General features: G+C 35.4%; 3 protein-coding genes and 1 non-coding gene across 8 annotated transcripts; 2 read left to right on the top strand and 2 right to left on the bottom strand.

Moving 5' to 3' along the window:
* The first annotated feature begins 31,605 nt into the window (after positions 1-31,605).
* On the top strand, positions 31,606-33,817 carry LOC117610673 (zinc finger CCCH domain-containing protein 15 homolog). 2 transcript variants are annotated; one of them, XM_034338318.2, is made up of 7 exons: positions 31,606-31,807; positions 31,931-32,138; positions 32,294-32,535; positions 32,609-32,812; positions 32,953-33,127; positions 33,208-33,411; positions 33,476-33,817. In XM_034338318.2, the coding sequence occupies exons 1-7, from the start codon at positions 31,739-31,741 to the stop codon at positions 33,583-33,585; spliced, it is 1,212 nt and encodes a 403-aa protein (XP_034194209.1). In that variant the 5' UTR covers positions 31,606-31,738; the 3' UTR covers positions 33,586-33,817. The 2 variants fall into 2 exon arrangements, with proteins under 2 accessions (XP_034194209.1, XP_034194202.1); XM_034338311.2 differs by having other exon boundaries at positions 31,609-31,807; positions 33,473-33,805.
* A 490-nt stretch (positions 33,818-34,307) lies between these two features.
* On the bottom strand, positions 34,308-35,745 carry mtTFB1 (mitochondrial transcription factor B1). Its single transcript, XM_034338324.2, has 3 exons — positions 34,949-35,745; positions 34,698-34,851; positions 34,308-34,624 (listed from the first exon to the last, which is right to left on the bottom strand). The coding sequence occupies exons 1-3, from the start codon at positions 35,577-35,579 to the stop codon at positions 34,339-34,341; spliced, it is 1,071 nt and encodes a 356-aa protein (XP_034194215.1). The 5' UTR covers positions 35,580-35,745; the 3' UTR covers positions 34,308-34,338.
* Positions 35,746-35,972: 227 nt separating this feature from the next.
* Positions 35,973-36,510, bottom strand: LOC117610690 (Coiled-coil domain containing 56). Its single transcript, XR_013062861.1, has 3 exons — positions 36,405-36,510; positions 36,121-36,254; positions 35,973-36,047 (listed from the first exon to the last, which is right to left on the bottom strand). It is a non-coding gene; the product is annotated as a Coiled-coil domain containing 56 (transcript).
* A 118-nt stretch (positions 36,511-36,628) lies between these two features.
* On the top strand, positions 36,629-109,104 carry Fife (regulating synaptic membrane exocytosis protein fife). Of its 4 annotated transcripts, XM_034338297.2 has the most exons (24): positions 36,629-36,699; positions 36,940-37,101; positions 58,685-59,049; positions 61,409-61,517; positions 66,127-66,208; positions 66,527-66,668; positions 66,833-67,087; positions 70,395-70,548; positions 70,641-70,952; positions 73,709-73,916; positions 75,819-75,994; positions 76,699-76,767; positions 80,121-80,245; positions 81,018-81,130; positions 81,550-81,623; positions 82,342-82,400; positions 92,746-92,924; positions 93,212-93,439; positions 93,741-94,072; positions 94,364-94,549; positions 100,175-100,262; positions 100,503-100,585; positions 100,748-100,855; positions 101,009-109,104. In XM_034338297.2, the coding sequence occupies exons 3-24, from the start codon at positions 59,014-59,016 to the stop codon at positions 101,308-101,310; spliced, it is 3,420 nt and encodes a 1,139-aa protein (XP_034194188.1). In that variant the 5' UTR covers positions 36,629-36,699; positions 36,940-37,101; positions 58,685-59,013; the 3' UTR covers positions 101,311-109,104. The 4 variants fall into 4 exon arrangements, with proteins under 4 accessions (XP_034194188.1, XP_034194182.1, XP_034194191.1 ...); XM_034338291.2 differs by lacking the exons at positions 36,629-36,699; positions 36,940-37,101 and adding an exon at positions 39,177-39,535; XM_034338300.2 differs by lacking the exons at positions 36,629-36,699; positions 36,940-37,101 and adding an exon at positions 39,177-39,535 and having other exon boundaries at positions 70,404-70,548.
* The last annotated feature ends 1,369 nt before the right edge of the window (positions 109,105-110,473 follow it).

Genomic DNA, 110,473 nt, shown 5'->3' on the forward strand with positions numbered 1-110,473 from the left:
TATTCATGCCATTAGAAACAATTTTCATAAACATTTTATTGAATTCAATTTGAATATTTTTAAAATTGTATTTAATCAATCTGGTTTCTTTTCATCGGACCATCAGTTTCAATCGCTAACGTCAATTTTAGAAAACGATATCGGAGAATCATTGTTTCCATCAATGGATCTATTCTCGCGAACAAGACGAAGAAGTATTGACATTTCGGTATTATGTATTAGTATCAAATTGTCATGATTATTATTAACCGATTATGTAAAACGATGGTCTGTTACGAAAAGAAATTTTTCTCCTCGTTATCATTTATACGCTTATAGATGCAAGAATGAAAAGCAGGACAGGGAACGATTATTTGCTTGGGTTCGGCGACGTAACGAATAACCTCACGGCCGCTTGCACAACAAGTAGGCGACTATACCTATCTTTGTAATAATGCAGTTACGAAAATGACGCGATTACGTCTCCTTAGGCAACGCCGACGTACAGCGTTAACTCTCGATGCGATGAAATTACGATCGCTCCTTTTTATTCCTCTTTGTTTGATTAGTCCACGATTTCGCGATTAACTAAACTCGTTCTCGGATCATTAACTCCTTTCCTGTCAAGCTAATCGTCACCTTCGAAGAAAGAAATCCAGCTGAAAGATTTAATCTTATCGTCTGATACAAGAGTCATCAATTTCGAATGATCGGGGCGCAAAACTTCCGTCATTGCCGTCTGCATCTAGTCTGACGGCGACAAACAATTTCTCAATTTCTTAATTATCTCTTATCCGCGCGTAATGACCTTCGCATTCTGTAGACCGATGTTGATCGCGATAACGATATCAGTATATCATCCGCGTTGCATCGAAAAACCGATCGTTCGGTTATCGGGTTCAATCGAACTAGAGCGGAAAGGAAGTCTAGACGCTTCGTTTCGGCGTATGACCACCGCGCGATCTCCGGCTCTAACGATTTGGTAATTACCGAAGAGTTACGTAAAGGTGCCGTGAGTAGGAACACGTCGACTCGCCACTTCCTTCCAAATTTCGTGGAACTTCGATAACAATTTCGAGACGGTCGATCGATCGATCGGGCAAGCTAGAGAGCATCGATGCAACGTTACGCGTTCGCTGCATGCTCGAGCGATCAAGAAAACGTGCGATCTTGTGCAACCTAGTTGCAATTCCTCGAAAAACCCTGGCTTAGTACCGTTATTCGAACTTCCCTTACTTCACAGCACGCCGATCACGGGCTTATACAACGGCTTGGCTGATACCGTGCTGCGTTACTCTTTACGTAACGGTCGTTTAATGTTTGAACAAATTGTACGATGTAGATTAAACGCGGCTCATTAGATAGCAACTCACGGACATTCGCTCGTTCAGGCCATCTAGGCGCGAAGCTGTTTCGATCGCTGATCTTTTTCTCCCATTGACGGATCAAGGGTGACGATCGGAGATTGATTTATCACCTTCCACTATTCTATTATGATACGCGCCTAACCGGACAGGTATGACTACATTTCATAATGATTTAACCCTTTCAGATGTGTACGTCTACTCTCAAACATTGAATTAACCCTCGGATGGCAGACCATCGAAAATTTATGGAAAACAATTCATCGAACTTTGGAAATATCGAGGATGTTGAGTGATTGATTTCAAAATTTGTGCAGTTTTATTGACCCCAAGACCAGGATCGAATTAAGATTTTTAGGGGCCGAAGCTATTGAATTTTCGCGAGCCCCCTTGGTTGATAAATTCGGTTCAAAAATTGAAATTTATTGTAAATAAAGTTTAGTCAAAGTCTGAAAAAATTCTAAGGTACATATTGAAGTCTCTAATTTAATGTATAAATGTTAGATGAAACGTTTAACCAATTTTGCGATTAAAATAAGAATTCGAAGGCAACTATTGAAAATTGAAATTTTCGCCTGCTCCTAAAGGTTAATCGTAAAGAAAAGGGGTAACACCATATAGTAAATGGAAGATTTATGACAGAATTTCTGGAAAGGAGGACCCAGGACTGTAACCCCCTTAGAACGCTGGCCAAGACGCAACTTTCAATTGATTAAGAGAATTCGCCAGTGCGAAACTGGATGAAATCTGATTCGTTTGATACCTATGGCACCAAGGCTCGCGATTTTTACGTAGTTTAAGTAACGCTGCTTTCACAACTCGGATTCCACGTTCAAGTTACTCAGCAGGAAAGTTATAATATGATATAATGTAATCGTCATTTCATAATTGCTAGGGATACGTTTTACCGTTTATGTAACCGGGATGAACGAAGAGCAATCAAAAATCTTGCGTAAGTCACCGTATCCATTTGGACGTTTATTCGGGTCGACGAGTTATCTCGACGCTTGATCAACGTGCAATTTTCTACGTATTATATACCCGAGAATTCCGATTTCGATCGTACTTTGCCATTTTTAGTCCACTTACAAAACTGACCTCGTCCTTGAGACAGTAACGAAAAAACAGTTGATAATAAAATATAAACGATGGCGCTTTAAAAAAACAGGCCATATAGGAAGTTGTAATATTAATGCACCTATATTTAACCAACTAACGGATAAAGATTCTCCTCTAAATTTCGTAAGAACCTGCTGTAAAGATTCCTCTTAAACACGATGAAATTAGTAACAACTTTGAAAAGTAAAGTTCGAAAACGAATAAGGGTTATATAAATATTCAGTGTACAATCAATGTTCTATTTAAAGTCAATCAATATAGTCAATAATTAAATCTATAAACAGGATCAATCGATCAATCGATAAAATTATTTTCAGATGATTGTTTCATGTTCACCGTAATCTTCAGCGTAAGAAGATAACGTGCATTGATTGATAACGCGTATGCATCGGGAGTAAAATGAACCTTGAGTTTCTGAAAAATATTGACAGTTATAGAAACTGTATCGGAAGATAAAAGAGGACAGGTCATCTTCAGTAAATAGACGAGATAACGACAGACCACGTGTATTTTGGACGAGCAAAGAAAATTTAATTTTTTTGTATTATCGTAGCAGTTATCAAAATCGAACTCTATCATTAAGAAAATATCATTAAGTTAATTGGAAATTGCTTCCGAGTACCGTTTATTTAAATTCTTGGAAAATTTCTTGGAACAAATGAGGGATTCTAGGGATGTGCGGCTTTTCGAAAGTCATGAGTACCCAAAGTTCGAGTCGCGTCGCATCGGGTCGGAAAAAGTCGGGCCAGATCGAATGAGATTAGGCCATATAGGGCGACATTGGGTGACATCGGATGAGCTCCCGAAAGTGTAGCATTTATGGGGTCCAGAAAGTATTTGTTCACTTTTTAATAATAATGATATTATTAGCCAGCTTCCAATGGGGTCGAAAAGTTTCGGGCACTAAATAAGATGTATTTACATATGTGATAGGATACTTTGGGAAATTTGCTCGAATACCCGCATACTCGTCAAATTAATTTTTAATTTAAAAATTCTAAGAATTTTAAGGAAGAAACTATTGAAACTTTATTTGAAACATGACTCTCAATATTTCAGTCATTCCGTACAGGTGCAAATATGTCAAATATTCACTACGCATATTGCGAAAATATATACTCGTAATGGGTGTTCTATCCGAGCTCTTTGCGTCATGTTCTGCACTTTGTATTGCGTTTTGATGTTGAGATCTATTGTGGGAAAGAGTTCAATTTATGTAACGTGTAGATATTGCTCGGAGGTAGGCGCATTCATACAGTTTCGTCACGGAGTTGGAAAACTCCCAGTTCAGCGGTAGGTGAACGTTTGATAGCTTGGAAGCGTTTAAAGAAATCTAAACTATGGTTTTTGTAAAAAAAACGTATCAATTTCCTTATTTGAATTTTTCATCTTTTCCATACAAAAACGTCCATCTATGTATTTTAAAGAAATCGACATTGTTTGTTAATTAAAATTTTAGATAAATTGCATTTCGTACAACGATGCTTCGTTTAGTACCACCTACATGAATATTTACATTAGTAAATGATGTACTTTCAATTCGCTTTTGCAAGTTTGCAAATTTCTTGGCCAATCTCCATCGTAACTGTAAGAATTGCTCTGTTCATGGACTCTATCGCTGGAGAACGAACGGACGAACGAACTCGTGCTAAATTGGACCGTATTACGTAAGCTTACCTGATTAAAGAACGTCGGGACAAATCCGTGCGTCGACTTTACGAGTTTCAATTACGAGTTCCAGTGTAAACGTCGTTCTCCCGCGCGAAAGAAAAAAGAGCAGAACCGACGAACTAAAACAGTCGGATTACGCTTCCAAGTCTCACGCGATGTTTTAATTGCATCTTTCAAATTAATATACTTTTTTGCGACGTTTATTTCATTAAACGCTTATTTTAGAACCACGACTCTGATTGCCAAATTTTTTTCCTGCTGTTACCTAACAACAGATTGCTATCGATAATACGTCAGTTTTATTCTTCTCGAAAAAAAAAACAATCTACATGGTTATATACAAATAATCTTATTTCTTAACACGAAATTAATATTGGAATTATGACATACTATTTGTCCTATGATTTGTATTACTTAACGCATCGACGGGCACAGTGAAAAATGCCACGGGTAGTAAGACACGTTATAATTGCAATTACTCAGCATACGATCGTTTCATTTTTCAAATTAAACTTTCCACCTGCTACCTTACGTAAATAGGATAATATTAATGTCATATGACATTTTTTCCTTTCATAGCTGTTCGATAATAAGAAATTCTTGGTATTAAGAACCTGTAATCAGCGTCGTAGCTAATCATTATTATTTTAATATTAGGAGAACACAGAATTTTATACGGCCCCCATGATCTATGGAGGATTACTTACTTGAAGATTATTTATAAAATTATATTTCAGAGCTTTATTTAACCTACGCTGCTGAACTACTAAAAAGATAATTAAAATCACGAATACATGACAGGCTTCGTTAAAGTGTTAATTAACATCTTGCAAACCATTCTGTAACACCTCAATAAAATTCGAACGTTAAAAAGATACTTGCCGATGTATCTACAGTGGTTCGTAAAAATTTTTTTCTAAATGCAAAATGTATTCTGAATTTTCCATTTGCCCGCGTTGTTCGATCGAATGGGGAACGGGAATCGCGTGCGGCAGCATTCGCGTAAACGTTCTAAATGCGCTTTCTTTTTCTTCCATCGAGATTACCTCATCATATTCTTGCCAACAGCAGCAGCAATAGCAACAGTTCGCAATTTTCTTGCGCATTACGTGGCAGGCTGCATACCACGCCGGTCTCTCCCCAATGTAAAGTGTCGTAACTAAGTCTTTCACCGTCGTGAAATTAATATCTTAAGAGGCCGTAAGTTTTCTATTACGTTAATACGGTCGAGCATGTCGCATTTAGAGGGTGGAAAATTGTTAATAACGTTTCACGACGGATCTTCTTACGGGAGGAAATATATTTTTCAATTAACACGTTGACTCGTGTGTGTGTGACGTTGGAATTTCTATAGGAATCCATCATACATATTATTAGAAATTCTTTGATGTACCACATCGAGCATGGTAGACTTCTTAAAGAAGAATGGCGATGTCCCTTTCCCCCTTTGTAACCCCTAATTCTCAGGTTCCTGACCGCCCCCCATACGCTTGCTCGAATTTCCGGGTTTCATGGTCTTCGCCATAGGCTTCTCCTTCCCCGGGTACCCGCCTCACCCCGCAAGTGCCCTGGAGAAGAATGATGCTGCAGTATTATTTCTTAATTTCTTCCGGAAGTCTACTTTGCTCCTAATTAAAAATATACTTAATTAAAAATAAATGAATTAGTTTTGAAAAGAACTTTAAAAAGAAATTAAAACATTGAAAAACTAAAAATCTTTAGCAATTTCACTAATTTATACCGATTATAAACAAAAATTGATTAAACCAGTCAACATTAAATTATCAAAAGATTTTAAATTATAATACTAGAAACTGATTATCGATCAGAATATTCTAGTCGTTCTATAAATACTGCTTCCAGAACGTAACACGATGAGAACGATTGAGACGAGTATATTTTTATATCGCGGCCGTAATTCCTCGTTCGAACGTCGTGAACTCGGTTTTATGACCCTTTGTAAATTTCGTCGAACCGTTTTCGTAGGCGCAAGAATGTTGGATTCTCTTTTAGACAGCTAATAGGTAACAGAACGATCAAAACGTCGCCGGCAGTTAATTAATTTTACTAATGCGTCTGGGCTCGTTTTACCGGCACGTTTAATTATTCGATACGTTTCGTGATCGCATATTTTATTCTCCTAATAGGAACCCGTTAACGAACTTTTCCTCGGAGAACGAGCGAACTGGTTACGACGATCGTGTTGCCTACTAACGATCCGATTGGAATTAAAATGCATACAAAACGACGAGAAGGATACGCTCGTGATCCTGTTCCACGTGGAAAAATTGAAATCGATGTTATGCTCGTCTTTACCATTAGAAACATTCTAAACGGCATTAAATATATCTTAGAAAGTGTAACATTTCTTTTGAATTTCTTGAATTTCGGTTTAATTCATGAACCGTTCGAAATCATACTAATTAGCTTTAATAATTTCAGTTGCATTGAAATATTGATGCAGCGTCAAAGGAACACGGTTTTGTCGAACAAAGACTCGACTGGCATTATCCTGAAAGATGGGCGTGTGCGGAGAACGGGATGAGAAAAAAATAATCTGAAAAAGGCGCATCTTGCAGGCTGTACCGCAAGTGCATCCTGGTGGCTCGATCGTACGACTCTGACCTTGTCTGGATGTTCACCCCACGTTGTTCTGCTGGTTCGTTCGTTCGGTCGCTCGATGCTGGCCGCTTCGTTTCGACTTTGGGGCCGAGACGGAGCCGGCTTGCTTATGTAATTTAAAGCGGGTCACGGCCAGACACACTCGAAAAACCCGCCTTTCGCCGTCGACATTTGAATCGGCCGGGCCGCATTGCAGAACGCTCGATAACAACGTTTCGCAGTGAAAATTTATGCGATGTGCACTCCTGCAAGCTTACCCTAACAGTCCTACTACGATACCTTAAACACACGATTACTAAATATACGCCCATGGTACAATTGCCATATCAGGCGAGTGTGAATAGAAATTTATTTGTAACGGTATTTGTGATTTCTCAAAGACTAATTAGTCAAAATGTCGTAACTTTGCTGCTATAACCGATACATTTTGTGACGATAAAATGGAAATTTTTAAATAAACCATATGGTATGCCCGTCAAGAATATGGATTTACGATACACAGTGTATTTATCAGTGACATGAGGGTATGAAAAAGTACTTCCGTTGCGTTAATTCACCCGCATTGCAGAATATTTAACTGACTGACTGGGTAGAGACAGCAGTTGGCAAGAATATGCTAGCTACAAATTTGCAACCTATTCTCTGCAATGGAGAATATTGATCGAGAGATATCGCGAATGATTAAGATCGCTTTTGGGCACAAACCAATGGAGGAGTAACTAATTGCTTTTTCTTAGAATCATGGCTAAATCAAGATCTCTTCCTTAGTAGGATAAATAATTTTTTAAACATTTGCGAGATAATAGAAATAACATATTTTCAATATTTTTATACCGGTGGGTTCAATGACCTCCCCCTTTGATTTTTCTATGGTTAAAACAAGCGTTCAACTTTGTGTTATTCAGAGTTGAGAAATCTTTTCTGAGGACGAGATAAAATATATATGGTCCTGACACAAGGTGGAACGCATCTGGAAGAGGGACAAGGATCATGTTTTAGAAAGAAGGCTCGTAAAAAAGTCAGTTTTACGGGTACGAAATAATTTGTGTAAACCAGACTGGGAGGTAGAGATAAAATTAGACAACCCTTCTACGTGTGTCTGCTTGCGCTCCGCTTTGGTATTTATATTTACAACCGCGTCGTCGTCCTACGAGCAAGAACAATGAAGCGTAATCTTTTACATTTTGCTTCGTAGAATGAATAACCAACGCAACGCGTTTTGTGCCAATCCAAAAACAAAAGTAAATCGACGTTGTTGTGTGAATCGCGTTTGAACAACGAAGGAAGGAATCGAAAAAGAATAGACTAGAAGTATCGGTGTAAAATGCAATATTCCACAATATTTTACCAATAAAATAACGAAAAATTGAAGCCTTCTACTGTATATGTGTCTGCGTTCTATTGATCCAACATCAGTTCACAGAATCGAACAGTAATTGCTCCATCAGTTTCGCAACGCACCGAAACCAGAGGCCGAGTGATAAATAAACATCGTCGATTTTCAATTTCCCCATCGACAGCAAAATTCGTCCCGCTTGCACGGTATCGCGAGAAAATGATTGTACCGAGGGAACAATCGTATCTCTGCCGCGATCTCGATCGTACGGCCGCGCCAAAACCGCAATTAATCGTGCCATTAAATCGCAGCATGTGCCGTATGAATATGACAAGGCTGTGTGAGATGGTTACGCGCTCAGTCCCGTTGCGAAGGAGATTTTCTCGCGACCCGACGCTTTCGCAATTAGGAAGACTTTGACGCGAAACAATGGGCGACGATCGTCGTTCGATTATTCGAGAAAAACGATCGTGGGTAGATCGATGGTCGGGTCCATTTCTAGGCGCACAGGTGACTTTATGCAACGAGGAGCGGAATCGCGCAACCTCGCCTCCTTGCACCGCATTTCATAACGATTCCTCAACGGTTTCAGCACCCGTTCCTGCGAGCTTCGCGCACGTAACCTTTCGCGCGCGTTTCTATTGTCGACCGTTCGACGAAGCTGACGAAATCGACGTGCATCATGCCGATTCGCGAATGCCTAACTGCGAGTAGGTGCCGCGAACTTAACCGACCTGTTAGACCAGGCACTGGTATTAGGGCAATTTCTCCAAGTAATACTTTCTACCTCGGACAAACACCCTTAGATAGCAGCTACCAGGTTAAACGTGATTTAGTAGTAGCGTGTCGTCGTTGTGATTGGTTTTAATTACGATATGTCACTTGGAAAAATTGTCCTAATGGTTCGTCCCTGCGCTAAACGAACCTCACGAGCGCAGTTACGAAATCTAGCAGGATGCACTGCCGTGAGATTCAGCAGAGACTCCTTGGTACGTGTACCGAATGATTTCGTAACCGGAGGCATCGTGATCCAAGAAATTCCTCGGTCAAAAATGCAATGATTCGAGTAATTCGTATTGGAGAAATTAATACATTGTTAATCGGTCGCGAGTACGTTTCCTAAAGGAAATGGCGATATAGAGGAGGCAGGAATTTTCAAAATCTTAATTCTGACGATATCAATATTAAAAGTAATATAATTTATATTAAATATTATAAAATTTAATATGTAACTGAGAAATATGAATAATAGATAAATATCAGTTCAAGTTTTTCCTACAGAAGGGCCTTTTCCTACATTTGTATCTTTGCTGGGGATGCCTAAAAGAAAGGGCGAAAACCCGGGACATTTCCACCTTTCTTGGATAAACCTAACTTAATCTCGTGTACGCACCTGTCTTTTTATCATACGTTGTTGACGTAGATTTTGACTATATACTTATTTTTCTATTAGGTGTACAAATTAATCCTACATCTTTTTCTTTTTTTTTTTATTAAACATTTATTTTTAAAAAGTCATGGAAATTCTAATTATTGAACTAATCGTTATTGTTATATTTTCGCGTCACTTTTGAAATACACAGAAGCAGTGGAAAAATATTTAAATAAACAATAATTAAGAAAATGTAATACTCAAGGCATCAAATTAATTTATATACCTAATATTTTCTGGAACAGAGCGGTATATATGTCTAATGGTAAACAATAATTTAGTATATTTACGATAGGATCATTAATATCACAACAATGGTCCATTATTTTTGAAAACGTTTATCCAAGTGGTTATAAATGTCGGTGTTAAGATATATTGTTCACCGTAGGTACAAGAGCTGCTGAAATTTTGCAAACTTTCACTATTTCGAATATCGTTTATACGGGGCTTGGACTTGCGAAACCAAAGATAATCCTTCGAGATAAAAGCAATTTGCGTGCGAACTCGCGTGACATTTGTCGTTCTCGATTACGTATTATACACTGAGGAGAAATGAAAATGCAATCGTACAGAGTTGCAATGATTATCAGCATCGAGTAATTAGACGCATGACGTTTATTCTTTTTTTCCCGCGAAAAGAAGCGCGCCAATGAACTTTAATTGGAGAACAGTTGATTAGATACGTTCTTATGTAACCGTGCGTACGACGAAGCGAGTTTAAAAAAGTGTTGTTTTAAAAAAAAGTGTTTTAACGCTGTCGATTAGATTTATGGGTGATATAAAGGAAAAATGCCCCGTCCGTAAATGTTTTGTCTTGTTTTACCACGTCGTATTCGCAGACGATTTTCGAGCTACTTTGTATCATCGTTTCTAACTATCTTGAGTTACATCATCGTCGACGTTAAGTGTCAGTGAATCACTTTCCGTCCACTGATCAACGGATGACCTCATTTGACTAACAAGTTTATAAGTCAAACTGTAGTATTAAGGCAATCATAGACGCGGAGACGGTCCTTTTTAATCTTTCCATGTGATCGAGAATCCTTAAACGAATTGTCCGATTTGAAATGGAATTCAATATTGAACAATGTATCACAGTCGGGAATAAATTTTCTTTTTTGTAGTTATCTGAAGTCATTGATAATTGTCTTTACGTAAGTGTTTGAGTACTTCATAAATCCAATCTAACGAAGACGTCTTCTTTATCATGTTTTCTTCCCGTTACGAGCAGGAAAGATATTTCAATAACGGTAAATTAAAAAAAAAAAAAGGAATCGAATTCTATTAGATGGAATTATTCTTTAATTTTGTTCCATTTATCTTCAAGTTTTACGTTTTGTGCTTTGAATGTGCGAAAACTTGCATAAGTGAATATTCAGCGATTTGAACGTGAAGCCATATATCCTACCAATAATTCTGAATGAGTTAATCATTTCTAAAAATGTTCGTTCGATAATTATTATTGGTCGTTAAGAGATTCCACGTTACTCGGATTTCAAGCTGTCCTCCATTAATTTCATCCAATCGTTTCCTATATTTTTCTTTTGCCATTTTTTTCCCCTCGGAATATAACGAGCAAGTGATTAGAACCGAAAAACGTGATCTCTCAGATTGTTGCAAATAATTGTATACGAGCGTCGGCTTTATAGATCACGTCCATGTACCTCCGTAATGATGTTCTCGATTCTTTGTGTTGCTCGTGTGTCTGTTGTATAATGCCTTCGAGGTTTCTGATAGCCAGCCAGTTTGTGTATCGCGATGTCTCTCGTACTCCCGTGTACCATTATGTAACATCTATGCCCCACTGAACGTGTGGCATTACCATATTATGAGACTCTCCTTCTCTCACCCCCTCTTTTTCTCTTCTACACTATTTTAGATATTTTCTCATGTTTGTCAATTTTTATAACATTTCTGCACTATTCAAATTGTTATCACACCTCTCTGACTTTGTTTACAGATTAAGGTAATTAAATCCACTTAAAAAATTTTAAAAAATTTTAATTCTACAGAACCTGATTGACGCTTAACTTTTTTTATATTTGAACAATTTCTCTACTTTTTATTTTTTTTTATTCATAAAATGACAAAATTAAATATTTTCTTCCACTAACACCTTTAATTCATTGAATGCTGTGAAGAAGGATTTTGCTAAATTAATGGTATACGATATTTCCAATACGATAGACTTTCACATTTTCTTGTAATTTATGTACTAATTATTTTTCATTTATAATTTTATTTACAATTTGCTCTATTTGATAGTGACAAGTAGTATAAATGTTAATAATGTAACAGAACTAGTTCAGGAAACGCGATCACCATAAGGTTAATTACATAATGTCTGGTCTACATTAATGGATATTCAGGTGTACGATTTGAAACATTTTATTTTATTGCATACTTGAGTTTGAAATTAGCACCCCGTCACATATTTGCTCGGCTCCATTTTGTTCTTGTTCACTTCTATCATTTCCTGTACACCGTTCTTCGAAGTCGGACTGCGTAAATTAGAACAAAGTCGAGTAATGACGTTATCAATTAATTCGTCATTGATGTGAGAAACAACCTCGAAGAAACGGATTAGAATACTGCACCGATTCAACGGGTTCCAATTATTTACATTGTCACGTAACTTTTATTACATCGTCTAATAATTATTAATTTATTCTCGAATTCACGTCACTATCAAAATTAACATCTAATGAACGGTAATTACGGTGAGGAGTTTAACGTGAAGCTTAGGCAAAGGATTGTATAAATGATTCTCCATCGGGTTTTCATCGCTCGTATTACGGGACAGCTCGTTCCCCGCGATGTCGGTAGTTGAAAGTCACGGTATGCATTCTGCAACGCGAGCTGCGGTCGCGTTTATGCCTGTGAACCGCGAGCTTCTCGTATTATTATTATAGCGTCTATATTTAGTGCCAATTAATCAACTGTCGGGCGTATCCGCTTCAGCAGCGTTCATTTTTAACGAACCCTCGCAAAGAATGTCGCACTCCGTTTCTCTCCATTGAAGCTGCACAATATGCAATGATTTTGATCAATCTTCAGCTGTTAATGTATCGTGAAAAAGTAATTATCAAAATAGTCCTACGCTTATAACGCTACGATTAATTTAACGAAATTCATTTCTGATTTCATCCCCGTTTTCTTTTCTCTACTTTTATCTTTTCTTATAAATTAATCACCGTGTAATTAGGTAAAACTTAGGTTGGTTTTGTTATTTTTAAATAACATATACATTCATAAAACAGCTTTACTTTGAGGTACACAAAATTTTTCACCTTTTTCATATTTTCTAACAGTATTCGACGGGAGAAGATTTTTGGCGAAATACCTCGCATGTCTATCTAAATATGCTTTGTATGTTTAAGATCCTAAAGTTAAAACTAATATTTCTGAGCCATTTTCATCAAATATTTTTAAAGTACAAAAGAATGATCAATAATTTTGTGTGTTCCAAAGTGAAGTTCAATCAGCGGCTTTAATTTAAAAAAAATGAAAATTCACAGATTCGTGGGTGTAGCATAAGGAAGAAGATATTACAACGTATCTTACTGCACACCTTCATTTCTGCTGTGATATTCGACGCGTGAAATGTGCACTGTTTGAAAGGTGTTCGTCTATTCACCCTGAAACGGTCAGACATAGAGGAATAGGGAACAATCGAATCGAATCGAATCGCGTTTCTGCGAGCTATCGATATCTCCTTTTCGTCTTCGTCGAATTTTATTCCAACCGTGCGAGAATAATGAACCTGATTTCTATCGTTCCTCTAAATGTCCGTAATCCATTGTTCGGGCTCGATGAAAGCACGTGAACGCCTACATGCTCGGCAAAGAGTTATGAGTAATAACAGCCGAAGTGTGTTATGTATTATAGAATAACCTACTTTTATCGTGGTCCATTTATTGCCAAATTTCACCAATTTCATCATGAGCTAAAATCAATTGATTTATTTCAATTACACACGCGCTTGCGGTAATGTTCATTCGTCGAACAGTGTATATTCTATTTTATTACCCCGAACATCGAAGAAAATAGGTAGATAGATTTGTATATTGAAAGAATAATATCTAAAATTTAGAAAATGAAAATCGGGGCTTATTTGGAGTTTTTAACCGGGTCAGTAAAGATCGGAGGTTGATTCGAATAATGGAAACTCTGCTGTAACCTATATTCGAATTTCCAGGTCGAATCAATTTCCAAGAAAACCATGTTGGCTTCGAGAAGGATATTTGCATCAAAGAAAGGAAAAATGCACGAGCATTAAAAGTTAGCTGGCTATACTCGAGTGGTTCCCTCCCTTGTAAGTTGAGTAGATCGTTCTTCCGCTTGTCAGCTCCGCAAAGATTCCCGTCATAATCGACGGGACCAATTTCATGGACAAAGAACGAAGTGGATCGTCAGTTAAAGATTAGCCAAGTTGACGATAACCGGGCAGAATCGATAAATTCACGGTCGTGGTGCCTTGTTATATAAATGACATTAGGACATTGCCTCAGTTTATCCTTGGTGTCTGGACGAAACCAGTATCGAATCGCTCGATCATGCATCAGTTACTAGCAGCGGTGGTCGTGTATTTTTGGCGAAAGAAATTAGCCATACATGGACCTAGAATATTTTCTATCGTAGATATTTTTCTCTAATTGAAAATATAGACGCTTTGTATTTGATAGTCATAATATTATAGTTAACAAATCGAAAACAGTAGAAATTAGAATATATATATCCCTATTTGCAAGTTTATCCGCCGATTCAGCGTGAATCATGGTTCATTCCCGTATACCATGAATTATTCGCAATAGTTGGAGCGCAAACTTCGAGTCGCATAATCACGACTAGAAAATTTGTTACAGTTTCGAAATAATTTCCATGGCCTCAGAAACTTTACAGCCACACTGGGGAATAGAAAAGGTTAGGAAGTCGAGTTACGTAAAATAATCTTCCAGGACATTGCTCTTTTCGCCTTTCGTCTTGTCCTCGACGACGGTGTTAAACATCGAGGAGATTGATTGATTATATTGGTGTCTTTGATCTGTAATTACTTATCATCTGTTCACCAGGTCGTAATGACCTTTATCGTTCATCGGAACTAACGTATTCCCACGTACCATGCATTCACAGTTACTCCGCGATTCAGCTGATTAATGCGGGATTATTTATAAGCAGGGTTAATTAATCCCTCCTTTTCGTCTCGAGGTATTTTAATAGTACGCGTTGCGATTAATGAGGCGTTGTTTCAATCCGCTCGACAATGATGCAGCTGGTCAAGAGTATCTATATTTATCTCGAAAGCGCTTTTAGTTTATTTTTTAAATTACTAATTTCGGACTTGCACTATTTTTCCACTCACCGATTCATATAAACGATCGAATTATCAGTAATTACTTTTATTTTTTATTTTGTATTTTGATAAAAGTTATCACGATATAAATAGGAATTCCCTGTTATTGCAGCATCGAATTCCGAGAATCAACTTTCTCGCGAAACCTTCGTCTACCTTGGAAGCAACATTTATTTTGCGGTAATTATGCCGCCGATACAAAGTATTTATTTCGCTCGATAATGACCCTCTCTTAACGGGCTCATTTTCATACCGCTTGTGCTCGGTGAACTATGTCTCTACCGGCAAACGTCGCGACAAAAAAGCAGTTCAACTTGTAGAATTTTATCGATACAATGCACATTATGCGAAAGTTATTATTAGAGATTTGCTATCTTATCCATAACAAGTTCCAGCAACTTTGATTTGTCTGCGTTCGATAATGAGGAGAAATAATTTATTGCATTGCTACATCTATCTATTGAAAGCAAAGTTCGATAAGAAATTGTGAATGCATGTATTTGAAACACGATACACGCGTTCCACTACGAGTTGTAACGAATTGCAATTAGAATGTTAATCGCAAAATTTGGTTACAAAGGAATGATTTCTGTGCATTTTAGATTTAAAAATACATGAAGCGACTGAAACAGAATTAAATTCCTGCTCTGCTAATGTATAATATACAGTATCATTGAAATAAAAATTGAAGAATTCCGGTACCATCAAGGAAAGTGTGTCTTGTATAGTATCGAAAAAAGTAGAAATTTTCAAAATCTTAATTTTGAGGAGATTAGTATTAAAAGTAACTTATCCAATGTTTCTTTATTCAATGAAAGCTCAATCGCACCTGAAGCCCATTCTATTAAGGAAGTAATTAACCATTCTCAACGAGCGGATCCTTCGACACAAAGGACTTCTAATCAAATCTAACCAAAGCATAGTCTCCGAGCTAACCGCAATTCCGTTTTCCCACAGTTCTCCAGCTTTCAGGCTCATTGCAACTGCACTTGCAACATCCACGCGCAGCTCGGCTGAGATTCTCACAGAAACGGATAGCTTCCATAATTTCTGTCGTGGCCGTCGGCGAAATTTCTTTCTCGAAACATGCTCTTCGTTCGTCCGTTTCGATCAGAATGCAGAGGGAAATGCGCTCGATGCATTCATGTACGTGGTAGGTATACGTAAGATACTGCGAGCACACCCGAGACTTCTGGCGCGGGCGTGGCACGATTAATTATGGAACACGCATAATGCATGGAATGTTACAAGTTGGTCCAGAATCTTACTCTACGTATACTTCTCTAGCTTTAAAAGTATCCCGTGGGCTTGTCATCTTCGCGTACAGTCCTGTCTCGTCTCGTTACAAGAATAAACATGGGTCAATCAAATATAAACTAAAATAGTTTCCTACCAACTGCTATTACAAAAGCTTGGGAAAATTAATGATTCTGTTTAAACTGACTTTGCACAATTTGTTTTGATTTATGATCGTTCTGTTAATATAATAGCTAACATGATGTCCAATAGGGAAAAATTCCAAAAAATATGAAGGGGGATAACCAAGAGTAGTCAAGGGTAGTCTTTAAACCAAATTAAACGCAGAGTGCGTCAGGGAAAAGATCGAAATTCCAGTTTCTGCAAAAATTCTGACAAACTTCAAACTTGGTAACACATATTAAGGAATTTTTTCAGATTTTTCCATTGCAAAAAGTGAAAAGCCGTAAAAGAAAATTACAAAAAACGCGATGTCTCATTAAAAATGTATGAGCACTACTATTATATTACTATGGTAATAATATATTAGCATAGCTATTATTCTCGAATTTTTTCAGATTTTTTGTTAAAAACCAATTATTTCGCAAGAATAAGTAACTTTTTATTTCTTCTTTTTTTAAGATATGTATTAAGTATTTTCAATGGATTCACATTCACACAAATAATATATAGGTTAGTGTATCAAACTGCGAAACCTGTCACTTAGTGGAAAGTGATGTACGAGTAATAATAGGTAAATGCAAATTGTCAAAAAATAAGGATTTAAATTTATTATTCTATGTGCGGGGTAGGATAAATTAGAGAGTAGGTATCGAAGGTGGCGGCGATATTCGATGCACGTTATTTCGTTTCATGCTCGATCCAACGAATTCGTAACGAGGGACGCTGTAACGCCTTGTTACAGAACTACCGCTCACGTAACAATCAGCACGTTGAGTAACTCGTTCCTTCGAGTTAGATGTTACGAGGTGAGCTTTACATTGGTGCCCACCGGCGTAAAAGCGACACGTAACCTGCTTTACGACTATTATTGTTCTGAAGAAAAAAGAGCGCAAAAAAAATAGAGAAGGAAAGGGAATTTTGACGATTTTACAGCGGAAATGTTAGAGCCATTTCGTTGGCGCACGCGCTGATTCTCGGAAATTATGCAACTGTATGATTCATTAAAAAGGTCGTATCCAAATTTGGTAATAGGCAATTTTATCATTTTTCACGCGGGAAACTTTTCGCTGCCATATACAAGGTGTTCCAGTAATTATGGTACAATCAAGAAGACGTTGATATCTCTTGAAAAAATGAACAGAAAATACAGAATTATATTTTCTTGATACCAAAAGTAATTCAGAAACAAAATAATATAATTTCCAATTATTGAATATTATACAATTTTGTATTGTATGTATAAGTGAGAAATATACATAGTAATTGTATATTTACTAGGACCAGCCTCCTATGTATAATAGGGCCCCTTCCCTATATCGCCATTTTCCCTAGGAGTGTACACTCACGATCAAATCAAACTTTTCATGAGAAAATGGCGACGTCCCACGCGCCCTTCTCCCGACCTTTCCCATAACTGATCAAGGCGAAAATGATGGAGGAGAACTCTACATATACATAGCCCTCACTGCCTGCGAGTAAACGTTTATGCGGGAAATATTTATAAAAAAGATGATAATTTCAATAATTAATTGTGTTATCATAGCATGTAATTTTCCTCATTTTCAGGTATTATAGTTAATAAACTTTATACTATGCTTCCAGATAGACGTCACGGATTTATTATCATGTAATGGTTACAGCACTGATTCTGTGTTAATGATAGAATCGTGAGATTATCTCGATGCGTATAATTACTATTGAATTAGCGAAGATAGATACTGTGTGCTTGAGAAGTCTAACTAAAAATACAGGTAATAATACTGGTGACTAACAATAAGCGTTTCGGTAATATCGCCATTCAATGCAAATTTAGTTTCGCTTTGTTTCGTGATATCATGTTGAAGTAAATATGATTAACATAATCGAGAAGAAATGCTTTCAATTGTGAAACAAATGAGAGATGAAAATTTGCAGAGACGAGGGCAAAATTAACTCTTCAACAGCGGAACTTAAGTCAATAATGACCCAAACTTATAAAACATATGCAAGAATATTAATCTGGTTTATATATTAGAAGAATAATATTTAAAGGAACAGTGTATTTAGAAAATGAAATTATATGAAATAGAAAATTAAATTAAAATTGGCTCGCTATCCGATGGTTAATGATAAAAGATAATATTGTTCTATCCGTTTCGAAAGGCTATGTGACATAACGAAATTCTGCTTCCTTCAACCGATAGACACGAAACATCATTTTCGAAATACGAATTTGCATTTCACGATAGCACGTCGCCACAATATTATTTGCCACGACATTACGTAAGATTATATAGATATGGGTTATTGCGTAACAGCCATTAATGCATTTAACGACTCTTACGTTGTCGTATATTAGGTGGTTTTCAGTTTGAATATAGTAATGAGCACAGTAACGAACAACACGTATATTTGATCATAAATTTACCATTTATTTTAATTACCCAAACGACAAGCAACTAGCAATGAAATTTATTGAGTAGTACATCTACAAATTACAAAAGGTTCATTGAACAATTAAACGTGAAAATGGCAGGATTATTATTAAAAGATCATTCTGATTGCGAGAAACATTCTTTAGTTTGACATTTGTACGTGCAACTTAACACTTAATTTTAAATTGAAAATAAAGTAGAAGAATAAATATAAAATTATTCTTTATCACAACAAAAGTCAGTATACATTTCAACAGAAGTATCTTGACAATTTCGTTAAAACGAAAATTCAACGAAATGAGAGGAACGGTATTTTTTTGAATTAATTACTGTAGTTATTTTTTCCCACATCTCTATTAAGAGTTAAATATGCGAAATTCAGATTCGATTCGAAATATTGCACCAACGTAAATGGGATTTAACGTGGTACCTTGCGCGTGCATCCGGTTTCATGTCGGAACCGGTCGCGCGCCGCTCGTTACCATCATTAAAACAGCCCGCTAATGAGAATGCCATTGTGTTTAAGCGTGCATGCTCGGTACACCTCGTCCTCTTTTTGTCAATTGATTGTTCCTTTACGATCAATGTTCCTCGCACAATTTTTAAATGGTGAAGGTCCACATTTTTAGGGAGAGATTATATTAAAGGGATCAAGGCCTCGGTTAAAGTATTAATTTCTTTTTTTTTCACTAATTCTTTCTAATTAAACATTCAGATTTTCGCCCGCGGGCCACTTTGGTTCGCAGTCTGTAACATCGTCAATTTTAGTGAAGAGAAAGATTGGATTTTGTAAAATCATCACATTAGGAAGACCCCTTAAACTACTATTCCATTTGGTATCTTTGAAATAATCCAAAAAAGCCAAGAACTTGTCTCTGTGAGTAATAACGAATAAATTAACTCTAGAGTTTCTTTCTTCATAGCCATCAATATTTCCCCCTCGATATTTACTTGGCTCATTCATGAAACTGGTTAAGCTATTTATAAGTGCCGTATTACCGTTTAATTTGCGTAATATTTTATATACATTTACATATTATTCGATAAATAAAACTAAATGGTAGGATTTAAACGTCGATTGCATAGGATTGTTGATGGAAAAAGTATCTGGTGACCACTCTTACGATCGAAAATATAAAAAAGAACGTCCACGTTTCCTGATTCCCATTGTACGTTTGAACGTTGCTCAATCAACGCGTGTAACGCCGTGTTGACACGCGCCCTTACGTAACACCGTTGGAATTCGAGAAAAATTTGAAATCCATCTGGAAATAGAAACTCGATCGAGTCACGCTCGCTCGAGATAATCGTCGCGTCGATTCGCCTACGCGGCTTATCTGTCCTGAGACTTCGGTCTAAAAGTTCAATGTTCGATTCCTCGTGTCGTACGAAACAATTGTATAACGATCTGGCCGATAAAAAGTCGATTCTAGAAAAATTTTAGGGTCTATGCTGCAATATTTCCAATCGATAAATTATGATTAACGCGTAATTTAATAGATAAAAATATGATACAGAATAATTGCATCAAAAGTTTTGGGGTTTGCGCAAATATCATTTTGGAACTCAAACTCCCTTCGGGATCTGAACTCAATTTGGAACCCAACATTGTATTTTAGAATCATAATTTTTCAAATTTACCTTAAATTTTTAAGTTTCTAAGTGTTTTCATATGTTATCACGTATAATTCCGAGTGGATAATCAGGTCCTAAAATTATGGGTACCTCTCTCAATGTGCTGGATAACTTTTCAAGATCTCACCCCATTAGATCCAACCCAAACTTGAATATCGAAATTTTCAGATACCTGCATACCCCTAATATTCAAATGTGATACCGATTGTCAAAGAGTTAAGAACCTAAGTAGGTACTTTAACGTGTAAGTCATTAACCATTAATTACCATGTCTTGATAGAAGAGTAGCAGTATGCGTGTCGATAAATATTGAAAGATAGGACAGCTATTATAACGAAAGGCATAACGGAACCTTGTATAATAATAGCTTAAGAACGTTAATTAAGTAGAACTATTCGAAGAAAAAAAGAGATCTGGCTTCGTTGTCTGTCGTAATCCAGAATCCAGAATGTATCTGTCGGACGATATTCTAACGAGTTATCAGGGCGCGGTTGCATGGTCCATAAATCAAGGAAATCGTGCCGATCTCTTCTCCTATCCCAGAGTTAGTGGTACCATGGAATTTCAAATGGCCCTCGGTTGTGAGAAGGGCAACGAACGCTGGATTTGCCGGCTGTCAGCTTGGAAAGGATTACATTATCGTAATTGAACGTTGCTCCAGACATGCTAATGGCGGGGGCTATTTGTAATTATTTAACTTTGCCTGCAATATGCTCCTCGCGTGAATGCATTACGGAAACCTTGGAACGTACTCGTTAAGAAGATACAATGTTCTAAATGGGAAACTTTACATAAGAAGAAAAATCCACAACTTTAATGATTTCTTAATTGATCAATTACTGTGGATGATTAACTCTTTCCCTACTATAAACTAGTCACCCGTCATAAAACAGGCAACTATAGTTATCCAACTCAAAGTGTTGTAATTAACGAAATATTCATGGATAGAATTGATGAATATCAATAGTCTCGTAAGAACCACGTCGTTATCATTTTATTGTAATAGGTCACGTTGCAACAGCTGACAGTTGCATAGAAAATTATTCACAAAGGACAGATCTGAATCACGAGTTATCCGGTAGACAATAAAGCAGAAAGATTAACGCGTTGTTCATTGCCAGAGATATTAACTTGTTGCTTTATGGCCAGAATCTTTTATTCATGAAGCAGACCGCAGCGGGTATCATTGAACACTAGCCTCTGTTTCTACGTAGGTGGTCAAATGTGTAAACATCTTGAACGACAAAAAAAATGTATCATCGCATCGTAGCCATTGTTCGACCACTTATATGCGCATACAATTGAACCATTTGTAAAACAGTGTACATTATTGAGCAAAGTAGGCTTCCCTAGGAAAAATGGTGTTACTGGGGAAGAAAGAATTCTCATAATTTTAATTTTGACGATCTTAATGTTAAAAGTGATTTAGAAACAAAGAATATAATTTTTAATTATTAAGGTGAAATTGTAGAAAAGCAACTCCCCCTCCGATTTCAACTTTTTCGTTATTTATATGTCTAGATTAGGTTACGGCAAGTTCGATGTCAAAATTATTGAAATTAGTAGTTAACTTTGATTTTAAGCTGACAGAAACAGTAGATAAGCGAGGGTGGCTTGCCGATGCACGCAAAGCCGTGAAGGTATACAAAATTGTTTATGTTATCATATAAAATAAAACTACCGTAAAAGAAACCAAACAATTAAATCTGTTGTTTCTTTCCTGCTTAACAATTTAAGTGCGGTAATCATGGCGGTTTCATTTTTTGCGTAATAAACAGAGTATCGCAACTGTGAGTACCCGTATGATATCACAAATGGTAACTGTGTAACGAATGCGTTCTCACATTCGCGGTTAAACAGTGCAATACGGTTACAGCTTACTACAATGGGTAACAAAAATCTGCACGTGAAAGTATCCCGGCTTTGACTTGCTGTTTACGTAACACGAGTGGGAGTAAAGAGTTTTAAAAGCCTGCAACTGTGTGCTATCACGATTTGACGCTTAAGGCGAACTGATAATAAAAATAAACGAATTATTGTGTCCCGTTGTAGCGTGGTTGCTTTAAACAGCGTTGTCAAAGAAATAACCACCCACGAATTCAGTGAAAATATAATGAATGACAACCTACCAAAATTGGAAATTTAACTGTCGATCGATAAATTGATGTTTCGATGATTGCATTATCAATAAAAAAGTACATATGATGGGAGGTCATTCCCCTATGACTCATTGTCACCCTATGACTCATATTATGACAAATTAGTATATATAGGGTGCCATTACTGACTGGCACCTTTTTCTTCATCAACTTTTATCCCTCGATCTAAGGGTTAATGCCTGGTATAGAAATATGAATGAATTTTAACAAATGAAAGCTATATCCAACAACTGCAACGGTAAAGTAATCGATGATATCTCTTCTGAAATAACTCACGATTAAACGAAACAAGCAGCCGGTTAATTGCAAGTTAAGTGGAGAAACAAGTTAAAACCGATCAGTTTTTCTCTCTAAACGTATTTGTATATTGCTAGAAAAGAAAACATGGATCGTAAAATAAGGTAAAGACCGTGTGTTCGTTTAAATGTCGGTATCGTGTTCTGTTAGCGCGGTCGCGTGCATCGTCGAGATTAATCAACACCTACGGGTTGCGAATTTCCAGCCGCGGTAAACGCAATCATTGTCGTGTACCTATGATGGCACAATCGTGTTGCAATAAAGTGGTAGCCACGATCATAATCGTTACGCGTACAATTTCCTTCGATAGCAGGTTAAGGGGATGAACCACCCTGAATTACATATAAGTAATTTGGCTCACTGGGTTCGTTACAATTTTACTTCTCTGCTCGAGTTGCCGTACACGGAGTTCCTTCTTTCTTTCTGTTGCCACTGTCAGCTTGATGCATGTATGTACAATGTATACATATACGTCGAATTACGCGGGTAGAATGCCGTGGCGCATTTACGTGAACTCAACGAGCAAGAGAGAATAATATTGCACATACTTACACACGTATGTACGATCGTGTTTAGTGCCAAAGAAGCAAACGGTTCGCTTGAGATATTGAGCGGCGTAGAATTGTTGTTACATAAAGTGACCATTAAGAAGCGTTGGACGTCACTTAAACTCATCGCTAGCCAGTTTCGTAATGTTTTCTTTTTCGTTTTCAGTGCCGATAATTTCGTTCTAATTCCATCAATAAATTCATAGGACAGAATTGCGTATTTTTGTAAATTTAAAGAAACATCTGAAGAGGTGACTGTTCGTAAAAATAACGCGTTATGAATCGTTAAATGATCACGACGATGAAACTAGTTCAACCTGGAAGTTGTTTACTCGTTTAGATCAGACATATGATGAGAGCATAAAAATGAGCATCCTATAGTACTCACACCTTCCCTAGGAAAGATGGTGGTACAGGGGAAGAAGTAATTCTCATAACCTTAATTTCGATGATATTAATGATAAAAGTAATTCAGAAACGAAATAATACAATTTTTAATTATTAAATAGTATAAAATTTAATATATAACCGAGAAACATCAATTCAAATTCTCCCGCATAAACGTTTATAGGCAAACGTAACGACTCTTTTCCTACACTGTCATTCTCCCCTCGACTCTAGAGTTTAACGTTCTGAAATTCTTAAAATCGATAGCGAATTGAATTCGTCAATTGAGGTATTCAGTTACTTCATTACACGCTTTGCAATGTAAGTACCGTAGGCCCGCTGTTACGTACGCCTACGCGAAACGTTCAATTTCCTTTCATGCAATAGAATTTCTATTTACCATTTCACTCAGCGATGCTAAAAGAACTAACAAACAATTCAAGCTTTTCTGTAGCCAAGAATTCTTCATCCAAGATTATATGATTAATTCAGTAAAACATAACGTGAACTAACCGAAACCTACAGTACAACAAAGGAATAATTACGACATACTATAATCAGTAACAAAGACCAATCATAGTATTACGTGTAAAAATCGGTTTCGTAATTTCTTCAATGTTCGGTAACGTGATTCGCAAAGGGTGTATTCGCGGAATCGTCAGACCATTCCGTAACGCGAATCATTGCGAGAAGAGAAGGCGGTTTACACGCGGATAAATTTTTTTTTTCCTTCTTCTTCCTCTTCGCTGTCGATTTTTCTTTTCGTCGCGTAATCGAGCAACGTTACCTATCGATCGTCTCTATTAACTAGTCCGTTACACAACGAACTATAACTATTGCCAAACAATAGATTATGCCGTGGCTGTGCGCCGCCGCTCGACGCGTAGGCCTGGTAGGGGTCTACCTTATGCAATCGTTACATACATTTGGTTATATTATCGGTATTACGTAAAGGCGGATTACAAGGCGCGAGAAGGGAGAAGTGTTATAAATTGTCGATATTCAGGATACTCGTCGATACACAGTTTAACTGGGTTACGCGAGACAAAATAAACGAAACTGGTCATGGTACACAGGCCTGACTATTGCACAATTCGCGGGGTAAAAGTTGACCTCGCGTTTCGCTTCTTTACCTGGTTTCACGTTTGCTAACACAACTTTGGGGAAATATACCGTCATGCGTTACATCTTCACGGCAAATGTTTATGCAAATGTATATTTTTAGAGGAAATAGACAAAATTTTACGTATTTTGAATATTGGATGCATATTCAGCTGATTGATTACCACGTTCAGAAACAGACTTTAAAAGGATTGACAAATAAATTTACTAATTGTTTCCTCGTGTTTCCACTTTGCTGTGAAGCGGATGATTCACGTCTTAAAAATTAAGGAAAATCACACGTTTCAGATGAATGTGTTGCGATTTAATTGTGGACCAAATTTATGTAACAAGATGCTAATAAGCTTACAAAAGAACTTTGTACATCCGAATAGACTTACGAATTGTCAAGTATCTTTGCTTTTAGGAAGAAAAAAAGAAAGAAACTAATGGATTTTTAGCGAATGTTACGGAAAGGTTCGTTCAATCTTTAGACCACCTTAGTGCGTGGTATTCGAAGAACTTCGATTGTGTTTGACAGACGAACGGGTAGGTGATCGATTCTAACTCTGATTTTTGCTTGGCTTTCGTTGATAGTCAAACATTACGTGGAAGAGGAGTGGAATCGCTGACTTTGAAACGTTCATAGCGAGTTACGAAACGGGTCTTCTTACCTTGTGTAGCGTCGCATTATACGCTTATAGGAGAGGGTCGGTATACAACCATTCGCGCGCGTAAGAGGTTGGTTACATGAGCGTGTAAACATTTCGCTTACGACGAACGGTTTATACGTTGCGTTATGCGCACCTCTCCCGGTGCCTTAAACCTCGAATTACGTAAGAGTCGTCGTTTGAAGTTTATGTAACGTCGTGCCACGTTACCGACAACATCAGACGTCGTCGGCATTCAACGAGAAACAGCGTCAGAAATAAGACCTACTGGGTTGATGTATATCGAGTTTTCGCCTGTAGCACCATCTATCAGGAAACAGCGGAAGCTATTTGCCGACTAGTTTCCGCAGTTATCTTATAGATGATGGTGATAGTGGTTCCTGTTCTGAAAACTCAGTTGCTAAGTTGTTGAGTAGTTTCCGTCTGTTTAGAAGGATGGTGCTATAATCTCGAAGCAGTGACTATATATGAATATAGAAACTAATGCAAACAGAATGCAAAAAAATTTGAGGGACATGTCCAGAAGACCCTAAAGAATGGCGCTCTGGTCTTTATTTTACCCAAATCGTCAAAAAGTTGTAAAATATTGAAATTGCTGTCTGTCCACAGTCAAGAAAATGGCGGATCGGACTCACCTGCATTAATTTATTCGTAATATAAACATTTCTGAGAATCGTATGTCCAAATAGGGACCAGACTGATATTCTTTGGGTCGGATAGAATAAAACGAGCACCCAAGGAATGATGTACAAGTCTCTAGGTAGAAGTAATTTGAAAACTACGATTTCGTTGATTGTTCACTCGCGAAAGACGTCAACAAGGTAAAACAGACCAGAAATTTAGTTTCTCGTTCATTCTGTAGGGCGCAGTTCGTTCGTTTGATTAATAAACAATTGTAAAATTAAAAATAATAATTAAATAATTTTTAATAGAATAATTAAACAAAATTTTGCAATATACCCATGCGGAAATGTAAAGAAATAAACAATTTAAATAGATATAACAATAATTTGATTAATAAACAATTGCAAAATATAAAATAATAATTAAACAAATATTAACAAATATCAGATAGAAATAGTTAAATCTGCGAAACCGGTGAAGCGGAACGTCATGCTTGACTGCGCGCGCCGCGCGCCGGTACATGTGCGACCTGTAGAGAGGTCAAATCTAATCAGTCTTATCGCGACCGCCAAAGGATACGGGTCGAACTGTCAAACATATACCGGTACGGGTTGACACTATGGATATTCGTGCATGGATTTATCAGTGTGTTACTGTGTGTGCCTATGGTGTTTCCTATAGTGTTTCCCATGTTTTGGAATATTTATACGGATATATTAGTGCGACTTATGGTGTGGTCACCCATGTGTTCTGACATTTTTATACAAGTGCATTAGTGTGCTGTGTGGTGTGGTACCCCATGTACCTGCATGTGCTTTATTGTGTTTTATGGTGTGGTTTCCTTTGTGCTTTGGCATATATTTACGGATTTATTAGTGGGTTTTATGGAGTGGTACCCTATGTGTTTTGGCATATTTATACGGATTTATTAGTGGGATTTATGGAGTAGTACCCTTTGTGTTTTGGCATATTTATACGGATTTATTAGTAGGTTTTATGGATTGGTACCCTATGTGTTTTACTATAATTTTGCAAATATTTTATAGTGTTCTATGGTTTTGATCTTCGAGTGTTTTGGGATGTATTTGCATGTGTTTTACCGTGTTTTATGGTGTAGTTATTCCCATATAGTTTTGCATGCATATTTTTGAATTATTCTATGTATTAGCATATTAACTACAACAAATTGAGAGAAAACATATATCGTTCAAGAATCGTGATTTTTATGCTTTCAGATGAGTGCTTTGGTCAATCTAACAATAAGATCCGTGGCGAGTGCAGTGGTGCAAGTCAACGATCGGTGAGTCGCATGCTTTAAAGTTCCTCCGGTTCCCATCATGTCGTAGGACGAATGGTCCGTAGCGACACGGGAATTGGTTGTAATTTTTATTTTTTGAGCGAGCATAGTGACCCGCGAATATCACTGTATCATTTTATACAATGATAATCGTGCAAATTGCTTTTTTGTGTATTTTATGCCTTAGCTCAGGATAGGGTTTTCTTGTACATATTTACATATATAGATTTCGAGTTCAAAAATGTAGAGAAGTCGGATGACCCTCCGACTTCACAATACACTTTCTTTTTTATATGTACAAGAATTTATTTCGCGATGAGCGGATTTCAATATCAAAGTAATAAGCATGAATACTATTAATTATTATAACTACTTACTTTGATAACGAAATCGCTCTTGAAATTGAAACGTTTTTCCGATTTTACTCGTGAAATTGGCATCAGTTTAGTATATGGGCTGGCCCCCATGGGGGTTGGTATTTGCTCTTCAAGCAAGTCTTTCGTACTTGAAATTCATTCTGTCACGTTCACGGTTCTCGACCCTAAACACTCATCATTCGCACTTCAGCCTCACGAACTCTATCACATAATCATTTATCCACCCGCATATCGTTGTGTAGTGAAATATTACCCCGTTAGGATTTTCAAGTTATAGTAGTGTTGCGAAAAATTTTCAACGCGAGGGTAAATATTACCCTGTTAAAATTTTCAAATTTAAGTAGTGTTGCGAAAAATTTCCGGCGCGAGAGTAAATATGACTATACACTGACTAGTATTTGGTGGGAATCCTTTTGGTTCTTAAACTCAATCCAATATTTGATTTATTTAATCAAATTAGTTACAAGGATTCCGCGGCATAAGACCGTGAAACACCATCTCATGGGAGATAAACCCATGCATTACTAGGCCTTTGCAGGCGCAGCTTTAGAATACGGAACATATGAAAATATGTTACCATATTCTAAACTGTAGTCCTTTTGTCTATACTATGGGCGTCCGTCAATCTGACACCGTTGGATGCAACGTGTTGGACGGGCGGGTAGCGCTCATAGCGAAGGGGTGCATCCTGTCCTGGCGTTACGACGTCCAGGCGGGGTGGGTGGTATGTAGCGTCGGGCGCAAGTCCAGGGGGCCTAAGAACCTCCGTTGCCAACTGATATTAGCAGTGCACCATGTTTTATGTCATAGTTGCTCAATTTTGCTTTTCTGTATTTGCTCTTCAAGCTTTATATTTGCAAAGTCGAGTCACTTTTATTAAAAATAAACCCCCCTGGGGGGGCCAGCCCATATACTAAATCGGAGCCGTGAAATTTCGCCGATATTCTTACTTTTAATAAAGTGAGAATATCATCTTTAGTTTTTGCTAATCATACGTTTTAGCTTAGGCATTTCAGCACACATGAAGAAAACTGGTAGGTGAAAATACCTTTGGCCTTGTTCATTTTTATGCCCAAAGCTCATTCGGGTACTTAGATGTACTCGCGTGGGTGGAGGGCGGTGGACAAGGTTTAGTTTTAAGTGTAATACATTTTGGCGACTGACAAAAGTAGTGAACCAATAGTGAACCACGATATAAGTTCCACATGTGTGTGTGTGGTTAGGATGTGGGATTTGTATCGTTTATTAACAATCTTAACTTACCATAACATTACAAAATACTTATCAAGAATAAATTGAATTTTTACATTAGATAATTGAATAGAATACGAAAATGAAATGTATTACTTTAGCATAATGTTCACTATTATTTGTCAGTCGATTTCAGCAAAAAGGTATGATTTTATTAGAGTGTGAAAGTTGCATTGAACTCGGGTGTCGGAGGCGTCCCGGGACGTTCTCCCTAGGTGTAGGCATTTTTGCACCCGGGTGGTTGTATGAGAACCGTGGAGTGAATTTTTGTGAGAATGATTTTTGCCCTTTTTTAAATATAGCGATAGGCAGGCAGGTAGTTTACTTCTGGTGTGATTGAGTTTAGTTTATAAGTAGGCAGGGCCAGAGCAAGCTTTCATGTTTCTCTTCGTATTCTCCTCTAATACGTGAGAAGCTTGTATCTGGGGTTGGAAATTAAAAAATCAAGAGGAAAAATGAAAATGCAATTTAATTAATTTATCAATTAATTAATTTAGCATTCTCTCTTGATTTTTTCAAGGCCAAGCCTTATTAGTTTGTAAGTCGTAGTCGTGGTACTAGACCCGATTACAAAAATGAAGTATTAAAGTGAAAGTGCAGTGAAGTGAAGTGAAATTAAAAAGTGTTTTGTGCTTGGACATTTGCAAAAATTGTGCAGGTATGCGAGTAGCGATTCAAGGGATCGTTGCTCGTTCACGTGTTACGTTTTTACAAATGTCTGAGCAAACGTAAAATTTTCGCGAGTGATTTTTGTGAGGCTATTGCCGAAGAAAGAAGAGGCTATATGCTGAAGAGCCCCGGCAAAATTTGCCCAGAAGAGGGGAACTACTAATGGCTCTCCATCTTCGGATGGACAGTCATTCTGTCACTATGCTCGCTAATTTGTTTTTTTCATTTTTTGTGTTTTTTCTTGAACGGTATGAATAATACCGTCCACGACGTATTAAACTCGAAATTTTACGAGTTCAATACCCAGCTCGTTGAATGGTCAACTCACGATTTTATTTCCCCTATTTCTTTTTCGTTTATTACTTTATTGAAATAAATTAGTCTTTTCTTATTGATTTGCACATCAATTATATTTCATGTTCTTATTTTTAATTTTATTTTTAATTGTGATCGAAATTATGATGTTAATTATATTTCCTATTTCAGCATTTTATTGTTGAATTATTTTTTAATTGTTACTGAAATTATGATGTTAATTATATTTTCTATTTCAGCATTTTATTGTTGAATTGTTATTTTGTTAATTGTTACAGAAATTATAATGTTAATTATATTTTCTATTTCAGCATTTTATTGTTGAATTGTTATTTTCTCAATTGTTTTTGATATTAGGATGTTAATTCTATTTTCTATTTCAGCATTTTATTGTTGAATTGTTATTTTGTTAATTATTACAGAAATTATAATGTTAATTATATTTTCTATTTCAGCATTTTATTGTTGAATTGTTATTTTCTCAATTGTTTCTGATATTAGAATGTTAATTCTATTTTCTATTTCAAGATTGTATTGTTTAAATTTTTATTTTATGTTGTCTGTTTTGAATGGTTTCACGTTCTTATGATTTTAGGGTGGGTCACTAACGTAGCCACCTCCACGTGGTGTGACCTGGTAATTGATATCGTTTTCTAAAGATAACTTTTAGAAAACGATATCAAGCTAAGAGCTACTATAAAAAGATTTATATATTTTTTAATTGGGAAACAATAGTTTAAATTCAGAAAAGTATTTTCGGGATTGCAATATTACCATATAGAACGTATAACTATAGTAATTTTATAGTTCCTGAAAAAGGAACTTGTATGATTTTTGACTAATTACCCCCTTCTTTTCGTAGTCGGTTAAAAATAAAATAAAAAGAAAATCACAAAATATGGAATTTAGAAAGAACGAAGTTGTTTAATACGCAATGGTAGAAAGAAATCAACCCTGTCGAAGATATTTCAAGCCGAGACGTTGTACATTGGAAAGGCCATGACTTTATCCTCCTTATGGTGAGACCTGGGCAATCGTTATTATTTGATGACTAATTAATAACTGTATCATTATTTCTATGGTACATTTATTAATTATGCAGAAAATAATACGAGCGAAATGGCTGCGAAATTTATGCTTTTTTTTTCTATTTAATCTCTGTTATATATTTTTCAGGAACTATACCTTTCAGATTCTGAAGTGTATCACATTGCAACTACAATTTTACGGAAAGAAAATTAATAATAATGAATGCATGGTCAGTATTGTTTAATTATGTGGTGGCGCTTAAGTCAGTTTCTGTTCGGTCTAATTTTCGATGAAACGTTGACTGTTTTACCAACGCGGAATTTGAAGTTCAGCCTCGACGCCTCGACGCTCGCATCACCTTAATGCATAACTGCATCGAGATATAAATAAATAGAAATATATTCTAAACGTTTATGTAGCAGATGCTCAATTTTATTAATAAATCTAATTGAAAGAGAAAAATTTTTAGTCAGAAATTATTTGATAAAACATTTTGATATATCTGCCAATTTCATATATAACATGTATTTTATGGTCATGTTTTACTACTACGTTTACATTTACAAATGCATGTATGAATTGCTCCAGGGTTGAATTTTCATACGTTTAGAAATTCGATTATTAAATTTTTTGAACATTTACGCTTCTAATTATTAAGAAGTGAATGAAATGCCACCCAAAAAAGCACCTGCTCCTAGCAAAAAGTCGGAGCAGAAGAAAAAGGAAAAAGTTATTGAGGTATTTAAACGTGATAACTTTATGTTTTTAACCTATAAATACCGCATCGCATATTTTGAGGATACATTTGTATAGATTTAATATTTTCGGTATTTTTTTAATACTGCGGTCTTCCTTTTGTAGGATAAAACATTCGGTATAAAGAACAAGAAAGGTGCCAAACAACAGAAATTTATTCAACAAGTAGAGAAGCAGGTAAAATCTGGTGGTGTTAACCCACGGAAATTAGAAGATCCTAATGTTAAAAAGCTCGAAAAAGAAAAAAAATTAAAGGAGCAGAAAGAATTAGCTCTCATATTTAAACCTGTGCAAACACAAAAAATAGATAAAGGTATTAAATGAGTAAGGTTTTTGCAAAGATATAGTTAAAAGAACAAGTATATCCGATAATTGTATGTTGTACCATTATTATCTTCATAACAGCTGTATGTTTCATTTGTGTTGCTATTTTTATTCATTCGAATAACAGTCATTTCATATTTATAGGAACTGATCCGAAATCAGTGGTATGTGCATTTTTCAAACAAGGACAATGCACAAAAGGAGATAAGTGTAAATTTTCTCATGACTTAAGCGTGGAAAGGAAAGCTGAAAAACGTTCATTATACTGTGATATGAGAGATGATGATGATAAGGAAACTGATACAATGGATAAATGGGATGAGGATAAGCTGAAAGAAGTAGTGGAAAAGAAGCATGGTGGTGGTAATCGCCCAACCACTGATATTGTGAGTATATTTCTATACTTATCTTTTTTTCTGAAACTTATATTTTAAAAAAATAATACTTCTTACATTTTAGATTTGTAAACATTTTTTGGAAGCAGTGGAGAAAGCAAAATATGGTTGGTTCTGGGAGTGTCCCTCAGGTCAAAAATGTATTTATAGGCATGCACTACCACCTGGTTTTGTTCTAAAGAAAGATAAAAAGAAAGAGGATAAAAAGGATGAAATTTCATTAGAAGATTTAATTGAAAAAGAGAGAGCTAATTTAGGACCAAATCAGGTATGAACACATTTAAATAAAGCATAAATAATTAAATATATGCATACATATATGTACGTAACGTGATAAATAATATATTTTACGAGTGTATTTAATATAACTGTTTAAAGTGTCGAGTAATCTATTGAATATTTTAACAGACTAAAATAACATTAGAGACATTCTTAGCATGGAAGAAAAGAAAATTAAGGGAGAAGAAAGAACAAGCTCTTAAAGATGAGGAAAAGAGACGAAATGATTATAAAGCCGGTCGGCAAGTTGGTATATCCGGTAGAGAAATGTTCTATTTCAATCCTGAGCTTGCAGCTGGAGATGGTATTTTCATTTTAAACTTATGACATAAATAATTTATGTAGATAATTAACATTATAACACTTAATTTTTTACTTTTGTAGGTATTGATGATGGAGACGAAGCAATATCTAGTTATGTTCGTGAAGAAGAAGAAGAAGACGAAGGGGAGGAAAGAGTTGAATATAGAGAACTTGATATGGACAGGCTTGCTTTTGAACCTAGTGAAATTGATACTTCTGGAATAACTGTTGCCTCTATAGATCGTTTGAAAGATGATAAAGTTACAAATAATGAAGATTCTACTGGTACGTATGAACTAATCATATCGCTATAAAATTCTGATGCTAATGATTCGTATTTTTGTAGTAGTTACGGTTGGTGAAGGTGCAGCTGCATTAGCAATCAATGAAAATCTATTTAAGGAGGAAGATTTAGAGGGCTTAGAAGAGGAATTAGAAGATTTAGATTTAGAAGAGTGATTTAGATTTATAATTTGTTAAATTTTTCCTTCTACTGAGTGTCTCAATTATCTGTATTTTTACAACATATGTATTATCTGCCTATTATATATACACTATACATATGTAAATTCACTAGTTCCAGATATAATTTCCTGTATATTCTCATTTACATTTTTACGTTCTATTTGCAATAGGTACATACATATATATATTTATATACAGAGCTGGACCTATGAACGCTATTCTGTTAATGAAATTGTAATTTTTAACTTTTTACGATTCAAAGTATAATTTTGTTCTAATCCATTGTTATTTACCATTTGTGAAAGTTACAACTATAAATTTAGGTCGCAACTATAGAAGTAATTAAAATGTTATTGATTTTTATTAATTATTTTAAAAAATTTTATCATAAATACAAATTAATGATAAGCAGAATGAAAGTTTATAATATCGTAACGAGATTAGCAAATAGAATGAAACATATTTTAATAAAAGCATTCATTCTATGTAATTACTAACAAGATTAACATAAATATTAAATAATTTATAGATATATTTTATTCTTTTTAACTGTTTAAGTGCAATACGAGTGACTGAAGAAGAAATACACTGAGAAAGTGTAAAAGCAAGCTATGCACCGGAACGTGGGAACCCGATCGTGCTTGGTATTGTATGTGTATAAATAATGCCAGTTATACATTGCATGTATTATATTTTCTTTTTCAAATTCAAACTTACAAAATATTACAAACATGCAAAGAAATTTATTTAATTTATTATTTCAGGTATAGCTTGTGTATCTTCTACATTTATATCTTCAACATAATCTATAACTTTTAGGTCTTTCATTTTAGATAATGATACAATTCGCCGAGATGCACGATATTCGTACATCCTAATATCTGGATATTTTTCTAGTAAGTATTTATATGCGGTAACAAGTTTATCAATATCTTCTACAGTAAGTTGTACTGATCTTAGTTGTGGATCCAAATCACTAAGTTTATACATCATCTGTCCTAATTCAGTTCGATATTCCACAGGAAACAATGTTCTAAAAAATAAATAAAATTATGTACGGTAATATTTAGATAACACAGTAAGACTTTCATATAAACTATACTTACTCAATTCCTCGTATAGAGTATTTTTGACGGAAACTAAAAATATGTCGGTTTACTTTTTCAAAAATTTTAAATTCATGTCGTGTACGCGGAGTCACTAAAGGAACAAATGATACAAGACCAACATCAACATCCGGTTTGGGAATAAAAGCTCTACCTATTTTTTCAAAATACAAAATAGAATAAATTTTATATTTAACAGAATTTGAAGAAGTAAATCAATTTTAAAGAAAATATTGAAATTAATAGTGCACCTGGTATGATGAAATGCAGTACTGGACGCGTCCAAGCTTGTGCCATTACGGATAATCTACATCTTTGTATATTACTTGGTTCAGCTATTATACGTTCGGCAACTTCTTTTTGAAATGTTAAAGTCATTCTAGTTCTTCCAAATGCCCAAGGACCTCTTTTTTCGCTAATTGCATGAAGCCATTTTATTATTAGAGGTGTTGAAACATTGAACGGTAAATTACCAATTAATCTGATTTTAGGGCTACGGTCTTCCCAAGCTGTCTTTACACTTGTAGGAAAAAGATCACTCATGTCTACCTTCATAATATCATTATATATAACTTCCATTTCACCATTAACTGCTGCATAGGAATCTATTAGCATATCTAACATAGGTTTAAATCTTTCATCCTTTTCTATAACAGTTAATTTTTTTGGATGTTGTTTTAATATTGATCTTGTTAATCCACCAGGTCCAGGACCAATTTCTAATGCATAACAATCAGCAAGATTTCCTGTTTTCCTAATTATTTTATCTGTTAAGTTTTGATCAAAAATAAAGTTTTGTGAAAGCTGTTTTATTGCTCTCAATTTATATATTTTCAACACTTCTTTTATAGTTGGAAGAGGTGGAAGTCTTAAAGCAGTCATGTTTTTATTTTCTTATTTATATATTTATAACTGATAATTTAATGCAAATTATTTATGATCAGTAATTATTTGTTTAGCTTACAATACTTTTACATTAATAGTGTTTTCTGCTGTTGTATAAATAACATATGACACTTTTGAATTGAACAAATTTAAGACATTATAAATAATTTTAAACCAGTTTATTACTGTTTGAAGCTGGTTCTCGAATTACTTTCTCAGGTTCATTCAGATCATCCAAAAATGTTTCTTGCCTCACAGTATGTATGGTATACAAGTAAATTCCCACAACACAGCAAGCTAAAGAAATACCTGTTACTATGCAACGTCTACGAGTCTGTTTATATTTCAGTGCCCGATAGAGAGCTACTTCTTCTGCTTGTTTCATATACATCAAATCTGAGTATTTTAATCTTCTTTTATCCTTTTCTAAATTAACCTTTTGTAAAAATTCACTACTCTTTTCATCTGCAAATAAAATGAATTAATCAAAGGATGAAATATTTCTGATAAAATATCATGTTAGGAATATTGGGCTTGCCATTCACCAGTTTGCATTTTTTAAATTGTGTTCTTCAAGTGATTTACACGATTGTCTTGTACTCTGTGATAGTTACTCGTTCACTTTGTTTCTCGTGCTTTTGTTGCTCAAAAATATTGTTGAGGTTCTGCAGTCTGTTAAATACGAAAATTAAAACGAGAGTATTATAATATAATACAAAGTTATATAGAATAAAATTTTCTAAGAGATTCTTTTCAAAATAATATTAGTAAAATATTCGTTTAAATACTAATTTTTTAATCAAGAAATGAAGAAAATTGTACCTTTTCAACACCGTGACGTAACATCATAAACGAGGTGTAAGATAGATTTATCATGTAACTTAAATTTCTGTTTCAGATGAGATTTGGGGATTTGTGGCACGAGATCTGACATACCGACGTCGTCTAGATATGGTAGAATGTGACATGAAAATGATTTACCTTTCTGGTATTCTTACCGATGGGAGTATTTTAGTTCCTAATATTCATTTTTAAATCATAGAGTGCGCAATAAAGCAGTTAGTAAAGTTTCCGGCGACAGCGGTATTTTAGATCGTGACACACGAACTGTCATAAGGTGATTATTATCTCTATTTATTAATTTCTTTCTCATTAATAAGCAGTGCATAGTTTTCGAAAAAAGCACAAACATTCATATGAACATGCGCTTGTCGGTTAGGATACTTCTCTTTCAAATTAGTTGGTACGTTAGTACCAAGGCATTATCAGTGAAGTAACAATGCAATTTGTAGCGATTAGGGGTTCAAGCTGTCTCATAAACTGTCACACTATATTCTCGCTTTATTTTTTTTTAAAGGACCCTCAGACTACTTCGAGGGGATCCTCTGGATCAACTCTACATTGCAAGATAAGGGAATGCCTGTGGGATTCTTCGAGACACGCTTTGGGGACTGACTTACGGGTCGACTACACGACGCTGAAGTCTCAATAGCGTTTGGAGATCTCCTCCGGCTACAATGTGAGTTTGCTCTGCATGCAATTCTAATAAAATAATGTTCTATAAGCTGTGTGCCATTTCCTGGGATTTGTTCTTGGAAATTGTGCAAATTACAATTCGAACTAAACTTAAAATAAGTACATCATTGATACTATAATTTAATAGTTCACCAACTTGTTTATTATTTAATATAAAAATGCATTCGTGGTTAGATATATGAGGATCATAAACAAATGTACTTTATGTTGTAACATATGGTCCATGTTATACGTATAATAAATCATAGTATCTATAAAAGTTCCTCTATAGTTTATGCGACGCGATGGCATATCTATATATTATTCTACTGGTAATAATTCTTCCGCGTCGCTGTTCAGCGCTAAAGGAATAAAACTCGACATCAAGGATCTTCTGTTTGAGACCCCATTAAAAACAAAGATCTATTTTATAATGAATAAAACAGTACATATTACGAATACAATTTCCTGAATAAAATTTAAAAAAATATTAATTCGAAGACGTTTTTCATTAGACAAGAAAATTTTCATCCGAAGCGCGTATCCTGTCTGTTCACTTGTCTGATGAAACTTGAATATTTGATAACGTTGCATTACGTTAACAGCGTCGGGTATCCATTTTAATGGATTGTAAAGCAAATTCAATACGTTCGCTGGTGGGAATGTAAAAAGTTGGCTCCCTATTAATAGTAATTTTTCCATTTTCCTACGAACAATTGAGATGAAACAAAAAAATTGTATAATCGAACGGAAAGGGAGTGGTTTTTTTTTCACGCCCAACTTTTTCTCCTCACCATCGAGGAAAAAGTGCCGCGTGTGTCGATTGTTTACACAGAATTGATCGATATATCGCGCATAGGGGAGCCGGTTATATTCCAACTCTTCCTCATACGCAAAACGCATCAGTTTACAAAGCAGGTCACCGTCGGGGGTGGGTGGGTTAGGCGGGTGTACGTGTGCACGTCTATAATACAGTGACGAGTTTTTATTTTCTACGAGCAACAAGCGCCACTCCTGAAAAACCCATTTCGTGCGTCGTTTTTCACGTTACCTTCACCCGGTTTCATTGTTGGAATTTTCCAGTCAATTGACTCTAGGAGACGCAACGTTTTGTCTTCTCCGTTGCCGCGAGCCCAGTACTGGCTCCTATCTCTAGCTTCCTCGTTTCCGGTTTGATGTTCGATAAGAAGAAACGAATATGTCAATAGTCCAGGGATTACAATGGGATATTCATCCCAAGGGGATGGATCTAAATAAAACTTGACGTGTTTCGTATCGTTCTGTTTCTCTTGGTCTTCAAGGTCTTGGAACATTTTCAAACGTTGTTAAATAAATAAAAAGAAGGTTTCAAAATATTCATTGAAACAGTGAATCTTGTTCGCTTCTATGAACCTTCTGTTTGTCTATCTGCAAAATTTCAAATGGCTGATCGATTGAATTCACCATTGCCATTATTAGAGCAAGAAATCATTGCTAAAAGAAGAAAAGGAAATCTTCGAGTAATTCGAACCGTTTAGTCTCAGGGTGTCTTTAAAAGAGTTCAATTCTATCTTAATCGCAATAGACCCGATGTACATATCTCGGTCTCCAATAGACAGAAAAATAACGTACAACGAGTCGGTCCACGTGTGCGAAAAGAGGCGCGAAGTAACCGCGTCCCTCGTAGCGCGTCAGGAGCTCCGAAGGATATTTCTCCTGCTGCCCGACGATCCTTTTCCCTTCTCCCATCCGGGAGAGAAGGACGGGCTTGCGCCCTGAGCTGCTACCGCGTCAAACTCTCGAGAGGAAAGAAAGGAGTGGGAAAGACACGGTGGTGTTCAAAGTTCGTTTCAGAGTCTGGAGTCGAAGTCACGGATAGAAAGGGGTTGAAGGAGCGGAAGGGAGCTTGCAGAGGGCTCGTAGGATGTTAAGGGTGGCGAAGGTGGGGTGAGGAGTAGGCGAGCTTTTTCGGCAGGCGCGTAACCAGTGGCGGGGGCTGAAACGAGGGGGTGGCGTAAGGAGAAACAGGGGAGAGAGCCAGGGTGAGACGGGTGGTCCGCACGGGTGGGAGAAACAGGAGACCCGGGCAGTGCAAGCCGGGCAGCCTGCCCGACGATATCGTCGCTTTGGGTAACACGGTGATTTCTATTATTTTTTTTTTCTTTCTCATTGTCACTTCACGCCGCGAGTTTTCCTTTGCGTATCCTTTTTCACGCGAGCATGCGCGCATCATCCGGAACTGACTAACACGCGCGAGTTAAACGCGACGATCGTACGTACCCCTGCGCACTCGTACGTATAAAGCACGCAGCAACGGGAAACAGTGAGTTGCTTACGCGATCGTTCGTTAAATACCCGAGGAGCACGTGTATTCGGAGGGGCAGCTGAACGGGATAGCGCGCCCGAAAGAACGCACGCATTTCCCGGCTCGGAAGCTTCCGGCAACTTTCAAGTAACAGGTTGGTCATTCCGGCTTCTCTTAAAAACCACTTTCGCGCGCTTCCATCCCAATCCTTCGACCGCTGTCCTTCCACTTTTACGACGTTCGAATGTCTCCGTCAATCCCTTCGATCATCGTCCTTGCCTCCTACATCCTGAATCGAACCGACCGCTCGGAGACTTCGAGGACCTTCATAGTACTTATCGGGAGAAGTAGAAAATGATCGATCGGTGGAAATCCTAAAATCGATACTTTTATAAAATACCGAAGCTTACGATCGCTTTCATAAGAAGTAGAAACTTCTGCCGCGTATTTCTTCAGGTTTCTCCTTTCAATTTAGTTTGTTTCAGACTGAAAATAATAATTTTAAGAATCTTGGTTCCATTATAAATTCTTCGAGCCATCGTTCGATGGATCGTACAATTTAATTGATAAGAAATCGTCGAACGGATGAAATGTATTTTTCATTAGTTGAAAATAGCCGAATCGATGGCACTGTTAATTAACGGTACCGAGGTGCTTTCGTCTTTCCGCGGAATTGCGGTTTTGCCGTGGGAACCGTGCCACGTATGCAACGTGATTTCGAGATGGATTTGATCCCGTTTTAATCGACCGATTTCCGTTCCTATTTCCTCGATTCCCGGAACCTTCCATTCTGTCGACGATCTTTATCTTCTCGACGCTTTTGTCCCGACGATCAACCGTTCGCTTTTAAACATCTTGACACTATCCCTTTTTTTTTATCGTTCGGTTAAAGAACAATGCGTTTGTTCAGCATTCGTCGGAACGGGGAACAAGAGCAAGAGCGGAACGTCGTTGAAAAGCGAAAGTACACGTTTTATTTTTCATGTTAAACGACGCGACGGATGAGCGTCGAGACGCATTGATTGCACGCGACGCGTAACAGGTCATATACGAGGGGAATAGGATGGTTTATTAAAAAGGGTAACGATTTATATTTTTACACCGTTATCTACAGACTTAAATACGCGTTTTCCATTGCTTAAAACAGTGATTGAGTTAATTTTTTGGTAAGATCTTCAGCAAGTCTGTTGTTTTCTTCATCTCTTTCAAATGTTGAAAATGTTTGCCTTTAGCTCGAAAACTTTTGATCACGTATCACATCTGGATTTTGAGATAGTAGGGTTTCATCCCTTCAAATCGCGCATCAGAAGATATAAAAAAATATCGAATTTTCATGAAAATCAGAGGAGACTTCCATCTTTTTCCTTGGTAGATAGACTGTGCATAATGTAGTCGATGGTTTTAGTACCCAAATTACCGTTTTACAACTTAATAATGAATTAAACATGGAAAGATTAATCGGTATTATTAATGCCAGAACAAGTTTACTGAATATATCGAGTGTCAGGGGTAATTTTCCACGCGAATTTTCCTCGATTTTATCGTCGCTAAGAGCCTGCTGGATTCTCGACGGAAATTTTCCTACCTTTTATCAGTACGAAAAGTTTACGGTGGATCGGGGTTACGCTAAGATTAAGTTTTCCGTTCGAATTTTTTTTTTTTTTTTGGAGGACGGATTTAAATTTACGATACTAAATCCTTCTGCGTGTTTAAGGATGCCTGAAAAATATTATCTCAGGTTTTTCAAATTTACATTTCTAGAATTTCTTTTAACAATTATTTTTCTCTTACTATTTCTTTTGTTGAATCAAAAACAGTAGAGTTTGCTGTTAGAAAAATGATTGTTTTATTATCTGGATACCTTATATCACCCTATTCGAAAGATCCTTCAAAGCCAGATAGGCCATTGAGAATTGTTAGCCTCTCAAGTACATAATAACCTACGTTAACAATTGCGTAAAGAGAGAATTCCTCTGAAAGCCTACGCCCAGCTAAATGTCAGGCTACCAATCATTCAACGTGCTAAAAATACTGAAAAGATCATGTTCGAGTCCACCTACGCGAAAAAATAAGGGGACGGGTAGGTGGCTAAGGAACTCCATGGACGATCACGTTCAACGCGTCGAAGCACGATATTGCCAGGCTAGAAAGACCCGAGCAAAAGGAGGGTCAAAGAGGGATGCGAATTTCTCGACGATCGAAGGAGCTTTTCCCTTTTTTTTTTCACCAGACAAAAGACGAAATAAAAAAAAGAGACGATAAGACGTTCACAGACGAGTTTAGAATTCAGTTAGTTTATTCGAAATTCTAAAAACGATAAATTTCAAAATTTTCATATTTTTCATTTTTTTAATAATTTTAAATTGAGAGATAGTAATTATAAAAATTTATAATCACAATTTTCTCAATAATTTATTTCCAATAATATCAGATTAAGTCTTGAGCCCTACTTAGAATAAATTTCAATTTTTCAATAAATTTTAGGCTTCAGAAATCATAATCCTACCCTAGCTTCCAGATGTAAAATTACAAGCACCATTGTGCTTGTAACAACAACAGCTACGGAATGAAATTGTAACGATCTGTTTCAACACGTCTAGGCTTTCAATTTGCCAGGACTCGAGCAAATGTTTCCTTTCTCTGATTTCCAGCCGGGTAAACAGAACCCAGGAACAGACGGCGAACAAATCATGCGATAAATTTCGTAGTCGGTATTAATTCTTCGCGAAGGACGTAACAGGCGCGCGCAAAGCCACCTATTAACACACGACACCTCACACTTTTCGTGTTTTAAAATTACGAAACCTCGATAGTTCGAGCTGCGACGTCTAAACGTGTTCATTTTCACCGTGCCAATCGAATCGTCAAACGATTCTCCGAACGATTTTAAAGGGAAAATCTCGGTAGCCGAACAATGTAACGCTTTGACGTGCCCGACAGATTGACACTTTCTCATTTTCGTAAATTAACGCAAGTAACGGTATTGCTCTCGAACGCCTGTTTCAGGTATAAAGCGAAACACGTAGCGTGACAACGTCGATGCTGTTGACATATTGACATCTTAACGCACCGATATCATGACATTTTAGCGCAGTGGTGTACGGTATCACCGTCGGTGTCAAGTGTGTTCACCGATCGAACGTGAGACCGCAACGTTAAACCTTGAAACAGGTAGCCGAAGCTGGCAAACCTTGACTTCAAACTCGCCCCAAATAGAAACGCCTCGTTGATAATTAATATAATATTCAATTTTACGAATATTACGTATAAATCGTGGGTGAAATAATGGTAACACTATACGAAAGAAAAAAAAAAGAAAAAATGGACAGAGGTCCTTTCAGTTTCATCCCTTAAATAGTCAATCAACGAATCGATAATAGTATTCGTAAAAGTAACGAGGACGCAATAACCCGATGCAAATAAGCGTTTCCCACCTATTCGCGAACGGGTTGTCGACGACAGAACAACAACAATTTCACCGAGTGATTACTCGATCGGAAAAGCTGTTCGAGGATCTCTCCCTTATTTTTTTTTTCATTTCCCGCAGACCGAAGGATACACAGCGATCGATAGAAATAAAGAACGCGCTTGCGTTTCCTATTTCTCTGGTAATATACAGGCGAACATGATGATCGGTTGACCCACTTCTCCGCTTTGAGTATCGGCTACGGGAAATTAGGCTACAAACAACAGTCGGGAACACAGGATGACCGGTCGAGCGACGCGTGTTTAGCAAACAGCCGTGTTGGATACAGGAAATACGCGAATTCTGTTGTTTAGATTAGAGAAAGTTTGAAAAAATTTTATGATTTTCTCAATTTTTGATTGATTTCATTTAATTTTCCTTTCAAATTTTTAGGAATATTCACCCTAATTCTGTATTTAGATATTCAGTCCTTTCTCTGGGGAAGTCTGATCCGATCGCGAGTGTACAATAATTAGAGTACTTAAGTTCCTTTTCATTAAGACAGAAGTTAATTACACGAATCATAAGTTCCTTCTGAACCAATTAGTATCTTCGCACCCTATCTTGATACACCGTTTTCTGCGAAACTTTCGAAGGGTTAATATTTATCATAAATCGTGTATACGAAGGGTGAGACACAAAAGGTGGAGTCGCTAAGGGTGTGATACTTTGGATTGGATCGATGGAAAAGTAAAAAAGCTCTCAATGCTATCAAAGAATTCCCTTCTAGTATCGTTCCCTTTAACGTTCCGTCGGCGTCGAATATTGTCGCCGGAAGTGAAACACCGGGACGGATTTATACCCTACCTTTCTATTATATTGGAACAAATTTATCAGAGGTACTCTCGCTACGATATTGACCCTGTTAATCGTTTTACTGCGTGTTGATAGCTACTAGATTTTCCCGAATATTGCTTTCTAGAAGGGATGTTCCTTTCCCAAGTATTATTATCGTAAAAAAAATGGATGAACTTCCTTTGTATATTTCAGAAGGTATTTTAAACATAAATAATAATTACAATAAATTTTTCTATATTTTTCTAATATTTTTAACGGGGTTTAAATTAAATGAAGAATATAGAATTTAAAAGTACTCCACTTTGAAGAGTTGCATAATCGCATCATTTTTTTCCTTTATTCCATTATTATCACCAGCGATCCGTATCGAATAATCGACAAGTTATGTAATTTATACGGTATTACGTAATTCTGGGTGCGAAACAGGATTTCTAAATAATATTGAAAATTATCAGCTGATCGATAAACATGAGTTATCTGATTCACGGATCTTTTGTATCAATCGTTGTTTTTCCTCATTTTTCTCGTTGTTTTTTTTTCTTCTTACTATCGTATGTGTATGTACATACATCTCTTTATATCGGAACCAGATATGGTACAAGCTTTAAAGTATTCTACATATGTGATACATGGTGGTTGAAAAAGCGAAAAAGGGGTTCACGTTTCAAACATATCGAAGTATCATCCGTCAATAAAAGTCCCGATAAAGCTGGAAGCGTGATTTATCGTCTGGAAATTGGAAATGGAAAATCTTTGTTCCGTAAAGTGCAGGATTCTCGTTCTAAATGGTGCCATTATGGTATTAAAGGGAGCCTTTTTCAACGCCCTTTTGCTTTCTTAAGAACGTTATATGAAATTGTTCAAGCTCAAACGAACACAAGGAAAAATTGTAAGACCTAATAAGAAGAGAAATTATGGGGATGGAAGGAAGTTATCTGAAGGAACAGGGTCTCTGAGACCCTAGTTTTTATAAATTATTATGATTGGGACCTGATAATAAGAGGAATTATCGAGGGTGTTAGGGATGTTAAGAGTAGATTTAGGATTCTCGTGAGTTAATATGATTAAGACTTAATAATAAGAATTTATAAGGGGGTAGGTTTTCAATACCTTTATATTTTTATTAGATGGGAAACGTTATAACATGAGGGTGCAAATATGTTAGCAAAAGACTTTGACTTTGCATTTCTACTTTTCACAAGTCACCATAATTAGGACTTAATAATAACAAAAATAACGAGGTGTAGGGGTGTCAGCAGATCACTTAGGCTTTTCTATAAAAAGAATCAAATATGTAAATATTATGAAACGGGGATCTCTAGGTCTACTAATAAAAAGGATTCATGGAAGTCCAAGCATGTCAACAAAAGATCCATCATTCGAATCTAATCTTTATACAAGGTACTATGATTAGAACCCAATGGTAAAAGAATCCAATAATATGAGGGTGTAAAAATGCCAGTAGACCATTCATGGCTTTTTATGAGATATTATAGCGCAATTGTATTTTCGAACACCTGTAGCTAAATCGATCGAAGAATCTTTACCCCCAGGAACATTAGTTGTCTCCGTCAAAAAAAACTTACGTTCCAAACAGATGAAAGCAGCAATCGAGTTTAATAGCAGGACGATGGTCAGCGGACAGAACACAGAGCACTAGTTTGAGGTCTGTTTCTTTTTATTTTTTTGTAAACGAACAGACGAGCAAAATGGATAGGGTTTCAGACACCTGTAGCTATATCGATCGGCCGAGGTCGGTCGACAGCCCTCGACCACGAAACCACCCCTTTGCCGGCGGCACTCGAGGAGGGGAAGTTAAATTCAATCCTCTTTCCCTGCTGCTCACCCACATTCGGCAGCCACCGACTTCGTCCTTTCTGTCTGTTGATTCCAAGAAATTTCATGTTTCTCATAATCAGCTGATTTCCGCATTAATCCTGCATAAATTTCCCCCACCTTTCATTCGAATTGATTCTAGGTAATTTCAAGTGAAACTGACCGGAAACTCTGGTCATATGTCTCATAATCTCACTCACTGCATGAATATTGCATAATTTTTAAAGTAATTCTTTTGAGTGAATTTCCTAGATAATTTATAAACTTAATTTCTAATATCTCGAGTTTAAATAAATTTCTTCATTCGAAGTTTCGTTTTTTTTTTAGAAATCAAATTATAAAGATTCTATTTATATCAAAGGAATAATTTTACGACCTTTGAAAGTTTCACAATTTTTCCTCGAATAAGGGAGAATGGAAGGGAACAAATAAAAATGTTCTGAATATAAAGGATGACGTAAAAAAAGGGGGATTGAAGAATTTCGGGAAGTATCGTGCTCGCAAAAATAGATGAAAGATATATAGGTTACGTGGGTTCGTAAATCAAAGCTGACGGAAATAAGACGGGATAAAGGTGGGTGTTTATTTCAAATCAGATTTTTATATCGGCCATTGATAAAACATATTTCATGCATCTATCTTTCATTTTGACACGAATCGAAGATCTCTGTGTTATAAAGGTACTTTAAATATCTTCATTTCCAAAATATTCTTTATCGAATCAGTCGTTTTATTAACTAAACATTTTTCTTTTATTTTATTTGCATATTTTATTATTCAATTTTTCTAGTTTTAATATTTAATATCTAAAAATTCTTCGTTTCTATTTTAAAGAGACGTAAAACAGCCATAAAATATTTACGTGCATCTAGAATGCAATTATTGCATAATTGACAAATAATCGAGTAAGTAGAAACTATGTAAATGTTATTAATACTTTCGCCACTCGTATCGACAGGGGAACAATGTTTTCTAGAAAATTGAATCGCGAACAACTTTTAGCTTAAAATGCCATCAGGCGGATAATGAATCCCCATCAATAATACAACGTTAGTAGGGAAAATATTCCGCCGAAAGTTTTATTTTTTGCATCCGCCGAAGAACTATAAATTAAGGTGACGTTAATTGATCGTATAACTGAAAATATAACGAAAAGTGGGGAAAAAATTTTCATAAATAAAGCTTCCCTCCGGCGTAATTCAATTTCTTCGTAAATTTCATTTTTTGGACCCCTGAAAAAAAAAAGAAAGGAAATATAATCTCCATAACCAACTGTTTTTTACTTTTACGATCTTTCGAACAAATTTATCGTTGCTACGTACCATATTTCTGTAGCCTGTGCACTGGAATGATTTACTTTTACCGCGATTTCATTTTTTTTATCTCTCTACCGTTAGGCATTCATAAAAATTAATGGTTAATGGTTTTAATTCAACGGGATATTCTGCTTTTTTTTCGATACTTCTTGTTTCAAAGATTTCAACTTGTTCCACGATGAAAGTTTTCGTTTCGTATGCCGAAAGTGTATCGCGTTCACGAAACCGCTTGTATTTCGGCATTTCGGAAAAGCGGAGCCTTCGGTTGGTCCGCGACTAGAATTACAACGAAGCTTACTACTCCACCCTTTGTGAAAGCTGTTCCATCGAAACGTGGTGGAAAAACAAATTCAATTCGTCGAAATTTAGCTACGGGTTCCTCGTAATTGCACACGCGTCCTTGCGAATCGTATGGCTATAAAAGTAGATATTTTCCCTTTCTTCTGCGAACCGATGGAGGGTTTGTTCCTTTATTGATCCTCGAAAGAGGCTTTAGCTTTTCTTAGGAAACGATGAAACTTTTATAGAGAACGATTAAGAAGCTTTCGATTGAAAAAAAGATTCCACTTTACTTTAAAGAATATTGTTTCGAAATGAAGTAACTCTTCTTGTTCTGTAATCAGTTCAATTCATGACTTAATTTAACCCTGAACACTAATTCGGGTTTTCCTGAAATTACGTATTCGTATTATCTTTATTTGAAATTATCTAAATTAGTCAAAGTTTCCTAGTCTAAGTAAGTCAGAGTCTGGAGGTTTCCTCTTCAGCAAACCACAGAACGTCCTCGAACTTCTTAGTAATCCCGTTGGATCAGGGAACACGTTAAAGAATTAATGAGCTCGTTAACGGAGTCGATACGGTTCCAGAAGCTATCTTAATCGTACAAAGTGTTGTTCCATTCGAGAGAAAGAGGGTGGTCCGTTGACAAACTTAGGAAAAATCGAAGGGCAGACAGGGACACGGGGGTTGGATAAAGATCATCGAGGTAAAAAGGAGAGGTTTTCGACTACGATAACGGCTAAAGTCGTAAAAATGTTAGAAACGATCAGGGAGGGTCAAGTGGAAGGGTCGAGGGTTCCGATTCGTGTCCGATAAGATGAATTCACGCAGACGAAACCAATGAGCAATGGGTGCGAGTTTGCTTAACTCATTGAAAAGTTAGAAGGGTGTACCATAGAGTTCTTGCGTGACCCAGCAATGCTGGAAACGTTGAAATTCGGCAAGATAACGTCGTCGAGACACGAGCTTTGCGTTGCAACCCCAGTCTGTCAGGTCATTTCATATAATTAATGCTGTTTCTGATCTTCTTTATACAGAGTTTCGTCTAACTGATGGGCAACTGAGAAAATTTTGAAAATGTAATTCTTAAAATCTTAAGATATCTAGTGCTATATAATAATTACATATTTCTAATCTTATTATTATATTTTTAACATTACATAATACCTGCAATATTATATAACAATATTCTGTCTAATAATCTCTATTACATAACAATTATTTCCAATTATATTACGTAAGAATATTCCATCTAATCATCTATAGTATTATATCTGATGTTATATAATCATTATTTCTAACACCATTATTATATCATCTCCTAACAAATATTACCAGGGGCACAGTTTACATTCACCACAGCAAGTTGAAGTTTTTCTCGCGAATTAAGTTTCACACAGAACAGGCGAACAACAAATTTCTATTCTCGCGTTAGTCAGAGGGTGATGCATTTTGCGAAACGACATTAGGGCTGCAACGCACGCTCGACTGGGTTAATTGGGAGCCGTATTGTTGGTCTCGCGAGCGGACAAACGCAGCTAACGAAACTAATAGATTTTTTTTTCCTCTTGTCACGGTAGCTTTCCACGAGAAAGGTGACGCTCTACAAATTTCACGAAACACAGTACGTAGCAACAGTAACATTCCAAACAGGATGTGCATAAATTTTCATATGAAATTAAGTCACCTGATACAACTAAAATTGTAATAATGTTTCTTTGAACTTTTTTCAAAATTCATCAGAACATTATTTCTTCCCTTATAGAGTTATAGAATTTATAATAAATAAATAGCTCTAGGTGTGAAAAGGATGAAACGAATCAGCTTCTTTTGAAAAATGTAATAGATTCACAGTTAAGTGACTTCAATGACGAAAACGAAATGTCTCGTTGGCACCTCTGGTTAATCAATCATTTTCGTTGAAATTCCAAGCTTTTTAGCTCTCAGTTCTGGGTGCATTCAATTGCAAACGGTACGAACAATGTCGAAAGCATTTGGAGAAAAGCCAAGCGAAAGGAAACGTGGAATAACTATGGAACAGTGTGGCCAGAGAAACGTTGGAAAGCTGAATAAAATCTCGATGAATTATCTGATGAAATTGTAGCCTATACTTTGCTCTTTGCAACGAATCTTCCTATTTTCCGAGCTCTCCGCTTACTTCCGGTTTATGGAAATTAATATAGGTGCATTTCGAGAGTTGTTGCATTGTTGCATCTCCCCGGAGAATTTTCTCATAAATCCTCCCACGTTCTCGCAGTTTATCCAACGCAATATTAACGTATAGTTCAGATAGCGCAATTACAACTTTGTAATTGAATTAGATAATCGCGGAATAAGTGGATAAGGGATGGTTCTTTGCGGAAAAATAATTTGATAGCTTCAGTTTTAAAGTGAATTGCTTTGAATCTTTTCATTAATAAAATCTGGTCACGATTTAATGTAGATTCGAAAGTTTCAAACTCCTGTTTGAAAAAGATATATTCTTCAAAATGTTGAACAGCTGTTTTAATATCGGACAGATGTATCAGAATCAATTTCTTGCTAGGATAAATTGAGCTTATTCGCGGACAAATTTCACTTTCTCCGGGAAATAGAAGATAATAAATCAAAACGGTACAGCAGAATCAGCGTTTCATCGTCGATGACCTAGTTTTGCATCGAAACTTTCAGTTCCTCGTTAAAAGGAGGTTAATGCGATAAATCGGTACATAATACAAATTATTTGCTTTCGTAAAAGATCGAATCAACCCAGCATATTCAACCCTTCGTTAATAACGGTACAAATTTTTTACTCATAATTTTCCTCTCTGAAAAAGAGGTCAATAAGCGAAAGGGTAGTTTTTCAGGAATTTTTTAATTGATTCTCCAGGAGTATTTTTAATACTCGAAATCATTTTACTAATTAGAGGGTTGGAAACTTCAAGCTCAGAAAAATGTTTTACAGATTCGAAGAAAAAATGATTCAAAGACGACTACCTTATTATTAATTATTTAACCAAATTAAATAATCACCTACACTTGAATGTATTCAAAAATCTTCATTTTCGGAGTTAACTAGAATTTCTCGACAATTATTTTTCCACTATATTTTACGCATTCACAGATATCGATTTTGAAAAAGTAATTTCTTTTTTTCAATTCACCGGGCCCTGATAACGGAGCAGGCCTTTTAAGGGGCTCGTAACCCTGAACAACTTCCACGCTATTCCCGCCGCGATCCGTAATTACATTTCCATTTTAATTAATGCATTCAGAACGGCTTCGAGTTTCCGCGTAGCCGCAGCTGCTCGATTTATCGAATTCTCCGTTCGTTTCCATCGAAAAACAGAAGCGTGAAAGATGAAACGTTTGAAATTCGTACGCTGATTTCTTCCATTTATCGTCCGTTCGATGGAGGAATGAAATTTGAAGAAAAATTTTTAATGAAAAGAAGAGTTGCTGCAGACGCGGTTGAAAATGTCGGAAATTATCGTTGAAGAGGTTCGGTACGATGATCGAGATTCAATGTCTGGACACGTTCGAAGAAATCGACGAAAGGGTGCTTTTGACGGAGGGAACGGAAACGAGAACGATGACAAGTAGAACGACTGGTAACCGGATGTAAGCCTACAAGGTTGTTCTGGCGAAGCTCGACACGACTGGAAAGAGGACCACTACCACTTGGAACATCACTACACGCACTCGGCTTCGTCCTGCCGATCAATAGCTACAGGTGGCAGCCATTTCCTAGCCAACGGTTGCTTCCACCCTCCGCCTATTCCCTCCTCGTCCCTCTCTGTTTCCCTTTAACTGTATCATTTGCTGCTCGCCGTTATTCTCGCGAGTCTTTCCCTTTTTGCTGCTCCTACCTGTGCCCGTTAAACATCCAACGTCTACCGGAAACTAGATTTCGTGGGCGTTTTTCTTCGGAATCTAAAGCCAATTTCTTCGCACGAGTTTTCTTATCTTCTTCTCCTCTTTCTGAATGATGGACTGAAAGATAAGAGAGACCTTTAGGTCGTTCCGGGCGAAGTTCAATGTTTATGGTCAAATTGGCGAGGGAGGTTTAATAGAGTTATTTCTGGAGAATTTTTGAAAAATTTTCTAGGTTCCTTGAATTGGTTTTTCATTATTAAGAATTAAATATTTTTCTCCTGCCCTTATTTTGTAAATTGTTGAAAATTACTGTTATAAAATTTCTTTAATTCTATAAGTTCTTTTTTTTCAATATTATTCATAGTATTTGATTGTCAGGTGTATCTTTATTCAATTTGGTTTGTTCATTCTCTCCTTTTACAACGCTCCAGTTTTACTGTGGAATATCCTGTTATTGTTATGGTTATTTTCTGTTGAACGCTTCGGTTTTAGTTTCAATTGATTCTCATACTTTTATTGTAGTTAATCTGTGACAGAGATCCGGATAAATAGAGATTTGTGATTTTGGATTATAGGGATACACGGTTGCACACGTTTGGATGACCCCAGGTTTGAGGGACATGTACGATATAATCTCGATGAGTTTAATTAAAATGGACGTGGAGATGGAATTATTTACTTCGTGTAAAGCTTGTTTGCGTAAACGATACTATTTATTTGAATAAGTTGCAGAGAATTTTTGTCGAAAGGCAGCATTCCAAATAAAATGAAATTATTTATAACATTCCAATCATTTTAATTCTACCTTTATTTCGTCTTTATTTTTCATGTTAAAATTATCTGCTAGTAATTATAACGGATGACGTCTGAATCCGTTCCGCTGAAACGTGTAATTTAATGGAAAGAAACGGGATGAACATGTCAGTGATATTAAAATATTTAGATATGATAAAAAATAATTAAAAGAGTATCTGTTTTTGAACAGAATTTATTAAACAAAAGTTATTAAACAAATTAAACTTTCCAACGGATGATGGAATTATTTGCAAAATAATTAAGTGCTCTGAATTATTTCATAACAAAAATGTGTTAGTTTCAAAGGTTTATCTGTAGCTGTTACAATATTGGGTACAAATATTATATAAATATAATATAGACTTACAAGAGTAGAGATTATTTAATTATAAATTTGCATATAAATTGAATGCAATTTAGGTATCTCTTGATTAATATTTTTTTACAACTGTCAGGATTTTACCAATTTACATAAATTGAATAGCACTCAGTGTTTCAAAAATTTGAAATTAAATTAATAATAAAAATAGCAGTGAATACTTTATAAATTTCAACTCATATTTCATGATAAATCCTTTGCATGGATGAAAGGCCCGGTTCCACATAACTGCACCATCGCAGCTGCAATTCGTCGTTTTTCGTCGAACAGAAAGCCAATATTTGGTTCGTTGACCAACGTTGTTAAAGAAAGAAAAAGAAAAAAAATATATCAGCCTGGCTACCGGAGCCAATACTTTGTCTGTGACATCGAAGCCTTTGTGTACGAACGGTTACTATATTCGTGCAACCGGAAGTTTCCCTTTCCACAAAGGCCGGAAACTTCTTTTACCAACGTTATTACCCGAATATAATGAAATGAGCATGCGATATTATTAGCAGTACCGATAAAACAAAATTACCAGTGGATAGAACTGCTAATAAATCAATAAATATATCAGTATTCTCCATGTGTGAAAATTATTTTGAAATGTGGTGCACGAAAGTTTGTACATTGATATAATGTATTGGTATTGGGCCAAAGGGGTTAATTATTGACCTGATTGACCTAGTTGAAGCTCGTATAATTTTAGGACCACAGTTATTTAAATATCTTAACGTATAGTCTGCACGAAAAAGGTGTGTCTCGTGAATCAGATCGAATCGAAATGGATTGATAAACGAACGGAACGTAACACGAAGATTAACGGCTACACTGAAATTCCCTGGGCATTAATCCTCTGCACGGTCCTTGTTTTAATTCATCCTTTTATTTTTCATTCTACGTCAAAGCATGCAACATCGACGACATTTTTAATCCTTGAATTTTTCATTTCCTGGCAATTTTATTTGCCTGCTGCGCGTTTCAAACGAATCAAGATACTTTAAATAAATCTCTGTCTACTTTGGTAGAATTTATGTGATTTATTTTTGAACCGTTGTGATTTGATTTTAAAACGAGAAAACCTTTTGAGAATTTTTCGAAAAAAGGTTTAATATAATGTGGATGTAACAATAATCGCAATGAAGTAACATTTCGTGTAATTTTAAGGAAATGTAAGATGAATATTTCTAGATGCACAGTGTTTAATTCTTCGATTTAAACGATATCATATTCTTCTTAAATAAAATAGAAAATTTATCAAAATAAATAAAAAATTAATAGGGGTGGATACTCTTTGAAGGGTTGATAACCCCTATTGATCCCCTTTGAATCTGCCCCTGTTGTTTAATAGTTTTTTTTTTAAGTTTTTCCACCAATTGAGCAACGATTTTGTACAAAAGAAAATATTTGATCAAAGTTCCTGAACTTTATTCGTACAAAGACACAGTAAAAAAGGAAAGAAAAATATTTCCAATGAGGGCACTGGAAAAATTTCAATACCTAACGAGCCTTTTGATCCAGCTGAAATACTTAAAGTGGTAATTTTCCGAATTCTGCTCGTATTACGAGACCGTCAAAGCTCGTCTTTCTTGTGTCCGGTTCTGAGAGGCTTTTGTGTCGTGGAAGCGATCGATCGGTTCGATTAAAACCTGCCAACTCGATCCGTGCACGTAACACGTTATAATCGAGCCTTGAAGACAACAGACTCTTCATGGTTTAGTACACTTTGAGCCTGACAATGTAGTGGCACGTTTCTGTATAGTTAAAGCTAAGGAACCTTGATGTACACTCTCGATCAGATCGAGCTTTCCTATGGAAAATGGCTATTTAATTTAGTAATTTAGAAACAAACTAATATGATTTTTAATTATTAAATACTATAAAATTTAATTCAAATTTGAGGAAGGGTGGAAACCAAGGACACCACCTTTTTCCCTGGGAAGCCTGATTTAATCGCGAATAAACATATAGTATTTTATTTTATGTTAATTCTTTTTTTATATTAGCAGTGATTGTCATTGGTTGCCTACTGACCAAGCAATTCGATGATAAAATCGATCCCCGTAGAAAAGTACTTTTTACATTTGATTTCTTTGATTAACCATTCGTGGTGTCGTATTACCGTGATTATACGAATCAATGGAGACACTGTATGCATTATTCATTTCAATTACTGGAACTTCTCTTTCGCTGTTAAATATTGATACGATTCTTCCATTTTTTTCTTTCTATTCTAATGCATCCTGGGATCTGATATTTAGGTCACTGTCATATTTATATCATTCAATTAATTATTTCTTTGATTCTTCATTAAAGAAACATGTATTAAAAAATATGAAACATTCTTTGACATTCTGAAAATATATAAAGAACTCCTAAACTTTAAGAATTAATTTCTTTTTTTCAATTTCTTTCATTAAGAATGAAATTAAAAATTGTCAGCGTTATTGTTCATTGGATAGCTAGTACCATGGAATTTTTACAGGATCGTAAAACGATCGTTTCCCTTTATGAGAAACCATTTATGTCACCGGAGTTAACTCACGTTCAAAGGAGAGATTAAATGACTGAAAGGTAATCCTGAGGAAAGCAATTTCCCAGACTGGCCAGGCCAAGTGTGCCTGCATCTTGGAGAACCCTTTCGCTGTAAAGACTTCGACCAGTCGTTTCGCGACTCGTAATCCTCTGACGTATTGATTAAAACACATATATCGCGATCCATTTTCCTAGGTTAACTGGAGCAGCCACCAGGTCAGTAGAACGAATCGCCTTTCCCTGAATATTTCCGGCCGGAACATCTATATAGATATAATATATATATATATATATATATATATATATATATATATATATTCGTGTACACTATTGGAGAAAAATATGCTGCTATATAACCTGGTTCTTTTTTAAATAGCCAAGTATTAAAGTATTTGCTGAATTTGTAAAAAATAGTAAAAATAGTAAGAATAGTCTATCTTCCATTGGCATCGCTCATCGTCGCCTTTATTGATTTCAATAATTAATTTCGAGCCAAGTCCAAGCTCAGAAGCTCTCAAGATCTTCAGAAGAGAACGAATTCCTCCGAGTACGCAGCATCTAAGAAAGGAATTACCAAGGGATTCGAGGTTCTTCCTTGGGATCATTACGAGATAAACTAATATGTGTTGGACCATTATGAGCTCGATGCTTGAAATTCCATGACGCCTCCGTTTTCACCCTTATTCGGCTTCTTTCTTCCCTCGAAACACCTCGAATCCCCTTTTATTCCTTCATTTTCCAAAACGAAGGAATCCTCTCGCATCCACTTCCTTAATAATTTTGTCTGTTACTCTCGGTATTGCATCAAATTTTTATATTAAACTGCACTTTCATTTTCCTGTAGAAAATTAGATATTTTAAAAGACTGACGGGTAAGAAAAGGGAAAGAGGGGTTCCACTTTAAAAATGATCAGGTTCGATTAACTGGAATAAGGAATTTCATGGGTCGTGCACTTAGTTCATAGGAGGAAAAAAAACGCTCTCTTAGCTCTGATAAAAAAAATTTTCTTCCATTTTCGCGATATTTTCTAACCCCCCCTTGGATCAATGTCTTCTTCGTGATGGGGGATGAATCTACTTATTCACGGGGTTATCGCGATGCATAACCGAGGCTTATAACCGAAGCTACGGAAGAGAAAATCATGAATGATCAGGTTATTAACATTCTAAAATGAAGCTAGAAAAAGAGAATGATAGAATCGAACGTCGATAATGTATGAAATTGAACAAAAGTAAAGGAATTTCAACGGTAACACGTGAAAACACAATTGGTATAAAAAGCGGATGGTATGTTAAATGAATCTGAAAATTCATCGAATGTATCTCTTAATTGAAAGCTCTTTGTTATTTTTCTCCTCGTCGCTTCGTTTTATCCCATAAAAATACATAATTTTTTTCGTTTCGATAACGATTTTGCATGTTTATGAACGATGAACTTTGAATATTTTTTTCCCCCGTTACCTTTTTATAATCCTGTCGAGCCACTGCCAGCTGTACTTGTATTTTGTTATTCGAGTATTACTGTAATAAATTGCAGCGACTGATACACGTCGATAAATATGCAGATACGAAAGTTTTCGAGTTGACGTATGGTAATTCGGCTATTGGAATTTAATTCTGGCATGTGTAACGAACCGTTTCATGAATAAGAATGCATTGCTTCAAACTGGGTCACTGTTTAATATATTGTTTGTTTCAATGAAATTACATTTATTTATGTACCCTTTGGCGAAATCTGGAACAATTGTTTTCTAATAATTCTGAATAGAAGCTTTTTTATTAACAAAAGTAAAACATCAAAGTAACTTTAATTAGTTCTCAGAGAGAAGAGAGTAAAGGGTATAGCAGGATAAGATGGTCAAAAGTGCCCTTGAGCCGAATTTGCTTCGCAATGCACCATTCGATAGCATATCCCAAAAAACCATGGTACACCAAGTTTCAACCCTGTACCTCAACCGGGAGGGTAGTTACAGGGTAAGAAAGAAAAAGTAGTTTTTGCCATATTTTCCCTATTTAATGGCATTCGAAAAATCTGAAAAAATTCTAGAATATTCTAGCCATGTTTCTTTATGATTGTGAATTTTTTCAGATTTTTCGGTTGCAAATCCTAGGCGTGAAAAATCAAAAACGCAAAAAAAAGTCGAAAAATAGAAATTTCGGGTAGAAGCTTTCGAGACACTAGATTTTTACTTTTACAGTAGTTAGATATTAGCATGACTGGTGTCCTCAATTTTTTTCAGATTTTTCATTCTGGTGCGTCAAACCGAAAAAAATCAAAAACCGATATTTTCGACATATTTCGTGCGATAACATGAGAAATACTTTCAATTTTTACATTTCCTTTACACACTTAGTGCATTATGTGATTTCGAACATTTTTGCACTGGATGAAGTAAATTCTGAATGGAGAGAGTAAAGTTATTATAAATAATTGAAAATTACGCACCTTATCCTCTAAAATATTAGAAAGTTTTTCAACGTTGCCGATGGGTAAGTTGGTAAGGTGTCCGACTATGGAACCGCTGGAAACTTTTTTGTCACGAGTTCGCGCCCCATGAATGTACAATTCTATTTTTTGTCATAAAACAATTTTTTTTTTAAATTATTAATTACATAAGAATACACAATAATCATTTAATAACGTATGAAAATAATTTTGAAATATTTTATTATTAAGTATACATAAAAATAAGTGGTGCACTACCGATTTTCTGATTACGTATTGTTCTAATTACGGATAGCTCCCAATATTTTGTTAATTGAAAAGCTGTGTGGTTGTTGGTTTATGATGGATATTGAAAGCAATATATGTATATTTTACCTTAATTGTACATATAGCCAAAGAGTCGGTTGTGTACCACTTATTTTTATGTATACTTAATAATAAAATATTTCAAAATTATTTTCATACGTTATTAAATGATTATTGTGTATTCTTATGTAATTAATAATTTTAAAAAAAAATTGTTTTATGACAAAAAATAGAATTGTACATTCATGGGGCGCGAACTCGTGACAAAAAAGTTTCCAGCGGTTCCATAGTCGGACACCTTACCAACTTACCCATCGGCAACGTTGAAAAACTTTCTAATATTTTAGAGGATAAGGTGCGTAATTTTCAATTATTTATAATAACTTTACTCTCTCCATTCAGAATTTACTTCATCCAGTGCAAAAATGTTCGAAATCACATAATGCACTAAGTGTGTAAAGGAAATGTAAAAATTGAAAGTATTTCTCATGTTATCGCACGAAATATGTCGAAAATATTGGTTTTTGATTTTTTTCGGTTTGACGCACCAGAATGAAAAATCTGAAAAAAATTGAGGACACCAGTCATGCTAATATCTAACTACTGTAAAAGTAAAAATCTAGTGTCTCGAAAGCTTCTACCCGAAATCTCTATTTTTCGACTTTTTTTTGCGTTTTTGATTTTTCACGCCTAGGATTTGCAACCGAAAAATCTGAAAAAATTCACAATCATAAAGAAACATGGCTAGAATATTCTAGAATTTTTTCAGATTTTTTGAATGCCATTAAATAGGGAAAATATGGCAAAAACTACTTTTTCTTTCTTACCCTGTAACTACCCTCCCGGTTGAGGTACAGGGTTGAAACTTGGTGTACCATGGTTTTTTGGGATATGCTATCGAATGGTGCATTGCGAAGCAAATTCGGGTCAAGGGCACTTTTGACCATCTTATCCTGCTATACCCTTTACTGAGAACTTTAGTATTAAATAATAAAAAAGTTACTTATGATAAATTTATGTTTAATCTTAAAATGAAATATTCGTATAATATTGCAAAAAATAATACATTTTGAAAATGAGAGAAAAATGAATTGAGAATTATATTTCAATTTTAAATTATAGACTAATTAGTAATTAGTACTTTAATATTTATAATTAACGCGTTGATTGGTGGGTCGTTGATGGTTATTTCAAATGTAAATATTTATTGCAATTCAAGTTCAACAAATATAATTTTCAATTCAATTTTAAAAACTTTGAAATCAATTTAATTGCCTTTTCTAATATAGGAAATATTGTACTTGTTTCAGATTCAATTTTCCAAGGAAGGATTTCGATGGTGTGCCAAGAGAAACGATCGATAGTTTATGGGAATGTGTTTCTGGCAAAAGGATGAGCCAAGTGGCTCCATGTTCAGTCGATTTCTATTAAAATATTCTGGTTTTCGTTATACCGAGGACATTGCCGTGATCTTATTGTGAAAGAAAAAGAGAACAGAATAATAGCAGACATCTGCTCTAAGAACGACTTTATGCCGGTAACCAGGGCCGGAAAACAGAACTCCACGAGAGGCGCAATAGGGAGTTAAGAGTACTTCCGTTTCTCCCTAAGAAAGTCGTGCGGTTCAACCATATACAGGATGTTGCCTGCTAACGTGGTATCATTCGTCAAAAAGGTAATTTCTGATCAGTTTTAATGATTAGAGTAATCTACTTATTTTTGGTCATGTATCCAATAATATTTTAAATTATAATTTTCATAAGATTATATTTTCCTTTTCTTCAATATTTTGTCATTATAAAAAAAAAAAAATATCGCTTTTCATTAAACTTCAATATAAAAGAATTTTCTTATAATCGAGGAACAGAAAATAAACATCGGTACGTGTTTGGATAACCAACGATTCGCTTCAATCAGAATTTTTTTCACGACGTTATTCATTTCATTATTTCCTTTTTCATCTGATTATGAAATGTGAATTACGTCCATTACAACGTAAAGTTGAGAGGTATCTCGCCCACACAAGAAACGTTCGCGAGGGAAAATGAATTCGACAGAGGGAAGCCGAAAATAACCGAGATTAAACTGGGATTAGGTTTTTTTTTATTTTACTTTTTACAAGTTCACGGAAAGATTTAGGTCGATTTTACAACGGAGCACAACTCCTCGCTTCGAAGAATTAAACTCGCTTTATGGAAAATTATGCTACGTATTTTATGGTGTTAACCATCCGTGAAAATCTTATGGATTTTCCACGATGACATAGATTAATTATAGGTTAAATTAACCTGCCAGATCCATTATAGATTGCTGAATAAAATACCTTGATGCATATCTGAATTTCTAAATAAAAATCAACTCTTTAATACTAAAATTGGAAAATAAATATTTACGTGTCTAGAAATTTATATTATAATTTATAGAATTTATCGGAATTTTCATTATTTTATTATTGGAGCTGTATGCTTCTTAATGAAAAGACGAGAGAGGATTAAATTTCTTCGAGGTACAACGATCTCGAGGGACATTTTCTTCTTTAATGGTGTCTCTGTTACCTGTCGAGTCAGATTTTGTTACACCGTTCAATCTACAGTTCAGATTCGACAGTGATATAAATATAACCGAAGCTATTGATATTTCAGGATTCCTTTCTTGTTTCCTATTTCCCCTTCGGCACGGCGAAAATAGAACAATTCATAAAATATAAAATTACAAAAATTCAGATTTATTTAGCTTTTTTCAAATTAAATTATTGCAGTCTTTGTGATTTATTGTTGGAAGATTAACTTCTTCGTTTCTTCCATAGCTTTGTAGAACTTTGGAGATCAAAGAATTCCAAAGTAACAATAATAAAATCCCTGCACACAACCTATGAATAATTGAAGATGTACTTTGAAAAATAAACGAAAAGCCGTATACCACATGTCATAAATTCCTCGTCAGCAATCCGTTCGCGAGTTTCAACAGCCAGGAGTTTCGAAAAGAGGGCATAATGGACGCATAAAAATTTAGTCGATTCAAATCGTCGATGCAAAAGGTCGGCCCATTCGGGGAACCGTTCCACTTTTATATCCTCGTCAGCGTTATCCGATATACACTGCCTCCAAAAAGTTTTAGGACCTACTAACCCCGAGAAAAATTGAAAAATAAAAAGGAACACTTGTATCCAAAATGTCCTACCGCATGGTCCTTTTCCATTGGGGTGGTCAATCTTCTAGGGAAAAGGAAGTTTCTTAAAATTTAAAAAAAAGACAAAGTTTAACAGAATTTTGAGACGGGGTGTACGTATTTCGGGTTGCGAGATATTCTATCGTGTTTTTATTTCCCTGGCCGGTGGCGAAAACTCACGTTTGGAACACCATATGGCGCAGTGCGTCGACTATGCATTACCAGAAGGCCAACGGTACAATATCGGCCGTTTAATATTCCCCCGACGAATTTGCATTCCGGGATTCCATCGTTCACTCAGATTATGACGGCGCGTGCTTCTCTCCGGCCTGTTTGGACCCCAACCAGAAAGCCAATCCTCTATTATACTCTGCTTATGGATTGAAGGGCGAAGGACAGAATACCCTGATCTTACATGAATTCCATGTACAATACTGTAGACTGTACATAACTGCTTATGTATTTGATAACAAGAATGAACATATCAAAGTCTGGCTTAGAATGAAGTTGTGAAGATACGTAACTAGGGGGTATGCTAGAAGGAATATAATTAGCCTTTTAATTAAATTTCATAGGGCACTTGATAATATTTTTACTAATTTCGCATTCTAGCAAAAGAATATAAGCTCAAATGGAAATAAAAAAAAAAAAAAAATAGAATTATTGTATATTGTTCATCATTTGGAACATTATTTTCATTGTTTTTCTGAATAATGGGAATGAAAAGGAATTTTATATGAAATTTGGACGGTAAATTACAGGGTAGGTGAGCAAAGATCCAGCTCCGATAGAGGAGGGTTAAACACGTTGGAAGAAGGGTTCGTTTTAGGTGGTAGTCTCACGGGGAACATTATTTTCTGTCGTAGATGGTGACGACGCAACCAGATTCCGGAACAACCGGATCGGTTACGCCAGATGATGGAGGCACCACCTTCAGCAAATGGAGGCAATTGGGAAGTGGTGTGATACGGGACGGTAAGTTTCATTACTCATCCTGACCAGTCTACTAATTTTCTGTCTTCCCTAAGATACAACCTCTATTCTTTATCTGCTTCAACGCGGTAGAGTATTTAACCGTCATGATCAACTGGATAGATATTTATTTTTGATCGATAATATAATTTTCTCTGCTATTTTCTTTCATATTAAAAATAAAAACAATTAAATCAACAACAAGCTTCATTAAACCAAAAGCAACAAACAACGAGAAATTATATTTCTCTAGCTAACAAACCTCGTATAAATAGCTTGTTTTTTACTTAATTACTGTCGGGCTACGTTTAAACGGAGGTAAACGTGGCGGGAAAGTGCGAGAGCTCGAGGATAATCATGGAACGACGGACTGTTCTTTCTTTATACTCCTATTTTTTTCAAAGGCAAAATAATTTGCTGAAAATTACACAACCGACAAGTGTAATTTATTCAGCCTTTCTAGAGCCATGATAATTTGTCGTTTGAATACAGCTTCTTGATTACAATTCTACTTGGTTGTTTTCCTCGTTTAGGATCCATTCTAGTTTTAATTCATGTAATAATTTATTTAGTTTACATTATAGAAACCAAAGCAATTAGTTCTACTGGTTCTTCGAGATTCTACTGCATTGTTTAAAGCAGAGTCATATAAAAATAAAATCGATTGTATAGGAAAGGAATACAGGTATAACGATGTTGATTTGAAGAAAAATTATCCCGTGGAAAAGGTCAGGTATGGAAATAAATTCGACTGGATTTCTATGGTAGAAGAAAGAAATCCAGTTGAAAAATTTGTTCACGAAGCTCGACAGATATTTGCAATTTCGAAAGAGGTTTTGCCTTCTTCGAAGAAACCATCTGACCCACTTTCCAACGAGATCTTCTTGGTTCTACCTTCGTTACAGTCTTTCCCATCGAATTTACCAAATGAAATAAACTCTTCGAGCCATGGAAACAGTTTTCTTTTGCGACACTACGTATTCTTCTCGTTCTCGTGCCACCTTTTGTGTTCATGGCGCCCTTTATGGCAGTCCCTTTTTTCAAAGCTGTCGATTAAAATAGGGTAGTTTTCCTTCGAAGTTACCGTTCCACTCCATTCACGGACACAATGGTGAGTTGTTCAATTACCTGGATTTAATTCAATAAATTGTATACGATAAATTGAATCAGTGTTATTTCTATGTTCGTAGATGGGGTGAAACGGAAATTGAATTAAAGAGAAACAATTGTAATATTATAACAGATATTGTAGTAATTGGATTGCTGTTGTAATGAATATTATGTTGATCTTGATCAACATTAATATTAATATTAATATTATGTGATATTCGTACTGTAAATTGACTATTTGACTACTTGATTATTCGATTACTTAAATATTTAAATATTTTCTTATTTATCTATCTAATTAATTAATTTGGTAATTTTTTAATCAAAGATTTTTTCATTTAATTATAGTATCTACGGTTCTCTTTTCAAGCACAGTACAACTAGTTGTAAAACTTTTCCCTAAGTAAGTGTGAATAAATTCTCATCTACGTACTGGCAATCTTTCCCTGCATTTAAACATTATGAACGGTGGTAAAGTTGCTAGCGAAGTTAAGTTAAGCTAAACACCACCGAGGCTAATGAGTGTTTATATGAAATGTTGCATAAATATTCATCAAAGTTTCGAAGTTCCCGTTAATTTCGCTGTTAGCGTAAATCATTTCAAAGGGTGGGAAATCCTTTCCTATAGGGACTTTTACTTATCCTGATAACGAAATAATTATTGTGCTAGCATTATTTAACGCATAAAAGGTGATTTATTATTTATGGATTTCTTTTTATATCGGCAATAGTATATTTACTTATAGGTGATAGTTTATATTCAGTGAATTAAATGCATCAAGAAAATGCCATTGTGTGCTTAAATAGATTACACGAATAGAACACTAATCATTTAAAGACATCAAACGCTAATTAGTCGTCAAACAGCTTGAATTCGTAAGAGGATTAACAACGTTTCCCTGAATCGTGATTGTAGTCGACCTAATTACACAAGTTTCTTTCATTTTTCAAACGTTACGGTCATCTTGTTCGTGATGTCGAACATCTGAAGACAAATATCCGCTCATCGATGTCGAACAAGACTATTCCATTGTAATCTGTCACGGTTTGATTCAATCTCCTTGCCGACCGTTTGATATCGACGAGGACATTGCTGTAATTGATCTCGAAACGCAGTCGCATTGTTAATCATCGAGGTAATTAATGGAACACGGAGTGGGTTAACAGGGAGTTCGAGGTCGAGTAAATCGGATACCATCGTACAGGTTCAAGTTCCCTTCGTGGTTTCCCTTTAAGAATCAGTCCTCTGATACTTGAATTTGTTTTTACTGCTGAACTACCACAATTATTTTTTAAATATTGAATATTAAAATTAAGTTTCCCTCAGAAGAATTGTGACATAGGGGTAAGAGGAATTCTCAAAATCCTAATTTTGACGATATTAATATTAAAAGTGATTTAGAATAAATGGCATAATTTAATTCTATAATTTTCTATGGTTTTTGGAAATTATGTGTAGATACCTATATCAAATAGAATATTGATATTCATCTGAAAATTTGAAATATAGTAATTACTATGGAAATCATTAATGAATCCAGCTGAAAGACTGATAAAGAGGTATTTAATTATCCTGGGAATCCTTATAAATTCTTACAGATTTCATACTGTTTGATGCTGCGGATGTAATTATGGGAATGAATCGAGCAGAATAGAGTAAAATGTGATCCGTGATATTATTAGAACGGTTATCAACTGGCGGAATATGAAAATGCTTTGAAGTACGAAATACAAAGGAAATAATAACTTTATGAATATTAAAATCTTTAATTTGTTACATGATTTAACGTTGATTGATTTAAGATTTTCTATTGTTCATAAACTTGATATGGATTATTTAAAAAGATTTGAAAAAGCTTGAACGGAATCTAAATTAATACTTTATTATGATTTTTATAAATCACATATTCCTAGAAATAATTTATTGAAGCGTTCTTAATTTGAATTACAATACGATTTTCATCTGGTATTTATCGCATTGATAATGTCAACGTGTTAAATTGATCAAGAACGACGGAAATGTTAATTACAATCAATTATGTAGCAATTATTTTCGTTGTTCTGTAACGAGTAAAAACGAATGATTTTACCTAATTGCTCGTAAAAGAACAAGTGCCGTTTAAACAAATAACTACACTTTGCAAATCAAACGAAAATCGTTCAGTAATTACGATTTACTTTTTGAATTACATTTTACATTAAACAATTTGTTTCAATGTAATTAATTGCTTTCTAAGATAAATTGCACATGCCATGTTATAAATATAATAAAGTTTTTGTTAATTTATGGTATCAAATTACATATACATAAATTTATAGCTTTTTTCGCTTAAATTTATTAGAAAATAATTTCTAACAAATATTAATAAATATTAATTTAGAAAATATTTCATAAAACAACCCTAATAATGTTCAGTATATTCCCCTTTATATAACTTCAAAAAGGTGGCAGATTTTCATAAATTTCACCGATATTGTAGTATTTTAAAACTGAAATTCTGGAACGAGAAGGCGTAAAAGTAGAGCATTTCGAATAATAGCATGACGCTTCGCATAAATGTAAGGAAGCGATGGAACGTGAAATGGAATGAAGATGGTTAAGTCTGCCAATAAATTTTCCTTCACGGAAAAAAGAAACCGAAGGGCTTGAATAAAACCGATAGCTGGGATAACTTTTAGGTTAATTAAGTGATCATTTTAGCAGTCGTTCATGCACGACCCTATGTTCCACAATACTGTGAATTTTCCAAGAAGAGACCAACCCAACTTGACCTAATCTAAAAAAGTCACGACCAAGTCCCGTGTCTGTCTTCCAAAAAGGATTTCCACTCTATTTTCCCTTGAGTCCTCCTATCCTTTGGTAATCCTGCTTGTTTGCATTGTTGAAACAGGAACCTGTCTTCAACCACAAACTTTCAAACGTTGAATAAATTTTTCCAGATACGTTCGACGATCGATTCGGATTTATATTGTTGTTCAAAAGTCCTAAAACGTTATTGAATAACCGATAGTTTTTATCATAAATAAAAAATGCGTATTTACAGTAATTTTTATCAAAGTTTCAACCGTAATTTCTACAATTATAATACATTTTGCAATGTCTACGCTTCATAACGCCCGAGGAAAATAGAACATTGTAAAGTAAGTGAAAAAGCGTCGAACGAGGACTTCAAAGCGCGTTAATGAAAAGAAATTCGCGTTCCAGATGCTTTCGCAGTTCGTCTTTCGTGTTCTAATCTCCGTGTGCAATTAGGTTAATTGGAGGAGCGTCTTCGAGCAGAATTGTTTCGTTATTAAACTGAAATATTTTTAGCAACGCTTATTTTTTTTTTTCTAAATCACTTTTAATATTAATATAGTTAAAGTTAGAACTTTGAAATTCCTGCTTTTCCTACATCGCTATTTTCTTTAAAGGAATCTGATTTAATATCAACTTAATATCAAGAGTATTATAGAAGGATCATCTTCTAATTTTATCGACAATTATTTTCTTCTTTTGCAGTTACGAAATTTGGTCCCTCAAAAGTCACCCCTCCCGAAGAAACACAACCAAAGGAAGAAACAACTACAGAATCAACGAAAACGTAAGTCTTTAATTACAAAATTACAAAACATTATTTGCATAAACAATTTAATCATAGAAACAGTATAATATCTTTCTACCTCATCGAACAATAATCGTTAAAAATACCTCTAACCGTATTTTGTTCGCGGTGAATAATGAATGTTTTAATGAGGATGAATAATTGCTTGCTCATTACCGGCGAACCAAAGCAATAATTAAATAGACGTTAATGTTTAGAACCTGATGATCCTCTGTCCAGGTTTTACTTCTATTCAAAATGAATTTTCTAAACAAAACAATTTTAACCCTGACACCGTTTGAAACTTGTATGTTGCAGGAAGTCGAAAACCGGGGATGATTGCAGAGTATGCCGGAAGTCTTTCGCTCCGGACGAAACCTCGAGGACCTGCTGCGAGTGTCAACACAAAGTTTGTGAGGACTGCGCTTGCTATTCGACGACAACGAATTCCGATGATCCGGTAATTTTTATTCGTATCCCTTCACTGATAATTATTATTTATTTATCTACTTAAATACTATGATACGTAATACAGGAGTTTAAAGTTTTTCTAATTTGTCTGAATTAAAAAATCGGAAAAATTATTGGAAATTTTAACTTTGAAAAAAAAAAAACTTGTTTCAGTCGTCATGGCGTTGTAGCGTGTGTCGACGAAAAATTGCGTCACGGGACCAGCCGATAGTTACCCAGGAATCGACGGATTCCCTGTTGGAGGTTCCTGTTTTGGAAGCACTTCAGAGGAGGCACAGCGATGCTAGACTGGGTTGTCAAAGCGGAAGCCAGATCGGAGGTCTCGGTTCCGGATTGGCACCTCCGAGAAGCCCGGAACTTAGGAGACATTCCGACGTGTCTCCTGCTAGTTTAAAGGAACTCGAGAAGGTAAGTCGAAGGTTTTGTAAACTGAAAGTTGTAATGTTACGCTTCTCAATCATCACGCGACAACAGAATACACGGCAACGTTTGTGTTTGCATATGTATTCGTGTTAATCGTCGTATCTGGTAATTAAGTTGAAAACGGCACAGATTTCAGAACTTTGCTTAACTTATGGCAAACTTACCGTGAACTTGCAACACGTACCGTTGCTAATTGCTGAATGCTTGCACATATGTTACGAGAAGGAAGAATTATTAATACTTTGATTCAAATGTTATCCATTCATTTTACAGTGGTTTTACTTCCATTCGTTTTACTGTGAATTATTTCATTTATTTTATCATATAAAAAAATTCACAATTCAAGTAATTTGATATAACGAAGCGAATCGGTGTTTCTTTTTTTGAAACAATTGACAGAATATTCGAGTGCGATAACGATCGATGGAAATTTCTCTAAACAACCCACTTATGGTTCACCAGCGAGCAGTTTCGCAATAGTAATCGGTATTATGCTAATCCCCCTATTACCAGGAATGATTAGATAAAGGAAACGTTATCCAATTCAGAGCTGATTATAAGTAACTGTTTGCGGTCGGAAACTGAATACTCCCAACAGCTATGCTTTCATCGTACTGGCAGTGTACCAGAGGAAATCTGGCACGATCGACGGAGTAATTTTATTTAATCCACGTGTAGAAATGGGTTATATTTGTCCTATAATACGGTGCCTAATGGCTGGACGCATGTTTATGTTGTGGTATGTCTTACGCTTTTATCCTGCTTATTACTGTCGATCGCAAAAGCTCGTAGGATAATATCTATACAATTTTCCGCGGGGCATAAAACGATTCCGATTATTTGGATATTTATTTCAGCTCTGAAAGATATAGTTCTTTTTATTAAAAATGAGAGTAGAATGTTTAAGATACGATAGTTTAGTATTTCACTCAAGATACGTTTTCTATGTGTTAATATGTTGATTGTCATTAGTGAATGAAATTAAAAAAATTACTCATCATTTTTTTTTATAACAAGATCCAGTCAGGTTAGAGTTTTCCAATAAGTAAGATTCGCAGAGTTCCAATAAATTTTCTCTCGTTGATTGTGCGCTAAAATAGATCCTAATTGAAAGTACACACGCGCGACCGTGGAAAATGATCGTGGAACGCAAGAAAACGCTCGTAAACTCGTTTAGTACTTTCCTTATTCCGGCGCGGTTGGTTAACACGTGGATCTAACAGGATTTCATCTTGTTCTCGATCCCAGCAAGAAATGCAAGGGCAATAAGAAGCTCTTACGAAACCGACGGAACGTGAAGCAAAGAATAAGAGAACAGTCGGTCGGCTTTTCGATTCTAAGAATTTATTGGAAAATCGTTTTTGTTGGCTCGAGGAAGAATCAGCAGAATCTCATTTCATTGGAAATCGACTGCGGAAACGAAAGAAAGTGGAATGAAATTGAAATCAGGCCATCGGTACCGTGACAGCACGGTGTCTGGGGTTAGGGAGGATCCGGAAATCGGTCGAAAAAAAAAAGAAGGAATAGGAAAAAGAAAAAAAGCGGGAAAGTGAAAAAGAGGTCGCGAACGAGAGCTTTTGCGACTGCTTTGAATCCTTGCCTGGTACACAAACGGAAATTAGCGGTTCCTATCAACAAAGAGAACCGGCTCGAATCTTTCTGTAACAAGGGTATTAAAACGAAATGCATTTCCGTTTCTTGCTCTTTCTCTGTCGCGGGTAATCATTTGCGGAAGACCTTTGAAATTTGCTCGTTGCAGAGAAAACAAAAAACGAGGAGCATCAGTTTGGGGTTCGTTCTTGCGAAAGAAATATCATATCCTGCTTGTCGAGGAGCACGGAAGGTTGCTTTTATCGCGATGTTGAAATTTTTCATGCTTTATGGTTACCTTTGTGGAATTTTGCTTTGTATATTGGAGCTTTATGATCGTAAAATCGACCGAAAATGTATTAAATATTAGCTTGATTAATTACTTTTTCTGTGTCTTTTAATAACCACTGGGCATTTTTGTAGAGTACCATTAATTGATTATAAATTTGCAAATTATTTCTGTTCAACATCCTCAGTTTTTAAGGAATTTCATTTTATTTAGTGAATGAACACATCTATTGTGAGATGTATAGACAATTACCAGTATCATCGATCGATCCCCTTCCTGGAAGATAAACAAAATCCCCCAATTTTCTTTCGGTACCCAATTGGTTAAAGATACCTTCTAAAAAGAAAAGCTATCGGTCGGGATAACGGTATCCTGATTGATAACATCCTCCTGCTTGTTGTCGAAGCGACTCGGTGACGCAAGAACACGGGATTACAAGGGAGATAATGCCTCGCGACAAATTTATCGGGGCTAAAACGCTCCCGTCCCTCGAACGGTTGCAATTAGCGACAGGAGGGAGGAACCTCGAAATTGGATCCCTGCGATTCCGTTAAAATCTGACGCAATTTCCTCGATTACACCTCCAATTGGATCAGCCGTTTGCCTGCTTTCGACCCTCGAAATTCGAGCATCGATCGAATAACAGACACGTCAATGCCAATTAATATAAGAGGAAGATAAACAATAGTTTGCTACGGGACAACTCGAATCCCTCTTCCGGTGAGCCGTAAACAACGAATTTCTAGCAATTCGTAAAATGGCCCATTACGTGCATTCGATTCAATACCGCGACAGAGACGTTGCTGGGAGAAATGGATTTCCTCTGTTACCCCTCTTGATGAACGTCTCTTTCAGGTCCGCCAATTTCCTAACGAGTATGTCATTGACTATTTGTTCTTATTGATCAACGATATTCGAAGTATATTGGGTGATCGATATTTCCACTGTCGCAGTAGAAATAGCTATGCACGGTCAGACTTAAGATCCTATTAACATCATGAACACCAATTAAAATTCTAATTATTATTATACGGGCATATAATATTAATGTAATATAATATTATACATAATTATACAAAATAGGAATGGTTAATAGATAATCGTGATTCATTAATTTATAGAAATGAATATAAAGTTCAGAATTTTAATCATTATAATCTCCATAAATGCATAGAGAACGTATCTTAAGAAAACGACCGATAAAAGAACCATCTGCGTTAACGTAATTGTTGTCGCTTATCATTCGATATTTTCCAGAACATATCAGCTTTCCTCGAATTCATAGCTTGTCGTGTAAATGTACACGTCCCGATGCAAGCATTATGAAACATCACGCCAACAGTCATAAGCCTCCTCTTCACGCAATGGTGTCACTCCCTGTGGAACTCTAATCTGTGTGTCGTAATGTTATAGTTTCGAAAGGTTGCAGGGGAACGCCGGGATGACCTCAGATGGGAGAGAGACCTGGATCGGAACAAGTCCAGAGCTACCTCACCGGATCGTCATCAGGTGGAGAGAGGAAGGGCCACGAGTCCTCAAAGGGTTGGCGTTGAATCTTCCGTCGCAGGTGAATACATCTTATCGGATTTCAACAGGGTGTACCACGTAACTGGGTCAAGTTGTATCTTGAAAAATTTTTTTTCATCTAAATATCAATAGAACCATCAGAATCAATGCCCATCGACGCGGACGAGGATGAGGAACGTCGAAGACGAGCTCGTCGAACCGGTGGCACGGTTCGTTGCAAATCTCGCATGACCAGGCAAAGGTCGTACGACGACGAAATGAAGAACGTGGCGGCGATGTCCGGAAGCGGTGGGCAGCACGCTCATCCGGAGCCAGGTCTAGGACTTCCGGTGCAGCTACCAAGGCGAGCATCAGCCTATGACGTGTACGCTGCACCAGGGGTTGGAGGACTTAACGCCATGGCCATCGCGGCTGCCCAGCAAAGAGCATCGATCTCTGCCCAAGGTAATGTATGCTTCTCTTCATTCTGTTTATGGGATTAACGTATTTGTTGACCTGGAATCTAAATCGGCCATGGACGCTACGCCTTCTTTCGTTAGTAACATTTTTTTTTTTATCATTTCTTGGCTGGTTTGACGTTGATTGATTTAATTACACGTTAAGGTTGTTCAAAAAATATTACACGATTAATTTATCACATAAAATTAATTGGAAAGTAGCTGATCAATTTAGAGTTAGTTTCTTTTCGAATACTATGTCTAAAGAGATAAGATTATAAGAAAATGAAAAGTTTCAAAGTTTAATTACTTTACAATTTTAGGTCAAACACGTGGCTATCATTAAAGTTTATGTCTGATAAATCTTAATTGCATTTGTGTCACAGTTAAGTTCTTAGTTTGTTTCTGAGTGTAATTTGTAGAATTAAGGGTTGTTAGAGACACGCTATGCTTAACGTGTCAATTTTCTTTTTATCTTGTAATTATTAACACTTTGAGTGACATAATTTGGGTAAAAATATGAACGTTCGTAAAGATTTGTCAGCTATTTTTTAGTGACTTATAAATTATAATATTTTATTAAAAACCTGAAAATTTGTGGAAATTTCCAATCTGATAAAAAAATATTATTATAACTTTGTCGTTGATACGAATACGACGTGGAAATATGGAAATTCTGATAGGATCAATTATGGTACGTTTGAAAACAGAAAGGGTTGTGCTGCGGTTTTCAAGTTAACGCAATTTTTCGATGCCTGTCAGAAATTTTGACCGGTGCAAACAATGACGATGGACTAATTGTATTAATTAATGCCGTTTTAATTAACGGTGGAAGCGTGTAAGTAATTGACAAATTACTGTTTTCCATTGCGATGAACGGTCACTGGATCCCAATTATTTTAATCGAGTTACCTGGAACATTTCGTAACTCTTGGTATCAAGCACGACTTCATAAACACTTAATGAACTTAATTGCGAATTAATTATTACCTGTTAAACTGAAAACTTCCTGCATAGTTTTCGGAACGTTGTTGTTTTTAAGTTATTACCTAAGACTTCGTCAACAATTTATTCATTATTTATTTATTAGATATTAAAATGAATATATTTCATACAATTTTTTAAACATTACAGTATTAATTAATTCGTTATACGTTCTGCTTTGCATCTCACAAACCATAACGGAGTTAATCTGTTTAAACTGTTTCCCAAGGCAATATTTGCTGCATCGAGTAAATTTAACAGTAGATTTACCCTCAATCGTAGGTTTAACCATAGAGTAGTTCCACTAGTAGGTTCATTTGATGTTTATAGCAGGACGAAAGACCTACAATCGTGTAATCGAGTTTAACTTTCTTCAGGAAGTACAGTTCCTACTTAACCATATCCATGTCCACAAGGCTGGACCAAGCCTAACTTCGTTTCATTTTGGTCGGATCTCAAACTGAAACTTTGACGTCTAATGGTCGAAACACTTTGTAACGAGGTGAACGTTGTTCTAATTAATTTGTCTACATGTTACGTACTTCGTAATCGAGACCGTGATATATTTTGATACCAACTTGCCTTCAGATCATAATGAAATTCCGCTCGATCGTTAGACGAAGTCTTAGAATAATAACCCTTTCGATGTACCGAGTTACTGCATAACAATAGCGAATATTACAGTTTATTTTCCATAATTATATAACTACATTTTTTATATTCATGATTACTACTTGATTACAAAAATTATTATAGCTTGTTTTTTCTACGGTTCAGATCTAAATTATTTTTAACTAATGTATTTATTATAAATTGTAGCTTAAATATAGAAAATTTAACATTTGCAAAAATGGGAAATATTTTGTATAGTTGCAATGGTAGTTTTGAATCATAAATAACTGTTCGAGTATTGGAAATGTTGATCAAAGCAAATTCAGGGTAACGTTTCAAAAGTTTTCGCTTACCGAAGCTTCTTCTTCGGGTGGAAAGAGGTAGTACTGATACTCAACGCTGGTTAAACAGTGAGTAGCAGTATCAATAACCCATTAGATCCGTAATGATGTTAACTGTGACGTTGGCGAAACGTTGGATCCATTTCCCAGGTAGGGATATCATAGAAGAGTTATTTATTATTTATTATAAATTAATAAATATAATAAATTGTATCGCATAAAAATTGATGGCAAAGATTTGTTCGAAAATTTCACCTGTTTTATGTTTATATTCAGATGAAAAGCCAATAAGGATTAAAAAAGTACGATTGCCTTCTTGAAGTTCGCCGTTTGTTAAGGGATAAAAGGGATAAATAATGGTAGAAGAATCGGATAATTGGGTTGCTAGGGTGGAAAAGGATTTTGTACTCTATTCTTCCTCTTCTACGACTGTTTCAACCAATTACGTTATCTAGGTCGTCGATAAACTCCTCTTTCTTAAGCCTCATATCTGAACTACCTGTCTCCCTTATTGCTTTCATTAGCCTGACAAATGTTATAGTCTTGGAATATAGACCAAACTCGGAATTTGTAACATTCTGCCGACGCAAGGGAAAAGTAAAATACAATTTCTATGATACTTTTACACCCGATTGATACAAGAATAAGAAACTTAACTTAAGAATGAGAAGCAGTTACTTGATCTATTTTTTTTTTTTTTTTTTTAACTGACGATGAGATTCATCCCCTTTCCGGTTACAGTACTACATTAGAATTTTAATTTAATTTATTTTTTAAATTGATCAGGTTTACATAAATTGACAAGAATAAAATATTCTGTTGGCAGGTGGTAGAAAACCGGAGGAAAGGCCAACATCGCGAAGATCATCGTTTAGGGCAGTGAAGCCTGTGATGCCGTACGAAGTCGGGGCTGAAGATGAAAGTATGATGAACTTGGAAGCATCTTCTGTGCCAGTAGTTCCACCAGCGGTGGTGGCTCAACCTGTATTAGTTCCTGATGAGGAACGACGAACTAGGCGAAGAGGCTCTCAATTGTAAGTACTGCATTACACATTTAATAATCTTTAAGGGCTTCAATTATACCGCATCGTTTATATAGCTTCTCGATAAAATTATATTCAGCGAAAGAGAAAAATTATTTTTAAAAAAAGCTGTTACTTTTACGTTGGAATTTGATAAAAGAAAAATTTCCAAGTCGAGCAGTCAATACACACCGGTTCGCCCTCCTTTCTAGGTCTCAGGTGGTTTCCTTTCTATAAAGGCGAAATATTTTCTTTTTGAAGGAACGAGATAGGAAACCCTTTGCGAAGCTATATTGTATCTCAAAGTGATCCAAATTTGATTTCGAATCGAATAAGCTTTTATGAGTTTGTTTTGAATGTATTAATTTATGTACTTATGGAATATTCCGTTTTACAGATCTCTTTGGATCTCGTTTTATTATACATACGTGGCTTGTGAGCTTTCCTACCAGCTCGTAAAAACTTTGATATCTTTTTAAAGCTTCCAGCGTGGAATGACAAGATACACCACGTTTTTATGTTTTCTTATCAGATATTCATGTTTGAAGTAAATGCTAAATTTGAATCGTTTTAATATATTATAAAAACATCTTGCTTTTATTTTCTGTCTCTGAGATATATAATATTTGAAACAGAAGAAAACTGAAGATTAAATGGAAAAATTCAGAAGTAAAATTATTTTGATGGAATATTTTATGAAAGATGATAAAATCATTGAAAGAGAATGATATTAAGAAGGGATTTCATGTCAAGCATGTAATTGCCAGCATATTTGCTGGTTGCTCACCTTTTTTAACCCGTTCCACTCTTTCTCCCTGCTAAGTACGCGTTTTGCACGCGGAAGCAGTAAAAATTGAAGTAGATCGCAAACACTAGCTTCTCGTCACTAGAGAAATAATTAGTACCACACCTATTCACGTAATTTCTCCCGAAAATGTATATGTACATTCTAGTTTCCTTAGTTTCCACTATTATCACAGTTTCAGGCCGAATTTCCCTGAGTTCCCGGCCCGCGTTTCTAACAAGTCTGTTATTAATCTCGAAGACGAACCAGTTTCTCGATTTTCATTAAGTTCAGACGGTTACGAATTACGACGTTGGTTATTAGTCTCAAAGATGACGACGTTTCTTCCACGCCGAGGAATACCGTGTAACGTTGAATTAAATTAGCTGTCGTTGCTGACGATATCTTGGAGAATCTTACAAATTATTGTAACAAATAGATAAATTGAAGGAAAAACAAGGAGATTGAAATATTTGGATTTTTCATTTTCTTTTCATTTTTCGAACGGTGCTTAAGAACTAGCACACAGTAGATATCTTTTTCTACATGGATGTATTCAAATTGGTCGTATCGATTGCTGGAACCTCGCAGGTCGAGCAGAAACCACAGGGAAATGGCGTGTTTCACTTAATTCAGCGATTTTCGAGCATGATCTCCTTAAGCCACTCGATCTTCTCGACCGTGGCAGAAGCATTTTAAAGCAGCCAGGTCGTTTTAACCACTTCAGTCAAGAGAGCCAGATTAATTAGGATCACGAGAGTGAGAGAGAGAAGGGTAGAAAGGGTACACAACAACGGTTTCCCTAAAGTACCATGTTTTCCCTATGCTAATTCAGTGTTACCGAGAAACAGGTAAAACATTCGACCGTAATTACGATTGTATTCTAGAATTAAATGAAATTCCACGGAACGATATCTGTTGCTGTTGTTCCGTTTTGAAAAGTTCTGAATTGAATAGGGAATTGTGTGTTATAGTATTTCAAAACGACTCGCATAACCACGTATACAGGGATTGTAGAAAAATAAATTGCAAATGTGGAATAAATTCATGCTACTTAAGGCTTATTATTTAATAAATGATAGTATGTTTCCTTGTATTCCAAGTGGGAAACCTTGATGTTATGATTTCAGACCGGACATAAATGCCATCAAGGCTTTGGCATCCTCAGCTCCAGGAGTGGCTAAAGTAGTCCCTCCACCTGCTGTAAATAGGGTTGCAGCTGAAGATCGTGAACTAGCTCGTCAAGGTAGTCTCGTGGATGGAGAGAGCATTAAAATTGTTATCCATCATGCAGATAATGACATGAGTAAGTGTCTCTATTCAGAATTTATCATTTAACCTTCTTTTTCCAAGATCATATGAGTTTCCAACTTCAACTACAGTTTAATAAGTTGATTATTTTGAAATACGATTAAATGAGGGTTCATTAGTTTTTGTCAATTTCGATCTTTATTCTGAAAGATTTTTCATCAGATTTCACAGTTCTTTGAAAAAAACTCGAAGACTTGCAACGAGTCTAGGAAACACTAACTCACTTTCTGCGAGAGTGAGCATCGATCGAAAGTTGAATTGGGGATATAAGCGAAATCGTCTTTACGCTACATCGAGCGGAAGTCATGCGTTTGCGTTATAAAAAAGAAATCTGGTCCAATCTTCTTTCAACCCTTAAGGATTTTTCTTTTGTTGCCATTTGGATATGGATATTGGACAGATTGTGCACTTTTTTAAACGTCATTTTTAAGAAATCACTAATTTCAGTAATTACTAATATTCAGTAAACAATTAATTTTATTTATTAGTTACCTTCTCGTATAATTATTCATATTCATAGTATATTTCTTTCTGATACAATTGGAGCTATTTTGAAATTTTGTATTCTGACTTTGAATTCGGTATACGTGAAATCACGACTTCGTTTACTTTAGTTCATTGCGTTTGCTGAAACCAGGTCTATAGTAAATATCGCGAAGAAATGTAAACATTTACATTGCTTCATATTTTTCATTGCAGCGCCATGGGTAAATGCGAAAAGAAGACTGAAGTTAAGGAGGGAACCAGCCTTGGATAAAGGACACCGAAGTAAGTACTGATATTTCTTTTAAATTAATTGAAATTGATGCATAAAAAGTGCTTCAAATTGATATAATATAAATGTCTGTAAAAAGCTAAACAATTGAATACAATTTTGTATCACTGGTTAGTGTGCATGTGACATTTAATTACTGTTGTATTTTCAGACGGGTTTGTTCACTTTTCGCTCGTCTAGAATTTCGAGGTAAATTCGTTAGCGTTAAATATACGAGACCCGTTCATTGTTAAAACGAGTAGGGTAATGGAATAAATTAAAATTATTTCGTTCGCATTATGTTTCGAAAATTAGATAGCCGGTTATTGGAAGCTTGTTTCGCTCGCTTTTAAACTTTAAAATCTCGATAAATTGATCATGTTATAACTTGCTATTTAAATTGGAAGAATTTTAAATAGAAATGCACGGAAACTGATCTAAAATCAGCAACGGATTAAGGGGAGGTTCAAGGGAAGCGGGTTACAACCCCATGACTCATGAATTTCATCGGGATTAAATTTTTGAATGTTGTCAACAAATATACGAAAGTGGAATGAAGCAATTTTCAAACTCCGTACTTCAAACTTTTACTTCTAAGAGGTTTCTATTATCCACGAGTATCGTACTTTGAAAATTTCCAAAGAGTAAAGAAAAGTCATTCTTTAAAAATTCTTTTTTGTTCACTTCTTCTTCGAACGTTTACGGTAAATTTATAGGAACTGTCGCGGGTATAACTTGCCTCTTACCACCGATGGCCGCAACTGTACCAACTTTATGAATATCGCAAACTTGTAAAAACTCCGGGTCGTAGACGAGGAACGAGAAAAAGCTCATAACGATGACAAATTGAATGACCCGTTTCAGTCCTTGTCCCCGTGAAGGTGAAATTGCATCGAATGTCTTCTACTATGATTTAGAACAGGATTACATCAGCAGTTAAATTACTGCTAATAATGAGTCTCTCTAGGATTGTTTAGCTCGCCAGGACGACACATTAATCTTATGGTGGTTCAAAATAAGCTGGATCAAATTAATTATAAAAATACATACACTACTCAGCAAAAGTTTGGACTCGTTACAAACATATTTAGCACCTTTTTTTTAAACTTACAAAGCTTCTCTGTAAAAAATTCCTGTATTTTAAAAAGCATAATATTCTCACAAACTTTTGGAAACTTTTCGATGCAGAAGAAATAAAAAATAATCTTTCTAATTTATACTTTAATTATTAAAACGTATTCTCTAAGGAACATAGTATTATCAAGCTGATAATCCATAGTTCGAAGTTAGCCAGCTTGTATGTCAGGTTTACGCTTCATCAACGAGCAGATCCGCTCGGGTACGCTCGCATTATCCGTACACGTTCGAAAATGGCCTAACTCTGTTCGTCGAATTAATGGGGGAACGGAGAAAGGACGAAGGTGAAACTCGATTTACGGTGAATCTGGGAGAGAAATTTTCCTGTTACGGTTACCCCCGTTGCAAACGTTAACAAGATGCACCCTCAGGACTATGGTATTTATCGAAAATCGTGTGCTGTAGGGGAACGGGTTGCACGGGCAGCCGATCAGATAATTGCGCTGCAACGTCATTACCAGAACAAGCCGGTAGCTCGAGGCCTGATCGTAGGCCCGCTGCTTCCAGGCTTGTTAATTAAGGCTGAATGACGGCTCTTGATTGGCGTTTCTCCCTTCGTCGACGACCCATCAAAACTCTGTGCCATTCTGTCAGGCGGAAAAACGAGTAAAACCTTTCATTTTCTATAGTCTCTCAATTTTTTTTTTTCTTTTTATATTTATTCATTATTATTTCGCTCCATTGCGTGGAAATAATACAATTCTGACGTAGTTTATAAATCTTTTTAAATTGAATTTCAAACATTTTGTAACTTATTAATGGAAGCGAGAAAAAGTAGAAAAAATACTTTGTGTCTAATGGATAGAACATGTTCCACGGTAAATCACGAGGTTCTATCTCGTTTTCGGATGGCAGAATGGCGAATCCAGTTGTAAACTGGATTACAAAAGGGAGGACGAGTAGAGGAGCAAGAACACCGGGTGATTCTGACTGAAATTTCCACGAGATGCTGAAAGATTAACGTCCCTGATTAGCTTAGATCTTTCATTCGGACGGGCAGCGATTCGTTAATCTTATAATTACTGTCGCAGTCAGATCCCTGGTAACCTGTTGCACTAGTGTACGCGTGTGTAACAAAGTTCATTAGTCGTCACGTTAGCATCAAGTTAGCGTCGTGTTAATCACCCTTTTACTTCGTTTTACGAGGAACAGGCAGATGTCAACTGGGGATGATTCTGTTCTTATGTGGTTAGCTCGTCATTGTTTATGACTGTTTTGTGCAATATTCTATTACAAAATAATTTTTCAAATATCCACTCCATTAAAAAATAAACAATCTAATATTTTATCTAAAATATGCAATCATTCAATAATTAATTTTGATTTTAGATTATTACATGAAAAGTATTGCAAAATAATAATTATGATACATCAATTTAAAGCTTAAAGTTCAAAGAAAATTACTACTTAGTGATATCTTTCATTAATGTCCTTAACAGAAAATGGCTCTTATTAATGGCAACTGTGTGGACGTACGTAACTGAAGTTGAAACTTTTCAATTCAGATTGTTAGTTGGAGTGCAAAGGGTTAAATGTTATCTAGTTTGTGCGGCGAACGGAAACGGGAAGTCGTTCTTTCATACGTACAGTAACACAATCTCAACGAAAGGATGTCGTTTGTAGATGTCACGTAATAAAGTTGTGTCTTGACATTCGGTGGTATCGATCGGCACCGACAGGAAAGCAAGTGCTGCATCGCGTTATAACTCGTGAGAACTCGTTTAATTTACAATTTCGTACAAAAGACCGCACTTTAGATATGTTGAAATTTTAAACTTCCAACGAGCTACGATGAATACCAATTTACAAACATAAAGGCCACCCTTTACGCGAGCTTTTTTCCAACCCTTTACCCCATTTCCGATATTATTTATCATTCGACGACCACAGTGTATGTACAATGAATTTTTAAATTTCGTTAAAATAACGGTTTTTTTCTACCCGAATGATTGCATATTTAATTATTAACGATTGCAAGGGACGATAAATTTGAAACGCTTTTTTAAAGTTATTTTTATTAATCTTTTAACATTTCTTACATTCATTTTAATAATTATTATTTTACTTTAATCTTCATTTATTTTGAGTCACCAAATATATTTCAAAATTGCGTATATCATGCTTTCCATAAAAGCATGAGGGAATGTGTCATGAGATGGTAGTTGTGTCATAAACCAAATTGCGCATGTTAGGTCGACAGGTATGTTAAACATTCAACTGCCTTTTACAGCGGCTGGTTTTGGACTAAGAGTGGTGGGTGGTAAAACAGGAGCTGATGGACGTACTTTAGCATATGTGATGTGGACGGTGCCAGATGGGCCAGCAGCAAAAGCTGGCATACAACGTGGTGACAAGGTAAGAAAAATTGAGAAATTTTTTCCCCCCCGTAATGCATTCGCTTAAATAACGTCATTTTATTAAAGAAATTTATCGCTCTGTACATTCTTTTCACCCAAATTCCTTGTTTTCTAAAAATCAAATAAATGAATTTATTTAATAAATAAAATTTGTCTCTTCAAAATAGAGCTATAATTTAAAGAATCAATTATCGTATAATTTAATTTATATAGAAATTGAAAATTTGATAATATAATAAATTATGATAAAATCTACCCCTTCTTTAAAAGGAGTTAATGGATTCTATTGAATTACGTTTATTGATCACCTGTTATAAACAACGATTTAATTATATTCTAAAATATTTGATAGCTATTTAGAACTGAATTGGAATAAAGAGAATATCCTGGCAACGTGCGCTCGCTGCTAAGTGGGTAACGTTATTGTAAGCGGTTAATGCGTGCGAGTATCGACAACCATTCTCTCCAGCTGTGATTTTAATTAAGTTATCGACAGCTGCGCGCACCTGAAACCTGCCACAATCGCAAACGCCGATTAGAAAGCTACATCCTACGAAATCATACGAATTCAATTCACGCGTATAATCTTTCCATTTTATTCTATTAATCCTTGAATGCAAAACTAATTTTTTTTTTTTATGTATTAGAAGAATTATAAGTAGACGAAATTCTAATTCAAGATTGCTGAATACGAGCGAGGAATCATATCCTGCATAATTTGAAAGATTTCTTCGAAAATAAAATCAAAAGACTTTCAACCTTCTTTTCAGGTGTTAGAATGGGGTGGCGTGTCTCTGGTGGATCGAAGTTTCGAGGAAGTGGTTCAGATAACCGAGCGTGGCGACGACATGGTCGAGCTAGTTGTCGAACATGCTGCGGACACGTAAGTACCTGTGAAAGAGAAAAGAAAATAGAAAAAAATTATTGCAAAATAATAAATCAATCCTATCCTAAAATTTATCCCCGTAACAGCGACTTTATCGTACGTCCCAATGTACAACACAGGCAAAGATATAATGATTTTTTCAAATTTTTTACTACCACAATGCGGGCTATCAAAAACTAATAATTTTTATTTTTTTTCCATAACTGATATATTTTTATGAATATTCACAATAATATGAAAACTCGAAATTTTGTTAAGGGTGTTTCCACCCCTAGGTCCATTCAAAAGTGCAAAGTTCCTACTGTGGATCTTGCTCCGTTTGTAATATTTATCGATACCCTAATTTTCAAATTTGATTCCGGTGATACTTCTACTTTAAGTAGATTCGAATATCGTTGTGTGACATTTTTACACAGCGGGGATTTACCAGAGGATCTAGCCGCGGTGCCGTCATCGGGAAAAGTGTCAGGAAATATGGGCCTACTGATGGGTGAGTAGAAAACAAAAGCATCATCGTATCAATCGTTAGATTCTAAAGTATCGTCGGCTTTAAAATCGATACGAACCAGGATTTGTCGGTCTGCTCTGCAGAGAAACGTTTCGAGAACGGGAAACGAGTAGATTATTTGGCCTTGTACAGTAATAGTTCATTCATTTCGCATCTATCGGATTAACCCTTTCATTGCTATTGGCGTGTGTAGGAGTCTCAGAGCTTATAACTAATTTTAGTAGCACCGCCAGGTCATCCCGTAAAGCTTGTGCCATTTATGGAATATTTTGTTTTATATAAAGAAGAGTGGGATGCGAAAAATAACTATGATATGTATATATAAAATTCATGAAAAGTGAGTTTTTCTTTTTGAGATGACCTAATAGCATTGAAATTCCTAATGAGCTAATTAATTATTTCCAATACTAATTGCAATGCTAATCAACCATTTACAATTTTTATCTTTTCTCTTAGCAATCTGTAATTTCAACAACGAATGTAATTAATAATTATTCATTTCTGACGTTGATTAATTCTTTTATTAATATTGAAAGTTTCTTAAAGATATTGATTTAGCACTGAAAGGGTTAAATTTTACTGGCTATAATATTAACGTTTCTTGAATAAAATTCTTTTTTATATACTAGAAGAGATCCCATTCTATTTGATTTCTCTATGCTGCAGCTCTACTCAAGAATCTAAAATATTTTTATTACAGAAGGGGAAACGGATAAAACGCCCTCCTCACCGACTCGCAGGAAACTGCCAAAGACGCCGGTATAACGAGTTCATAAATTGCCACCTACACGTGACCGTCTGTCTCTATTTCTTTGTTCTATTTCTCTCATTTCCACGCAGTGTTACACGCATACGTATATACCACACGGGTGAAAAAAAAAAAAAAAAATCAGAGAAGTAAAGCTCGATTAGACCGAGTTTCGTTTAGCGTAGCGGATACGAGCGTCTCAGCAAACACCACTAACACTTTAGTAACCGGAAGGAACTTACACCCCACCCTCTATTTCTCTCTGTTTCACTTCCTTTCGAGTCTTTCGCTTTGTATATACATATATACATGTATCTCATAAATCCGTATCCGATGCGAGTACCGACCTCCATTCAACTTTTTGCAACGCACTTGTGTTACCTGGCACGAGAGCACACCGGAAGTACCCATCTTATAGAACGTAAATGGTCGCGTTCGAATGTAAATAACAAGCGTGTGTTGTTCGATGCAAAGGAATGTAGAAATATTCCTTGCATCGATTTTATCCGAGGAAAGAACGGAGGATCAATGGGGTGGGGGAAAATCGAGCGATTAAACATCGAATTTTTTACTTTTTTATCATTCTTTTTTTTTATGGGGTGATTCAAATAACTGGGACAAGTCGTATCTTTTCTGGCCTCCTGCACCGTCGTTTTAAAAAGAATAAAAATATTTGAACCGGTCACATCTATTTCTAACATCTCTTTTCAATTGCAATTAAATACGAGTGATTCGTCCCAATTTTCTTTTTTTTCTTTTGGATCACCTATTTTTTGTTTCGCACTTGAAGAGATCCGGTATTGGAACTCCGTCCCAAAAATTGACGACAGTTCTTTGAACATCAACGCGTTTTACCAGCTTCGACCGAGTTTTGCGTTTGAAATTCTGCCTGGCTGCACGTTTAAGCCTCGAAACGTGATTGTGAATGCGTGAAATTTATGCATCGCTTACACTCAAACGAATTTCCAGATTTTAGAAACTTAAAGACGATCAAGCATTATTCTTTTTCAGTCGAATGCATAATCACCGCTTTCCGCATTTTAGGTGCATTTTAACGAAGAATCTTGCAAGTCTGAATTTTATAAATCTAAAGACGGTCGATTACTTTTTTTAATTGCATTTCTTTCCAGCTACCCTGAAATTTGTATCCTTTAAATAGATATAGAAAAATGTGGTAAGTGTGTCGTGAAATACAACAGAGACCAAATTTTATACTATTTGTATGAAAGTTAAATGTTATCAAGTTTTCATAGAGACATAAATGAAATTTTTCATTTTCAACCCCAATTTCACGTACATTTTTCGATTTTGCACTTTTATATCGGTGTTTAATAATCCATCAATTAATATACATTGTTGCAATAACGAATATTCAACGTTTTAAGAACGTTTAATTCTCCATCACGTACGGAATTCCGGAACAAATTAAAAACCATCGTTTTATCGATTTCATAAAACACCGAATATTTCAAGAATTTTATATCGAACATTCTATACCGAATGGACAATTTTTTTCCAGAAAAAGATTGATAAAAAAACAAACAAAAATATTGATTGGAAAATATATTAATTGATAATTCTTATCGACTCTTTGTTTTTTAACCAATGTTTCAATTTAATAAAATCGATGGATTCTGAAAATAAATATTCAACCGAGGACGTGGCATTAAATAAATAAATAAAAAACACGTTCTACTCTATTATTATTTTCATCGCGTTTTGACCTATTTTTGGAAGATCCTCTTCGAATTTTATTTACTGTGAACCATCAATTTTTAATAAATTGAAAGATTGGTATAAAGAAGAGGTTGAGAAATATTATTAAGAAATTGAAAATTTCAATTTTTGAACTGTTTGATATTACACGATTAAACAATGAATAAACAATCGTCCAGTTTGTAAATTTTGACAATCCATTTTGATAATACGAAACGTATCATTCTTTCGGTATTATTTATTGACCTATTTATATTTTATATTTAAGAATTATCGTAAAAAGATTTTCCTCCGTTCTATCTGTCGGAAAAATCGCGGAAGAAAGCAGGTTATAGAACTAATTTCGGTTTTCGCAACGGATTAAGGAAAACGTAGGCGTAGATGTACAGGAACCGGAAGTAATCGTGGAGAACCGGAAAAGGGGTGATTCCTCTTGCAAAGATAAGTTGAAATTGAATAGAATTTGTTTTCCAGAAACGCGTACTACAAAAGTAATTACAAATTCAAATGTTACATGTTTTCTCGAAAACAAAAGCTCATCAAAAAATACTTCATTCTACATTTTCAACCTATTTTTGCACAAAGAATTTCCCATTTTACGTTTGCACCAGAATGACAACCGGATTCTGTACGTATAAACGAAACAAAGTTTTGACGTTTCCCGTGAATCCCGAGTCTTTCCACTAAAGATTATCATAGAAATGAACTTGTACGCTTTTAATTGATGTCTCGTTCGATAAACGTGCGTCCCAAAGAACGTTAATCTAACATACGTAGAATTAATTAAGAACTATGAAGGAGAATCGAAAGAAAAGAAATGAAATGCTTCCTTCTGTCAAGTCTAAGTGCTATTAGATAGGATACACACCCACTCATAAGTGTGTAATATAACAAGTGTTGTTGGCTTGCTTGATTACAACTTTGCTATCACTTTCTTTATAAGAGGAACCGAGCACGCTATATGTGAAATCGTAACTACGTGTCTCTCTTTTTGGGATGAAACTGTAAATAATTATACAGGGTCTCTGACAATAGGTGTACGTCGTATATAAGGTGTTAATCAGTGGCTAAGAGAACTTTTGATGAGCAACATTTTTCAATGTTGTGCAAGGTGAAAGAGTTTATTTTTTAATTGATTGTGAGGCTTGATTGAAGCATACAGAAGGTGTTCAAAAGAAAGATAGAACCTTCGACTTAAGAAGATTATAATATTCATTGAAAGGAGTGAAAAATGGTCTTGAAAGAATCTGAGTGTTGCAAGGTGTTGCGAAAATTACATTTCATACCAAAAGTATGTTAATTACGATACTCACGTACGTTAATTCACCATTTTTCACTTCTCTCAGGGAACACTATAAGCTCACAAAGTCTTAGATTCTCTTTTTTTAGACACTCTTTACGTACGTATTTTTTTCCTCTTTTTTTTCTGCGAGAAATGAAAGAAAATGGGCAGTTCGTGTTGCTTTCGAATATACAGAGGCTACAATCTCGTGTCTTATCTTCAATGGAGCAGAAAGCATCTGATTTACAGAATTCTGTCTTGATGTTAACTTATATAATATTCTATATTATAGATTGTAATATTTCATAGATTTCAAAGCAAATAGTAAAAATTGTAGATAACTCTTAGAAATACTTATTAGTGAACTGTAATTATTTAAATCATTTTAATTTTACAATTAATAATTTTGGAAACAATCTTCTTAAAAAGTAAAAAATTATTTTACTATAATTATTTGGAGTTGTTACGAATATTCTACTATGGATTAATTGGTTCAATATTGTTGATTTTATTATATAATGAAATCGTATTCCTTGGGTGGCTAACGTCAATTAACAGTGGTTGCTCAATTCTACCATGCTTATGGAATTGACGTTGGTCATCCAAAAGGAGTGCACTCGCCCTCTGACGTCAATTGGGATCAAGCTCCGTTGAATGGGATGAAATTTTATATTTAGTCCTCGTCCATTTTATACCGGAACATACGTAACCACGTTTATTTCCATTTACCGAATGGCTTTCGTGGTAAATTATTCGTTACTGCCACTCGAAACGAGAAAGCGTTTGACGTCAATTTATTAATACGATGAAATACTTTCATCAAATCCCTTTATGAATAACAGAGTTATCTACAATCATACTTTGAGATCAAAGTTGTACGAGTACATGTGTAGTCTTGAATGGACGATACAAATAGTCGAAATGGTTCTTCTGACTGGTAGAACTTTGGTTAAAAATTTTGTAAGGGTTGCAGAATCACGTTGCTATTGTTATTGTATTATTTCTCAGTTCTGTCTTTATTACTTATTAAAATATTTAATATAGACTTTTATCTCCAATTGAATTTTTGAACTTCATAAATTTTTTAAAAACTTTTACTTCTTAAATAATTTTAATTTTGCTTGCCAGAAGAACCATCAATTAGACTATTTTTTGTCATCAAATATCAACGATCTTTTCTAAAAAGCTTATGCAGATGCTTTCTTTTAGTCCATTTCAGTCCACCATCCTCATTAAGGGGTATCAAATTTGAACTCTTCATGATTATATTAATTTGCTATTTTTATGTTACAATGATGTGTTCAGTGCCAATGACCCCATATCATTATCATATCATAGACCAGGGCAGCTCATGCCCTTCTAGAACCAAATCAAATAAATACATAGGTCTTTTGCAATACTCAATTAAATATTCATTTTTATTCAATAAAAAAAGAATTGATTTCATGAAATTTTTGGATTAGTGATAGGAATAGGGTATTCGATTCTTCCTTTATTTTTGTGGATGCTCACTATAAGTCGGGTTAATCGAGGACGGTGGACGCAATCTTCGTTGCTTGAATTTCCGCTGTTCGAAGGAGCGCACGACAATCGATCTATCTAGATAATCGCTAAGAAAAAACCGTGTAAATTGGTCAGTTATGTGTGTAAAGTAGAGTAGAGAAGCGAGCGTGAACAAAAAAAAAAGAAAAAAAAAATAGACACTCGAATCTATCAATCTATTTTGCGCTATCTGTCTGTATATAACTCGAGGAAGATGTATCCAAGAGAAAAGAATTTCTCGAGTGTATGCAAAGTCTGTCGCAGAAGAAAGCGCAAAGCGGAATATTAATCTGAAAAAAGCTGATCCCTCGATACCTTGGCGAGAGAGAACGAATGTTACACGCTTTCCCCCGTCTGCTTTATCCGCGCGAAAGGGAATTTCATAGCTTTTAAAAAGATCGAAAAAGATCCCTTTAGTCGCGTTACATCTGATTACGCAAGGGAACGGAACACGAGAGTGTCAGTTGGGGGTGAGTTGCGTCGTCGGCGTTCTTCTCCCTTTCTTCCGCTTCGTTTCCTGTACGATTCCGTTTCGACGTCGACCGAGATCAAACTTTTCAAGATACACAGAGATCATTGGCAAAAAATTTCATCTGCACAGATTGAATCGATCTATTTGCTCGACGTTATCGTTTATCGACAATGATTAGGATCAATCGTTCACAAAATATGAATAAAATAATTATCGTGGCATATTAAAAGGAAAATAATTTTACAAAAATAGAAATACATAATTTTGAAAATTTTATGATTCGTAATTTTAATGTTAATTGGTTTGATTATATTAATAACACTTCAGTTTTGTTTTAATATGGATGTTGATAATTTATTAATTGAAAAATTTTTATTTATAATATAGTTGGTAATTTTAAGTTAATTATTAATGTCCGCCACAGACCTATATATAGGGCTCTCTCCCACCCATCGTCATTTTCCTCGGAGCCACCGAGGGGGAAAGGTGGGAGTTCGTGACTTCCCTACTTTCCCTGGGGAACTCTAATTTAATCGCGAGTGTATTTTTAATCTTTTTTTTATATATTCTGTATGTCGATGAAAGATATCGTTGGTCGAATGGAGTTATCACAAGCTCTGTAGATTAGATTTCTGTCAATAATATCCATGTTCTCCTAAAGTTCATGCTTTGATGATCGATGAATATCATACTTTTTAGCTGGTAGTCGATGATCTGACTTTTAGGTCGCGAGCGGTCGAGAACAATGCTCGTCGTAATCCAAAACTTACATATATTCCACGCGAATCGTCCTCGAATCTGTGTAACCGGATGTAAAGATAGATCAAAATAAACTCAAAGGAGAAACGAAGAAAACAGAGGAGAGAAACTCTTGCGCGATAGATCTTCTCTTTGCTTATTTTCCTTCATCAGATTTACGTATACTATCGTTCCTTTCATACCCGAACACTATATATTTACTATTTTTTAAGTATCTGAAAATTTTATTAATCAACATTCATTTCCTCTTCGTTTCGATGAAATTATTAAATATAACAGTAAATTATTGTTTATTTTGGTACAGAAATAATTAAGATACTTGCGTAAAAAGTTGATTAATTCAAAAGATATTTCAACTTCTTTAATACTTAGATATATTTTTTTTTAGTATAGGTAGTAGTGTAATATCTAATTATTTTAATTAATTTTGTAGCATCTATCATAGATATTTCTTAAAAACTTTATTTCATAGAAAGTATAAAAAGTTTTCAGGTATTTATGTACGATAGTGTACGTATAAAAGTGTACAAATGTGAACACACACACCAGAGTGACAGAACTACAAATACGATCGAATGTGTATATGTTAATGATTGAATGAGGGTGTGTGTGTATATATGTACTTTTCTTCGCCACCCTTAGTGCTTTTCTTTTTACCTTTCAACTATTATACTTTCCTCTGTCTGTTTTTACACTTCTGTGTTCTTTATTACCCTGTACGGCTCTATGAAGCTGCACGTGACATTTTTCTCTCTGTCTATATATATATATATTTTTGAATTCTACTTCCGGTGACGTCCTCCATCGCATCGACGTTTATCCACGTGTATTTCTCTGTAACCTTGAGTCTTATCATGTGTACACCTATAATTGTTCTGCCTACCCCCATTTTTTGTCATCATTCGTTCCCTTAAAGAGATTGTTCGGCTACGAAAATGAGACTAAAAGAGAAATAGACCCGCTGACGAAAGACAAAAGAAAAGGAAATGTAAGTTGTCCATTTTGAACTGAACTTAGCATATTGGCCCTCCATGCTACTCTCTCCCAACTGGCACGACTCTAGTTGTATATTAGCGTTCATTTTCTTTTGCGGCTCGTCTATTTGCGTTCCTTTTCCTTTTCTTTTTTCATTTTTCTTCTCCTCAGTTTCGTTACTTATCGTTTTGTTCTGTCGTTTAGGGTATGGCTAATTCATCGTTTAGCAGTGACAAGCTCATAGTTTCTTCCGAATATTTCCTTACTTTTCTGATTATTCCATTCCTTCGTTTCACAAAATTCAATGAAAATATATAATATATTGGTTATTAATAGTGTTGGGTATTAAAGGACTAAAATTGTTTTTTTAATTAACCAATTAACAGTCGGTGTTGAAAAGATTGAAAATAAATTGCAAATCACTTGCAAATTAAATTGCAGATTAATACAAAATAGGTCACTAATGAGTTAATTATTAATCATAGTGATATTATAATTATTTATCAGGTTTTCAGGTTTTAATTTAATCTTCCCATTAGTTATTTGCAATAATTAATATTAATTACAATTGGCAAACGAATCTAATTTAGACTGTTCAAAGTATTAAACATTGAAACGAAGGGTGAATCTCTTTTTCTTTCTCCTCTATCGCTCCCTATCTTTCATTTCTTTTTTTTAGCTCTCGTTCTCTCTCTCTCTATCTTTCACTTTCTCTAGCTCTTTGTTCTCACTTGTTTGTCTATCTGTCTGTTTGTACATACGTCTAATCTACCCACGTAACGATTTTTAGTTCGTAAACGCTGAATTTACACTAACAACATACTCCTCCTGAATATCACGTATACGTGCGCCAAACGTCCGAGGACTTCCTTTATCGATCGACCACCACCACTGAAGGGACTTTTTGAAAATTTTTCGCTGGAAACGAAACATGCGGGCGTTTGGCTTACGCTTTCCCCAGAATTTTTCAAAATGCATCAAAGGAAACCGTGGCGCTTTGAATATTTCGGTATTCGTGGTGAACTTTTAGCAAAGTTCATTAAAACTTCCGGTTACGAAGGATTCTAGTAATAGCCATTATTTGCATTGCCTCTTGAAATATTAAAAAAATTATGAGTTTTATAATTGATCGCGTTCGATTTGTAGAATCCATTTTTTGTATAATTAATAACTTAAAATGTTGGAGTATAGATGCAACCACCATCTACGAAATATAAATGTACTTTTTGTATACTTTTCTCTTTTTTCGAATATTTTTCTCAGTGAGTGTACAGTTTCCATAGTATCCATTTTCTCGCAGTTCAGTAATTCAATAAACGAACTTAATTGCTTCGTTTTAAAGTCTCCAAATTGTATCTATACCCACACGGCGTTGTACACAAAATCCACTCACGTGCAACGAAACGTGTGCAATTTAATGAAATTTATTAGTAGGTCCGTACAAATTAGTTGCATTCATCAAACCAAACAAACGAGCACCTTGAAATTAAATGGTACATTACGTGCAATTAATTGATCCACCTGACTAGACTCAATTAATGGCAGACGCAATTATCTGACAAATTAATGAATCGAACGGGATCAAGAAGCTAAATCAGTTTAAGAGGGTATTCCCATTTGTAGAGGCTATTTTTAAGTAATTTCTTAAATTAAATTTTAAGTTTAATTAAGTTATTAAATGTTGTTTAAAGTACATCATTTTTAATGCCATAATTCATATTATTGCAGTCCTTTAAACAAAAAATTATGTATTAAAATTTAATTAAATTTTAGTTCTAAAAATTACTTAGCAACGGTCTCTCCTAATGGGAACACTTCCTTAATTACAATCTCGTTGAAAAAAGATAAACAGGAAAGAGGTCGGTGATGTGATTATTTTGCGATTGGAAAAATATGAAATCCTAGGGGAAAGCGTATGCAAGAAAAAAAAAAGAAATCGTAGCCTGACATCGATGGCACATACAACATCAACGCCATGCATTAAATCCTCGCGACTCCGCTTCGGCTTTAAAGGTATTCGCGCGAAGAGGCACGAGTACCGATGGTATTATTTTTCCTCGTTAGAGAGAAGGTTATCGATGGCGAATCGGAAGAGGCAGAAAAATCAATGCGGTACCGCGAGGCTCGAGCTACCATATTTCATTTCCGCTATGTTCCTTGCGTTCATCAGTGGCCTGTGTTAATCTTCGCGTTCCAGGATAACTTTAAGGCCGAAAAAGCGCCGCGACGACACGCACACCCTTAGCTTGCGTAGAGATTTTTCAGCGAGTAACAATTTTAGAGCACGATCACGTATTGCCTCTAGCCAGTGGCACGATTTTTATCTCTCTAAGTGGCAATTTGTTCATTCTAGTATTTCGTAATAATAGAAATATTTTTCTCTCCCCTTTTTTTTAGGCGATAACCATCCTTTTTAACATTAGAATAGGTAGAATTGTGTAATTATTTCGTCCTAAATTTGTCTTATAGGTGTAATTGTATTGTAGTTTTTATGATTTAAGAAACTATAAGCTATCGTGCTGTTTAATTAATAATTATTTCCAAGCGGGTAAAATGATATTTTTGTGCCACTTAGAGAGGTAACACTGTACGTACAGTCGGGGAAAACGGTACGTGCAGAATAAAAATGGTAAACGAACGAATTTTCCTGTTCTCGTTGCTCGATTAGCCAATAAATTAAATTTAAGAGAGAGAAGATATTGAAATTAAGATGAAGCTGTACCAGGAACTCCGATGAAGAACTAATGGAATCAAAGGAAGAAAGAAAATATATGGAAATGCGAATCAACGAGCGGTTGTTGCGATAAAGATAATATGGAAACGAACCCTTTTCTTGGCTGTATCGTACAAGTCAGTGATGGACAACAATTAATTATGAAAAAAAAAGAGAAAATATACATCCTAGGTTTGAATTGCAAACTAAATTAATTTTCTTTTTATGTAACATTATTTTCAAAATTATTTTTAATATAATTAATTCCAATTTGCAGCTTTTAATAAAATAATTAAATCTTAATTATTCCACAGTAATATAGCCATATTATAGCGCGGCATGAGAATTAGTAGCAAATTTAGTGTAATTGAATAATTAAAAGAGAAATGATCAAAGAAAATTTTTTGCAAAGTGACAAATGGAAAGTTTGTTATTTCAAATTATAATAATTTCAGGCATCGATGATCATAAAAGTGTATAAAATATAAATATTGAGAAAAAATTGTCAAACACAGGTTGTCTATCACTGATAACCATTATCACCTTTCTGTAGCTGTAGATATAAAAAAAAAAAAATTTCCATGAAAATTCAAAGGCTAAAGTTATCCTCTGTGTCATAGATGGCTCGCTCTTGTTCGTTTGACATCTACAACTATCCTTTCACAAAAAAGCTTTTGCATGAGGGAATGAATCCGTTTTCCACCGAACACCCTTGTATCTGAGAGTCACGTGTGATGCACAGACGTGTTTAATGCTTTGTCGATTGCTTCCCTTGATCATCATCACGAGGATCACGTCTCTGTTCATTCGTAGGCTCTGCGATTTTATTTTCTTTCCTGATCTGATAGCTGATTCGACAGAACGGGAGGAACTGAACCGATTTCTCCTCTATTTTAGGAACAAATTGCAAAGGAGAAGCAAGTGAGTGGACGAGTACAGATTCAAGTATCCTACGAGGCGGAACGGAAAGAATTGATCGTTTCCGTTTTTATGGCCGACGATTTGTGCGCGAGGGAGGATACAGGATACGGTACTCTACCGGAAGCTTATGCCAAACTAGTCCTTGTACCGATTTGGTAAGTGTTCGTGTCAATGAAAGTAGCAAAATTAATAATGCCAGGTGTAATCTTAATAACGAATAATTTTATTAGTAATTTAATTAGGGATAGATACAGAAGCGTAATTTTTTGGAGAAGGTATAATTTATTTTAAACTCAAGCCTCGGGTCAGCTCGCATTGTATACAATATTTTATATTATCCATAAATTAATTATTTAAAAATTTCATAACTCCACCTTTTAATTTCTCCTCGAATTTAACATCAATAATGATATTAATATTATTATTCCTCTGTGTATTCCAGCGCTGATCAGATAACTTTGAAAACGGCAGTGGCCGAGCCAACTCAAAAGCCAATTTGGAATGCAACATTACTCTTCTCCGGTGTCGACGGCGAAAGTTTCTGCTCTTCCGACAAGAAACGATCGATCGAAGTGACACTCTGGGATTTCTGTCCCGACGGCGATAATGTTTTTCTCGGCGAATGCAGCGTCGACTTGGAGGCAGCTCTCAATAACGACAGAGCGTGTTGGTAAGTGTTACCATACTGTACCAAAAATGCCATTCAGAAGAGTGGAGATGTTCATTCTACTACCTTTCCGTATTACGATTTACCCTTTATGGCCTAAGTCCGCCTCCTAAGCACAAATCCAATTAGCATTCGTTGATTAGAGGGCCAAAACCCAAGGGAAATGGCGTCAGGTACCATTAAGAAGGAACGGGAAATAAGAATTTTCAGTATATTAAAATAAAAACACCGAGCGTATCGGTATTCCGTATCCGAGAATAAAATATCGATGAAAGAGTAATATTCTTGAAAAAATTCCTCACAGGTATCGGCTGGAAGATCCCCGAGGTCTCCGTGCGAGCAAATCACCATATTGTTCGCCCCGTAGCTCGTTTTCCATGGAGATTGCCCAAAGATTGTTGCGAAAGACGGAACTACGGGAAAGAAGTTACAGCGATGATACGCAAAGCGACAGCGGAAGTCCGGAACTCGGCTTTCTGCATCCGGATCACGCTTGGCATGCAAATTCGAGAAGAGGATCCAGTCAGTCCGAGCAGCTGGAAGTCGAACCGTACGAACTCAATAGAGATTACAGTAGATCTTTGCCTGGTAGCCGGCGAAGTAGCTTTCAGAGTCAGGGCGGTACCGATAGTAAACGTAAGTTCCAACAGAAATTTTCTAACATTATTACATATAGGATAGAATCTTGCATGGAGATAGGAAACTGAAGACGAAACTTAAGAGTGGCGAACTTTTTTTTTTTATAAATCGTAGAGGATGTAAAGGGATGAATAGCAATATTTTTATAGAAATCTGCAAGCAACGGGGACCAGAGTCAGCAGAACATAAAAATAATCAACTGTCACGTCTATCGTCCCTGTTTCCATAATTTCGCTGAATATTAGATCTCGAGATCCCATGGGGTCATTTTGACATTTCATTTTGCAGGAGGAAGCATGGGGGAGGCTGACATGCCAGCCATAGTGCATTACAACCGCGATCGTCGACGTAGCTCGTTCACCAGACCCATGAGGGATCCAGAGGAAATCATGGAGGGTCTACGATCGCTGAAAGCCGCGAAAAGGGAACTAGGCAGGACGATGAGTCTCTCCGGAGACAAAAGACGCGAAAGCCGTGAGTATGGTTACGTTGCTTCTTTTTATTTTTTGGCCATCATTATTCGCCTAACCATCCGCCCGTTCGTTCGTCAATTCCTTCATTCATCCGTGCAATTGTTTGCCTGTCTGTCTATCTATCTGTCTGTCCGTCTGTCTTTCACCCGCACTCTATATTACCTTCTTTCTCTCTTATTCTCTCACCACCACCGTTCTCAATCGTTGGATCGTTGCTCTGAACGATCCGTCTTCGTCCAAAGAGACGATCAGCAGATCGAACCTTCCTCGTCGGACAACGTCGTGCGTATCGTACGCATGCGAATATATGTTTTCTGCACGTACTTACACGTATGAGAAGCAAATTAAAAAAGATGGTTCATTGATTTATGGAAACTTTAGAGCGCCATTAGCGAAGAATAACGATCCTTTGTATTACAAAATACATTTGTATTTATTGCTTTCTTTCATGGCTCGGTACGATGAATGGAGATAATTAAGAGATAGTTTGTTATTTAATTGAAATTAATGGGGAAAGAAATTTTCTTTGTAAGGAGAAGTTATTTGCAATTGAGAACTATGGACTTTGGAGCTGTACTTTTGTGATTTTCTTTCTGTTTAGCTAAGCACTTAAATCTCTAAACGAGACTTTAATTAATTTTATTAAATTAAAATTTTTCTATTATTTTGATACAGGGATTTTAATAAAAAATTACCCTCTTTGGTTTTCCATTATCTTTTCAATAAATATAGTTATGAGGATTAATGAATTAAGTAAAGAATTATTTGTTACATACGTGTAGGTCCGTAATCATTTGTGTACATTTATGTGCGTCTCGTCACATCATTCACAGGCCTTTGATATCTAACAATTGTGAGTGTCTCCGACGTGTCACCATGTATCACTTTTTCTCTATCTCAATCTCTTGCACTCTTCACTTTCGTCTGTTCTTTTTTCTCCCGCTCACTATTTTTACTCGTGTGTCTTCGTGTGATATCACGTGTCATGAAATATCTCGCGCGATTTGACCGAGCGAACAAGTATATTTTACAGTCGTTAACGATCATTCAAGGTCCAAGTCAACCCTCGTAGAATTTCTATAACCGGAAACGGATCGGCCTGGAAAGGAGTCCCGCATCGTTTCATCGTTTCGAGAAAAATGAGAAAAACGAAAAAGACGGAAACGATCGATTTCATTCGTTTATTTGCTTCGATTCTTTTAATTCAATTTTTTTTTTTCTTGTTTTTCTTTTCTTAAGTTCACATATGTCCACGTCGATTCAACGTTCGATAATCGATCATCCAACATGTGGCGATTATCAGCAGCAAAAGTCTCTCATAGAATTCTTTCTAGACAGAGCTTAACGATAAATCCTTCGAAAGGATCACGTGCTTGTGTTACTCTAAAGGATGAAAACTTGGATGTTGTTTCATTCAGGGTTAGAGGGAGGGTACGTAAATGTATATTTCATCTGATAGGGCTGTTCAATAAATGGTCAAAGTTTCGTTATTCGTATCATCCTGTCTCTGTCTGTCTGTCTATATTCTGTTCATTGGTGAAGTTGGCATTTTCAAAAAGTTCACACGTGATCTGTGCTCTGTGCTCATCTCTGTGCGATCGCTCTGTTGCGCCGCTGTTGCCTGTCGCCTGTGCCAGTTTTGAAACCACCAACGACCCGACAACCGTTTTGGCCGAACGAAATGAAAATTCCGTGTGCGGAATAAAAAGAAGACGTGTAAAGATCGAACGAGAGGAGAAGGCATCGCCAAGAGTCTGTCGAGTCCTTGGTACCTTCTCTCCAGCTTCCGATGTTCTTTCGTATGTGCCTAATTCACACGCCATTGTGTCAGTTTCCGATGCCATGTTAATTGGAAAATAAGCAAATAAAAGTGTAGGCTTGGCTCTTCGTTCACGTTCGACACGCGAAATGTAAAACAGCTATGCCGCTAATTGTTCTATATTTATATATTTATATCTTCGATAAAGAAGAATGTCCCTGTTTTTTGCCAAACAACCGAAAACCCACCCATATTTTGCCATCGCCAAACGCCAGTGTGTTCTGTGCAATTTGTCTCTTTTTGTTGATATTTCTTGATCTCCATTCTCGGGTCGGCACCGTCCGGCTAATCCTCTGACATGCCCATACGGTCGATCAAAATGCTCGGTTCGCTCGGTCGAAACGCCGTCCGGCCATCGTCACCATCCTGACACCACGATCGACGACGAATCGTGGCGGGGGCCCTGTCGATCGACCGACCAACCAAATACCACCAAACAACCGATCCATCGATCAACGACAAGCAGCGTGCGTAGTCCCAACGGTTACTGTGTGGCAGTGCGAGCCTGTGTCTCCGAGGACCGGTAAATCGGCCTCCTTCCCACTGCCCCACTCAATACCACCACGATAAGTAACCACAGGACACTGTGGACCACCGTCAATTCCGACTTCCGGTAAGACACATTTTCTCGCTTTCTCTATTCTATTCACACCCGAGATCTTCTTCTCTCTTTCTCTTTCTCTCTTTCTCTCTATCTGCCTATATGCCTGCCTTGCCCTATACGTTCTTTTATCTGTTAGGTCATCTTACGAGTAATGTCCGGGGTCAAGTATAATTCATTTAAATTTATTATTAGGTTGTTTAATTAAAATAGTAAAATTAGAAGTGGTACAAAAGAATTATTAATGGGATGATTTAATATTTTGCCAATTCTGAAGGAGCACCACCGGTTTCCAGTTTTAAGAGTCTTGATGATTGGGGGACATCGATTATTGATGTCACGAATTTAATACAATTGAGTGATTAAAAGATAGAATTGAAAGTGTTAAGTAACATCAGCGATATAATCGAGAAGAATATTTTGAATAGTATTACTGTCGCACTAGTAATTTGAACAATTAAACAATTAGTCCATTGTCCATTTTCATTGTGACATTCGAACTGTGAATATTAAATTACGAGGTATCGAGTGAAAATGGTGAATTGAAGAGTGGATCGTATTTTAAATAATTACATCTAATAGTGAAAATGGATCTGTGTAGTATTCTATACGAAACCCCTCTAATAAGTTACGTTTCCCTTCTTTCATTCGCAACTTTTTTAATGAAAAGAGAAATTTTGATTAGCATGTCAAAGAAAATGCAGGAAATGAAAATGGGAAATGCCAAGGACTGTTGTATTTTATGCTCGAAACGTTGTTTGAAATGTAAGCGTGTATCAACAATTGAAAGCACTTTGCATCCAGTAAATATCTGTCAAGGTATTCTCAAGTAGGCGTCGACATATTTCCGTTTCCTCTTCTCGCGTTGAACCTTCCTCCTGATTTGCAATAGTAGTGCTTTGTAGATTAGAATATTTGCTTAGTATCGTAGAATTAGTGATAGAATACATGTAATCGCTAACCACACGTTGCTACATCTACAATCATCACCGTAGGTAAGGAAAATTAAACTCTAAAACATTTTTGAATTGATTTTGAGAACCCACGCTTATATAATTTATCAAAATACTATTTTCTAGAATATAATGAAATATCACATTAAAAAAAATTAATAGTATAATGTGTAAAAAGAGCATGCCTGACATATCATTGACTCGTACTACTTAGTCCGTTCTGCGCCGAGCGCGCGTCTGACCAATTATTGACTTATACTACTTGTTCTGTTTTACCGCAGTGTATTCGATTCGGGACAACTTTTAAATTCATTTTGTTATCATTTACGAATTGTACAGAGATTGTTATGACAAAATGGTGAAATATTTTATTATTTTATTAATAATCAGTAATTTAAAAATTTGATTAGTAATTCAAAATATAAATTCGTTTTCAGAATGTTTTTAAAGTTTAATTTTAATTTTGTTAAAGTACCAGCGGATTCCAGGGCTATCAGTTAACCCACAGCAATTACGTACTGATATAAGGAGGCATAGTTTCAACGGTACTGCTTTGATGGTCAAACACGCCACAAATTGACCCATTAATTTCAATCCTCCCATAATCTTCCAATAGATTCCAACTATGCTATCGGTATTCCTACCAAACATGCTTCATGATAGATTTCTCACGTGACTCTCAGATATTTGATCGAATATTATTGTTATAGAATCCCAACTATTAAATTTAAATGCTGGTCGATACCCATTGATATTTCTGTGAATTTTCACCTTTAAAGGGGAAGATATCGAAATGGCTACGATTTCAATTTAACATTAAACGTCTCTTTATTCTCTTATATATTTGTAGGGTGTATTAAATTTTGATTTATTCCATCAAAGATTAATTATATGCAATTCCGATTTTCTTGTTTGACCAATTTTTGAAAATGAATACTGAGTGGTTTTATTTTACCTACTATCCAGTAGAATTACTTACTGAAATTTTTCAATATTTAATTTAAACTACTGATCACCTTGGGAATGCAATTTTGTCTATTTTCTTCTTCATCAAAATAGAAACTTAGGAGTATCATATCTCTTTTTCCATTATCTTTGTTTGGAAAATTGTAAACTAAACAATAAACTTTTGTAAGAGAGCAAGTACTAAATTGGTATTTTGATAAGAAACATCTGTTGGATATAGTTTGAAACTGGTTCTCAAAGTTCATTCAACGTCGATAGAAGATACAGTAACCTTAATCTAAGCTAACACCAAGACAAGAAAATAGTTAAATATTTGCCGAACGTGATTAAAGTTGCTGGATCGATAGAAAGAAACTTCAACATTTTTGTACGTATTTCATCGACTAATCATCACACTCGTTCATTTGTACTCGTCTTACGTAGAAGCAGCAGATAATGGTAGATAATAGCGATGTTAATGGCAGTAATTTCTTAGGCGTTGAAGAATTAGCTACAATTGAAGTATCCCGTTCCATTTATAGAGTTTTGCAACAAGTAGCTAATGAAAAAGCGTAAGTAGGCTTCTTTACGTTGGTTAATTGTTTTATCCTTCAACTTGATCCTTTCTTCTCGCTTTCCATTCTGAGCTGCCTCTAGAAAATTGTGCAGTTTTTTTTCTATAAAACTGTGATATCTTTAAGTGTCTTCTGTTCATTCAATTGATCCTTTTATTGCAGATATCGGGACGGATAAGTTTGTACATAATTATGACACGATATTTACATTTTCTACCGGTTGAGTAGCTTTTTTAATTGTAGAGTAAGTTTCTTCGAGAATTAGGAAATTTATTGTAAATAGACAGCAAGATTCAGTATCACCAGCAATCTGCGTAATTCCATATCTTGTTCAATAATATATATTTTAATAGATATATTTTTTTCTATTATTACATAGGGTAACATTAGGTAAATTCAATTGTTTATTGCTGAAGCGATAATAATAGAAAAATATGTATATCAAAATTTCTGTTTTCTTTTTGTAAGGTACTAAATTAACTATTTGCATATATTGTTTCTTAAATACTTAATCAGTTTCACTTTGGGTGGTTTCGTACTTTTGACCAAGGGTGTATTCGCGTATTCCAAAGGGATGAAAGAGAAATAACTCTTTTTCCCCTTAGCGGGATATAACAGCAAGATCAACGTGTCATCATGGGAGAAAATGTATCATATGGTACGCAGGTTGCTGGTCGGGTAATCGTGAAATACACCAGAATATAGGTAGAAAATATTTTCCTGTAATTCACAGGGCGGGGTGAGCGCAAAGACAGCGTCATGAATATTCCAGAGAGGTTTTATGATCGCAACAGTGAATCGGACGAGGATGAAAAGTGGAGGTAAACAAAATCAAATATACAATCATATCTATATAAAAGTTAATGTGCAAAATTCAAGCAAATGCTATAAATTTTAATCTAAATAATATTAATTAATTGAAATATTTCTATTGTCACTAAATATAATTTATCTTACAGATACTCGTGAACTTTATTTCTTTTTTCTAAGTTTCCAGATATTACTTTTTTTCCACAATTCATCTCAGTTTAAAATATGCTAATTTTCACGTTCATTTTTAGTCACAAAACGAGGGGCGAAAATGGCGTTGATGCTAATCTGGGTCGCGGACAAGTGCCACCAAAGGGATTCAAAATCATAGCTGGTAAAAATTGCGAAAATTTCACCAAATTCACTTCCTAACATCATTCCACTAAAATTTTCAATTCTCTTTCCCATCGAAATAAACAAGATACGTTAAATCCATTAAAGAAGACCCTTTCTAATAAATGTTGCATTAACCGTGTAATATTTTGATCAATTTCAGGGGCTCAAAATGGCGAAGTGAAGCTTGGTTTCTGTCTGAGCAAAGGGACTCTCGAAGTGGAGGTCATCTGTGCCAGAGACATATGTCCCGGTGAGAAAGAAGAACCAGGTAATTTGTCATTTTTATATATTATAAATATAATTGTTTAATAAAGCGTTTCTGGATATAGGTTTTGGTCGATGTTATAATAACATCTCATTTAATTTTTGCATTTAAACTTGAAATTCAGCTATAGATTTATCAATTTAAATTACAATACAGATACCTACGTGAAGACGTATCTTCGCGACGGCGACAGGTGGCTTCAAAAGCGTAAAACACGCGTTATTCGGCACTCGAGAAATCCGCAATATCGTCAAACCCTCAAGTACAGCAGCTGCGACGCTCTTGGAAGGAATTTGTTAGTGATGCTTTGGGAGAAGAAACAAGCGTTCGAGAGTAATCAAGGTTTAGGCGGGGCGGAAGTGAGCCTCGATCGGCTCCCATTGACAAAATTGACCGTCGATTGGTATCCGTTGTTTCCTATTCATACTCTCGGTACTCATACAGCTGATTCTCCATGATGGCTGAGGGAAAAGTGGGCCCTAGAGGCCGGCGAGCTCGACCTCAGATTGAGCCTTCTGCTCAAGGATGAGGAAGAATCCGTCGTCAAAATTATCTCCTGATGGAACATTCATTATTTCTCATTTCGACAATCTTTTTTCCTTGTTTAAATCAATTTTGAATGGTATCCTTTAATTATGTTTCCTTTTTATTAGGTACAACGAATCTTGACTCTTTGCTTTTCAAATATCGATAAGATTAATATTGATAATTTTCAAGGTCTTTTTAATATGTTTCTGCAATTTATTAATTGATTAATACTATGCCTTTTTTCAACCATTTTTTGAATTCTATTGTGAAGACACACGAGGGTCCATTTTTCCCATAAATTAAGGATCGACGGAGACGTAAACGAAAGACGATCGACATCTGTCATGGTAACGCATGCTCTGGTTGATCCAGTCTTGAGATTCGATCGTGTCTCGTTGAAAATGTGCGAATATTGCATTATCTTTTTCTTTCGTGGAGGTATCTCGAAAATTAATAAGGAAAGAAAATTCGATGGATGATCAGAAATAAATGGAATCTGGTTGTTTGTGCAATTATAAAGCATTAAATTTTTGATCAATATATACACTTACCAGTCAATATATAATTTACAATTCAATTTTAATGAAAATATTTAAATGTTCACTATTGAAAATTAAAATGAAAACTTAGTCGTTCTTTAAGTGTATACATTTATTGAATTAACATATTGAATCGAGATAACTCCTGCGTTGTTTGAATTATTTTAACGATAGACAATCGTCACCGAGGCTCGCTGGCCGAGCCCAACACACGAAGAGCAATCTGTAAATGGTTACCGGAACAATTTTACGGGAAACACGAATGGCAAGCGGAAAATTTTGCTGTTAGACGTCAAGCAATTTTTGTAGCTCGTAGACTGACAACAGAGATTCCTCGAACGAGGATTACGTGGAATATAAGAATCGTCGAGAACTGCTGCAACTTCTTCCTGTTACAGACACGTAGACATTCAGAAATTTATTACTTCAATTATTAATTTTCAAATTTGGCTAATTTAGGTACATAATAGTTTAGCAACACTATCCACCAAAGAATGGGTAAGCTTTTTAATTTTTAAAATGATTTCTTCTATCGAATGCCAATTATAATTAGGAAATTAATTATTTCTTCCATCAGATATTAATTTCAATTTGAAAATTTTTTAATTATAAAAAATTTGATCAATCCACAAGGATCAATCGATTCATCGATCAATGATCTACACTATATACAGAATATTAACTAGGAATTTGGCAGTAGTTCTCGAGATTAAATTAACGTTTCCTTCTTTCGCTTCAAAAATACCAAAGAATTTCAGAGGAAAGAGAAACGTCGCGAAAGAATCGAAACGATACGTGAATGATAATCCTAAAAGTATTGCGCTTACCCCGCCCAAATTATAAGCAAAATCTCTATACTATATCGTGAAATACAAATTATAAATGTACGCACGAAATTAGACACTTAAAGTCTGGTGCGTTATACGATAATTCGAAGCAATCAAGCTTAAGTGTTAATGAACCATATTTCGCTGACCAAACTCCATTATTAAACAGATATTTAACCTTTTTCGTAACAATTTTTCTTCGTATGGGTGTTGAATTTCACGTATTAAAATCAGAAATATTATCATCCTTATACCGGTAAATAGATAAAAAATCATATGCACGTAGGAATTGAAGTTTCCGTTGTCAACAAAGTTTACATTTTTTTATTTGAACAGATAACCCCATAGAGCAATAAACGAGAAAAAATATGGACCATTATGTCAATCTCTAGTATACGATGAAGGTTAAAATCTGTTATGACCCAAAGAAATTACTAATTATCGTGGACGATGACCTTTTCCCAGCGATAATTGGAGAACCCTTCTTCACTTTCAATTTCTCTTGATTGAATCTTACAATCTCCAAACAAGAGTATGACTATTTCTTACACTAGGTCTGGGCAATTCAGTATTCCTATGGCAGTCATTAGATCACCGCAAATCCAATCTAATTCAAATCTAAATTAGCCATATTGATTAAGAAATATAAAAAATTTCGCATTAGAAGGAAATCTAAAGTTAAGAAAATACGAAAAAACGTTCTGACATTACTTTAGGGTTCTATTAACTATATCCAAAAGTAACCCAAAATGACACCCTAAATTGCCCAGATCTTTAAAATAATCTTGAAATAATTGACGGTGGTCCACCAAAAGGAGAAGCTCGAAAAGAACACTCGAGCAGAGTGACAAACTGCAAAATTTGATCGGCCTACAAACATATCCTAACGTTTCTTTAAGGGTACATCGGGTGCGAGGATGGTTTTGACGAAAGCTTTTTAAAATATATAACACGTTCGTTCTTTCTTTTTCTTGAAATCAATCGAGCTTTCCTCGAAAACGTCCTCGTCCGATGTTAAATCGCACGGACAATCCTCTTGAACGAATGCAATCATCTAAGAAACCCGTAGATGAGAGAAGTTCTTCCTTCGTAAATGGCTAAGGCACACAAGTAGGCGCATTTTCTACTAGACTTCGAAGCGACCTACTTTATTATTAATTGTCCTTGTAAATCGTTAACGCTATTCCGATTTGGTGATATTTCACGAAGTTCTGCTTGAAAGTGATCGCGATTTCGAAGCTTGAACTTATGGTCGATTGCTTTTTCTTCGATAATTAGGGGTGTGTGGATTCTCAAAATTACGGTTCACGGTTATTTATTTTAAATAGAAAGCTGCACTATCCCTCATTTCAGAATATTTCATCATTTTTAATAATTAAAAGAAGGCAGTTTCAACTTTAATTTGAATATTCACTAAAATGGAAATAGTATAACCATATGTCTTTGGTTGAAATTTTATGATAGAATTTCTAATTTTTGATAGCAGTTCTGATCAGATATTTATACAAATAGTGTTCGGAATTCTGACCCAAAATTTTGAGCAGTCATACACCCGTTCAAGCTTCTTTTCATCGTAGGATATTAAAATGAAGGATATTAAAATGAAAAGTAGCACTTGTCTCTTTTCCCTCGACTAAAACCCACCACTTTTTTCTACGAAACGAGATTCAGCCTTTCGATGTCGAGTATGAATCAAGTCTGCCTAACTTTGTGACTACTGTATCGCCTACATAAAATACTATACATATAGATATATAAAAATATGAAAGAAATCTCTATATATATATATATACATAAATATACATATTATATACATAGGAAGGTAAGAAAATGCGTACATATGCCGTATCAAAATTGACAATCGTGATCGTTGATCCAGTGATGTACATTCGCATCAAAATAGGTATCCTTAGGGAAAATAGCGATATAGGTGAGCCATTAATATTCAAAACCTTAATTTTGACGATATTAATGTTAAAAGTAATTTAGAAAAGAAATAATATAATTTTGAATGATTAAATATTATAAAATTTAGTTTATAACTGAGAAATATAAATTATAAAGAAATATTAATTCAAATTCTCCCGCGCACACGTTTATGCGCAAGTGGTGGGAGGCTACAGGCCTATATATACGGGGCCTTCTCCCCTCCATTGTCAGTCTCTTCGGGACCGCCGAAGAAGAAGGATGAGAAGTGGATGTATTGTCACGCTCCCTGAGGAAACCTCCTTTGATCGTGAATGTACGTAATCGTAATTAACACGATCAGGTGTAGAAAATAATAGGTGTAGAGGTGTATAGATATAATTGTGTATTGTATGTACCTGCGATACACATCGTCGTAACAATCGGTTGCATTCTGTTCCAAAGATTTTTTGAATTGCAATCGAAACGAAATACGATCTAAAAAATGAGAAATTAGGGATTACATCCAAGCAACAGCCTCTTCCCGTACATATCTGTGTTGTATGTACTCGTTCTAACGTCTAAGTGTCAAAGACAATCTCACTGAAATCGCGACTAGGTGACGGGAAATCAGATACGATTCTATTAATGGTAATTAATTACAGTAACTTAATCATCTTTCAATATAATTAGAGGAAAAGTGATTCTTTTGAACAAATCAGTGAATATATTTTATTGTATTGTTAATTGATTGGCTCAAAAATATCACTTTTCCTTTAAATATAATTGAACCGATAGATTCTGATTTGCTTGCCGTTAGAAAGTAACGAAGGTAGACTCGGTTCGATGTTTTAAACCTGTACTTCTACGTATCACTGTGCCATTTCTATTTAAAATGAATCTTTGAAAAGTTTCTCTTAATAATATAGCAAATTTCTATTCTAGATTTATTTTTGATTAGAGAGCATAACAATAGTCATGTTTCAATTTGAGGAAATTAATAATCTTTGCCTTAGGTTTGATTATTAAAAATCTAACGTGTGACTGAAACAATAATTCACAGAAGACGATTGAATTACAATCATGACATTCCCCTTTGGCAATCAGTTTCATACGAGTTGTACAGATACTGCTCAATTACGGCCTAAAACCGAGAAAAAGGCAAGCGAACGTAAAGTAAAATATTTTCAGAGTGCTTGATCTTCGTTAATGGATATTTAGTCGCGACCTGTGCACCTGCACTCGCAGAATCATGCATAAGCACTCGCGTATGAACGAGAGTGCATCTGTACACCTGCAGGCAATGTAGACCTTCTTTAATTAGAAGAAAAAAATGTGGAGGGAGGAATTATCCCATCAATATTTTTATTTTTCCATATTTATTTACAAAGGCAGAAAACTGTAAGACTTTTCTTAAGCTCTTCTCGAGTTCTTCCAAAATCTAAAGCAATTTGGGAAGCCTAATTTGCATTTGATTGTACGTTTTTAACGAAGCTCATTTTAAATTCTAAATCGATGGCTGAAATTTTTATTACGTATGTATTATTAATCTATTTTTATATAATTGTTTTTTAAATACCTTCCCAAAAATTATTGGGAGATTCTCCTTTCTACATTTTTCTTTAACCCAAAAAAGTCTACGTTGCACGTAGGTGTACACGAACGACCCCGTTGCCATTAAGAATAAATGACAATCGGTGGTTGATCACTTGTAAAGCATTATGTTATCGCAAAACGAGTGTAATACGACTAATGCTTTAAGTGTCGAGCGATTTGGAAACTGGTGTTATTTTTTAGGTCGTACATGTACCTCGATGCCAAAGGATGACGATATTCATCCAAGACCTACAGACGTCAGCTACAAAGGTGTTAGAGACTCTTACGCGTTTTTTAATTCAATCATTCTAAATAATGCATAACGTCACTCAAAAGTCTGAGCTATTTTCTAAGTGAAAGTAAATACTGACATCTTATCTGCAGCTTGCTGATGAAATATATAAACTATCGCTTTGTAACTTAATAGGAATGATAAATTGAAAAGAGTGATTCGTACAATATAATCAATTTTAATTATTGGTTGCATTATAGATAAATTATTAAGGGATAAAGAGCTGATTAATTGATTTTTAGTTAAAAACCAATGGCACCATAAAGTCAGCTAATAGATTTTTAATTGATAGCAAAATTAAATTGAAAAATTTCAAATTTAATTTCTGAATATATCCAATTTTATTGTACGATATTATAAACATTGCAAAAATTTATTTTTTCAGCTCTATAGCAACATTATCACATCTTCTTTTATTCAAAAACTTTTTTCCATAACTTTTGCACCATATCTCAGTGCATTTACTATTTCTCAAGACTCTTATTGTTAGAATTACTAACGTAAGAGTCATTTACTACAAAATTACTTAAAATTCAGTCATTTTATTTAAAATTTCACTTAACTTTTTCTAAAGACTATTATCTCTATAATGCTTCTAACATTCCCTACGGAAAATCGAAAGAAAAAAAATCATGTCGAGACTTCGTGAAATGCCAGACGGTTCTTATCTTTCTCTTCTCACTATCGTTATTATTCTTATCGTTTATCTACACTTCGGATGTTCGTGGATTATAAAATTTGTAGTAGACGCTGGGTGAGGCATCATTTTAAAGTTAGTCGAGCAAAACTTAGATGATATATCGCTCTATACAGAAAATTTCATGTGATGTCCTTACGTGTTAAGTGTTGATTGTCGCACATGTGGATTAGAACCACGGTATGCGTTTTAGACTTACGGATTAATTCGAATATCGATTAACTTTTAGCGACTATACACAGATTGACTACTGTTCGATTCATTCTCTGGCGGTAGCATATACGCTTGTAAGGAAATTCGTAATAGAAATTTAGATTGAGTCGCTTTTTTATTTACTTTTGAGAAGTTATAAATAGTCTGTCAGTAAGATATTCGTATACTGTGCTAAAGGGTTTATTTTTCATTGTATAATTTTCATAAAATCAAGAAATGAAAAAATTTGTAATTGAAAGTATTCAACATGACCGATCTCAGATTTTTCATTTTATGAATTATTTTTTACTACTTGTATTTATTTTAAATAGATACATGGAGAAATTTCAGAAATATGTCTTCTATTACTTTATTTTATTTTTAGTCCGAAAGAGTTGGACTCTGAATTCGTAGCTTGATAAACAATAATTCTTTAAACAAGATATTTTAATTAAATTGTAACAAAATATATGAATGTTTTTCTGGCAGACTGTACCAATATGGAAATACCTTCTAGGACAGTGTGTTTCAACCTTTTTTGTCCTAAAAGTTTCCGATCCTGTTGGTTCGAAAGTTTAATTAATAAGAAAGTATATTGTAAGGTGGAGTCAATAATTTTATCGAATGTTGAAAGTATATATAATCGTATAATTTTATGGAATTAGCCGAAGATTCAGCGAGAAAAGACAACCATGATATTAAGATTCCTCTCTCGTCAGGGAGTTAAATGTACAGAATTTTATCGATGTTACAGATGAAACTATGATCACAGAGTTTATGAAATAGCGATACAGAAAAAGAGTATATAATTACAATGGTTCCTCGGAAACGAACAAGTTGAATGTCAGTAATTTTATCAATGTTGCAAAATGAACAAATTATAGTTATCAGAGTTTATCAGTGATCGGTACACGCTAAATAACTTAATACACAATGATTCCTCGTGAATAAACCGTTTCCGTCTTGTTCTACTATTATCTGATAACAATCAAACGGCTATAAGTACGATGTTCTTTTTTAACAATGAAAATTGTATGAAATTGATACAAAAGGTTTGTTGGAAATCAGTTTCAGGTGTTATTAAATTGCTATAAATCATTGCAAAAATCTATGACCATCTAAAATTTTGCCTTTCTTATTATGTTACTGCAAAACATTTTATAAATCTACAATGAACCGAACTTTTGTCTTTTTATTATTTACAGATTAAAAGTTATTCTTTAAGCATACAGCAGACCTTTTGCAAATTAAACAATTAAACATTTCCAACCAATAAAAATAGATATCTGGTTGGAAATCACTGTTCTAGGACCGATAGAATGAAGACTAATTAGAAAAGAAAAAGGAAAAATTCAACGATCATTAATTAGGCGTGACAGAAAATCGAAGATGACTTAATAAAAAAGAAACTTTTTCGAAAGCCGTATCTGATGTAGTGTAAAATGTGTGTTTCAAATGAGAGATTGTTACGTAGCTGGTGATTTATTATTGTTATGATGAAATTCAAAGATGAATGATGATTTTTTTGTAGCATGAATGGGTCACGCGAGTCTTTCGAATTTTTCTCCCATTTCTCATCTCGAGGAACTTTGTGGATTTATGTACCCCATCCGTAACCCCCCAGCTGGCCTATCCCCTTAATAAGAAAGATGTAAGATGTATAAACGGATATTGTACAAATACAGATATGATAAAAATTAAATTTTTGTTATTTTATTGTCTTTGATCCTTTTCTCCTTTCATTAGAATAAACGTTCTACTTTCTTCCACTACAGTTCAAGAGCAGCAGGAATTCTGTTTCAAATATATGGCATCATCTATCTATTTTGTTGTTTTTCAGTATATTTCAATACTTTTCTTTGTTATGGGCTTGTTATGAACAGTGCTTTAGGTAATTTGTACTTTAAAAAGACGACCATTAATTATTTTTAAAATTCTACCCCAGCGCCATCTATACACAAGTGGCTGAAACTGCTGTGCAATGAGAACGACCGATATCATTTGGGGTGTTAGGTACCCCAAAGCACGGATGACACTCCGCATACCGACAATCTGGTATCCGGGGTGTCGAGGACCCCGATGCATCAGTGGCGCTCTCTGCATACCGACGTGATATCATCTTGGGGTGTCAGGGACCCCGAGCACCGGCGATTTTGCATACCGACATATCACCACGGGGTGTCACGGACCCCGAGGCACAGCGACGCTGCATACCGATATATTATCTTGGGGTGTTTAGGACCCCGAGCACCGGCGTCACTGCATACCGACAATCTGGCATTCGGGGTGTCAAGGACCCCGAGGCATCGGCGACACTGCATAACGACATATCATCTTGGGGTATTCGGGACCCCGAGCAACCGTGATACTGCATACTAACATTACAGCAGCCGGGGTGTCAGGGACCCTGAAACGAAATTAAGTACATTCAATAACTAAAATGATAGAAGAATTTAAGTCAATTAAATAAATAGCTAAGAACAGAAATTACGAGCATTAAATACATAACTTAGCAATAAAATTAGGTAAATTAAATAATAACGCAGTTGCTTTTTTCAAATGATTTATTTACCAAAGTGCATGAAGTGAATACAAGTTTGTCAAACAATTACAATAATAATTGTTCAGTTTTGTGCTGCTTTTGACTGATTTAAAAAGGAAATAGAATCAAAGGAAGTGAAAATTGGATCATTTTAGATGTCAGTTTGAGGTGCGGTAAAAGTGACTCGGGAAACAACACCAGCGCCATCTATCGAGAAATGGCGGAACCTGCGCGACAATTTACCGACTACCTGGAAATTAATTGATAAGTCGAATTGATCTATGGAAAGAAACCTAATACAATTTTATTAATATAGTTCAGTTACAGACATGTCACCGCGTTATTAAAAGGAAGGATTTGCTGTATTTATCTTTATAGCTTATTGAATAAATTCACTAGGAGCATGAACATGTTGATTCCATTACATATGTGTGCCTCGTCTATTATTTTATCCTTTTATTTATTATTTTACCCTTATTTTCGGGCCTCGCGTGGATCATCCT

This window comes from Osmia lignaria, chromosome 10 (genome assembly GCF_051020975.1).
Source record: "Osmia lignaria lignaria isolate PbOS001 chromosome 10, iyOsmLign1, whole genome shotgun sequence".
Lineage (NCBI taxonomy): Eukaryota > Metazoa > Arthropoda > Insecta > Hymenoptera > Megachilidae > Osmia > Osmia lignaria.

What these genes read in the sequence shown, in the direction of transcription:
- LOC117610673 (XM_034338311.2), top strand. Translation starts at nt 31,739, where the DNA reads ATGCCACCCAAAAAAGCACCTGCTCCTAGCAAAAAGTCGGAGCAGAAG. An exon ending in CTAATTTAGGACCAAATCAG is followed by an intron (nt 32,813 to 32,952) that starts GTATGAACACAT and finishes ATATTTTAACAG; the next exon opens with ACTAAAATAACATTAGAGAC. An exon ending in AAATAATGAAGATTCTACTG is followed by an intron (nt 33,412 to 33,472) that starts GTACGTATGAAC and finishes GTATTTTTGTAG; the next exon opens with TAGTTACGGTTGGTGAAGGT.
- mtTFB1 (XM_034338324.2), bottom strand. Translation starts at nt 35,579, where the DNA reads ATGACTGCTTTAAGACTTCCACCTCTTCCAACTATAAAAGAAGTGTTG. An exon ending in ACTGCATTTCATCATACCAG is followed by an intron (nt 34,852 to 34,948) that starts GTGCACTATTAA and finishes TTGAAAAAATAG; the next exon opens with GTAGAGCTTTTATTCCCAAA. An exon ending in TACTCTATACGAGGAATTGA is followed by an intron (nt 34,625 to 34,697) that starts GTAAGTATAGTT and finishes TTTATTTTTTAG; the next exon opens with AACATTGTTTCCTGTGGAAT.
- Fife (XM_034338297.2), top strand. Translation starts at nt 59,014, where the DNA reads ATGTTGCCTGCTAACGTGGTATCATTCGTCAAAAAG. An exon ending in CAACGAATTCCGATGATCCG is followed by an intron (nt 66,669 to 66,832) that starts GTAATTTTTATT and finishes AACTTGTTTCAG; the next exon opens with TCGTCATGGCGTTGTAGCGT. An exon ending in GGGATTCAAAATCATAGCTG is followed by an intron (nt 100,586 to 100,747) that starts GTAAAAATTGCG and finishes GATCAATTTCAG; the next exon opens with GGGCTCAAAATGGCGAAGTG.